This window comes from Dipodomys merriami, unplaced genomic scaffold (assembly GCF_024711535.1).
Source record: "Dipodomys merriami isolate MVZ:Mamm:240054 unplaced genomic scaffold, mDipMer1.0.p SCAF_1, whole genome shotgun sequence".
Classification (NCBI taxonomy): domain Eukaryota; kingdom Metazoa; phylum Chordata; class Mammalia; order Rodentia; family Heteromyidae; genus Dipodomys; species Dipodomys merriami.
This window is the reverse complement of record NW_027202270.1, coordinates 2,787,465-2,931,175: the sequence shown is the minus strand read 5'-3', so window position 1 is coordinate 2,931,175 and position 143,711 is coordinate 2,787,465. Positions and strand designations below refer to the sequence as shown.

At 50.0% G+C, this 143,711-nt stretch overlaps 2 protein-coding genes across 2 annotated transcripts in view; one reads left to right on the top strand and one right to left on the bottom strand.

Annotated features, from left to right (window-relative positions):
- Window positions 1–53,436: 53,436 nt before the first annotated feature.
- Window positions 53,437–133,941, bottom strand: Col6a3 (collagen type VI alpha 3 chain). The gene is made up of 43 exons (XM_070010921.1): window positions 133,760–133,941; window positions 117,677–117,797; window positions 115,647–116,264; window positions 109,253–109,855; window positions 102,739–103,323; window positions 100,535–101,134; window positions 98,652–99,224; window positions 95,953–96,561; window positions 93,827–94,432; window positions 91,147–91,761; window positions 89,106–89,705; window positions 88,057–88,394; window positions 86,174–86,252; window positions 85,002–85,147; window positions 83,536–83,628; window positions 82,976–83,029; window positions 82,052–82,123; window positions 80,506–80,532; window positions 80,355–80,399; window positions 80,192–80,245; window positions 79,519–79,581; window positions 78,856–78,921; window positions 78,344–78,397; window positions 75,946–75,981; window positions 75,376–75,438; window positions 74,776–74,838; window positions 73,749–73,811; window positions 72,752–72,814; window positions 71,605–71,655; window positions 71,342–71,377; window positions 70,818–70,880; window positions 69,748–69,810; window positions 68,185–68,217; window positions 68,065–68,101; window positions 67,374–67,867; window positions 65,838–65,934; window positions 64,438–65,136; window positions 63,078–63,180; window positions 61,047–61,516; window positions 59,610–59,873; window positions 58,368–58,466; window positions 54,976–55,140; window positions 53,437–54,187 (listed from the first exon to the last, which is right to left on the bottom strand). The coding sequence occupies exons 2-43, from the start codon at window positions 117,765–117,767 to the stop codon at window positions 54,150–54,152; spliced, it is 9,591 nt and encodes a 3,196-aa protein (XP_069867022.1). The 5' UTR covers window positions 117,768–117,797; window positions 133,760–133,941; the 3' UTR covers window positions 53,437–54,149.
- Window positions 133,942–142,884: 8,943 nt separating this feature from the next.
- Window positions 142,885–143,711, top strand: part of LOC138810890 (uncharacterized) — a 969-nt gene continuing 142 nt past the window's right edge. The window contains exon 1 of the mRNA XM_069998323.1: window positions 142,885–143,711. This exon is cut by the window's right edge and continues 142 nt beyond it. Within this exon, the coding sequence (XP_069854424.1) occupies window positions 142,885–143,711 (827 nt within the window).

Below are 143,711 nucleotides of genomic sequence, written 5' to 3'. Positions count from 1 at the left end.
ATAATTGTATAAAGAATATGTGTACAAAAAGAATGTGTGTAAAAGAGATAAAGGAGGAGCAGTTCAAACAGATGGAGAGCCCATGAGTTCCTAGCTTCTACAGAAAAGCCCAGCAATGCCTAGCACTATTGTCCTGGAGTCCATGCCGGTCTCCCCCAAAGCCAGGAGGTGTGGTGGGGGACAGGACACACAGGCCGCTCAGCCTCCTTGGACCTCTGTCTGGAGGAGCATTCTCAGACGCAGAGCTTTCCTTCTAGCAGCCCCCCACACTCAAGGCAGCTGGGGCCTGACACCCCAGGGGTCAGACGGAGAAAGAGTCTACTCGTTTTAGATTCGTCAACTATGAGCAACAGAAATCGACTCTGACTACTTCCAGCAGTCTTCTAAAGCATTGATTAGGCTGAGTGGCTCCAGCCAGTAATCCTAGCTACTTGGTAAGTATAGACTGGGGAGTGGGGTTTGAAGTCAATCAGGGCAAAAGTGTTTGTGAGCTTCCTCCTCAGCTTGCAGCTGGACACGGTGTCACACGCCTGTTTACCCACGCTGCAGGGGAAATATAATGCTGAGTGGCGTGGTGCTTGTATGTCATCTCAGTGACGCCAGGAGGTATAAATAGGGGCTCACCGTTCAGGTTAGCTTGGGCATAAAGCAAGAACTGAGCTCAGAAATAACCAACACACAAAACTAGTGGGGTGGTAGCAAGCGTGAGGTCCTGAGTTCAAAACCCACCACCACCACCGAAAGGGAAAGGAATGTATCGGGCAAATAGAGTGTGGCCTTCACACTGGGCAGGAAAGCGGAAAACCAGAATTAGTTTGGGGATCAAGGATTTTCCAAAGATCTTAGCAGTAGGACATAATCAATAACCCCATCTAAACATCCTCTGGGGTAAACTGAGTCCCCCATGGGAGAGGTGATGTCCCCAAAGGAAACACCGAAGCTTCTGAGATGGCAAATGAATGGATCGGTACCGGACTGTCCAGTATTGGGGGGGGGCACTGGACTTATGACTAACAGAATCACAATCTGATACACACCCACATCTGTGGCTGTCTGTTCCCATAATGCCACAGCCCCCTGGTTAACATCTACGTCATTAAAGAGTTAGATATCACAAACTCGCCCGTCCAGGACTTAGGTAGCTCAGCTACACCATCACATGGCTCTAGCCATGTGCTCTGCTCTTGAGTATGCTGCAGCCCTGACCCTTCTCTACCCTCCATGCAGGTTTATGCATCTGGCTCCTCCCGGCTGCCATTTTCCCCCACGCTTCTATTCCCGAGCACGCCCCTCCCCCCCTTCCTCTGCACACACTGACCCAGAAGGAAACATCCCAGCCCTCTCCCTGCTGTCACCTCCACTCTATAGTTCACTTCAACCCTTCATCCCAGCTCCATTACAAGGTAAGCGCCACTGGGCCGTCAACACCTAAGCTGAGAGACTGAAGGCAGGAACGGTGAGTGGGTGGAGGGCCAGACATTGAACCAGACACAAAAGCCTCAACCCAGTGAAGAGTGCAGCTGGAACTTGAGGCCAGAGCCAGACTCTAGGAGAACAAATGCAATACTGAAAGAAAGTATGATAAAACGATGGGATGCTCCGGGTTCAGATCCCAAAGGAGGGAACAGACACAGGGAGGTGCAGGGGTGATCTCTCAGCCCCTCCCTTCCCTGAGGGCTGAAAGCTTGGCTCCACACAGCTCCTGCCCTCCTGCCTGCCACACGCCGCCATGAACAGGGACCTCAGAGACCCAGAGCCAGGTGCCCTCCAGAAAACTCAGTCATCACTCTCCATCCTGGTCAGTTTCTTTCTCCTAATGTGTCCATCAAGTTTCCACTGGATCAGAAAATATCTTCCTTCCCTCTCATTAGGGATTGACAGCGTGAATTATAGAATAGCACCTCAAGCCAAGGAATTTAGATGGTGTCATTTGATAGAATAGATGGAAATCAATAAATATTGGTGAAATGAATGTGACGTTTTAGAGCAAGAATATTAGTAATAATAATAGTGTAACAAGAAAGAGAGAGAAGGATGTACACTGGTTCTAAAATAATTGTTAAATATCCTAAAAGATGAGCATGGGCCCTGCAGAGAGAAGCACAGGTAGCAATAACATGAGGAGATGCCTTGGAGAGACTTTTAAGAACTGATCCCTGCTTGTGGGAAGGGAAGGGGAGCCTCAAGGAGCTCTTTGCCACTGCCACAAGGCTGGTGTGGCAACATCAATGGGAAAGGAGACCAGAGGGGAGAGGGGGATGGGTGTGAAAACCGTGCACAGGGCTCAGGCCCGCTGATGTCTCCGTGGTCAGCCTACGTGATGGGCTTTCAGGGTTATGCTAGTTCAGCTGGAGGTGCCCGTCTGGAACACAGAACCGAGACCAGGCGCTACTCTGATCGCTTTCTGATGGTAACTGCAGGCTTAAGGTCACATGAGATCAGAACAAGCCAGGAACTCCAAGAGAGAGTCTCAGCTGCCGCCTGGCTGCCCTGCCGCGAGTGCCCCTCTGGCTCTGCACAGAAAGGGCTCAGCTGTGCTTCTCTGAGAAAGGCACAGGCGAGCGCCGCGAGCCCCTCCTCACGTCCCATCGCAGCAGAGCTAAGCTAGGCAAGGCCACAGCGTGGAGTGGAGCCCTGGGCTGATGCTCAGACTCTAAACACGCCTCAGACCTAGCCTCACCCCTCCTCCCATCCATTCCAACCAAGGTTCTTCCTAGGTGGAGATGGAGCCAGACTCACCCAGAGACCCTACACAGGTGTTAGCCCAAGAGAGCACCATCCCCCTCATCACAGCGGACCCAGAGGGCTTCATCCCTGCCGCCTCCTTCCTCCTTCCCCGCTCCAGATCCTCTCCCCACTCCTCTCAGCTAACACGTTGATTGGTCCTGGTTGATTTCCCTGGTCAGATGATCTTGCCAGGCCATAATGGCCGCAGGTGCCTGCTGCTGTCATCACTAGCTTAGAGCCACGGAGAGATGTTCACGCCAGCACTGCAAGCTCCAGGGACTGCTCCCCCGCAGGAGCAAGCTGACATCCTGATGACAAGACTTAATCGTCCCTCCCAACTTCCCTGCTGATTCACCAGCATGACAGGTCCAAATGCATGACCAGTGCTCGCAGCCACACCATCGGTGCAGCTGGGCCCCCGCAGGATCTGGCAGTCAGGACCTGGGCTCTGGTGGTCAGGACCTGGGAGGTCAGGACCTAGGCTCCAGCAGGGCCTGCTGCTGCATGGATGAGCATCTTGAGTTCGGCCATGGGTTGCGGGATATGGCAGTGTGCGAGGGCCCTCTGTTCACCCCATGTCACTTGAATCCAAATGTTTTTGCCAAGCGGAGGACTTGTGTCCCAGATGTGCCCTTGCTTCATGTCACATCCTGAGTAGAGCATCTCCAGCTAAGCAGGACATTCAAGCTCTTAGCAACCGTACCACCACGTTAAGCCGCCTGCTCCCTGCACAGGGACCTAGGATAAGGCCAAGAAGATCCATAAAATGAGTCTGAAGCAAGAGTCTGTCGAGTTGCCTGTCCGTGGCACCATCATTCCGTAAAGTCTCAATGGCAGACTTGTCAGAGGAATTGCATGCAGGGGAAAAAACCGTGTGTCCAGAGCGGGTGTTCATTCCAGTGATGGTTCATGGCCGCCTACGGGACCGATGGTGATCGGCTTCTTCCCTCTGGGGAGAGCGCGTGCCAAGGACTCCGCATGCAGTCCTGCTGCTCCCAGACTCCACCCTGGCTTCGTGGACCAGCCTGGGGGACCCCTCCTGGGGAGGTTCTGATGGGATGAAGACGGAGGCAGTGATCGAAATTGCCAAAGTGAATTTTTGGTGGTCTGAAAGAGAGCAGTTTTGGAGGTGCGAATCTAGTTTTCCGTGTTTGGGAAGTCACCATCCGGTATGGAAACTGGAAAGCAAGTATGGAAGACACCTTGTAGAGAACTCTGTGGGAAGGGATGACACCCAGCCAACAGCAAGTCCCGACTTCCTCCTCCTTCCCCAGCCTCCGGTGATGCCCCCTGCTGGCTTCCTTCCTTCCTCTCTTCCCACCACAGCCTCAGAGCTCTGTGGTACAGCAGGGTTCCAGGTGTGATTAAAATCCAGTACCTGATCCCGAACACTGGCTTGTCATGGGGACTCTCAATGTCCTCTCCCCGCAATGGCAGGTCCTGTGGGCACTCCGAAGCATTCTCCTTCCTATTGTCCTGTCCCCTCCATCCTCCTCTCCACTGAGCTTCTCCTGTCTTCTTCATTCACTCCAGCTGGAATCTGCTTGGAGCCGAAAGGCCCAGTGTACCTATAGTCTGTCTTGCTTTTTAACGTTGGGGAAAACTTTGACACTGCCTTTTCGTCCCTGGTTTGGTTTATCTAAAATAAGCTCATTGTCCCAGAGGGTGGCTTTCAAATAGCTGAAAGTAAAACTGGTGATAAAAGGGTCTTTTCCTTAGCCCCCCACGTCAGGAGCCGGGCCGATCCCTGCTGGCTCTGCACCAGCTCAGCATCGCTCCAGTGAGGGCTCATGGGAATGAAAGTTCCCATCAGGAGCAGCATTTCTGCTCCATCCACTACCCACTTCCCTCCATTTCCCCATCCATCTACTTCCTGTGTTTTCCTCCCGTGCCTGGAACAAAGCCATCGCCAGCAGGAATGATGGCCCAAGGAGTTGAGACTGTTGGATTTGATTCACTGAGGGAAGAAAAGTCCCCAAAAATGTTTGGTAAAGGTGGAATATTGGAACCCAAAGGAAATGCGTAGGCATCAGAATTGCATACCAGAGTCCAAGTGTAGAGCCAAGAGCCCAGCACGTCAAGGTGATGGCTGCCAATAACATTCACATACACAGCTTATTTACATAAGCTGTATGAGGATGCACTATGGTTGGTTGTTGGCATGGGTAATTTATACACATTAGTACCACTCTCCCCGCCACTGCCGTGCTCACTAACTTCTGCAAGGATGAATGAGCCATGTGCAAACCAGAACACAGTTCAACCAAAAGTTCTGCTGAGATAGTTCCTCTACCAAGCCAGTGGCCAAAGATGCGCAAGAGAGTTGAAGGAAGATTCTACAAGCTTAGCAATGGCATTCGTTCATAATAGGCAAGCTTCGCTCTAAAAATAGCTACCTATAAAACTAATTCTGAGTTTCTCTAATAGAAGAATAAGAGTGAAAAGATGTCAGCATTTCATGAAGCAAGAGGAGCCTGGGGAATTTTCCACTATGTAGTTGGGTTTACAGGTTTTTATTGCTTAGGATGGACATGGATTCATCGGTATGGAACAGGAGGCTGGGCTGGAAGGCAGGGGATTATAGAAATACCTCAATGGAGCTATTTGCAATCATTCCATTTCTAGTGGGAAAGGGCTGGAGCAAGTATGTGTAGAGCAATGGCTCCAGCCTGGTGTCCGCTGGCCTTGCGTGTGTGCACTTGGGCCGTGGTAGGCGAGGCTTACTCATAACTGCTGGTGTGCACTTGGGCCGTGGTCGGCAAGGCTTACTCATAACTGCTGGGAGCCTTGGCAGGACACACTGTGATCCGACCAGAACCACGCGTGGGAGCTGGTGAGAAGCCGCTAATCGGCCATTCTGCACTCCGGGGGCAGATTCTCGTTACCTCCCAGGTTCTGGTGAAGCGAGAGGTTTTGCTCCCTCCCCTGTCCTACCCCGTTCCTAGCCCCCGCCACATGGAGAGAGAACTGTAGCCTGTCAAGCTGCTTAGCCAAGGCACGGAATAAGCCGCTCTGGGGCTCCAGGGGTGACTTCTGCTGCATCGTCCCTGGTCTCTGCTGCGTTGACACCTTCCTGCGGGACAAGAGCATGCAGCCGTGGCACCTTTGCTGTTCTTGCTCCTGCTTTCTGTGTAGGGAATGAGCCCTCTGCTCCTCGTGGTGTTTCACGGTTTATTTGTCAGCATCACCTGGGCGCTATGTGGAGATGGTTCTGAGACTCCTCACTTGAGGGGCCACTCTGATCCTACTGTAACAGGGAACCAGCCGCGGAGGGTGGACTCTGTGAGGTGTCAGCATGTGTGGTCCTCACTGGGCTCCCCAGGAGCTTGCAGTCTTCAGGATGCTAGCCCCGGCAGCTCAATCTGCAGGTCTTTAAACTCCTAGTCAATCACAGAGCCAGAAGTATTCTCTGGAAGACATGAGAGGATAATTTTTTAGTATGTGCCTATGTGACTGAACTAAAGTTCTGTGGCAAAATTTTACGCTGTCAGCTAAAAGATTTCCACCACGTTGGGAAGTCACCTTGAGAATCTACCACGTGAAGGAAAGACACTTCTTCTTAACCTCCCTAAATAATGGGGAAGTTGGAAACTGAGACTTTGGATGGAGATCTGATATCGGCCTAGATTCATTTGGGGACTTTGAACCCTCAAATGCCCCAATGTTTCCCTTCTTGGAAGATGGAAAGCTCCACCCAGGTCCGAGTGAACCCCCCTTCCCCTTCTCTAAAGGACCTGGGATGGCGTACTTGCTAGGACCAGTTGTGCAATGGATGATTCTGCTCTTAGGACCAACCACTGCTGCTTCTCAATGCTCAATCTCCATTCCAATCCAGCCCAGCCCAGGGGACAACTGGGAGATCTCCAGTAGGAGAAAATGGCATCACTACCAAATAGACGCCCAGATCACTGCAAGCTCTTTTGTTGGCAGGACGCAGGACCACGTGGAATTTTAAGAGTATCGGACTAACGAGCCTGAACCATGGCTGCATCAGGCCGAACTTGCCAGTAGGAACAATTTTTTTTACAAGATTTAGAATTTAATGTTCTAGCTTTCACAGCTGGGGTAGCTTTACTAGTTGGCTTTGTTCTCTGACTAAAATCTGGATTTAGTGGTGACCTACATTCAATGAGGTCTGAATGTACAAGCTTCTTCAGAAGAGTGTAGGGGACAGAATCCTTAGGAGGATTTCATTGAAAGTATTTTCTCAAGGCAGCCTCCAAAGTGCTCAGTGAGTCTCAGCCCCTGCTGTAAATAGGAATGGAGGAAAGTTCTGCCACAGACACAGCCTCCGTGACTCTATTGCAATGGGAATGAGTTAATCTGATCGTGACTGAGGCCAGGTGTCTGCCTGGACCATCAGGGCCAAGGGCAGCACAGTGGCTGTAACAGGGCTGTGATCAGTGTGCAGTAGAGAATTGTAGAAATGTCTGATTTATTGCTGTTCCCCTTATGCGCATGTATATATAACAACACAATGCAATGTAACAAAATGTATCTACTTCCCAAGATGTAAGTCTATTCCACTTGCTTTCAAATGCATATATAAAGAAAAGAAGCCAGATTGAAAAGTCTATGCAATGTATGATCCCATATATATGACTATATTTTTCAGTGTTCCCTAGAGAAGTAAAACAAACAGGAGGGATGGGGCTGGATAGACAGCCAACTAGATGACTGACATGTAGAGAGATAGGTGGTATAGATGACTGATAGAAGGTAGAGAGATGGTTGATAGACAGATGATAGATAGATGATGTATCTGATCCAAATCCCAGATCAAGATGTCATGCAGAAAGAATCATGCCTTATTCTACCTGTTTTTGTTCTATTTGGGTCTTCCATTGATCTGATGAGGCTCACACACACACGAGGAAGGAACCAGATACTACTCTAACTACTCCAAGTAAAGGTGCACGTCTCCTATATGAATGCCTCATGAACATGCCATAATAATGATTGGCCAGTTCCTATAGGAACAGAGCCCTGTCTGGATTGGTTGGTTAGTTTTCCACTGGCCCCATGCGTGGAGCATGGTGACACTAACTGCTACTGTACAGGTTTCTTGTGGTCCCCAGGCCCCCATCTTCCCTTGGAGCAGTTGGCCAACTTCCCTTTGGCAGTCAGGATCAATCACTCCGCTAGCACCACAGCTCTCCTTTCGCCTAATGATTCAGAAGCTTAAGGAGCCTGAAGTGGCTGGGCATCCCAGAGCTCTTACCCTGTCTCTCCTGGCGGGAGGATCTCCCCACTTAGAGATAAAGACCGAGTTCATGGAAGAAGGGAGCGGTGGGGGGGGGAGTGAATGGCGTCTCTCCCATTTCCTCCCCTTGATTCTTGGATCCATGAATTCCAAGTATGGCAGAAGCAAAGAAGCATTGTTACGTATTGGACGCTGGTTTAGATGAGAAGGGAGAGCCTTTCCACAGCCCTGCAGGACACTGGTGCCTAGCTGTCTCTAAACGCCGTTTCACCTGCTACCAAGCCAGGCTCTCTGAGGGAAAGGAGGTGGGATAAACCAGAGACCTCCATGTCTGGGCACCTTGCTGCACTTCACTCGCTGTGACGTGAGCTCCCTGAAGCAATGCGTGTGGTCGTGTGTCCCCTTCCGTGGCATGACCGCAGCTCCGCCCGCTCCACTTTACAGCTCAGGACCACAAGCTCAGGTCTCATTTACAGAACCTTCTGGAGAAGGAAAAAGTTGACGGGATCAGGCAAAAGGTCACAGCATCTGACCTTGAGTAGAGGAGTGACTTAAAATGTGTGGCAAACTTGGGGGCGCTCATGGGGGTTGCTCCACATCTTCATTGCGGTGACAACTGACTATGTGTCTCAAAGTTCTCAGAACTGCACATTGAAATGGGCATGTCAAGGAGTGAAAAAGGTGTGTGCTGCAATTCCTAGCGTGAACCCCTGTGCGGCTGACTCCCCGGCTTCCTCCCTTTTAGGACACAAACCTCAGTTGTTCTGCTACAACTCGGGAAAGATCACCAGTGAGCAATGGGGCTGTGCCGTGATTTCTCTTTTTCTCTTTTATTGTCAATGCAGTTCAGTCCTTCTTGCATCAGAGAAAGCGTGGAACAATGCTACTTCCAACAAAATGACCTGAGAGACTTTGGACCAAGTAGTCTCTGATGGGAACTCTATCACCTGTGTAGCACCAGATGAACAAGAGGTTTCAGCAACTGTAGCCTGTCAGGAGCTGAGCTCTTTGGTCAAGGAATGAACCAAACCAAAGAGACTTCGGCCTCACCATGCTCTCATCTTTCAGGACCACGTTGGTGCAGTTTTACAAGGAGGCAGAGGCTCTGCTGGTGTAGGTGAGAAAGTCACCTCAGCACTCAACAAACAAGGGGTTCTTGAACTTCTAGAACCTTCTAGAACGTTGACACACACATACACACACACAGCTTTCTGTTTCAACTAGACATCAGTATATAATAAGGGCAAAGAGAGAGCAAAGAGAAGCATCATGGCAGGCAACTGGGGCAGATAGTTGCTGAGTCTGCGTGTTGGTCCCTTATAAGGAAAAAGATAATTCTTCATACACTATTAAATATGTTAGGAGACCTGGAAGAGACGGTCGCTTTCCTTTCTTCTTATAAGCTGAAGGACAGGGACACATAGCCTGTGTGTGCTGGTGACTCAGGATCATTCCTGTCCACTGCAGCAGCACACAGGGCCCCTGCATTTGTGTAAAAAACACTAAAGGCCACCAGCATCTGAAGCCCGACTGATGCTTCCCTGTCCGACAGGCAATGCCAGGAATGCCAGGGAGAATGGGTACCAGTGGGGCTCGCAGGCTCTGCTGAGGGATGCCACCGTCAGCGAGGCTTCCTCTCTGCAGGGAAGGTCACCCTGGCAGAACTGAAGCATCATCAGTATTTGTGGACGGAACATGAGAAAGCGTAAGGGCCATAGCAATGCACTTGACATGGCACAGTCTACACCAGGGTCTGACTTTGTGCTTCAGGGCCGGTATTATGGTCACCAAGATCATCATCCCTCATCTGCCAAAATTCCTTTATAGCATCAAGAAAGCAACATCTTCCCAGCAACGCGGTGTGGCTCCCAATTCCCCAGCCCTGCTACCTCTGCCTCATTCATCTCCAGCAGCCTCCCAGGCAGCCCCTGTCCAGCCAGTTCCAACCACTTGCCTTTGTGCAACCAGACAGCTCTTTTCCGTGACCGCGCTAGCTGAGCCCTGGCTGCTATGCCCCCTCTCTAATCCCTGCTTTTTCTTAATCTGAAAGACCTTGCTCCTTCCCACACACTTGAGTATGTGCCCCAGTACCTATGGGCCCTTGTGGCTGTCCCCTGTCCTGTCTGACTGAGCCCCGGGTGGAAACATGGCTCTCCAACTAGGTGCTCAATAAATGGGAGTTGATTGCCGCACTGGCAAATGATGGCTTCATCCGAGGAAAAAGTGATGGGGGCCGGGAGGGAAAGTCACGCGTTATTCCCTGGAAGTGGCGAGCTGTGTGTGACCGGCTGGTTTTAAAAAGGAAAATGCATACACACACTGACACGAGCGTTGCTAAGGCGCTGCGTTTCTATTTTCCAGTGTCCTACGGAGCCAAGTGTAAATCTCAGCACCATGAACAAAAGGAAACATCCATCCCAGAGCTGGGCTGTGCCAGCCTGATGGCTGTGGGAAGGTGCCAGCCGGGTGGGGCGGGCTGGCAGCGTAGTGCACGTACCCTTGGCAGAGCTGAGTCTGCTTCCAGACAGCCGGTCTGCGTCATCTGGCTGTGCTCCGACCAACGGTACCCCGTCTTCCTGCCCCAGCACATCGCCTGTGTCTCCTTCGCTGTGCCCCAAGAAAGCCCACCCCCAGCTCTCTTCACCACCCTGTCCCACGGGACTCTGAGTTGTGGGGGCAAAGCCTGGCAACGTGTGAGTTTTGAATAAGCGAAGTGAACAAATGAAAGGTGGAAAAGGTGAAAGAAAAGTAAACGAATTCATTGCAGATCACTGTTTGCTTTGAGCACTTGACACGCACCCCAAATTCGTCTCTGTGTTTAATGTCTCTCAGTTTTGAAGCCTGGAACCCCAATGTCCAGGAAGATGCCCCAGAGTGCGGGGTATAGAAGCTTGTTCTGAAATCGCCCATCAGAGGTTAGACTCCCAGCTCCAACGCAACTCAGCAGTGTGTCACCTTGGCTGAGTTCAACTCCCCTGCACGAGGCCATGGTCCCCAAACTGTGTGCCAAGGCCCCTCAGAACTCACAGGGCACCAAGAATACATTTCATGCCTGGTAGGAGCCATGGGTAAAACTACCAGGGCCTTGTAATTGGCACCCAAAATTGGAGCTGAGGGGGGCAGGAGGAGGTCACTTGGGGATACAATCCTTCCCCTGTGAGGCAGGAAGTCATCGCCGGGTTGACAGAAGTTTAGTGGAATTAGAGGACACAGCCCACAATTCAAGAAAGGGAAAAACCCCACATAGGAATAGAAAGTTGACAACTTCTCTGGGCCATTCCTTCTAGAAATGCAACCCATAGACATTTCCAATGTCCTCTTTGGGCACTAAAAGACCCTGGAGCCACAACAGAAATGCACACTCAATAAAGAAGCCATGGGTGAAGGGTGATCTCTGAGTAACAATGCCCTAGGCAGTCAATTAATTAATCATTGACTGTTACCAATCAAAGGCCAAGTACTCTACTTCTCAGTTACCAAGTGTGCTAGAATTCTTTGATATAGCTAGTCTATTTTTAAAGGAATGCCTTGTTTGTTTGTTTCCAAGGTTTCCACCATTACATTCATTGTTGTTTTTTTTAAACTAACCAAGCCATGACTTGGCCAGTGAATAGTAATATATAAATATTATGTGTTTGGGCAAGAGTTGCTATGTCATTTTCACGAAAAGATGCTCAAGAACCACTAAGGCAGAAAATAGCTGTCACTTCAAAGGCCCCAAATGGGGCATGTCAACACTCTTCTTCCAAAGAAATTTCAGACTGGCCACTTGCATGCTTGGGTAACTCACACATTAAATAAGTCCAAAGTCCTGGGCATTGTCAGGGCCCCGACAGGCTCATATGGGAGTGGGCGTGCCTGCCACGAGTATTTACGCGGGGTGATGAGTCTCGCTGGCAGTTACCTGCGCCGCCCCTTTTACCATCTGTGCAGGACTGTCTTCTCCGTTCACATCTAAGCCTATTTATTGTACCAGGAGTGCAAAGATGAAAATATAACAACCTTAGATCTGGTCTCCAGGTCCTTACATAGTTGATTTGTTCTAAAGGCCCAAATGTACAGCAGGTCCCTTCACGCTAACATAGTGAATGGAGTATATCCCAAACGTCTGGAAAACCTGCCACCTCCCACAAAACTCCTCAGCCCCCCTCATGAAGGGCACGAGTCAGCACGGAGACTTTCAAGAAGGAAGTACACAGTCCAAACTTCTGGTCATCCTGAGCTTGAGTTCCAGAGCCCATTGTACATACACAGCGTCTGACAAAAACCTTTCTGGATCTCCACACTCCTTGTCACGGTGGGTACGTCCGCTTTGTGCCTGTGTCACTGATGGGGCAGAACGCTATGGTTCTCCTTCACAGCACTGTCCCCTGAGTCTGGGCATCGTGGGTTTACAGTGAACACTCAGTGGGTAACAAATAAATAGAATAATAATAAGGACCTTTTATGTATGTGCAGCAAAAAAAATCCATACAGTTCAAGAATCACCATTTTTATATAGTAAGGGTTTGGAGTCACCTGCATTTTTCTTTCTCCTTTAATCTTTAAGATGCTATAAGAATGTGATATAATGTTCACTCTACAAGTGACAAAGATAAGATTCAAGGAGGTAAATAATTGCCCTGGACTACACAGTTAACAGGCCCAAGTCAGGCCTAGAACCCGTGCCCACATGAAAATACTTGGAGAAAATAAATCAGACTGTCCTCACAAGCCCATACCTCTTCTTTACTTTTTGTCAGTCACTGGGCTTGAACTCAGGGCCTTGGCAAGGTCCCTGATCTCTTGAGCTCAAAGCTAGGGCTCTACCACTTTCAGCCACAGCACTACTTCTGGTTTTCTGTTGCTTTTTTGGAGATAAGAGTCTCACAGACCTTCCTGCCGGGGCTGGCTTCAAACCACGATCCTCAGATCTCAGCCTCCTGAGTAGCTAGGATGACAGGTGTGAGCCACCAGCACCCGGCTGTCTGGTTCCTTTGGATCTGAAGTCTGCCCACTGATATAACCAGAGGCAGAGCAAGAAGACCAGGAATGAGGGGTTCTGACCGGGAAGTGGGAGGTAACGAACTTCTCTTTCAGAACATGGCAGGATTCAGTCAAATTGCAAAGGATGCGCAGAGGCTGAGGTGTTGCCATCTTCTGACAAGACTGCCCCCTTTCTGAGATTCCGTTCAGGTTCTGTGGAGCAAGGCAGAGGAAGGGTCTCTCGCCAAAGGCTTCGCGTGTCAGATGGGAATCACCTTGCTTCTCCCTCACAACCCAATCAGGACTGGTATCTGAGTGGCCAGTTTTCTTCTTTCCCTGCTGACCTGCTGGGCGCCTTTGTCCAATTTAGTCTGTTCTCGGGTTTGAGTGTGTTCCTAAATTCAGTGTGTTTAGAATTCAGTCCCGAAATTCATGCCTTAGTAGCACCGGACAATGAGGCCTTTGGGGTGTCATTCGAGTTAGATGAGATCAGGAGTAGGGTACCCGCCAGACAGGACTAATAGCGCTGGAACAAGAGGAAGAGAAAGAAGCTATCACCCAAAGTCACCAGAAGATCCTCACCAGATGCTGGCGCCTGGGCCTTGGACTTGGCAGCCCTCAGAACTTAAAAATCAGTCTCTTTCCCTTCTAAATTACCCAAGCTGAAGCACTCTGTCGTAGCAGCGTAAACCAAAGTACAGCACCCTCCCAAACCTCTGTCTTTGTCCAGCCCACCTTGCTGGACTGGCTCTGTAACTCATCTCTGGGAAATTCTAGTTATCCTTTCAGATGGTCAATTAAGAGCGCACCAGGTTTACATCCCCACAGCCTGGGGAATCCATGGCCCATCGCTTCCTCTGCCTCTCCAGGGTAGGTCCTTTGGAGAAATTTAGGGGCAAACTTCAGGCAGTAACTATCCTAGCTCGAAGGAATCCAGACCTAGTGTGGAAGAGAGGAGTGCCGAGCGGAAGAGCTGTTTGCCTGGACCGCATGTCCTGAGTTTCTTACCCTCGCACTCCACTCCTCTGCTGGAAAATTCCAGAAGTCAAGAAGAATGCCAGGGGTACAGGAGAGCACACAGGTCTGCAGCTCTGAAAGCCTCGCCTGTGGAGCTAAGAGTGTCTTCATTTCATGAGTTGTCCCGTCACGGGCTCTGCTCAGGGATCTGCGCATTCACAGGACACACAGCTGATGTGCCCCAGTCCCACGTGCAGACCGCAGCATCTCAAAAAATAAAAATCGGAAGAATAGCAATCTGGGGGAACATTCACTTAACAGACAGAAAGCAAAGCCGTCATTACTGAGAAACAACTCCTAGAAATCAAAGGGAGAGGGCTGTGGCCCTCCTGTCCCCCTCCCCCCTCCCCCCACCTCCGCCCCCTACCCCACCCCAGGTGGGAAAACTCCACCATGGCCTGCCTGACTCACATGCAGGCCTGTTATCAGAAAATGGTTTCCAAGTGCTGTTCTGGGACAGCTGCAGGGACTTCTCTCTTACTGTCATTCCATTAAGAAATTCAAAGCAATTTTCCTTTGAAGTTATGGGTGTTATTTTTTTTTCCTTTTCAGATTAGTTTGAGGTCAGAAAATAAATCTCAAGGAATCCACAGGCATGCATGCTTTTGATTTGGAGAACGTCCACCCTCTCCACCCCTATCTTAGACTGTCCTATGCCCAGAAGGTTTGCAGCTTGATCGAGCCCAGGCTGGTAAACTAGGAATTCGGCTTTCAGCATCTTCCTGATCAAGCGCTATTTCACCAACATGGAAGAGAAGGAAGCGCACCAACTGCCTTTGAACAATAGTCTATGCAGCTGTTCTAGAAAGGGGAGCAGAGCCAAACATACAAAGGCACCACTAAACAAGGAAGAGTAGGTTCCAAACTGTGATCATATAAGCTTTGTGCTTACTCAAAACAGTGCTGTCTTGTTTTGTTTTTCATTTCCACATTTGTATTTTGGAAGATATGGCCCTGCATCAGCTGTAGGTCTTGAACTAGGAGGCAAAAATAACATACAATAATTTAAACAGGGTAAATTGGGTCTGAGTATTTATTCAGTAATATTAGAGGAAGGGTTAAAGTCACAGGAACTGCATCGCCAGAAGTGTGCACTAGTGAAAATGGGAACCGCCGATGTGAAGAGCAGCCACACTCTCTGGAGCTGAGCAAGCACCCAGGGTGAGCCTTGGCGGCCCCAGCCCAGCTGAAAAGACTCAGACCTGCTGGAGAAGACTCAGCATATCTCATCTGACAGCAGAGAATTGCTGTGGTGTTGCATCAGACCACTTGCTGGAAACCATCCTTCTAACACTGGCTGAAATATGTTCTCTGGGTTTCCAGAGAAACTGCTCAGAAGGAGGTAGCTTGTGGAGGTGCTGCTACTCACAGGGTGGTGTTGGGGGACACGTATGGCTGTGTGCATTGCAGATGCTGGGGACCAGAGCAGCTGGCCATGCTACAGGAGGTTCGATAGGGGAACCCCCATGCTACAGTGTCTGTCTTTGTTTTGCGGATCAGGAGAAAAAAGATGAATTTGTAGCCAAGAGCAGTAAGTTGATAGCCAGTGCAGGCCATCCCTTAGCATATGCACGCTTACACCCACCTGAACATCTGTGCAATAACAGGAATATAAATCAATTAAGTATAAATCAAGAATCTTCCAAATTATAATAATGTCAGCAGAATGTTATTTATTCGATGTTTTCACAAATTTTCTAACTCATATTTTGTCCCTTGAAATGCTATTTTCTATAAAAGTTGCAGGCCCATCTATGACAGGTGGGCTGATACCTGGTTTATTCTAATTTCTTCATTATCATCTCAGATGAGAAGACCCAGGGTTTCCAAAACCCATTTATTGTTCCTGTAAGTTCATTTATGTCACAACTTGGAAAAACTTTAAATAAAAAGGGAAATGAGGGTGAGTTTTAACATATGGTTTAACAACTCGAGACTTCTGGAAATTATTTTATGATTCAGCTGAGTGTTTTCTGACAACCTTGCCTTGGAGTAGACAGTGTAGGAGCAATTCTATTGGCAGGATGTTGGTGAAAAGAGACTTGAGCCAAGCATCTTCAGCCATTATGGGCTTTGGAGGTGCCTGATGGTCAAAGCCTGAGGATTCCCTGGAGAAACTTCTCCCTCATTCTATTTTCTCTGACAGGGAGAAGATTTTTTTAAAAAGCATGAAAATGGAGAAAAATAAGGAGAAAAATTATAAAAACACAGCATGTTAAACAAGTAAATAGTTTGATATAGATTGCTAACTATTCCTATGTAAGAGTAGATTATTTTCTAGGTAATTTTAGAACTTGCAATTCCACTGCAAGTCTGCCAGAGAACAAAACTTAATTTAATCTAATGATTTGTTGATTAGTTGGTTAGCTAGCTGTTTGATCTTCACACATGGTGATCCTGCCATCAATATGACCATTTATAGGGGTTCCAATGAAGTGAGATCTACATAGTTGGCTCCAACAGCTTTAAGTAAAGATAGCTTTAAGTAAAAAACATCAGATGCATCTGAGGGAAAGGATGCCGATGGCTTATAAGCCAAAATACTGTGGAATTTATGGTTTTGTGCTGTTTAGTTGGGAGCAAAAAGAGAGAGAAAAAGAAAGAAGCAGTTGGTTCCAAAGCCATGGTTGGAGATATTTCACAGCAGAAGAACCCCAGGATAGAAATTGTGGGGAGAGATGGAAGCCCAAAGCCAAATCACTGACAAGGACTTCATTTCTATTTTCACCTCAATTCTTCCTACAGTAGCAAACTGTGCCCTTCACACTTTACAAAACAACTGAACAGAGTACCTAGTCTGCTCTGCAGAAGGATTTGAAGCCATGACCACTTAGAGACCCCAGGGACAACTACTGATCTCCCCGAACTCCCAGGATCCACAGATAAACAGGCCTGTGCAATATGGGTGGCAGGGACAGGAAACGGAGGGTTGCTCTTCATGGGCATTGTAATGAAGCTGAGTCACCAGCCATTCCACTACGCCAGCCCCTCAGGGACGGGCAGTTTGGGCGTGACAGAGACAGAAGAGTAGAGGACTCTGACCTATTTGCTCATACAATTATTGCTACTGAAAGTGACTGACCAACTTTCTGTAGAAGAAACTGTGAAATAAAGCAGTGGAGAAGATTCATTTAAAATCTCCCCATTACGTCCGCTGGTGTGAATCACTGACCGAACCACTGAGAAATGGTAAAGATTCAACATGCATGGATGAGTTGTGACAGCCGGCAAGAACTTTACTATTTAGAAGTGTAGCTTATATGTACACTAATGCCCAGATCTCGGTTTCTATCTCCAGTAACAGGCACCTGGGTTCCTTAGGGAGATGGCTGAATCTAGGACTAAAGCACAAATTATACAAAATGACCCCGGAGTATCTTGCTCTGCCAAAATGTAAGAAAATATCCTCCAAATAAGTTACTTCCCAAGCTCATGAGTTTCCTTACAAAACAAGTAAGAATGTTTTGTACTCATAAATTATCAATAACACTTAACAATATGATTCATTGGGGAGCATTATTGATATGTGGACTCTTGGCAGTTATAAGAAAGCAAAACAACAGATGATCATTATTTCCCCATAATATGTCATGTAAGATCTTTACCATGCTCATAGTAGACAGAGCAGCAGAATTTGCAGCTGGACTTAAACTTCCAAATGTTTTTCTCTGTACAGAGCATACATGTTCTAGTGCATTCAGGAGATGGTCTTACAAACTCACCCTCATGTCTCAGCACTTGTATTTCTCTTAAAGCAAGGACAATTTCTTAGCCACATTGGTTTTGGAACTCTTATATTTTTAAAAAAATTGTGTAGGTGAAGATGAGAGATGAAAAATAAAGTGGACAGCTTCTCCAGTATAGTAGATAATATGGAAGACAGAATATCAAAGCTTGAAAAAATAATTGATTTAGTAGAAAAGGAGGGGAAATACAGAAGAAAAGGTGAAAGAAATATGAAAGTATTTCAGGTATTTCTGGACTCAATTTAAAAAACCAAACCTATTACATGGGCATTGATGAAGAAGAGATAATAGCTAAAGGCACAGAAATATACTCAACAGAGGAATAACAGGAAAATTTCCCAAACCTTGAAAAAGAGAAGCCAATCCAATACCCTAAAAAAACAGACCAGGAAACAACTTCTTTACAATATAGTTAAAACAATGGGCACAAAGAACATGGGACCAATACTGATGGCTGTAAGAGGGCAAAAAGCGCTCACTTGCATGGAGACGCCTATCAGAAGAACAGATTTCCCAACAGAACCCTTAATGGAAAGCAGTGATTCTAATGGTCCGCTTCAAGTACTAAAAACTTAAATCTACCAGTACAGAATTCTCTACTAGTAATGTTTTCATTAATAAGAGAAAGGCAAATAAAAACATTCTATGATAAACTAAAACTAAAACAATTTATCCTCATGAAACTGATACTCAGAGACATCTTGCACACTGAACAAGTAACTGTAAACATAAAAATACATGAAGAAAGCATATCCTGCCAGTTGTATATATAAACATGAGCAATATGAAAGAATGCACAATTAACATTGGGGGTGTGGCCAGGATTATTACATACTTTTGTGTTTGAACACTCAAAATCACTTGACCCACTTCTCCAATCAAAAGACACAGAATGGAGAATTGGATTAAAAACATAAGACTCAACCATCTGTTGTCTATAAGAAACACACCTATTGGACCAAACCCCTAGCTTAGAGTGAAAGGTTGGAGAAAGATCTTTTCTATTAAGAAAAGTAGATTTCAAATCAAAATTAGTCAAACAAGCTAAAGACAGTTACTTCATGAATCAAGGGAACTCACCAACAGAAGAAATAAATGATTCTTAACACCTGTGCACCCAATATTGGCACACAAAACTTTGTTAAACTATTGGACTTAAAAACACACATAGACCTGAATGCAATGATAGCTGGAGACTTAATATACCACTAATCATTAGACAGGTCATCCAGACAAGATCAGATGAATGCACCACTGAAGAGTCATGGACTGGCCTTCTGTGCAACCGCAGTGGATCTGTGGTCCTGAGGATTATTCCCCTCTAGCTTTACACTTCTATATATGCCCATGTATTGTAGACCCTTGCAGATTTTTCACCAGGTACTAATAATGATAGCTACAATTAGGTGATAGACATGTGGATCTATGTTCATGTTATATGAGCATAAAATTTTATAACATTTTGCAATGCATTGGACCACTTTTCGTTACTATGACGAAATGTTCGAGGCTGGGAGTTTTGCATACAAAAGAGGCTCATTAGCTCATAGACCTAAAGGCTGAAGACACAGCCCTGCATTATGTTGGCACTGTTGAAGTCCTGGTGACAGACGGTATCTCAACAGCGAGAATGTGTGGAAAAGCAGCAATCATACACTGAGACAGGAAGCCGGGGGGGCGGGGATATTGGTAAAGGCAGTTTTTGTCTGATTCTTTATTAAAAAGAAAAGAAACAGTGAAAGCAAACCAAGAGATGACATTGTCAAAAAATGTGCTTATTACCTGACTTACAAAATGCTAAATCTCTCTTTATAACACCTTAATGATAACAACAATAAAATTATATTTTAAAAATGGAAGGGCTCTGAGAAACAAGATCAAACCATTGCCACCATTACAGGAAACCCATTCTACTACTCCTGTGTATGTCGATTTTCTTTTCACCAGATATGTGCACATTGTCTTTCTGCCTGTAAGTGAATAATCATTCTCTTTGCTATTCACTTGTCATGATGCATCTGCAAGGAAATGATTATCAACTGACTTGGGAAGACTATTAAGATACAGAAGTGCACTATGGGTGTATATCATTAATCCTTGCACAGAAAGACGCTGAAAGTATTTTATTCTCTCCACAACTATTAGAGATGCATAAAAGTCACTGTGTTGTGCAACAACTAATGTGAAACAGCTCTGTTTCTGTCCCAAGTGACTTCATGTGGTTTCCATGGTGAATTCTATTTCTGTGGAAATTGCTCTTTCATAGAGTGCTGTAGCAGCCCAAGGCCAACGCCACTTCTATACTTGGTGCCCTGTTTCAAATTGTTCGAGATGAGTGATGGCGAGTTTGGATCAACCACACAGCGCTGTCTGCCAAAGAAAATAACTCAGAAGCTTTTACATTGGGTATGGCATTTGGCTTTTCTGGAAGTTTCCAGACCTCATCTCTAATAGCTCAAGAACAACTCCTGACATCGCTGCAACTCTGACTCACTGGGTTCTGCTTCAGCCTAGCCATCCATTCTATGGAAGCCAGGCATCTTCAGGAGCTTGCACACCCCCTGCAAAGAGCTCGGTGGAATCCCTGGAGGCTCCTTCATTTGGGTCTGCAGGGACCCAGGGATGGCTTGCCCCACCCATCTGCTCATCGTTCCCACCTCTCTGGGGACAGGCCTCCCCCGCTGCCCAGGGGCTTCCTTCAGCCTTCGGCAGACTTACTTGCCTATTGTCCTGGACAGTCCATGTTTTCCACCACATGCCCTCCTGCAGGATGTCGGGGACAGCCTCCTCAATCACCAGCACCCCCTGTTGCCTTGGCTCCTGAGCACATCAAGAGCTTGATTCTGAGTCCTCACTGTCTGGGTTTGGATCCCAACAGAGTGTCCACTGGCACGAGGGATTGTCTGGGGAAGTCACTTGTCCCCCCGTGGAGGGGACAGAGCTGGGACCCAGTTGTACAGAGCTGCTGTGGGTCCCAGAGGAGCTACAGCTCGACACTAGCAACCCCACGGGCTGCACACACTGCACCCTGCAGTGCGTGGAAGAAAACTGGGCTTGATGGGCACCTGCTCATCCATGTCTTGGCACTCTTGACTAGATTGCACAAGGCCCTGATGCTGAGCTCTACAACCATCCTCCAAGCCCACTCTCTCCTCTGTGTGCTTCTGTCATCAATTCAAACAATCAAGACAGCTTCCTAAGCAATATGCCCACCCCAGACTCCATTTGGCATGTGTAAATAAAATAACCAGCCACCAGGGAGATGCAATCACTATGATTAGAAATCTGCATCTGTGATATTAATTCACTTGGCAAATAATCAGAGCTAAGGTTGTGGGGTATTGTTTTTAGATCCAATTAGTGCATATGTTAATGAAGCCACCGCCAAGAGAAATCCAGCTTGGTCCTGGGTTTGAGAAGATTGGGTAAATGTTAATAGTTCTTTCTCCAAACAGAGGCAGAGAGACTCCTTGGTTTCTTATGAGTTTTCCATTGCTATTTTCATCAGCAAAAGGTTGGTTGAAAAACTCAAGTTGAAGCTTGAATTCCTTTTCCATTCTGGGCAGCTCACTGCCAAGTGAGGAAAGGAATGAGCCTCTATCCTCTGTTCCTCTGCCCGCTGGCAGAGTCCCTGGAGGCAACAGCGCCCAGCCTGGGGAAAGATGGGCCCCTGGGCCTCCATCCTGAGAAGAGGTACTGCTCTGTCTCTCCTTGGCTGCTCTGGAGAGAGGCCCTGAGCATGGGGCCCGGGATCTCACCCCTCCCTTACAGTCCCAGGCACCAGTGAGCGTCTTCAACTTTCCTCAGACCAACACCCATTCCCTGCAAAGTGGCTGCCGCTGGATCTCCATTGGCCCTGTATTTACATAGCTCTGTTCGACGGGGATTTCTTTTTCATCAATGTGTTTTTCAGAGACACAATGGCTCTCCAACTTCAGGTCTTAAATTTCCCTACCAGCCCACCACAGGCAGCGTGTTTTCACCCAGTACTGAGATGCCAGATCTTTCTGCCCACTCCAGCCATTGGCGGTGGCTGTGCTGGGAGATCTGGGTGTCACAGTCCAGGAGAGGGAGGTGTCCACTTGTCTCTCCGCGCGTGTCTAGAAGCCTGGAGCGCATCTTCAGCAGACGCCGGATTGTGAAGTAACAGAGGCCACTGCCGTCCACTCAGCCCTGTGGGGTGCAGAGCTGTCACTGGCAGACGCCCCCCAGGCCCTGCAGCCGGGATATGGTTCCTTGCAATATGGTTGAGGTGAGTCCCATGCACCTCCAGCTGTCTTCGGCTGTGAGGGCTGGTCTGGCCTCCACTGTCTTCCTCTCCTCACAGAAATGCAGGCGTGCTCCTCCTGAGTAGGGGACAGGAGAGGTGGCGGGGGTGGGGGGGGGTGGGGATCAGAGCAGACAGAGAGGCACAGATGCAGCAGGCCTGTCCAGGAATGGGGCAGAAGGTTCAAGTCCAATGAAACAGAGAACAGCAGAGTCTTGGAAGCTGAGTGGAAAGGTTTCCAAGAAGGTCAAGGACACAGAATGCAATAGCAGTGTAGGTTAGCCGGTGGATGGCAGCACAGCAGCCACGGAATTGGGTGACATGCAGAGGGCGCTGGTGATCTGGCTGGAAACCTCACCACCTCACGGTAGCAGTTCAGGGAGGGGACCAGAGAGGCTAGCCATGACACCCAGCTGGAGAGCTGATGGGAATTCTGCAGAGGAAGGGAGGTGGGGGTGCTGAGATGCTTGGGAGGTCAAGTCCTAGTAAAGAAGAAAGGCAGGGGCTCCAGGTACAGCAGTCTCAGCGTTGGCTTGCAGAGGGATCCCAGCGGGGAGGGGCAGGCGAAGAGGCCAGGAGGTCTGTGGGCGGTGGGCGGTGGGCGGTGGGCGGTGGACACAGTGAGGATCACGCTTCACAAGGCCCCCTGTCCGGGATGACCTCTCATCTCAAGCGCCAGTGTCAGGGTTCACTGGAGGCCAGCAGCCCACACACACATTTGTTCAGAGACAGAAATTCTATAACACTGTGGAGAACATAAAAGACATGTTTCTTGTTACTGCCATCTCTATTGTCCCCACTTAGTGCTGGTTCCCAAAGAAGCTTTCCAACGCTTCCTTTGCTCTTCCCAGAGCCTTCACACAGCAGCTCGGGCCACGGCAGGATCCGGGCAACACAATGCCCACAAGGTAGATCTGGAAAAGCTCTTAGACCACACAAAGACCCGCTCCCTTTGTGGAGTAGAAAGCTAGAGAAGTGAGCCAAATCCAACTGATGGATCTCAAAAGAGACGCATCTGTAAGTTTCTGCAGTGGCGTTCATTGTCAGCAATCTTGTCCCTGTGTGGAGTGAGGGAGCCGTGACACCAGCACTGTTCCTGTAGCTGTCACTGGTCAGTGAGAGATGACAGCAGAGACGCCACGTCTCCAGGTTTCATCCGCCCCAGTGAATCATCCAGAAGGCTCTCAGGGCACCACGTGGCCTAGCATGTGTAACTCAGGAGCTCGGCCGTCTGTCTGTCTGTCTGTCTGTCTGTCTGTCTGTCTGTCTTTGTCTCTCTCTCTCTCTCTCTCTCTCTCTCTCTCTCTCTCTCTCTCTCTCTCTCTCTCTCTCTCTCTCTCTCTCTCTCTCTCTCTCTCTCACACACACACACACACACACACACCAATGACTTGGGGTGGGAAACCAGCCCCCATAGGTCATCTGACCTGCCATGTCTGGAAGAGGTCTTCCCTGACGTTTAGGTGGGAAATGGCTTTGGCGTGTTTCCTGGGTGGAATCCTATTCTATCTCCTGTGAGGGTCTACAGAGAGCATTGCAATGAAAATCATGGAAAGCGTGAGTGGGGTCTTGTTCCCAAGCTGAAGAAATCCCCGTGCATGCAAGGGCCCAGGAGGTAGAGGGTCCAGAGGTGTCCCTCCCATCGGCAGCATGTTGGAGTGACCTCTCCAATGTCCACGAAATTGGAAGCCACACCACCAGGCTGTCAGCCCCATCCTTAATGCCCACACAGCGCCTTACATCCTGTAAGTGCATAGTAAAGATTTGTTACACAGGAATAGCCAGTATTTGTCTTGATTTCATTTACTTTCCTACCAAAATAGAGGGCAGTTAATAGAATTGATATGCCACTTTGTTAAAATAGTTTAGAGTTTTACCATCTCCACACAAAAATAATTATTTTCAAATAGAAAAATCAGAACATTCAGAGAATGACTATGGCTCCATCTACGTGAAATCAGCAGGAAGTGAGCTGGCGAGTCTTGAAGCCATCAACTCAACTGTTCTGGCCACAGGGTGGCAAATCCAGGGGCTCACGGGGCAGCACTGGCCTTGGATGCTGCTGGAGAGATTTGCAGAAGCGTGGACATCACACCTGGCCAGACAAAGCTGGGCATGTTTGTGGTGAAGTCCCAGAGACTCCAGGAAGGATGAGTTTCTCTGCAAGCAATTGTAGAGAAAATGATCTACATCTGCTAATATCACCATCAAATTCATGAAGACCAGATGGCCGCATTGAGTCAAATGGGCACAAACAGCAGGAGACTCGCCCTGGGCGACCAGCACTCACACAGGCCGCCTGGCCTTCTTAGCTTATCACGTTTCTTTTCGCTAATGAAAGTTCCATGTAAAATTGCATGTCATTTTGCTTCCCAGAGGATCTGACTCACTGGGAACTTGAGCAATGATGGAAATGATAAGGGTTTGGAAGAGTTTTTGGCACCACTCCCCAAGAGAGCAAATGGAAGCCATGACCACAGCCTGGAGGAAACCAGCTACTCTGGACCCTAGGGCTTTCTCAGAGTGAGCCTGGCTTGGGGGTGATCCCAAGAAACATATTTCAAAGTTCTTTGACCTCAATTTGGAAATCACTCATGTCGAGACAAAGGAGCCCACACATGGTACAGCATTAAAGGATTTAGAAATCCAACCACCATTTTAATGTCACAGAGCTTGCTAGGTCTGCAGTTTTCATTAACTCTACATGGATAATACTGTGCTGGCTTGTCCACACCTTGGGGAAAACACTCTATCCTAGGCACTTTGTAAACTAAGGTTCAGAGACATGAAATGATTTCAATCTTGTAGGAGGCAAGGACAGACAAGACTCAAACACAGGTCTTCAGGCTTCACTACAAGGCCACGATACTTAAATTTAATTCACCTGATTGTCACATTGACTTCCTTCCCAGACTAGATTCTAAGTTCCATTGAGAACAGAGATTTCTATTGGCCTACTTACTGATACGTCCTAAGTACTTGGGATATAATAAGATGCTCCAATACTTGAAGGAAGAGAGAATGAAGACGGAGAGGAGGGAAAGAGCAAGGCAAGAGGGAGAAATGGAAGGAGGAAAAGAAGAAAGAAAAGCAGGGAGGAAGGGCTTAGTTTGTGTAGGGGGAAGATGCTCTGCTTCAGAGCGTCCTCTGATGATGTCTGCATCTACTTAAGACGGGTAAGGCAGCTCTCACTAGGAACGATTCTGGGGCCAGCCCGCCATAACCACGCCAGCTAGAGTGGACTGCCATTCCACATTTCTCACCATTTTCCTATCACCTGTGTTTTATTTAACCTAGAATGTGATGACATCGTTGAAGTAAACTGAGCAGTATTTATTGCTTTGCTAGGAAGTTTTACACAACTCTGCAGCCAAGGCTGGTTGGTAGCTGAGGCTGGTTGGTAACCCATAATCTTCCTGCCTAAGTGAATTCTACCATGTGGTGTTGCTAACTTCATTAGGACCAAGTTATGTGCTTTTGGTGGAATCACATTTTGATCTTGGCTTGAATTTTTTGGATTGTTCATTTATGGTTTGTTTGTTGTTGTTGTTTTCGATTCTGGTGTTTTTAACTGAGGGAGACGGGATTTTTAGAGAATTTGCAGTCACTGAAGTCCAAGCAGTCAATGGTGCCCCACTTATCCTAGTAGATATGGTTGTGCAGGCCCAGTAGTTTGAAAAGCATTTAATAATCAGGACATCCCTTATGTATGACGTGTGTGAAATGGTAATCACGTGGTGTCTAGACAGTTTAGTAATGCCCCATCTGCACAGGGACTGCAATGTGCACATGTCTGCAACATACAACATCAACTCCATACTTCCAAAGCCATGGCATTTCCACTCGGAGGAGCTATCAATGAGTTTTAATCCACCTCTTTCTCTAGGAAGGATATTTTCACGAGAGAAACGTAACATCTGGAGCCTCGTGAGGTCCCAGCTATCTTGCTGCAATCCCTGGCCATGCTGCTTATTGAACTCCAGTGGAATCCGGAATTCTCTGACTCTGCACTGGAGCCCTCTCACAGCCTTCTGGGTTCCAGCAGAGCCCTCCCTCCGTTTACCTCCTCGGATTAATTTCTCACAACCAGCATCCACGCGGCCACTCCGGTAAGCTTCCTAACTACAAATGGGGTCTTGCTGGTCTCCAGTTAAACTACTCAGTGAAGGGCAGTGGATTTCAGAAGTGTTGGCACTTTCCTGAAACAGAACATAGAGCCCTTTAAGACCTGCCCTATACTATTTGTTTTTGCTTCAATTTGTGTCTTCCTCCTTCAGCTTTTGAGAAACTGGAATCTTTTTTTTTATTAGTAAAAGTATTTTATTCTCCTCTTGTATTTGCTCTATACAGAAAGTGGAATCTTATAGAGATTGGGTTAAAAGGGAAGAGGCATCTCATGGAAACACACATCTACACAAACACCAACACATTGTCTCTCTAAGCCAAGTAGTCAACGTCAATAAAAACACACAAACATTTTCAGCCAGTTGCCACAGAAACACGTGTGGAAAAACCTATGTCCCAACCAAGCAGCAGGTTTCCTTGCGGGTGAACTCTGTGCTGATGTGGCCGTTGGAGGCTGCTCTGGCTGTCTGGGGTCTCGCTGCTCTTGGTGGTCCTCCTCCTCCCTCTGTGAGTGCTCCCTGCGCCTCATGGACCCCTCTCTCATCTCTGGCTGGGTGTCTTTCCCCCATTTGCCTCTTCATTCATGGGCCCCTGGAATGAAGGTCAGACATCTGCTTTCCATCTTCCCACACTGTTTAGCTGAGGCTGGCGGCCGGACTTCCCGCTCATAAGTCATGACTCATCTGGAACATACTCATGGTGGACACTTTCTGACCATATCTCCTTTTTCAGAAGAACGGCTTCCCTTCTTCCCATGGCATTTCACAGAGGCTGCCACCTCCTAAGCCGGTAATTTCCTCAGCTGTTGTTTTCAAGAAGTGGGCAAGAGGGGAAGCATCGAAATGTAATTCTGACCAGGGATTCAAAGGAACTACCAGACTGGCCGAGGGGCTCAAGTCGTGAGGCATCTGCTCAGCAAGCAGAAAGCTCTGAGTTCAAACTCCAGTACCATGATAGAAAAGAACTGCATTAAATGTACACCCGGGTAATACATAAGCGTCTATTACAACACAAGCACAGCATCCTAACAGAATACTACAACACGAGAATGCTAGGTGTATGCTGTAACAAGAAGACAGGATACCTGATATTCCAAATAAGCTTTTCTAAAGCAAGAGCCGTGAATACATAACTGCAACTATGTACCAGCTAGCAGTGGAGATATTAATTCACTTAACTCTTGCAGCAACTTCACAACATGGGCATTATTAACTTTGTTGTACAGATTAGGAAACTGAGCCATGGGAAGAACCGACAAGTGTGTAATAGTCCTCTGACAAGAACCTTGCCTGGCACCCGATTCGCCAATATTTCTTCACTGTCAATCTGTCCCACTTCACAGACTGGGGAAACTGAGACCTAAAGCCATTAAGTAAATGAAGAAGTGATGGTTATTTTTAAAATTCTTCTGAACGTGACCTGTTCTTTGGGCTTCTATGCAGCCCTTCCGAAAGCTGCCCTGTGCACATGAGCTCCCAGGAAACACTCAACACACGTTGCTACTTCCTTTCTGTGGGATTAAAGTTAAAAGGCTCCCAAGGAGACCGTGGGAAAACCACCTCAAACACAAGCTTGGCTTCTCTGCTGACCTCACAGCCCACCTCAAATGTGTGGGGTGGGGTCGCCCTCCCACAGCAGGCGGGCAAGCGGTGGGTTCCTCGGCAGACACCAGCTGGGTGTCTCTAATCCAACCCAGTTTTGACGCTGTCCACATGGAGATGGCTTCAGGCCCCACATGCGGAGGATCTGGGTCCCAGGGTTGCCTCACCTTCAGATGCCAGTCGCATGCAGATAGACCAGCTACAAATCAGGTTCAACAAACTCCTTGGAGCAGCCTGGGGAACATATGACCCATTTATCATGGAAGGTATCACAAAACACGCAACAGAAGAGATACATGGTGGGCAGGAGAGAAGAGAGCTGTCCTTCCCTTACCACACACGATCTGAAAGTCTTCAAACCCTCTTTCTACAGAGAATGTAAGGCTTGGACGTGACAAATGGTGTGGTCTAATCCTAATAAAACCATTAGCTCTAATCCTGTTCTGTCCTCCAACTCCTCTTCCTCATGAAGGTGAGACAGGACCCCTTCTGAAATGTCAGTCTCCCAATCTACTCTGTGTCCGTGAAAGTAGGTCAGAGAATTTCTTTATGAGCAGTTCCAAGACAGAAGAGAAATGACCTGCTTTGTAAAGAGAGTTATAAGCCAGGACATGTGGACACACACACATGTGTATGTATCAATACTTATATAGATATCCATAGAAGAATGTAATATTTATAGATATCTCTTACTGACTTTTCTTATGGAAGAAATAAAACGAAGGTCATTTTTTTAACCTAAGAACTGATATAGTCAATTAGGTATTTTTTTTCTCTGTGGTCATCATGCTTGTAGCTTCAGAGAAATTCAAATTAAAAATGAAAAGGCAGCTGAGGGTCAGTGGCTCATGCCTGTCATCATAGCTGCTCAAGAGACTAATACCTGAAGATCATGGTTCAAAGCCAGCCTGCACATGTTAGTCCATGAGACTTTTATCTCCGATTAACCAGCAAAAAGCTAGAAATAGGGGTGTGGCTCAATACCAGTCATGAGCAAAAAAAAGTTCAGGGATAGCACGAAGGCCCTAAGTTCAAACCCCAGTTCTGGTACACAAAAAAGAGAGAATCAATGAAAGAAAAAGGCACTGAGCCTCGTCTAGTTCTCCGACACGTTATGTGGAGATGATTGATAGGGAAATGCACAATCACTTTTATATGTGTGTTTTGAGTTATCAGACCTGTGCCAAGTTCTCAGACAAGAGAAGCTTCAGATAACTTCTCTCCAGCAAAGAGTGCAACGGTAGACAGGAACGGCAATCTAATCAATTTTGCATAGTGTAGACATGGGGGTTCTCGATGTGTGGAACCACTGGTCTCGCTCCACCGCTTTCCACACAGCTGGTTGTGAAGCGGATGGGGCTTGAGACCGCAGTAGCCAATAGCTCCAGCAGTCCAAGGACTGAACACAACAACAACAGAAAGTATGCTACTCACATGAGTCCTCTACGTGGGCCGTGGCTCCATGCAGTCGCTCTGTAGCAACACTATGACAACCACGAGTCCTTGTGGCATTCTCCCTATCTCCACAAAAGATAGTCTCTCTCCTTCGTGGCCACAGTTCACTGTCTAGGTCCCCGACCTGCAAGAGGGCTGGGATGCTTGAAGGACCTGGTAAGTCATGCTGTGTGTACACAAAAAGCAACCCAAAACTTGGAGAAAGGAAAACCCACTTCCAGCCTACCTCTGCATGGCATCATTGCCCCAACGCTAGACGTGATATAAGAGGAAACAGCGCCATGAGGAGCAGAGGCAGTTAAGAGGCAGCTACCCAGTGACGGAGGACGGGATACAGACACTGATGCTCAAATATGCGCCAACGGAAGCATCGCTAATGAGGAGCTTACCAAATTCCAACACTTGAGGGTGTATTTTATAAGCCTTGCGTTTCTGGATCCTTACGACAACCCTGTGGAGTTACGTGATTTGTCCAGAGACACGCAGACAGCAAGTGGTAAACAAGATGTGAGAGCCTGAGTTAGTCACTCCACACCCGTGCTGTGAACCCTCGCGCAAGCTGCTGACAATTAAGCTGCTGGGCAAAGAACTGGGCATTGAAGGTTGAGCACATTTTTCATGTTATGCCATTGAGATTTCCCTGTCCTCTATCTGATCTGCAACCAGCACTTGGTCATTACCTCCACCTTGTCTTCTCTTCAAACTATCTTATTTCAAAAATGTCCTTGTCTTTGATTTGGTTTCTTTCACACAAGTGGTGTCCCACTGTGTCCCTGGTGAATGTATAAATTGTCCAGAATAAAGCCAGTCTTACATATGTTAATATAAATATATCTATCAGTGAATACTTGATATTATATATCTGTTTACTTATTCTTGCGTTAATTTATATGGGAAGACCGGGGTGGTGTTCAATCTACAAGTCCAGTCCTTGCATTCCAGAAACTAACTCCATAATTACCCACAAAAATTATGCTACTGCTTAGTAGATTCTACTTTTCCATAAGCAAACTATTGGCAATGAAATAGAATCAGAAATTAATTGCAAGTCACTAAGCCTGAGACTAGGAGTTGGCACAAAGGAATGGAAGTGGTGTTTACCGAGATCTGCTCCGGTCTAGGAAGAGAGACTGTGAGCAGACCAGGTGCCCCCTGAGGCTGTTGTGGCAGAATATTGGATTGCAGGTATCCGAGTATCAGGCGTTTTGGTGCCTTCTTGCTGCCTTTGGTAAGGAACTGAAGGCAAACTAGCTATACTCTAACATTGTTGCCTGGAGGCAGAAAGGGAGCAGTAAGGTATGGTTCTGAACAAAAGCAGAGTAATAACTGCAAGCTCCTTATAGAGCAGTAACAACCAGCTCCTTACAGATTTGTAACAGTCAGCTCCTTATAGAGTAATAACAACCAGCTCCTTACAGAGTAGTAACAGCCACTCCTTACAGATTGGTAACAACCAGCTCCTTACAGATTTGTAACAGCAAGCTCCTTACAGATTTGTAACACCCACTCCTTACAGATTTGTAACAGCAAGCTCCTTACAGATTGGTAACAACCAGCTCCTTACAGATTTGTAACAGCAAGCTCCTTACAGATTGGTAACAACCAGCTCCTTACAGAGTAGTAACAGCCACTCCTTACAGATTGGTAACAACCAGCTCCTTACAGATTGGTAACAGCAAGCTCCTTACAGATTGGTAACAACCAGCTCCTTACAGATTTGTAACAGCAAGCTCCTTACAGATTGGTAACAACCAGCTCCTTACAGATTTGTAACAGCAAGCTCCTTACAGATTGGTAACAACCAGCTCCTTACAGATTTGTAACAGCAAGCTCCTTACAGAGTAGTAACAGCCCGCCCCTTAAGTGCTAAAGGCAGTTCTTCCTTCCTGTTTCCAGCAATAGAATACTGCTAAGTTTCAGATGAAGCGTAGAGCTGAAGTTGAAATACCAACAAGGAAAACAAGGCCTTCAGGTTGGAGAAGGCCTCTGGGGAGATCACAGCGTTTGTGCTGGCTGCTTCACACCTCAGCCAAACCTGAACCCGCCTCACACTTGCTATGGGTGGTTGCACACTTCCACAATGCCACACTTCCATTATTTGCCACTAATAATGAATCACATCCACTTCCTTTGCCATCTGTTCAGGCGATTTTTCTTTAGAAAGCTCCACCTCGGTACTATTTTTCATTTTTTTTTATTATCTTTAAGTAGTTATACAAAGGAGTTGCCATTGAACAAGAGAGTTTCTGAATATAATCTACCTTGATCCATGTCACCTCCTGCAACATTCTCACCCGTCTCTACCTGCCTACCCCTTGCCCCCTTCTTCTTCATTTTGCAGGACACACTTTGGATTCTTGACTGCATTCTCCCCCTCTTCTCCTCTTCATTTGTCCACCCCTTTCCTCTTGACCCCACCCCTTCCAAGTTCCCGCTTCCTGGCGCTTTATTTTGTTGAGTTTTGATTTTGTCTTTCTAATGAATGATACTATTTGAATTCTCCCTTGAATTTACAGTATTTGAGAATACATTTGGACACCATCCCACCCAACATATATGTAATGCATGCACACACAGACACACATGAGCATGCATGCGCATGATCCCATTTTCCTACTCAGCTCTTTTGTTGCTTAGCACTAGCACCATTTATGCATTGATTTGCTGATATCTGTATAGGAATCGGGGTAGGTTAAGCTGATGTGATAACAGAAGCAAATGGCTACTGTGGTAGCACATGCCGGGTTCTTTCTTGCTGCAGAACAACCTGGCGGGCAGTCAAGCTGGCCGCTGGGCTCTCTTCCACAAGGCCACTCAGGGAGCTGGCCTTCTCCTTCTGTTCCAGGGCCCAGTTATCCCTGAATCTCATGCAAGGAAGATCACCCAACATGGAGAAGTGAGATGGAAGTTTGCACCATCCGGCTCCAAGCCTGGAACTGGGGTGTCTGATTTTGCTCACTCGATTAGAAAGACTTAGAACATATATTCAGATATAGCTCCAACGGCCCTTTGGAAAGAACATTCGTGTGGGTGTCCAAAGCAGAAAAGACTGAAATTTCCCCAATCTCTGCCCAGTGACTTTCCACTAAAATGTAGGCAGCACCTGTGTCTATGTGGGTCTCAATTACATTCACTACCCTATCTAGAACAATGAGTGCCACACGGCATGCATCCAATATATTCATGGTAAACAGAGAAAAGTGTGATTTGAGTGTGGACTGAGAAGGCTGTGGTACCTGTCCAAGGCACACTAGCGAACACATGCACCAAGGCTCACACATGCATACCTCCAGGGACCATCACACTAAGGATTATAAGATTAAAATTCCCCAAAGCTACCTGAGCAGGGACAATTTCCTTCACTAAGTCTGATAAACACAAAGCACTATTCTCCAACACTTCTGGCACTCACAATTCACAAACCTACTCCTCATAAATAAGAGAGAAAGAAATGTTCTCAATATTTTAGGAAATTAGGTCAGCAGAAAACTCTCAGCTTAGCAAAGAGAGCCTTGGGATTTTTTTTCCATCCATTTTCAGAATGCCCGCCCATCTCTTTAGTCTTCCATGCATGTTTGGAATGAATCAGACTGTTGAGTAAGCCACATACGCACCCACATCACAGAGAACTCAGTCCCTCTCCTCCCTTGAGCCTGCTCCAGACACTACAAGCAAGTGGTTCAGGCAGATAGAAACCATGGGCACCAGACAGACTTACCAAGGAGTTCGGCTCACTAGTTGGGGCAAAGAAGCTTGCATTACTCTTCCTGACCAGAGGAACACTGTGTGCTCTGGGCCTTTGATTGAGGCCTGGTGGTTCCCAGTGTCCGTCCTGTTTTCCTCCACTCCTTAGACATTGCGATGAACACTTCATATATGCCACATCTGGACTGTAACAAGACTGCTTGGTGGGACAAGACTTGGACCAGAGAATCTGTGATGCGGTAGCTGGGTGACAGCGGCAGGATCTCTGTGATGTTACCTCTGGGAGCAACAACGTGTGTACGTGCGTGTGCATGTATACCGAGCAGCCGGACAGTAGCCTCGAAGCCTCATTCCATTCATCTATCAGCTGCCCTTCCTTCTCTGGTAGCCAGGATGGTTAAGAAGGCACTGACCCCAAACAAGCAGTTCAGTTCATCTTTCCCTGGAAATTGAATACTGGGAAAAGGCAGCTGTGGTCTCATCCCCTAATGATGTTCATGGTTTTGGTTTTTTAGCCAGGAAAGCAAGGGATGAAAGAAGATACCGATTCCCGTGACAGGTGAATGATACTGGGAGGAGTTCACACATAAAACTCTTTGATAATCATCGTGGTGACTACTTTTTATTGAGCATATATAATATGTCCCTAGGGCAGTGGACACTTAATTTGCCAGAATTCTAGGAAATAGACATTGATATGTCTATTCCATAGATGAAAAAAACTGAGAGAGCAGTCGTACTAACCCAAATATATTTGCTTTTACTGTTGTTTCACAAACACAATGAACTGAGTGACTTAAAACGTCTTGAAATTGATCATTTCACACATCTGTGAGCTGCAAGTCTGAAATGGGTCCCAGTGGATGAAAACCAAAGATGCTGGCTGGGGACTGTGTTCCTTCCTGAAAATGGAAGACAGTGCTTTCCTTCCTGAGGGGCGGCCACGCACCCCAGTCCACAGCCCTCCGTGCCCCTCAGAGCCGGGGGTACAGCAACTAGCACTCTGCCTCTGGCCTGCCCTCCTCTGCCTCTGTTAACCCTTGCGGTTACTCTGGGGCCAGCAGAGGACCCGTATGAGCTGTGGATGTGCTGGTTAGCATATCTGGTCTCCTGGGTGACCTTCGGTCCCTTCTGCCGTGTGATGACCGTCTTTGCGGCTTCAGGGTTAGGAGAGGTACCTGCTGCAGGTGGACGCTAGGCCATGTGACACTCGAGAGTGGCAAAGCTAGCAAGCAGAAGTTGGTGTCTCCACACAGGTCTGACTGCTCAGGTCTGGCCCTCACATTCTCCCTCTCTGTCTGATTGTCACACGTCCCTTTTGCTGTGAACAACTCAGGGAGGCATTTCTAGCATCCCTGCCTCCCTGCCTCCCTGCTCTTCAGAGCTCAGCCAGGCTTTCAGCTCTGCCGTGGAGCATTTCCCGAGTGAACTCTCCCGTGGACATCAGAGTCGCACTGCCTCCCTGCCTGGACGAGAACCGGGGATGGAGCTCCAAGCCCGGCGCTGCCTGGCCCTCCTCCTTTCTACATTTGGTTTTCAACCTCAGCGGTAAAGAGAACAAGAGAACCTCCGTTCTGTCAGAAAGCCTCCTGTGTGTTGTTGGGTCCAGAGGGCAAAGTGTCTTTATCATGGGACCGCCGAGCGGTGTGACGGCTCCCGGCTTACCCTCTCTCCTTGACCAGTGCACTGCAGAGCAAAAACTTATGGGAGACCAGTGGGGCCTGGAGCAGGTGCCCAGCCTGCTTCCTCCCTGCACTGGCTACGACCCTGTGTGCATGGTATCTCAGTGACTCACTCTTGTGCCAACCCCCTGCAGATAACTCCAGGCTTATTTTTCACCCACTAGGAACACCTCGAGCGAGGCCTGAGCTGCAGCTGGGGCTCCCTCCTCAGATTTTCTCCCTCTAATACCCTGTGTGGATGCTAAGCCAGCCCTTTGTCTTGTCTCTGTGCCTTTAAGGACCTAACCCGTATGCCAAGGGAATGACCCCTGACCTCTTTCTCTCTCCTCTCCTCTTTCCCATGTGGAGGTGCTGGCTCCTTCAATGCCCCTCACAGGCCAGGGCAGACAGCACCCACACACACCATGAGCCACACAAGGTTCATCGTGCCCAGGGCCTCTTACAGGGTAGCAATTCCCCAAATGGAGTCTGCACAGTTCCCCTGTCTACGCCTCACTTGAAGCCCCTGGAAAGCCATACCAGTTTATGGTCGGTGCAACGTAGCCCAAGTGAAATCTGCATTTGTTCACAGCTGACTGAAATCACTTTGCTAAACACGGTGAAGACTGCTGGAGCAAAATACCACCACGTCATCCTGTGCTAGAAACGAGTTCATTTGCAGAATTTGCATTCCAATCAGTGGCTTACACTTCTACCCATTAAGTTGTGCTTTATAGATTCAGCCCCCTTCACGCCTCTTTACTCCCCCGCCACACACAGGTTTTGTGAACACACTGCCTCCCATGTCTACCCATGGCACCCATGCTGAACGGTCCAGAGTCAGGGACAGAGTTCTGCAATCCGACACCAAAATCTGTGGGATACTGAGTCACTGGTTCCTCCAAACACCATTAGCTGGTTAGTAATACACCTAATTGTGCCACCTCCACCCACGTTTCTCCATGCAGCCACAGAAGACCACAGAGCTTTCCAAATGGAGAGAAGATGGTGAGCCATGCAACCACACTCCCACGGCTGCTCCTGCCAAGGAGGGAAACCAGCTCTGTGGGCAGAGGTGGCAGCCCAAGCGGTTATCTTCTCCACATCTGCAGAGTGTAACACAGCAACAGGAAGGGTTTGCAGCAGTCTCCTTACACCAAAACACATTTCCCTCCTCAGCTCTGCTCTCGCTGGCCCTGGGTCTACTCCTGAAATTGCTCTGTGTCCCCTCAATGTAATAAGCACATGATCTACTCTTACTTGTCTCTGACTAACCGTGACTAATAACATAGCTGCATTAGAGTCTGTCTTGTAGCCAAGCACTGGTGGCTCACGTCTGTAATTCTAGCTCCTTGGGAAGCTGAGAACTGTGGTCCCAGGCCAGGCTGGGCAGAAGAATCTGTGAGACTACCATTTCAACAGAGTAAGAAGGGCATGGGGCCATAAACCTGTTATCTCAGTTATGACAGGAAGCCCAAAGCAGCAGATTATGGTCCAGGCCCATACCTCTGCAGGATGAGACCATATCTCAAAAATGCTGCACACACACACACACAAAAAGGGCTAAAATCAGCCCGGTGCCAGTGGCTCACACCTGTAAGCCTAGCTACTCAGGAGGCTGAGATCTGAGAATCACAGTTCAAAGCCATCCCAGGCAGAAAAGTCTGTGAGACCCTTATCTCCAATGAACCACCAGAAAACTGGAAGTGGCACTGTGGCTCAAATGGTAGAGTGCTAGCCTTGAGCTGAAGAGCTGAGGGACAGCGCCCAGGCCCAGAGTTCAAGCCAACAACAACAACAAAAAGTAGTTAGAATCCCCAGCACACTGTCCAATGCTGTGTGCACTGAAAACCTTAGGGAACACATGTGTGTTCAAACACTAGTGAAGTTCTACTTGCAACAAATTCCTTTAAAATGCTCTTGCTATAGACCGACCCTTTCAAGGCCAATGATTGAAAAATGCAAAGAATTGAAAACAATAGTGGTACTTCTCCCAGGAGAACATCAGCCCCGCTGCGTTTTAAGCTTCATCTCTCATAACTTAATTTGTTTTTGTGAGCATGTTTAAGCTGTGGTTCTAGCATCTTTGGGATGGTTCTTCCAACTAACCATTGACACAGGAAGGAGGCCTTGGCCACTTGTGCCAGGCAGGGGCCAGCACTTGGGGCTGCAGGATTGGCTAACGCATCACTCCTGGTCTCAGGAAGATCTGTCGGGAGAGCTCATGGAGGGACAGTCACATCTGCGTGTCGGTGCCCCCCAGTGACAACGCGATGGCTGGCAGGTGGGAGGCCCTGCCCCTTCAGCCTCCCTTTGGACAGGCACTTTGTTTGCTGGAGATGTGTGAAATGAGAAGGCATAAAAGGATCACACTCTCCTGTCCCACCAGCATGCAACCTTGACCTAGCCAGCCCAAATCTCCACTTCATTCCTTCATCACCAAAGGTTCCCTCTCCATCTTTGTACTCTCTCAGACACCGTAGCTTCTTTACCCTGCTCCTTTTCCCGTTGTTTCCCTCCTGGAGACTCTGGTGGTGGACGAGCGAAATCCTGTGTATGATGTTGTCAGTCCAGGGCAAGGCCACACTATGGATTTCCCATAATTGCAACTCATCAGTAAGTACTTTTCTTGAAATGCATCATGCTAACTCATACAAAAGCAGCTTCTACGATGGTTGGCTGAGCAGAACCTTTGACCTCCAGCTTAACACTAGTCATGGTGTCAGAGCTCCCCGGTGTTATAGCCCAGCACACCTACTCACAGTTCAAATAAAACCTTATACAATGTATACCATCGGGATGATGAACCAAACTTGTCTGGATTTGCAGGAACAAATTCTGCAAATGTAAAATAACAAGCTATTTAAAATTAGAATTCAGTTAAGAGCATTCCTCCACTGAAATCTTATGTAACAGAAAGATATAGTACTTTTAGTTTTACTGTCAAATGTTTATCTACCTTTTGTAATGAGGACACATAGTGTTCTCTGGTAGCAAGAGCACATACTTGTTGAAGATTTAAAATAAACACCATAGTGAACTATGAGATGGCCAAGAGAGTTTTGCACCACTAGCTCCTGGGCTGCTAGGCCAAGCCTCCAAGCAGCTAGATGACAAGCGTGTTCCGGAGGGTCGCCAGGTGCAGGGAGCTGAGGCTTCGGAGGACGGAGGCTACCACGAGCTGAGGCCGTGGACAGCAGCACACCCCACCCTCTAGGAGCGTTCCAGAAAGCTATCAAATAAGATACAGAGCTTAACGCATGAAGCCCTGACACCTGCATTGTCACCCTCGCTGCTAGAAGTCCAGGGCTCAGGACAATACACCTCTGGACTTGAGAACCTAGGCCACCAATCTCTGTGACCTTGGAAACCTAAAGCATAAGTTTCTGGTTCTCCGAGGTTAAAACTGGAACTCTGTCTTTGAAAGCCTAGCTCAATAAGCCGCTGACACTCAAAGGCTCGGGGTTGCCAACATTGAGATCTTCTCTTTGCTGAATTGAGATTTCCATCTGAACAGGGAGGGCGGAATGTCTTCATCACGGCTGGTCTCCATGAGGTGGGTACACAGGAGTGGTCTCCACTGCCTGTTCCAACTGCCTCTGGAAGAATCTCTCACACGCATACCGAGGGGTGTGCTTGGCTAATCTCCTAGGCATTTCTCAGTCCAGTCAATGTGCCTCCCCTGGCTTCCTAGCAGGACCTCTGGCTCGCAATTCAGACCCATCCCGACCCTCCAGAGGGGTCCAAGTCCCATCCCCGGACACCACATCTGGAGGCCGAAGGCATTCGCGTGTTCGGGCGCTCACTGAGCCCAGATGGTTTCTCTCTCCACGCTCCCTGGAGTTCCGGGCTGCTGTTAAACTCCCAGGGTGCTGTGCAGCCTCACCTGTGCCTCTCCTCAGCCTCACGCTGGCCTCACCTCCACTGGGACAACTCCTGCCACATGCAGGAGTCGTGGCCAAGAATGTTTACATTCTTATCCCTCCTGCCCTCACTGGGTGTGACCCACCAGAGGGCCATTCCGTCAGGGCGCACTGTCACCAAACATTATGTCACACTTTCGTCATGAAGTCATTGTTTATTCGTGCTTCCCCAGGTAGGCCAGACAGATAAGAGAGACGCGCAGAATTGCTCTAGTCCATGCATCAGCACAGAAGCATGACCTGGAACAAGGCACAGATCCCAAACTCCCCTCAAAGACTTAGTACGTACTCACGCTCGCTGTCTGTCTGTCTTTATTTCTCTCTGTCCATATCTGTCTGTTTCTCTGTCTCTCTCTCTCACACACACACAGACAAACAAAATTACGGGCTTCTTAGATCTGCTCCAGCTTTGCGATTGTTAGACATCATGAGGTCCAGAAGAGGCCAAACCCTGCGGCCTGCAGTTTTACTCTAGAAGCTTCTTCTGACTCTGTTTATGAAAAGCGCTTTGGTATCTAGCTCATGTCCAATTGTGGTTTTCTCTTCCCTCTGGCCCCAGTTCCAGTGGTATACCAGGACACGCATGTACAAGGTCCAGCTTTGCTTACTCCAGCTGGGCCTTCACCTACTTTCATACTCAGGCACGAACTTACAGTTAAACCCAGACTCTGTCATCTGTACAGTCTTTCTGTTCTGGTCACACAGTTCTTAAGTCCATTCCCAGAACAAAGATGCAAAGATCTGCACACTTATATAACACACACAAGACAGAAACGTGTTCTTATCACACAGAGAGCAGCCTGACTCTTCTCAAGAAGATCTGGATGGAAAGCTAAGTACTACTAGACACTGCTGACAAGCCTTGTTTTATGTTAAAATCTTACCATTGTGAACAATTCTGTGACGTTGGGGTTTGAACTCAGGACTTGGCAATTGCTTAGGCAGGTGCTCTTCCATTTGAGCCTCATGCCCATCCTTGTTTGCTTTTATGATTTTTCAAATAGGGTCTTGCTTTTTGCCTCATCTTGCCTGGCCAACGATCCTCCTGTTTATGTTTTCCTTTGATCTAGGATAGCAGGTTGGCACTTAGCTTTTTTCTGAGTTGAGCTGAGATCTCATGAACTTTTTGCATAGGCTGACCCCAAACCACAACCCCACCTCCTCAATCTCAGTCTCCCACATAGCTTGGCGTACAGGTTTGAGCCACCACACCCAACTCTGTGATTTTTTTTTAATATTTCAAATGAACAAATCTAGCTGGGACAGTTTAACTGCTTGATAGACAGTCAATAGACCCTTCCCTTTGAATGCCAGAGGCTTATTGAGCTGGGCTTTCAAAAACAAGAGTTTCAGCTTTAATCTCTGAGAGCCAGAAACTTATGCTTTAGGTTTCCAAGGCCAGAGGTTTATAGCCTAGGTTCTCAAGTCCAGAGGTGTATTGTCCTGAGCCCTGGACTTCTAGCAGCTAGGCTGACAGCACAGGTGTCAGGGCTCCGTGTTTTAAGCTCTGTATCTTGTTTGATAGCTTTCTGGAACGCTCCTAGAGGGTGGGTGTGCTGCTGCTCCACGTGTAGCCTTGTCTTTTGTAGCCTCAGCTCTCCGCAGAGCCCGCTCCTGCCCACTCTCTGGAAGCCTTGAATGATGAGCTGACGGCCAAGGCCACGTTGGCACTCCATGGTCTCTCTGAGGACCCTCCACTCCAGCCGTGAGGACTACTGCTGTCACCCCTGCTAGTGACCAACCCAGGGACCCAGCTCCAGTCACACCCCCCACCCTGCACCAGCCCTGCAAAGTTTCACTTCAACCCCAACCAGTCTTGGTGACCTCCGATGACCTTACCCACATCTGCTCTTGACCTGATAAGTGTGCAGCAAGGAGGAAGAAGGGCAGGAGGAAAAGGAGCAGCAGGGGGGGAGTGTCTACCCCGTGGCTCAGCAAAACTTGCGGATGACAGAAAAGATACTGTGCTTATGTGATTGGTCTTCATGCAAGATGCATGATGGGAGGGGCTAGAAGCCATTCTGTGATTGGTGCACTCGTGATCAGAGCACACACATGCCACACTCTTTCCCGAGCTAGCTATCTAAGCAGGCTTTGCTCAGTCTTGTTGGGTTAATCTGAGATGCTTCTCTCCGGCATACCAAGTCCCTGATTTGCAACATTAGGCCCAATAAAGGCTTCTCCAGAATAACTTTTGCTTACAGGAAGCCTGCCTTATTCACAGGTTTGTTACATATGGGTCTGCTGCATGCTTCCCCATCCTTAATTTTGCGGAAATCTGCTTCCCATAAGTCAGATTGTGTTCCAAAGATAAGGAAAAGTTAATGGGTCCGATTTAAGGGGTAAAGTAAACGTTTGAGATCTGTTGAAAACACCGTCTTTACAGAAAGTTAGCTGGTGTTATGGGACAGAGGATGTAGCACCAGTAGCATGCAACTGAACTCAACGCATCCTGAGCATGCAACTTTTCCTGCACTGCAGGCTCCTTGGACCCAGAAACCTACAGATGCCAGGTGTCTACTGTACTCATGGTCCCAATCACAGGGAAAGCAGTGGAGCCGGCTGCAGGAGGAAGGGGCAGGGAAAGCGGCTAAGCATTCCAGAGATCCATCAGGAGCCAAGATCTGAGACACCTCAACCTCTGAACAGCAGCCCTGGGAGGCCATGGAAGAATTTCAGGGAGTGACCTGAGCAGAGTCCACAAGAAGCTAAACTGACACAGAGGGTGCTGGATGTGTTGAGATGGTAAGAACGGTGCCTGAGCAGAGACGTCTGAACACAGGAGGCTGTGAATAGCCAAAAGTAGGAGCTGAGACCAGGGACTGCGGGCTCTGGCCAAGAGTTCTGGAGAGCAGCTGAGGCTGAAAGATCTGCTCGTTGGCACCTTAAGCCCAGAACAATACCTTCTGCTTTCAGTGCCTAGAGCCGCAAGACTCTGGCGCTCAAGACTGAGAGACATGAGCCCCTTGGGCTTGAAAGCCGAGCTTTGAGACTCTGTAAGCCATTCGCCATCGGTGCTGAGGGAGCCTCCTCTTGCCTAGCATGACTCCTATCCAGACAGAGCAAAAGAATCCGCCACCCATCACTTCTGACACTTGGAGATGAGTGTCAACGTTTCTAAAGCAGAGATTAAATAAGCACTGGGCCTTCGAGCCACATTTATCTACAAGATATTTGTTTGTATTAAAATCTCCAAGTAGGAGTGCCTTTACGATCGGTACCGCATCCTTCCTTCAAGCCCCAGCAATCCTTAATGCTCCACCCTTCTCGCTTTCCTCTTCTATGAGCCCTGCATGGCCCTGAAGACACTAGAGTCTGCAGCCCCACCCAACCCACTCCCCACGAGGACCTCAGAGGATGGAGACAGGGTGGTCCTGGAGCCCAGTCAAAGGGCCGTCCTGGCTGCTCAGACTTCCCTCAGCTAGGACATCTCCATTTCACTCTCCCCACTTAGACATTCTCTGATGACAAAGCCTAAATGTCCCTGGATCCCAAGGAAGCAAAGCTTGTGGCGGGGAGCATTCCACAGGGGAGGACTCCAGAAGTGCCCCCGAGGGTGCCATTTCTCTGAAAACTAATCATCGGTTTGGGGTGGGGTGTGAGAAACAACTTCTACCAAACAAAGGGCCCAAAAGGGTCCCAGCGAGAGCCGGCAGACACATCCTATATTTCTGCAGTCAATGAAAACCGGCTGCGGCCGCCAAGCCTGCCGAATTCCACCCGGCTATTTTTAGGCCTCTTCGCTGCCACGCTGGCAGACGCTCCCTGCTAAGTGGCAGGCACTGGGCTCGGTGTGCAGGCGGGAATGCAGCCACCGAAGCGCGTCCAGAGGCAGCACGAGTTTCCTTAAAAGGCAGGAGAAAGACAGAGGGAAAACCAGGGCGGGGACCCCGGCAGGGATGTGGTTCCATCCTCCACAGCTCTGGGACAAGCGAGGTCTCCAGCTCCACTTATGAATATGCTTATAGGGAAATAGGTCTCTGGTTTGAAACTACTGACTTGAGCCAATGGTTATGATGTCTCCTCACTGTCTGAGGAAAGACCATCTTGATGTGACCTTAGAGCCACGCATACAAACCTCCCTCCACCTGCCAGGCACTGACTTTAAACACCAAGGCTTTTCTGTCTATTGGTGATGCTAACCAGACCTGGTCCTCTGGACAGGCTTTTCCCAGGGCAATTTCATAGAAAGAAAATGTCCTCTGAATATATTCTGAATCAGGAGAATAGACTGGAATCCAGGTATTGCTACCTCACGCTTGTAATCCTACCTATTTGGAAGCCTAAGAAGGAGATGGTTTGAGGCCGGGTAGAAAAGTTTGTAAGACCCCTTCTCATAGCTGGGTGCAGTGGTTTATGCCTGTTATTCTAAGCTACGGGGTGGGGGTGGGGAGGGAGGGCGCGTGGATTTGAGAATGGAAATATTTCAATTCCACACCAGCCTGAGCAGAAAAGTCAGTTAGACTGCATCTCAATCAGGGAAGCTGGATGTGTTGGTGGGTCTGTCATCTGATCAATGAAGGGCAGCCTAGAATAGGAGGATCATGGTCTGAGTGCATGTCTAGGCAAGAAGTGAGCGCCTATCACAAAAACATTCGGCACAAAACAAGGCTGAAGGCATGGCTCAGAGGTAAAATACCTGCCTAATAAGCATGAAGCCCTCTGCTCAAAACCCTGTACTACCAAAAAATAATTAAGATTAGTTGATTTAGAATATATTTTAATTTGAGGCCTTTCTTCTGAATAGTATAAAACATGTGTAAGTTGTTTCTGCAGCTGGTTAATACTTATTTCTGCTTTCTTGAGATTGTGTCTTGAGTAGCCTTGATCACTTGATGAAGTGAGAGAGTCAACAAACTATTGTTTATAGATAAGGGCCAACATCCTGTTGCCAGTGTCTTGGGTTTTTTCACTTAGAAAAGAGAGAGAGAGAGAAAGAGAGGGGGGAGCAGTCACCAGATCTAGCACGGCACACCTGTAATCCCAGCAACTTGCAAGGTGTAAGTAGAAGGATCATGGTTAGAGGCCAGCATGGGCAAAATTAGCTGGAGACCCTATCTGAGGAACAAACTAAAAGTATAAGGACGTAAGATGAGGCTCAAGTGGGAGAGCACTTACCTAGAAAACTCAAGGCCCTGAATTCAAACTCCAGTGACACACACACACACACACACACACACACACACACACACACACACACACACACACACACACAAACACACACACACACACACACACACACACACACACTTCTAAAGTTTTAAGGAATGGCCTTAAGCTCACGCTCACCCATTCCACTGCCTTCCACGCCCAGTCCCAGCCCACAAGCACTGGTGAACTCTCCAGGAAGTGGACAGGGGCCAGGGGTCGCTGCAGGCCCAGGCTCAGGGCACCCACATCCAACTCTAAGGGTTAGCAAAGGCAGTGTTTTTCTGAGTTGGTCAATTTGACAGTTACCATTAGCCCCCGGTTTCATTGACCTACAGGGGTGAAACAATGGACACTAAATGTCTGTAAATCACATTAGTTCAAGTGCTTTCCTTTAATGAAAACTACAGAGGTTTGTGTCTGTTTTTTCACTTTTTAGTTGGGAAAATACCAAAGGAGTCAATTAGGAAAAGCAAAGTGTAGACCATTGGATGAAACACGCACAATTTGTGGGTGACAGCCATTGTGTGTCACAGGTGAAGACACAAACACCGTGGTGGGCACGTCAGCCCAATCCTGCCTCCCAGAGCCACCTGAGCACAAGGTTCCTGGGCCTGTTTCCCAGAGGCCTACCTGCTTTGGTCTAAGAGAGATCCCATTCATCATGCTGATGCCTGCTTTGATGCAACGCTAATCCTCCTTGCTTCCACAGTCTGGTACCCTTCCATCATGCTGTAGGTTCCACCAGGGCCTTGTGTGGTTGAAAGATTCACAGAACCCACAGGGACCATTCTCCCCTTCGACTCCTCCAGCCCCACCTCTGCTGGCCTTGCTGTAGCCACACCCACTGGCTGGCTATTTCTAACTCTTCTCTTGATGAGGAATCATCTTTTGATTCTCCAGGGCTGGCTTTCTCTTGCTGCAGCTCACCTCCTCTGAGAACCTTCCCTGTAGCACTACTTTAGGTGTTGTGCCCCAATTATGGAGGGCTTTGCAGCTCGCTGTCCACCCGGTCGCTGTGACAGCTCAGAGTACCTGCGCCCACCCCCACCCCCGCCCCGTGTCCCCAGTACCTGGCTAAGACCTGGTCCATATGTTAGACGCTCATAAAGCATTGCATAAATTAGTGAAAGGATGTGTGCCAATCTGAGTTCTAGGTTGCAAGCTGCTCAGTCTTACTGTGGTTAGCACAAGGGAAAATTGTCCCATCAGAAGGATCTTAAGAAACTTCCAGCACAATGGGAGGGTTGGAAAACCTAGTTCAGTCCCACATGTGGATGAGAACTGTGGAGCTGGACAGCCAGAGCCACAGCCAGACCTGAATGGGATGTTTGCTGACCCCCACCCAGGACAGCCCCCACAGCACGCTCATGTAAGGACTCAGAATGGCTTCTCAGCCAGGGCTCCCTCCTTTCCACCCACTGGAGTTACTGGTAGTGGAACCCAGCTCATCAAGAAGGGCCTCCCTCGTGGCCTTGGTTTTGTCTCCAACTTCGGCAGGTTTGTGTCAAAGCCAGCTGGTTTTCTGCGTTTGTGCTTTGCTCCTCCACCCTTCCTGATGGAGCTGTCCCAGAATCCACCTGCTGTGCCAGGTCCACAGCAGCAAGTGGCCCACAGGTCCGGCTTCCTTGTCTGAAGACTTTGTCCAGCAGCGGTGTGTATAGAGTCCTCTGAAATGCAAGGATTCAACCCTTCATGACTGGTTTACCCTCAACCAAAGATAGATAAGTGTTAATAAACAGGCACCTGCTTCCCATTCCTCATTTCCTCTTTGTACTCCCCCCTCCCACCCCAGCAGCTCCCTCGGGGACTGAGCCTCAGCTCACATGGTAATGTGTCTAAATTAACACAGCTTCCTTGACTTTCTAACAGCTCTGTGTTGCTTCTCAGTGGTGTCATTCCTATGTTTCTCATACCTTCTCAACTAGAGCTTCTACCACCAGACCTTGATCAAAGCATGCTTTTGGAGAAACAAACTAAGACTGCTTTCTACTTGGCCCATCAGTTCTTTCAACTGGAATGTGTGCCAAGCTCAGCAGCTTTCAGCAGATCTTCAGAAACAGAAATATTCTTTCTAAGGTCTAGAGGTTCCACCAGTTTCTGTTTGGTATGCCCTTTCTGCTTGCAGCATCTCGGGGAAAGTCGTGCAGCGTAGGAAATCCATCATTCTCTTGACACCAAGCATGCCTGGCTTCCCTCTGCACACGCCCAAATACCTTCCACCCGATGACGCTGTGCGGGAGCGGCCTGAAGGGTTTTGCAGACACCTCGACTCAAGACAGGAAACCGGAATCTAGTTTCCAGGCTGAGACTTACTTGAAATCTGTCCTCTTTATTCAGAGGCCTATCTTCCTTGCTTGCTTTCCATCAGCCACTACAGAAATTCGCAGGTTTCAGAAGACTTACTTGGTATTCTGTGCTCAGCAATTCTGTACTGACCACGTGGGTCACGGAATCAGGACTAACAGGAGAAGGGCTCCCAGAACGGGCTCCCGTTGGGCCTCAAACCCCTGAAAGAATGCCCAGCTCTTACCCATGATTCCAAGCACCCAGCCACATCTCCAGGGACGACAATGGTCTGTAGAGCAGCTCCCACCCGGACTCCGGCTCAGGGGAGGGCCGGCGATGGGCGGCACGGAGGCTCAGACCAGCAAGGAAATGGCACGGGAGCAGGCGAGACGGCCGTGCCTGGGCCGTGGCTGGTGTCTGGGCACTGCCAGCAGCTCCCTATTTCTCCAGAAGCCACACCCAGCCAGGTGGACCTCAGAGAGTCTGGCTCCTGAGGAGCAGCTGGGCCCAGCTGGAGACCGAAGCAGGGGAATTTGGCAGAAAAAGTAGGAACGGTCCTCTAAAAATGAATCACAGTGGAGCAGAAACTTAAAACGCATCTCCAGGATTCATGATATTAGCTTCCTATGAAAAGGTTGGCACCGTCTGACATGGGTGAGATTCCTTTGGTATTATGTAGGGGATCGTAAAAAGAATTCAAGTGGAAAACACTTGTATTCAAAGCTCTACAAAGCCACCAGGGAAAGGACGGGGGCACCCTCGTGCTCGGGCCCAGGCAGAGGACCCCAAAGTTGGGCCTTGGAACCACAGAGGGCGGACGGCCCGCGGGCCTGGCTGCTTCTGCGCAAGCCTGAGCCACAAGCCAAGGACACCTGGCTTTGCCAAGCTTTCCAGAGCCAAAGCAGCTCAGCGAAGATAGCCATGAAGGGACAGGAGAGCACAGACACTCTGTCCCTGAGAGCAGACGGGGTTCCCGGGGAGAGGAATGGGGCGGGGCAGGGGGAAAGGCTTTGCCCTGAGAGAAGACACATGGTGCAGATCCAACCTCTGGAGAAACAGCTGGAGCTTCCAGAGAGCCACGGATCCCTCGGACCAGTGTGTCCTGGAGCTCTGACACAGCTGCCGGTCACAATGACTTGTCCACTAGGTCACAGCTGGGCAAGCTGGACCAGGCTGCCCTTGTGATTAATGACTGCCTCTGAGCAGCACCACCTGGGACTGTGGGTGAAGCACCCTGGGCAGGGCTAGAATCGCAGAGCTACTGGCTGGAGGGGGCAGGCACACACTCTGGTCCCAGTAGCTGCCTCAGCCCAGTAGACATTCATTTCTAGCAGAAAATCCAAAATAAGTGTTCATTCTTGGCAAGGCAGGCTCCACGTGGCCAAGACAGAGGCTGCTCAAAGACAGCTGTCTGGATCTCAGGCCCAGGCCCACGGCAGGGGTCAAGAAAGGACACAGGCTCCTCCATGAGGTCTGGCAGAGGGTGGGTCTTGGAGAGGAAGAGCAGCAAGCGACCAGAGGTCAGGAGTCCCACCACTCAGCTCCGGCTCCCTGAGCCCCAGGAGGGCCAAAAGGAGCTAACAGAAACTTTGGCCCCAAAAGGTTTGCTCTGTGGGAACAAATGGGAAAAACAGAAGACAAAAATCCTATCAACTGTTAGAGCAAAATGTACCCAGAGCCACCATTAGGCAACACGTCCTCTGCTGTCACTCTGGTCTCTCCTGAATTCCAGCAGCTGCCCTGCGGTGGCCGGCCCCTGGCTGGCCATTCTGCTGCCTCATCTGCTAACAACCACGGGGACCCTTGAAACCGATGGGTGGGTCAGGCTCACCCGCTTAGCTTACACCACCCCTGGCCCACCCTGGGGCCGCCAGGCATGCCTTCTGCTTTCCTCCTTCATTGCGACAACCCCGTCCCTCGGTGCCAAGCCCGGTGTCTGTCTCCCCAACCTCCTTAGTCATCATCTCATGAGATCTACTGTGATCGGTTGGCACATGTGACTTTCCCAGCCCACTTCTGCCCCCGCAGCCGTCCTCCTCCCCCACAGCAGCCTGCTCCTGTCATGGCCCTGCTTGCTGTGCTGTCAGTCTTCTCGGCAGGTCAAGGAGCCAGGACTGGTGTGTCCTCCGATTTATACCTCTTGAGCTGCTCTCGAAACACTGCCAGGTGGAATGGCAGGATGCTGTTTGTCTAGCGTTGAGGGCATGGTCACATGAGAGATTGCTTTGTTAAAACTCAGTCAGTACACATACACGAAAGCCCCTGTTATGTATCAAGAGTTTCCAGCGTATATTGGTTGGAAGAGACGTCTCTTTTTAAAAGTATGATGGCATAAATGAATCCCATGTGAACAGGCCAGGAAGCAAGAGAAACCCAGGAAGCAAAAGGGCCACCAAATGCCATCTCTCAAGTGATATGATCTCAAGCAAAGCGTCCAAGCCCCGGTCAGTCCTGACCTGCTCCTGAGGACAAGGGACACTGGCAGCTGCTGGGTGACACACACGGAGGTGGCCATCTGGGGCAGCCATCCAGTCGGAGGAACCTGGGAATAATAAAATCGGTTAAAGGCATCCATATGACTTTAAATCATGGCGTGGTGATGGCTTTTCTCCCTTTCCCACACAAAGCCTTCCGCAAGCTCTCCACTGCCTCCCAGATGTGTGGCAGAGGTGACCACAATGCTAGTCTTCCTTCAAGGAGGGTGAGGAGCAGGGAGGCTGTGAACTGGTAAACACTCTCGTCTTAGTGAAGGAGAGGTGGGCGTAGCCCCCGTCCCTTCCTTGGGGGTCATTAGTCTAGTTGAGGGGATAGACGTAGTTGATGATCTATGCCAGGAAAGGTCCCTTTAGCGGAGGGGAGACCACTGCACTTGGTGTTGCCTTGGCAGGAGTTCCCTCGGTGGCAGTCCCAGACGCTCATGCACGCTGGGAAGTGTCTGCTGTATACTCACAGAGGCAGAGACCGTCCAAGGGGTGGTCGGTGGTCCCCACGGGCCAGGAGGGGAGACTGGCAGAAGGTAAGTGGGGACAGGCTTTTGTGTGGCAGAGAGTGCTGGACGGTGACCAGGGTCACACAGAAGGGGGTCGCTGGGCAGACAAGGAGGAGCATGGCAGACCACGCCCTGGGGCTGCTTCCAGGGAGAGCTTCCTGTGCCCACTGAGTCCTCCGGCTTTCCCATCCTCTCCCCCACGCAGCCCCCCCATCCCCACCCCCCAGCCACCAGCAGCCCTCTGTGGCCCTCTGCAGAGAAGGTGCCTGTGCTAGGCCATCCCATGACCTGGGGCCAGGGGCAGGCCCGGGCTACCCAGGCCACAAGTCCAGGAAGGTGGTGGGAGTTCTTTTCCATTCCATTCCAAGCCATCGCTCTCCCTCTCCCGGCACTCACTCCTAGGTCTTTGGAACTCATGACATCCCGCGGGAACTCCAGCCTCCGCGGCTCCCCGTGCTTTCCGTACCACTCCTCTCTCAGTGCCATCTCCACTGGTGTCGCAGTCACAGAGGCGGTCTGCTCAGCCAGTTCCCTCCTGTCCTAGGACCACACACCTGTAACCTCGGCACCATCACCAATGCCGTCACTCCTGCCAACAGTCCCACCCAGATCACATCAGTTGCAGCAACTGAACCCTCCCACCCCTCCTCCACCCAAGATCCCCTCCCACCCCTCCTCCACCCAAGATCCCCTCAGGACATTCCAAGAGACACCATCTCCATGACTTCTTTGAAGACCCCTTTCTTTCCTTTGTTGACCCTCTCTTCATCCAGGCCACCTGAGAAAATGTCAACTCTAGAAATTTCCTTGTGCCCCAGTCACTGGACAACCATGCCAAAGCAGCCAGCATCACGTGAACCCCACAGACGCCCCCCCCCCCCCGCTCGAGGGTGATGCAATCTCACCTTCCCTCCCGAGAGCTCACCAGCCCCTTCCCTCCCGCAGGGCAGCCAGTCCTCTTTCACCTGAGGAATCGGAACCATAGTCATATTCTGACTTCTGATTCCACACACCCGCTTACACCTGTGCCCACGCATTTGGTTCCTCTTTTTGTTGCAAAGACTAAACCTCGAGGTGCTTGTGGCTCTCTGCCTCAGCCCTCCCCTGCTTTCCGGGTGTGGTTCATGAAAGAGCCGCTCTCTCTCGGCTTCGTACATCATACACTGTACATCATACATCGTATATCGTCCCTCATTCTTGGCAACAGGCCTGCTCTGTGTGTCTGGCACTGACTCATGCATCAACTCAGGACCCCTTCCTGTCCCAGCTCCCAGCAGATCCTTGCAGGTCCACAGAGCGCAGGCCGAGCAGGGCCTTGCCGGCTTGCCGCTGACCCTGCCATGTGGTCATCTCCTGCTCTGACACAGGTGAGGCTTAGGTGTGCTGTTCCGAGCATGCAGCCCAGGGCCAGCTGCAGGGAGCCGTGCATAAGGGTTAGGGTGGTGGGATGGGCACGCAGGAAGGAGCAGAGCACAGGACCTTTCTCCGCCATTCGTGGAGCCCTCTGGGATGGGGCCAGCCCAGTTCATTTGCAGATGCCTGGAACAGACCCATGGGACAGCCACGGACACCAACCACATCAGGGTTCTACTCATTTCCCTGTGGCCTGGAGACTGCAAATCTCTGCAAAGGGCATTCTTTACTCAAGGCCCCCTGGGCTGTGTGTGTGCAAGGGGCCTTGTGCATGCAAGGAAAGCCAGCCCAGCAGAGGGAGCCTTCACACCAGCCTGGACTCCCTCACACCTGAGCTGGGCTGTGAGGAACGTGGGCCACGGTGGTCCCGGGCTCCCCTGTGCGGCCATTCTCTAGCCCTTGCAGTGGGAGCTGGCGTCCCAGGTTCTAACAGTGGCCTCCCCTTCCCCGCCTGCTTCCCTAGCTGCTTCACGTCCTAACAGCTGCCTCTGAGGGAACTCAGGAAATAGCATCGGGTCGTGACAACACCCAGCCCATTTTATGGGCGTATCAGAATCCACTAAGGAAAATGCAGCTTCCCAACTCTGTTTCTTACATCCTGTGGAGGTTTTGTGTTGGGCTCCGGATGGACTCCGTTTTCCCAGAGGCCAACCATCACTAAGGCACAGCTCGGAGCACTGAGCTGAACACACCACGGTCACTGCAAGACAGAAAGGGACTGAAGGAGAAAGACCTGGTGGCCTGTAGGGACAAAGCAGCGCTAAGAGGCTGCACACTTCCCTCTCCGCACATAGAGGAAGGAGAGGTGTCCAACCCATCCTTCCCTGCAGCCAGAGTCCTACAAATCCTTACAGCCATACTCAAGTTGTACAAAACGGTGCACGGGTATGTCTGAATCACTCCTTTCCACTACCACTGCGGCCAGGGCTGGAACTCAGCTCTCCACTGACCTCATGCCCAAACACTGGACCATCGAAGGGATGCATGGTTGACCAGAAAGAAAGGGGGAAGGTCATGTGAGTTTCCTGTGGGTTAAGTGACCCCATCAAGGAGGGAGGTTAGAGCTAACTTCCTTGTATCCTGCAAAGAGGATTTCACTGGATAAAGAAAGCTAGCACCAAGAGCCTGGGAGGAAGAGTTCGTCAAAGCTAGCCCCCACATTCCTCCAGAGAGCCTGTATGTTCCTCCTGCAGAGGGGAGCAGGGGCGGGGCAGGGCGGGAGAGGCAGCAATGGGCAGACGTCAGCTCAGATCTCCTCCTGGAGTCCAGTAGACTTCCAACGTGGTCCTCTGTAGACCAGATGACCAAGGAGGAGGTCAGGCCATGGACTTCCCACTCAAATGCCATCCAGAGCCAAGAGTCAAGCATGCCCAGAACCCAAGGCTTACATTATAGATGGGCAAGATTCCGCCTTAAGGTTCAGTAGCGGCGGTCTCTGTAACTAAGAATGATGAGGAAACGTGGGGGCGTTGGCTGAGTTCTCCTCACCCGAGCTACAGCACCAGCAAGGGAGTTGAAGCAGGTGGTGGCAATACTAAGACAGTGCTGTGGGTTGAATAGCATCACCTACCAAGAAAAGACAGAGTCCTAACTCCATCCCAACATGTCAGGATGTTCTTTGGAAACAGAGTAATGGCAGATTTAATTAGTGAAGATGATGTCACTCTGGAGTAGGGCAGAAACCCAGGGTCCCTATAGGAAGACACCCACGTGAAGACAACAGCACACAGAGAGAAGCGATGTAAATGTCAATACTGAGACTGGTGGGGAGCAACTGCAGGAAGAGAAGCCCCGGGGCCGCGGCCACCCCAGAGGGTGAGAGGAAGAGAGGAGGGGAGCATCTCCCCCGTGTGCTTCAGTGGGAGCACGGTTCTGCAGTACTTCTTGGTTTTGGCCTTTCAGCCATGACGACCTGAGAGGAAGCATCCCTCATTTGCATTATGTTACAGCAGCTCTAGGGACTAGTGGTAGAGACCGCTTCCCACACCGCACCACTGAGCCGCCTCTTCTCCGCCCCGTCACACCCTTTGGTCCAAGGAGACCGCTTAGATTGACAATCTCAACCTGATGGCTGTATGGGCAGACGCAGGTGGAAAGGGCTGCTTCTGGAAAGCCCCAGATCGCTCAGACCATGCCAGAGAGACACATTGCAGGGGCCTTCTGAAGACCAGGGGAGGATGAGGAGATGAGGGATGAGGAGAAGACCCCAAAGCCTACAGTTCCCCCAAAGCTAACAGTTCCTCCAAGCCCCTTAGATGTTCCCCTGCACCCCACAGTCCCAACAAGCGACGTGTAAACTCAGCATCATGGGCTAGGCATCCCTAGGGCCCTCCCAAGACCCCGCAAATAACCAAGAGCCATCCTCAGCCCCCACTTACTGCCCCACCCTTGGCCTGCTCACGTGATCACACAGTGACCTGACCTCAAAGCCCAGCTCCTTCCCCGGCTTCTACAAAGAGGCACCCACTCTGAGGACTTAGACGTGTCCCGCAAAACGCTTGGAACCATGGTGTTTATGACACAAGGTCAGCATCCTGGACCAAGCCCGCCACCACTGCTGCCCTCCACTCCCTGGCTCCTCTTCCTGCCCTCCTTGCAGACCAGCCCCAACTGTGCGCAAGACATCCTTGGTGACACACGAGCCCTGGGCTCTGCCTCCAGCACCTGTCAGGTTCTATCGATGTATTTGCCCAAATAATTCCACTTCCTCCCTAAGAGGGATTCAGGCACACCTGTTGATGTGTGTGTGTGTGTGTGTGTGTGTGTGTGTGTGTGATTTCTGAAGACAGTAGGGAAATATCTTTAAGGAGAAAAATACATCCTCTTAAAAAGCCCAAATCTTACACAGAGACTCCTAAATAGTACTGGAGTCCACGAGAAACATTGTGTTTCCGTCACTGTCAAATGAAGAATCAATACAGAGAGGGCCAGGAAAGGGGGGGGGGGGGTTCTGAGGCTTTGGTGTCACCCAAAAGTAGTGAGCAGAATGAAAGCCAGGCTGAAAGAGCCCCAGCAAGGAGGAGGTGGGCTGGCCCCAGAGCACACAAGAACTGCCACCATAGCTGACCCGAGACATGCTGCCCACAGGGCTCTGTCTTGGACCAGACCTGGGGCCGGGCCAAACTCCCCCAGCCTCGGGTGGTTCTGACAATATAAAGGCTACGGAAGTAGAACAGCCAAGAACACCAAGCCATGACACTTTCAATATACTTTATTAAAAAGTTTCTTTGTATAAATTTCCTAAAGATTTTAAAATTAAACCCTACCCCTCCCCGGACTCCCCCCCAAAAATAACACACTAAAGGAATTCCAAAAATATTCTCTATGATGACTTTCTTTCAATCCTTAATTAAGGCTTTGGTCCCAAACAGTGCACATAGATCAATGGGGTTTGCCTCATTCTAACTAGACCATTTGTTGGAGGATTTAGAATAAGAAAATGAGCTAATCCAGCAGTCTAGAGGGTGGGGAAGGAAAAAAGTTGGATTTTTGTTTTTCCATCTACAGCTGTGCTTAACTAAGAAAAAAAATGAATCAAGCGGAAGTATATAAAAAGGAGCTGTGACATTGGAATTATTTTCTAGAACTTAAATTTGCCAGAACAAGTGTAACAGGAAACTCCAGAGGGGATTTGAATGCATAGGAATGTTCACATAAACACCAGCATTGGCTAACTATTACACAATAGTTCAAAGTATACGATGGAACTGTCTGGAGACAGCAAGGGCTCCACAGACACAGTTAGCACCATAGGGACAGGTGGAGCGGCAGAGCAGAAGGCTTCCTCCCAAGGTCGAGTGTCCATCAAAGCCGGAAAATGCCTGGCACCGGGGAGTCTGCCCCGGCTTCTACAGCGACCGTTGGAAATGGCTGCTTCCTTCTTCTCAAGAGGTATGTGTTGCTGGCCAGCCATGCCTAGGTGCCGATCACATTGATGACTGATTTGGTGAGCCCTGAAAGTGGATGGAGGGAGAGTTGGGGCGGGGAAGAGGGGAGGGAGAGTGTGGAGAGATGAGACAGAAATAAAAGCCGTGTTACTGACAAAAAGGCAGCCTCGGTCTTCTTCTCTGTCTCCCTTCCTGTTTAGTACTGTCGCTGGCTCCCCAGGGCTTTCTTAGCTTTGGGTTGGGGCCTCTGTTTAATCTGACTGCATTCACATGGCTGATTCATCCCTTGGCCTTTATGCCAGCTGACCCTTCCCCCTTCCCTGCTCTGGCCTGACCCTGGTCCTACTTTCTTCTATTTTCCTGCCAATTGGGGGAGTGTTCAAGATGATAGAAATATTGAATAGCCTTGGTGCTAACATTTTTATTCACAAGAAGCAAAATTACTTAAAGATGAACATATGGGAGTATTTATCTTTAGCGTTTTCTGTAATTGATCACTGTATTACTTCCCCAATAATCATGCTTGCTACAACATTCTATGAGTAATAAAGACTTGATAACATTTCTGAAGAGTGACCAAGAGTCGACCGGGTGTTTCTTCACTGGCAATAATACAAGTATGTGTTTTAGGAAACAAAATAACAATTCAAAAAATGAATTTCATGTGTGCTTTTTGGGTGGAACTTATATTTTTGTGTATTTTTAATATGCCTTCTTTGAAAAAAATATATAATTTGTCTTCTTTTTTTCAGATCTCATAGACACTGTAGATTTGCATATTTTCCAAGGGTAGTTATTGACCTCGATCTCTCTCTTATTTATCACAGCTACTACCGCAAAGTACAGGGACTTACCAGGAGCACAAACGGCTTCACATGCTTCCTGTGAGTCAAATCTGTTCTCGTTGCCCCCACAGCCTCCAAACCAAAACCTCCCGCAGCTTTTGTTGTGATAGTCGTAGTACCAAGCCACCACGAATCTTCTGCATGTTCCCGTGTCCTTGGGCAACATACATATATCTAAAACATCAAGAGGAGAAAGGCGTCAGAGCTGGGCAGGCAGACTCATCACCACCCTGAAGGGCTTCTGGCTGGAAAAGTCTCTTCACTTGCTAATCCCCGGGTCCTTCGAGGAATAAGACAGACTTCTGAAAGGACTTTATATGGTACACTCCGAATCCTAGACATTCTGTGTTGTTGGATAATTTGACTGGAGAGGATGAGTGAGGGTTGGAGAAGTGGAGGAGGAGGATGGGACGGCGGACATTGATCAGCGCATTGTTCTCATAGATCGGCATGTTAAATAGAAACCTCTGTTCAACTACTTAAATACATAGACACACATACATATATGTAATTTTTAAAGAAAATGTGTCTCCCTCTTTCCAGTCTGTAGGTCATTCTGCTCTCTAATTCCTTCTCTATATAAACTACAATTCAGAGACCACAGGCCTTTCTACTCATTAGCAAAGTGGCATCTAAAGTATGCCAGAATAGCCTTCCAAAAGAGTCTCCACATTTCACAACACACCAAGCAGATGCCAGTTGCAAACAAAGCTCCACGTGATGCGTAGGTACAGGTGTGTGACAGGATGAGCACCTTCCTGACCAGCCACAGGACAGGAGCACTGAGAACTAGCACTGAGCATGAACTCGTGTCAGCAGGAATGCCCCCAGAGCACAGCAGTTTGGAAGTCCTAGAAGCATTGGCCCCAATAAGTAAGTTTATGTTTGCAATACACACGGAGCCCAGCCACACAGGAGCACTGAGGTCTCTTCAAAATCTGCAGAGGGAAGTTTACATGCACAGTGAAGCTTCTGTTTACAGAACTTTCTGGAAAACTCCGACATGTTCTGGGAAAGAGGTACATGGATGCCAACTGTTATCTGAAGCTAAAAAAATATAAATAAATAAACACCCTTGGAGCAGATAATGCATGCATGTGTGAAGAATCTTCCAGCTTTCCCCTCAAAACGCCACCTCCACCATCTGTGTCTCCATATCCCACACACAAGCATAGCCACGCTCACACACAGGAAATGATAAGTGAACACATGCAACACCAGTCTGAGACCCGGAGACTCACCAATGCTGCAGGTGCCAGATTTTAGATTCACCTGTATCAAACTGCCTGCAGGAAACTCAAGCCCCAATCTGCGAAATAATCCCTATCATATGGAAGGGGAGACCCATGTATTAAATCAAGCTAGGTGTGGTGGCACACTTCTGTAATCCCAGTTACTTGGAGAAATGGAGGTAACAGGAAGTACTCAATGCCAGTCCATACGAAGTTAGAATATTCTATCTCAAAAACAAAATACAAACAAAAGAACTGGGGTTGAGCTCAAGGGTACAATGATTCCCTATCATAAGTGAGGCCCTGGGTTTAATTCCCAGAACACACACACACACACACACACACACACACACACACACACACACACACACCGCATTCAGATCAGAATGACTGTAATTCTGAAACTTGGAACTCTATATTTAAAAACAGAACAGCTTTGCCAGATTTGTATTCAAGATTGTGATGTTTATGTTGAGTAGACACTGTTTATATAGCTTCTCTTCTGGACCACACATAAAGGAGCCCACAACATCCCTGAATCTTGCTGTCTAGGAGTTACTCCAAGCCATCTTCTCTCAATGAAGCAAGAATTTGCTAGAAAACAGTCCATTTCCCACAGGGTGGGGGGTAAAACCAGCTAGAGAAGGGAATAGGGCTGTGAAGTGAGCGCTGGGCCTTCACTGACCTGCATCTTGGAGGAAAATCCAGTGAGTTCCCTGTGGCTTGGCTCTGAGGTCAGATCTCTTGGGATATATGTGGGGCTGGGGGAATCCTTGTCAGGATAGCTCAGACTGCACTGGAGGGCAGAGGGTAGAGGGTGGAGGGCGGAGGGTGGAGGGCAGGGCTCCCACCAGGCAGGACAGTGAGACTGGGAAGAATGCTTGTGGGCAGAAATCAAAAGTTTTCTTCCTCACCTCCAACCCTCAGTACACATGCCTACTTCCATTTTGAAGTTTAAGTTGAACTGTCATAAATTCAAATTCTGTCAAGTCTTTTGTGATACAACCCCCATGCAGTTAAAATTTAAGTTGGTCCAATCAACCATGAATTCTTGGCTAGTTTCTATACAAGTCTATTCAAAGAACGCTTCCTAGGGCTGGGAAGGTGGCTCAGTGGTAGAGTGCTCGCCTAACATGCATGAAGGCCTGGGTTCGATTCCTCAGTATCACATACACAGAAAAGGCCAGAAGTGGAGCCATGGCTCAAATGGTAGAGCACTAGCCTTGAGCAAAAGAAGCTCAGGGACAGTGCCCAGGCCCTGAGTTCAAACCCCAGGACTGGAATAGCAAAAGAAGGACAGAAAGAATGAGAGAAAGAATGAGGACGGAAGGAAGGAAGGAAGGAAGGAAGGAAGGAAGGAAGGAAGGAAGGAAGGAAGGAAGGAAGGAAGGAAGGAAAAAAGTGAGCAAGCTTCCTAGTTTTCTATCCGTCTTTCCATTAGAAGGCCTAGAGAAGTTTGAAAAACACATGGCTATTTCTAACATAGCCCAGTTCTTAAACTTGTCTCCAAAAGCAAGCTATAATTCATCTTTGGTTCGGTGGGAGGTTGTTTATTTACCTGTACTAAACATCAATGTGTATAATACTTCCCACATCCCGCCCTGCATGGTCACCTGCGTGTTTGTGATGCTACATGCCTACACAGATCTGACCCGTGGAGGGGTATGCTGGATTAACTCCTTAATTACACGGGCATGGGGAAGCCCCTCCCTGGATGACAGCATCCCGGCAACTTAAGGGCCAAGTGACTTCTCCCTTCTTGTCCCAAAAAGACCAGTGGGGTGGAGGTGTAGGGTGAGGGGCACTCGGAGACATCGAGTTCCATTTCAGGAGCTTCCCCAGTAACCTGGAGCCCTTGTCCTGTGGCACCACAGACCCTGGCGGTCTCGCTCGCACAGGGGAAGGGACCAGTGGCCACCGGGTCCTTTCACCTGGGAAGCGGCTGCCATCCACCTTCCGGAGTCTAGTAACAGGAAGATGCATTTTCATTTGGAATAGCAAGTTTGTGAGTGAATCCCAGGAGGGCTCCTCAGAGCTGATTTGGAACTTCCCCCCTAGAACTCACAGATCTAGCCCCAAGGGGATCCTAGAGTCGGGACTTCAGAAGCCCTCCTGTTCTCGGAGCGCCTTCCCCGTACCTCGAGTGGACCTGATCTCTTTACAGCTCACCTGTTTGAGTGAAATCCAATGGTTTCGTGTTCACGATGAGGTTGGTGGCAGAATTAGATGCTGTCTGCACTGACTGTACAGGTGGAGGCTGGGTTTTCTCTACAAAAGAAAAATACATGTGAATAGTAGAAACCAGTGGACCAGGGACTCCTCAGAGACCAATTAGGGCTTGCTTTTCTTGATAAATGCTTTATCTAATGATTGTAAGGGTCCATTGTAAGGGTCGTGTGCACACTGCCGACGCTGTGGTATACAGGTTACATCATCCATTAACAAGCAAATGGAGGAGACCCCAAAGCCTGGGACAGATCATCTCATGCCCCACATCATCTCCTCTGCCACCATCCAAGAGCATGGAATGCTCAGGTTGAGATGGTCATTGTCCCACCAGGGCCATGGGTCTGACTCCTGGTGGCTGTAGGCATTCCTGGCCTCAGGATCTTTCCCCTGTGTGATTCACACCCACACAGAGAGAAGAGAGGCTTCTCCCCACAGAGAGGGGCCAAGAAGAACAGCATGGGAAGCCAGAAGAATTCAGAAAGAAGAGAAAGCAAGGCCTGTGAGTGACCAAGAAAGGCTGGAAAAGCCTAGCATGGGGGTCCACGTCTGTAGTCCCAGCTCCTCAGGAGGCTGAGACAGGTGACCACTTGAGCACAGGTTTTCAAGAACAGCATGGGTGACACAGTGAGTCCTCAGGTCTAAAGCAAGGAGGAAAAGGAAAACCAGGAAGGCTGGAAAGGTGTGTGCGGGTGGTGGACAGATGGAGTCCGAAGAACACAGGACTGCTGGGCTTGGAGGAGCCTCTGCTCGGGCTGCGGACTCCCACAGACCAGGGGTCACAAGACGTCACGGACTCCTCCATTACGCTCTAAGGAATCAGTGTCACCGCACAGGGAAACCGTCAGTGTGGCAGCGGCAGAGCCCTGGCCTGAAAGGAAGCCCTACTTCCCTGCTTCTACCCCGGACACCTCACGCTCAGGCCCAGCCCTGCCTGGCCCCTGCTCAGGCCCAGCACATCTGGTTTCCTCCACCCAGCAGCCCAGGTGTAATGACGGGCGCACGTTGCGGGTGGGGGAGCCGATCTTCCTCCGTGTTGTTATACAAAACCAGGGTCCAAGTGAAGCACCCAGGATTTTGTGTTTTTATTTCTTAGTCAATAAATCACTGCTACTTTTCTGCCCCACTTGATGTCTCCCGTTGGAGCTGATGTCCTTGCGTGGAGCAGGCCCTCCCCGTACTCACGTGTGCTGAAGCTGCCCTGGTAGAAGGCCCGGACCTGAGAGCGCAGGGAGCACACCACCGCCACGTGGTACGTCTGCCCCGCCCGCAGGCCCCCGACGACGCGGCTGGTGACTGTGAGGTTCTGCCGCAGAACCAGGGACTGGTCGTGGGCCGAGGTGACGGTGAGGTCGTAAAAATAAGAACTGGGCGGCTCGGGCCTCTCCCAGGAGAGTTTGGCACTGTTCTCCGTGACCTCTGACACCTGGACTTCGCGAGACGCTTGAACTGAAAGACCAAAGCAGAGGGCCACATGAAAATCAATCCTCCCAGCGCCTATCACAGGGGGCAGAGCAGAGAAAGAGACGTGTGCAGGAGATGACACAAAATTATTTTAAAGGGATTTCCATCTTCTTGCTGCTCACAAAATAAGATGGCTCCCATGTTTTCATAAGCACACACAGTCTGCTCTCATCTGGCTCTGCAACTTGAGTAGTCTTCTGTAGTATCTTCTAGCATCTTCTCTGACAAAATCAATACCCTAACACACTCTGGGTCTCATGAGCCCCCCGGCTCTGAAGAGCAAGCTTGGGAACGGTCCGTGTTTGTGGAAAGCTTCATCATTCAAGGTCTCGTTCTGAACTAAACACAGTGCACAAATTGGGATTTGTTTCTGTGACCATGGCCCAAGGGCAAGGAGAAAGTTTATGACCACCAAGGGCTCCATCAGAGTTTCCTACATCATATTTTAAGGAAGCAAGGAGGCTGAGGTCTGAGGATCGTGGTTCAAAGCCAGCCTGGGCAGAAATGTCTGTGAGACTCTTATCTCCAATTAACCGCCAGAAAACTGGAAGTGGTGCTGTGGCTCAAATGGTAAAGCACTCACCTTGAGCTCAGGGACAGCAACCAGGCCCAGAGTTCAAGACCCAAGACCAACCAAAAGAGGCGGGGGGAGCTGGCTCCAAAAATGCATAGAATCATCTGCCTCCACAGCCGAAGAACCAAGGATTGATTCTTCTTTCCTTCTCACTCTACACAGAACACAATCCCCCTTAGAACCTCAGTCCATTGGCTTAGACAACTGGACTGCCAGAAAGTTGGCAGCTTGGACTGGCATCCCATGGAGGATGGGAGCATCCAGCCCATGCCCAGGCAGGGCAGGGTGAGGGGAGGGGAGGTGAAGCTAGGGAGGGGGCAGGTGAAGAAGGTGTCAGAACTGGAGCCTACTTCTCAGGGACCTCACAAGCCTCAAAGGGTGTTAGATGAGACTTCCTTCAAATACAGAAGAAGACAGAAGTGATGCTGTGGCAGCCCCGCACTGGGGCTGATCCCTTTAACAACATATCATCCCACTGTGCATACCCCAGACTGGGGACCACAAATGAGCAGGACGCAGGGGCCAGGCCCAGGGCAGCAGATGAGGGTGTAACAACTCGGCAGCTCCAACCAGGGCTTCCTTACCTACAGGTTTAGCCGTGGCCGGCTTGGTGACGGCTGGTTTGGCCTGTGGCCTGGGGGCCTCTGGCTTAGTGGCAGCTGGTTTGGCTTCTGGTTTGGTAGAGGCTGGCTTGGCTTCTGGTTTGGTAGAGGCTGGCTTGGCTTCTGGTTTGGTAGAGGCTGGCTTGGCTTCTGGTTTGGTAGCAACGGGCTTGGGCTGCGGTGGCCTGGGGGCCTCTGGCTTGGGAGGGGCTGGCCTTGCGGCAGCCGCAGCTGGCGGTCTCACCGCGGATGGCTTTGCCACTGCAGGCTTCGAGGCCGCTGGCTTCGCAGCCACTGCAGGCCTGACCGTGGCTGTGGTGGGGGCTGCTGGCTTCGCGGGAGCTGGCTTCGCGGGAGCTGGCTTCGCGGGAGGCAGGCTGACAATAGTGGTGGGTGTTGTGGTGGTCACAGGCTTCATGGTAGGACTTGAGGTAACATTGTTTGGAATGTTTCTGTTCAAACAAATTAGATATTACCTCTTCCTGTACATTCGCCTACTATCTAAAACACACAGACAAAGCCCCCTGAACTACGTGGATGCTCTATGCTAGCAGCGTGAGTGTGTAGTTTTTATAGATTATGAATCAATAGTATGCCCTCTATTAAACTTCTTGGAATCTGAGTCATTAAGAGAAGATACAAACAGCCTGTAGAAACAGAACCATTCAAAATAAAGTTTGCATTATACTAATATGTATCAGATCTCTTATTACCAATGTATAAAAAAACATGAAGGGAGTTAAAGGGAATAATAAATTGTATCCAACAATGATCTAATTATAACCACTTATGAAATGAACCCTGTAGCCTGAAACTTACATAAAAATGAAATCAGCAATAGCTATTTTCGCTGTAAGAAAGTATCCATGCAACCAAGCAACTCGCACTGGAAGGTTATATAGTCAGCTTCATATGAAGTCTGCTTGTTCCTTCAAGTGCACATATGTTTACATTAATTTCTGTGCATGTTAGTTTCTTCAATATAATTTCTTGGTCTACTATGTAGAATGTGTCACTGTAGAATAGCAACAACACACAACAACACAATAGCACAGACCCACACTTGGTTCTTGCTTTTAGATGAAAATCCAATTATTTGATGGGTGTGCATCATGCTAGATGCCACATGCAGTAAAATTTCAAGCTGATTAGTTACAAAACTTCAAATTCTAGGTTATTTTGTCCAGTCTGTTCTTCTATAGATAAGAAGTGTGAGCCAACTATAGGGACTATCCCAGAGAAACGATGAATTCATTTCAAGGATAGAAAAGCAGAACTAATGAATATACTCAAGCAGTACCAGCACCACCGTGCCTGAGAAAGAGGCCTAGAAGAATATGCACAGGGCTCCAAATTGCTGCCACCAGCACTTTATCACAAGAGTAACCACTTTGAGACCTCAGCTGTGGCAGATGGCTTGTACATGTGGCCTTCCCATGTCTACGCAGTACATAATGTGGTGTTTGGGGTCCTCCCCTCAGAGCTAGGTTGGCCATTAGACATGCTTTGGCCAGGAGAATGTTGTGAAAAGCAACAATACATCATGTCTGGCTTATGTGTCAAGAGACATTGTACTCTTCAGCCTTTTGTAATGGAAGCCTGCCTGCTCACCCTGCGGACAGGCCCAGGCTAGTAGCGTCCTGGTGAGGGAGAGACCACGTGGAGTGGCATAAACCATACCAGCTGGCATCCTCCAAGACCAGATAGGCAGTGCAAGGATGACCACAAGTATCTATGGAAATCCAGTAAAGACCAGAACCATCCAGCCGAGCCCAGCCAGAACTTTCTAACCCAAGAATTGCAAGTAAGTTATTCTTGCTTCTATGTTCCCACTAGTTTGTTAGGAAGCTAAAACGTGTGATATAACAGATTCTTCTAGAACGCCCCACATTACCTTAGGGAAGTGCTTTCTCTGTATTTCGTTATCCTCACCCATAAAGTTACGGCTGGATGGAGGACCAGTGCTTCCCATCTAGCACTATAATTTTTGGAGCAATGATTATAATCACTTACACTTGTTTGTAACCAAACTTCACACCATTGTTTACTGGTTGGTCCCCTTGGAACCAATCACATTGTTTCTTGATATCTGGAGACAAGTAAAAAGCATGTTTACCTGGGGAAAAGAGAGAAAAGAAGAAAAAAACCATTTATGAACCACAGGGTAGTTAAAATTAGTCCACTAATGAGTTAAAAACAGATTGCATAATGTTTACTTAGCCCATCAATAAATGTTGATTCTATTACTTCTTCCAGACATGCTCAATCCAGTCATCTTAAACATTAAGTATGATGGTACTTGGTCCACAAAATGTCTTGAGACAATATGTTCTATTTGGCAGTATTTGGGTGATTAAAGATAATACATATTCAATTCAAGGCAAGAATAGAAGAAAATCAAGTGGAGTGTTTAACAAGCTACCAACTCTGAGCATCAAATAATAATCTAGAGACATTTGCTGTTTTCTTGGTGCTTTCTTTTAATCCTCTGAAGGCAGGAGCTTTGGTCGCTGGGTGTTTCATACCTCCCCTCCCCCTAAATCTTCTGGGAGACAGGCCTTCCCCCAGGGAGTCCTGCTCCTATGGACGCTACGTCCCCTGAGTGGTAATATGCAACATGGGTGTGTTGGCCTGCACATTCGTGCAGTGCACAGCCAGCTGACTCCCCCTGCCCTGTGTCTGCCCCAGGGGAATTTAACTGCCTGCATCTCCCAAGGGGCGTGAAGGCTCCTGGGATCAGAGCCACAAACAAATGACAAGCAGGCTAGGCAATGCACAACCTAGCGACAGGTTCCAAGCGTGCCATGAGAGGGACACAGAGTGAGTGGCAACATAAAGACGAGCTTTGAAGATGGACATGAACTTCCTGTGAAGGTGGAGACCAGAGCCTTCTGGGAAAGACAAGCCCCATAGGCCAAGAGCCAGAGGAACTAAGCATGAGGTTGCTGGCTAAGCCAGATCAGCGAGATCCTTCTGGAAGGTTTCCCCAAAGCTCCTAACAGGATACCCTTCTTGACGACACACCCAGAAAATGTGTGCTTGAACCATTCACATGCCTAAACTCTGGAACACCAACAGTGCCCTAGGACTTCATTGGTGGGGGGGCATTGGTGGGGGGGCATTGGTGGGGGGGCATTCGTGGGGGGGGGGTTGGTAAATGTGTGCACAGGGACAAAGATCATTCTCTCTGTGTTCCTGGCTCTGACGCCTAAAAGCAAGCATCTGCACCTCATGACAGGTGTCAATATCTATCTACTGTATGAACAAACATGTTTATATCAGCACACCGATATATTCTCTGTGCTTGCTCCTCCTCCTTCTATGGGCCAGTGTGAAGCCACGATGGGCGGGTGACTCGGGGTACAGAACTTACTGCCGACAAAGGAGGGTAGCAGCCTCCCAAATCGCATCAAAGGCTCTTCGTTGAGCTCGGTGGACTTATCCACTAGTTTGAAGAAGACGTCGTTGGGCTCACTGGCGAAGCTATACACCTCCTTGACGTTCACTTTCCTGCCGATGCCCAGAACCACGAAGAAGTAGCCCTTGCACTTGGCCCTCAAGATGGCTTTCTGGGCCTCCTCCACCTGCTGCTTCTGCAGCTGGCCAGTCAGCATCAGCACCACAATTTTCAGGTCCCGAGGGTTGGGTGCACTTTCAAAGACGTTCTCTATAGTGTATTCGACGGCGCTGCCCAGGTCACTCCTGCCCTGTAGCTGCCTCATTCCCCTACTGAGGAAATCCAGAAGATTCTTCTTAGAGCTATAGTCCGTCAGGGAGAATTCCACCTTCACCGGCGGCAGGCTGGCATTGCCCACAGATTCGTAGGGGGCGTGTTGCACAACAGCCACCCTGGCAAAGTGCTGGGACCCCTTGGGGTCTGGGCTCAGCTCCAGCTGCCGGACCAGGTAACCGATGTACTTCTTCATCTCGTTGAACTGAAACAGGGTGGTGGACTCCGAGCCGTCCAAGATGAAAGCCAAGTCGACGTCCACATTGCTGCCGGCTGCTCTCCTATCCCTGAAGACCGGCCGCCAGCTGCCAAATCCGCAGGAGGGGTCGATGTTGCAGATATCTAGAAAGCAGCACCGCAGCCTGTTTATTCTGTGGCCCTGCTGCTACCTGTCCCCTTGAGAGGCCGGGTCTGGGCCACTCCTGCTATCACGTAAAGCAGAAGACTCACAGGGCATGGTGGCACACACCTGTAACTCCACCGGGGAGGTGGCGGCAACCTGAGCTCCTTACTAAGACCCTGTCTCAGAAGAGTAAAAATAGATGGAAACCCATTTATGTCCTGCTTTCTGAATTGTAGCCAGATTTCAGTTTTTGTCATCTAATTCTCCCCAGATTAAACACATCATTAAACGAAAATATGTGTGCTATACCATAGCACCCACATAGATTTTAACAGGGTCTGGGAACAAAGCAACCCCTGAACTCTTCGCCATTCTTTTCCTCAAAGAAATATGTTCCAAAATGTCACTGACACCAAACATCTCAGTTCTACAACCTAAGGTCAGAACTTGGACAGAGACCACCTTCTCCTTTGTTATCTATAATATTAATTGTTCCTCCCCACAGAAGAAAGCTTTGTTTTGGAAGGCCCCTTTGAAATAGAAAACTAGTTATACTGGTAAATATGAGCCTTTCAGTGAGCCTCCACATAGCTCAAGTTCTTTACACGGATTGTAATTCCTCACTTAAATGTCCTCCCGCCCCCCACCTCCTGCCCCCCCTTCAGCTGGGCAGGCGTCCCCCGTTGGGGAGGAACCTTACCCAGGCAAACGTGGCAAGTGAGGATGTTCTTCAGGAAGTCCGTGAGGTCCCTCCTCGCCGGCAGGACAAGCGCGTGCCCCACGGCGGTGTTATTGATCTGGTTGAAACAAAAGGAGGTGATGATAGCTAGAGCGGTGTGTATGAGAAGATGCTGTGGAATGAGTCAACTTCACATCAAGGAGTTGAACTCCCCTGTTGGCCAGTGCCTCCTGTCTGAGGTTCAGGCAGAAGGAAAAGCCAAGAGCAAGAGGGCAGTTTTATCCTATTGCAACAGGCAAGAATCTAAATCCCTCTCGCGCTCTTTCTGCTAGAATGAAAGCAATCTTTTTTAACCTTCCTGGGGGTTCCATTTCCAGTTCCTCAACTGTGAAATGAAGTTAATGGTGCCTTCCTCCTGGAGTTGTATGGAGGACTAACTTAGATACTGTAAGTAAAGTGCTGTCATATCTGCAGCAAATACTGGGGATGAAAGTTCCTCTTTCTCCTGGTGCTGAGGATCAAAACCCCAGGCATGGGAACACCAGGCCAGGGAGCACCATGGCTATTTGCAGCAACAACAGCAGCTAGAAAAATATGAGCTCCACCCCTTCCCCCCCCTTAGCTTAGACAATAGCAAGCCAAGTGAGGAGATGTCTTGTAGAAGCTGTAATGATGGCTGTAATCATTGCTGCCCTCTGTATGGCTGGAGACAATCATACATTTCATGAAAAGCTACTTTGAATGAAGGAATGAACGATGAGTGAATGGATACACTGCTGATCATGTAGAAGTCATGAATGAAGACTTACAATTCACCCTGCCTTGCTGTGCCCACCCTAAGCAAGATCTTCACAAAGGGCCCATTGTAAAAAACATCGAATGCTGGTCTCTTGAGCCCAGGGTTCTATGCGCCAACTGGTCTGCAGTGTTGGGCAGGAATAGCCCAGCTCCCTCACTGACATCAGCAGTAGAGAAACTACAGAAGACCCACACGGGAAGGAAAGACATGAGAGGCTGTCACCCTGCCTTGCTTTACAGGAGAGAAAGACAGAGCTCTGACTTACAGAGTGCACGGGGGATGAGAACAAGGATAAAAGACTCCTTTCTGCCTTGCTTATCTATTGTCCAGGTGTGCCGGTCTTGAATTCTAACATACAACAAGATACAGGAACGGCTCAAGGGGAGCCTGGGCCTCTCTGCAGGCTGGCTGGGACATCTGCACAGTGTGTGCATTAGGGAATGCCAGAATCACTGACGCTTTGGGATACCTCTTTGAGAGATGTAGTCTGTGTGGCCAGCCCTGGGGGAGAGGGATCATTGTGTGCTGAGCTTTGTGGAGTCAGGTAGGAGGACAGTGGCTCACTGCCTAGCCAGAGCCGTCAGTGAGGGGGAGGGGCCCGGAGGAAGCAGTAACAAGCATAAGCTACCCTGCAAATCGCATGAGGGGTCCAGCTCGGCCCCTGTGATCTTTTAGAGCCACTACAAAACCTCCAAGTATCTGTCAATTTGCTCCAAGACAAGAAGGGGGAGAGACCACCAGAGCCCCAGAGGCCAGACCTGCAAGGCATTGACCAGCTGCCGGTCTTCCTGGCTCGTGAGGAACAAGGGTGTGATCCCCGCGTCGGAGAGCTTCAGCACAGCCTCTTGGAGCTGCGGAGTGTCTCTGGTGGCCTTGTTGCTGAAGAAAATGGCCACTTTCCTCATCAAGAATCCGCTCCTCACGCGCTTGTATGTGTTTCTGGCCACAAATGACATGGCGGTCTCCAGACTCTGCTGCTTGGATGTCAGGGCCACCTGCAGGTTCTTGATGCTATCCAGGAGGGCGGACTTCTTCGTGGAGTCAGCAAAGCGGATCTCAGTGGTCACCTCGTTGTTGTAGGTGACCACGGCCACCCGGGCGCCCCGCGGGCAGTTGCTCTCAGCAATGGTCAGATCGCCCACGATCTTCAACACTACATCGCGCATGCGGCTAAAGGTGTCTTGAGTGACCCCTTCCGAGGTGTCCAAGGCAAACGCAAGCTCTGTCGGGAAGACCGGGCACTCCAGGGGTCCTGAAAAGAGTGGGGGTTTCGCAGAAACAAGCTTACTCACTAAGAAGGGTCTTTCTTCGCCCAGAAGGAAGTCAAGCCACCAAAATCCACTCACCATAGCAGCAAGCTGTAAGGAAACAAGAAGAAAAGGTGAGGGACGGGTTTACCACTACGTGAGAACTGCAGACGTAAACCCATGTAGAAAATGATGTACTCACGGCATTTATCCTTGATGTTTTGGATGAGGGCACATTGCTTTAAAAGGAAACAGAGAACGGGTGAGAAAAGCAGGTAGAAGGCTACAAGGCCATGGTTTGCCCCGGACACATGCTACTTACATCCACGGAGTCACCACGGTTGCCTTTGTGACCCTGCGAAAACAAGCAAGGGAAAATTGAGAGTGCAGCCGACATGCGTGATGTGACGGGGGGGGGGGGCAGCGGGGAGGGGGAGGGGGACAGAGAAGGGAGGGGGAGACCAGCTCTGCGTGATTTACACTGCGTGATTTACACATGTGTGTGTGGAAATACCACAGTGAAACCCACTGATGTGTACAAAAACACACAATAAAAAGAAACAGTGGTGGAATCTTTGGCCACAGGAACATGACAGGAAGTCACGGTGGCTTTTGAATAACCTTGACCATGTATAGTCTCTCCCTCTAAATTAAATTTGACTCAAACACTTCAAGATTGAGAGAGAGAGATATTGTATGAAAGACACACAGAGAGACAGAGAAAAACAGAGAGACAGAGAGACAACTTTGCAAACACAGAGCCTCCCCTGGGAGGCAGCCTAGTGGTGAAGTAGCTCCACACCCCACAGCCCAGAGGCTCATCACCCAATGGAGTCATGTAGCTGAGCTTGAGTCAGGACATCACTTCTCTGGAGAGAAGCACTTCCTCTCATGTGTGTGCTTCATATATCTTGTCCCCACAGAAACCAAGGTAAGGAATGGCCAGGCCATCCTAGCTCGGTGAAGATGAATGTATTTCATCTCCCTGGAGGCCTGCTTCTCCCGCTCTGCGGATGGCTGCCCTCAGAGCCCCATCTAGGTCCCCTGTCTGACAGTCGAGTGATCATCCGTTTGGCCATCTTTCCCTCCAGCTATTTCTCCTGCCCTGCCGTCTGCCGTAAGTGGCTTAGTGTACCCCATTAAGTGTGTCACATCCAGAGAGCAGAAATCAGAACCTCCAGGCTCAGCCTTCTTCCTAGTTCAACCAAACCAGCCCCTCAGCCTTTCCCTCTGAGGGATTGTCTGGCTCCTGAGTTATGATGCCCATTTTTTTTAATCCATCACTGTGATCATGAGGATGAAGTCATATAAGAAACAAAAAATATTAGTGATTAGGGTTCCTCTCAGATTTGGGGGGACAGGTGAGGGGTGACCCTGACTCAATAGTTCTCAAAGCGTTCACAGGCCCAAGAAAGCATTCCCCAAACACAAGCCTGGCATAGCTACATACCTTCCACAGGATGCAAGCAAGAGGTTTTGATATTTACCTCCGTGGTTTCTCTACACAAACCCATAGGTAGGAAATTACAATATTCTCTAGGCTACTGAGTACCACATGAAGCACAGTGTTGTTTTTTGTTTGTTTAAGATGCTAAGGATCAAACCCAAGGCCTCGCGTGTGTCCTGCGCATGCTGCACCACTGAGCTACACCCTTCTATCCCTAGAAGACTTTTTAAAAATGTCCTATTACTCTAAACCTCAGAGAAATAACTCTTCTAGAAGGGCATCAGAAGGGAAAGGGTTTACAAACAAATAATAAGACAACACAAAAGCAGGAAAAGACTTCTCTGTGAGGAACAATGATCAGAAGTTTTCAGGATCAAGTGGGAAACAGCCCCACGCCCCTCTCCCCTGGTGGGTTGAATAGAGCTGGTCGGTACTTACAGATGGTCCTGGGAAACCAGGGTCTCCCTTCTGTCCCACGGCCCCCGGAGGTCCTGAGTTTCCCTAGAGGATCAGAGGGAACATCACTCAGCTGTGCAGAAGATGCAGCGGGAAGGATGATAGAGGCGGCGACCCACGTTCCCCCTCATCAGGAGAAACCCCATACATGGAGCATGCTTGGCTATCACCAGAATTCAAGCGTAGGGACAAATGACCTTAGCAAAGCTGCCATGAGCCCCCTGGACTATGGAATCGGGCAGGGTAAGGTCTGACACACGCTTGCCCCTGAACCAAGATGAGATTATCTCCCAGCATCCAATTGATCAGTACAAGAGTTAGATCTTGGGTCTGTGTAAAGGGTCAGTCCAGTGTTTCAGAACTCTCCCTTGAGTAATAAATGACCTGATTGGACCGTCTTCACTGATCAAGTCAACAGCACAAGCAGTTACCATGATCAACTGTGTTTCAGGCTAAAACAATGATTAGCAACCTATACCTGAGCCACCATTTCCCAATTCATTCAAGTTTCAGTATATTCTCAGGAGAGAGGACCATCCACTGAAGAGAGAAATCCAGAACCAACACAGCTAAAAAGAAGTGATTTCCCCGACCAGGGGTTGTGGAGACCATGGTCCTGGCCGGGTCAGTGTGAGCCTAGGACCATGCCGTCCACCCTCCCAGCCTGGCTTTCCTGTGAACCCGGTGTGGGAGCTGACGTTGCCAACCAGGCCGCCTGTGAACCCGGTGCACTCAGAAGCGGTCTGTGTACCTCACCAAATGCTGCTGCCTTGCAGCATGGGTCCCCGTGGCCAAATGGGACCGTGCGGCCTGCCAGTGCCCCAGCCTGAGATTTGAGGCTTTCTTACACCATGCTGGAGGTGAACTCAGGGCCAGGAAAGCTTGCAGCGTGTGGAGGAAGGGGCTCCCAGGGACCACAGCCACATCGATTGTGAGTATGTCAACCCGGGGTTCTCCAACCCCACGCTGTGCCTGGCCAGCCAAACATAAAGGGAGGGGGTTGAAGGCCTCCACAGTCCACCTGCCACCACTCGCCTTCTCAACCAACTTACCCTCCGGCCTCTGACACCTTTGGGTCCTGGTGCTCCGTCTGTCCCGGGCTCCCCAGGGGTACCCTGGAAAGAGAGCCACAAGGAGCACTTCAAGATCTAGAGAACTTTCAGCTGGGGGCCCCTGGGCCTGGCTGCAGCGGGCACCTGCCTCATATTTTCTAGAGCGGCTGAATGGCTCGCTGAGTTGCTTCTCCAGAAGTTTCTAATGTGGTCCTGGCCCTTGCAGACAGCCCGATTTATTTCAACACTAATGACCATGCCACATGAGCTAAAGCAGTGCATAGATCCCAGGGTTCTTTAAACACAGCCCAACTCCGCTTACACCTGCCCCACACATTGTCATACATATTGTCACCGCCATCTGCCAGAAGAGCAAGCATATTGGAGGGGACTAGCCTGGTGCAGGATGGCCCGGTCAGCGGGGGCTGACCCAAGACTAAAGCCAAGATTTCAACTCCTGGACACAGCAGATGCCCCCGCCCCCCACAAACAGCAGGGAAGCTCCAGCCCCTGGAGATACTTACCTTTGGTCCTGGGTACCCGGGGAAACCTCGTTCTCCCTGAGAAGACAAACAAATGACTCAAGATCTTGTCCCCACTTAAAATCATCTCAAATAAACTTTATCTCAAAAGGAAAACTAAGTCTGTAGACTACTTAAAGCATAAGCTACCACTGAAGTACAACAAAGGGTAACAAACTATTCTTCTAAAACTTGGACTGAATATGAATCTGTCCTTGACACTTTCCAGCAAGAAAGGCTCTTCAGGAGCTCCAGCAGGTACATACTTTTTTGCCTCTGCGTCCTTCACCACCAACTCCATCTCGCCCATCATCTCCCTAAGAGAAGGAAAGAAACTTGCTGTAGGTGGCTGCCAGGTGACCCTCCACCCGCCAGGTCACGCCGCTGCCCTGCGCATAGGGCTGCTGAGTCTCTGGAATGTTTCCAGATGAAGGTGCAAGGGAGGAGGGCAGGCATCTTCCCACTGTAGTCCATCCTCCAGATGACTAAGCAAGGCCAGGTCTGCCAGTGCAAAGGGCACGTTAGCAGCTCCCTGGTGCAGGCCCACAAAGAACTGTGAATTGCCCTGCATGAACTACAGTATTCTAAAGAGCTGAAAGGTGCAAACGAAGAGGTTCTGATGGGTGGAGAATCAGAAGCTCATCAAGATGGGGATCTCAGAGCTGAAAGGAAACTTGGGGGTCACCTCAACTCTGTGCTCACAAGCCCTCATATCTGTTTCAAAAGAGAACCCAAGGCTCCTTCTCCCCCAAGTCCCCTGCCATCCCCGATTGGACATTCTGTCCAGACAGGGGTCCTCTCGATGGCCTGCTTCGCATGCTCAGATGCCTGGGCCCACTCTAATGAACTTATCCATTGGATATTACTATCACCATTGACTATCCCAAAAGAATCAGATGAAGATTTCAGATAAAGTGACTTCTTTTAGAACACTTCTATATGGAGTATGGATTGCTTTTCCTATGTGAAAATGCAGGTGACGCATATTATCAGTGAGTTGTTGGGGTATGTTCAATAACAATTTCCAAAAATAAATTATTGAGGTAATGAATTCTGCTCCTAGATGTCTCATTCAAGAGACTTCATTTCCATTTTGATTGAGGCTTTATTAAACCCAGTTCCACTGCAGCCCAGAGACATTTGCTTCTCCTGGAGTCACATGCACAGGGCTGAAAATGGAGGTGCTTTGTGGCTCAGCAAATCACCACATTCACTTGCCAAGAGAACGTGTCCTTACCACTCTCCCACCAGTGAGCTAAAGCTCACTTTAAAGACAACTGGCTATGTATAAGCAGCAGTGCTTGCTCAAGTCTTCAGAGGAAACCCAGCAATGAAAGGAGCAACACCCAAACATCTCTCTCTTGGACCGTATCTGGCTTCACCAGATACGGTGAAGGGCCACCGTGGCCTTACCGTCTCCCCCCGAGGGCCGCGGCTCCCGATGCCTCCCTTCGGTCCTGGCTCTCCAGGCTCACCCTGGACAGAGGAAAGAAGCAAGGGGAAGGCACTGTGAGCAGAGGGTGGACACAGTGAGCCCAGACTCCACTGCCATTCTGGGGTGGATTCATCTACACAGTAACAGTCCCTGGCAGGGGTGGGGGTGGCTGCAAAGCACACACTTCACCTTCCGGGTCTGGATGATGGGGTTTTGTAAATCACAAAAGACCGTGTACAGAGAGACAAATAGCTTGTGTTCTCACTCATATGTGGAAGCTAAGAAACATGGATCTCACAGAGAGCAGAAGGGAGGTTGGTAAGCAGAGAGTGGGAAGGCGGGGAATAGAGATTTCTGAACAACAGAGGTAACCACACAATGGCTGACAACACGTGGTTAGGAAGAGAAACAAGTGCATGTTCTACAGCACCATGAGCCGGGAGGGAGGGGTTGTAGTTTACAGCGATCCACCATATATCTAAAAATAACTAGATGAAGGGTTCCCCAAACACAATTAACACTGATTGCCCTGATTTTATCATGTTACATTATATACATGCATCCCGTTGTCCCACTCTACTCCATAAATATATACAGTTATCCTGTGTTGATTTAAAAATAACACATGCATGTGTTTGTTCAGTCGTAACATTCCCATGGTGACTCCTGGAAAGAGCCCAGGATGCCTCACACTCATCCCTTCTGTGACTCCGAGGCCACAGAAGCTACCACTGGGTAGATTTACCCTGTGGGGCGGAGGGGGTTGAGCAGGAGGAAGCCAGTCTCACACGCAGGGACAGGAGGGGGGACGGTGACACTGCTGGTGGAATGGATCCATGGGGAGAGTGGAGTGGCACCAGCGAGGGGGTGGGGAAGGAGATGTGCAAATCAAGCCAGTTTGACAAGATGAGGTGTTCGGGATGCACGTGAACAGGCCTCGGCGCTCAGCAAAGCTTTTTCTTCCTGCAGACAAACCTTTCTTCCCAGAGGACCGGCTCTGCCACGTTCTCCGGGAGCCCCAGCGGTGCCTCCACCTCCCTGCAGCACAAGAGAGGGTGGCATGAAGTGCCCAGCTGTCCCTGCTGAAGGACCCTGGGTGACACCTCGGCCCTCAGGGCTGGCAGCCTGTGCTTCCACAGCCCCAGGATGTGAGATCACGCTCAGTGCTACCACAAATACAAAGAACTCCTGAAGGGACTTGTGCAGATGTGCAATACTGGTGTGACGTCTCAGGGCTAAGTTGTACACAGGAATGCATGCTGCCGTTGTCTGCGTGTGCCTGTCAGGACCCCAGCCAGACTTCCAGCCCCTGGACTCATGACTTGGTTTCCTCTACTCTTCTACTCCCTACACAGAGCCGCTGAGGTAGGCAGATAGCTGAAAACTTGCTGAGTCGATGAATAAATCGATAAATGAGAGTAACTCATAAGATGGGGTACAGCCTATACACCCCAGGATAGACAGAGCCTGGCCCCCTCCATCCCAGGCCATCAGTAGAAGGGTATTTCTGTCCCTCACAGCCAATAGCTGACACATCAGCATGCTGAAGTCTGAGGTAGATCCTAGCACTCTTAAGGTCCACCCTCTGTGTTGAATTTGAGGATGAGGGACTTCTTAAGAAAAGTAATGGCAATCTCTAGCAGAAGGGACCATCTCTAGGGGCCAACACAAAATACTTCACACAGCCTACATATTTCGGCAGCCTGGGTTTGATACAGTCCCATCCTAGGGCTTCTCACATGGTCCCCTTGTTTTAGCACCCTGGGTGGGTTTGGGAAGGCTCCATCTGGAAGGAGTGGCATCGGGACTCCAGGGCACCAAGAAGTGGGGTCTCTCCTTTCCTTGGGGTTTTGTAGCCAATCACTGTGAGGACCCAGTTTGACTCCAGCCAGGGTCGGGCTGAGGGGCAGGCCTGTCTATAACACACCAACCCTGGAGTCTCAGCCTCTTTGGCTCTGCTGCACTGTTTAGCTCACACTGGGTTGGAGAGAGACAGACTTACCCGAGATCCAGGTATGCCTTGCTCCCCCATCAGGCCTGGAGGACCAATGGGACCAGGCGGGCCCTGCAGGGTAAAAGGTCATCATTAGGCAAGAGCTGTGGAGTTTGCTCTCCATGAGGATTCCACAAATGAAACCCATTCTTGGTAGCCAAAGCGGGGAAACCCAAAGGCCCAGCAATCGATCATCTGCACTATATCCTCACAATGGAATCTTGCCCAGCCATTGAAAGCAATGGAATTCTAATAAATACCACAGCGTGGCTGAAGCACAAGATAATTCAACAAGAAAAGCCAAACACAAAACAAGCCACCTGTGAAATGATTCCATGGCTATGAAGTGTGCGCAACAAAGGAAGATCTAATAGTGGTGCCCAGCGTCCAGGGTGGAGGGCTGAGGAGAGGCTCTGGACACAGCCTCCTTGGAGGTTAATAAAAGTATTTCACAATATTGCACAACATGATGATGTATTCCCAGGACTCCCGGTCATTCGCTTTGAAAGAGCTAATTTTGCGTTGTGTGAGCAGCATCTCAATTTAAATGACGACAATACTGTGGCACGTGGGGAAATATCACAAGGCACGCAGTCACTACGGACTGACCTGGGCTCCTCTGGTCCCCTGCTCTCCTTCGAATCCTGGCTGGCCCGGACCTCCTCGGTTTCCCTATGAGACAAGAGAAGATGGAACATCAGCCCTCAGATCTACAGTCAGTTCTGGACTAGGGACACATCCGGGGGAAACACAGCTCCCCTGGGGTCACAGGTGACAAACACTGCAACCCCAGAGTGAGACCCCGAGTAGAGCAGCGAGCGCTGTGCTGGCAATTAGTCCTTTCCCTCTCCTCCCATGATCCTCAAAATGGCTTTGTGGAGGGAAGATACTTTAGACCGAAGCCTGCCTGGGCACACCATACGAGAAAGCCTGGGATTCACCTGCTCGGCCATCTTCCCTGCCGGTCACCAACCCCTTAGCCCTGGTCATTTCAAAGACCTTATAGAAGGGGCTGAGGTAGAGGCAATGGTGAGCTAGAAGGCACAGGCCCTTTCATCCGAGGCCACCGCAGCCTGTGGAAGGTCTCAATCCTGGGCTAGCTGTGTTCCTTCAGTCTCCTTAGAGTCTGGGTGAGTGACAGTAGGGCTGAAGAACAGGGACACCAATCCTGAGACTCACCTTAGCTCCCACGGGTCCCCTTCGGCCAAAGCCTCCCTGTGGGAGAAGTCACACAAGCTGTCAGGAGCAGGCAGGGGTGCTGGCATGGGGTCTCTACGCCTTAACATCCATCCGTTGCTGGTCTCCACCTTTGTGTCTAAGGCCAGAACCCAGGCCCTGGTAGCTCTAGGGAAACTCCCATCAGAATTCCCTCCCATGTGGCTCCTGCTAAGTCTCCAGTGAATGTTGTGAGAATTACTTCAGACAGGCCAAGCAAAACAATGCCTCCTTCTGGCTACACGGGCCCAGCCAATTTCAAACGAGGACTGTGAAATGAGCCTGGCGGCCATCTTCCCAACTGCACTGAGCCACCATGGAACACGTTCATTATGGTGGAGCCGAGTCCCAAGTTCACCAGATGGCCCTGTCCAAGTACAACTCCCGCTCAGTCAAGCAAAGCATCCCAAATGCACACACATGAGCCTAAAACCTGGGCTGTGCCTTCCCAGAGCTCTGCAGGTGGCCCTTCCTGCAAACAGGAGGGCTAGCTTTGTAAGCAGCCCCTTGGTTCCTCGGAGGTAAAGGGTGGCGTGGGAACCTGGGATGTCCTGGGTGGTTTTTACACCATCAGAGGCTGGCACTCCAGAGCCTGACCTGTGCCAACTACGTTTTAGGCTTGTTCTTCCACTGATCAACCCAGGAACCACATTTTCCACTCCCAGTGGACCAGCCCCGGCGTTTGCCGCAGTGACCTCTGCCATCATTTGCTGGAGTGCCAGCCACACTAATAAAAGAACTCAGACTCCTTCCATGGGTAAGCCTAGGGGTTGGTTACTCTCCACCTGTACAGAGTACTGGTTCCACCTGGTCCCTCCCAGAGAAGCCAGTCTCTAATTCAATCAGAGTCCACTGCTACCCAAGGGCTCATTGACTAGGGTACTGAGGAGGCCCCAGCATGGTGGCTTGAAGACTGATCTAACCCATTGGTTGCGGGGAAGGGGGTGCATCTGCATCCCAGGGAAGGGACAAAAGACCTCTCAGCCAGCCCTCACCCTGATAACAAATGTACTGCTTCAATGAGCCCCCTAGCCAGACCCCCAGAGCCCTTGTCTATAACAGAACTCAAACCCAAGGCCCTACCTGGCCTGCGGTTTTAAAGCCAATTCTATACACTGCAATGCTTTCAATCATTCCTTGAAACCAACTTGTGAGTTGTAATCACCCACTGCAACCATTGATGAGGGTGTCCTCACGCTCTCCCTTTGTACATCTTAGCAGGATTCATCCAAAGTCCTCAACTTTTTAAGATAGGGTTTCTGACTTTTGCTGGTTAATGGGTTTAGAAGTATAATGAACCCTGTGGTAAGTGATTACAGGGGAGGTACTAGTCCCTCTCGGGAGCCCCGCACCTTGGCCACTCAGCTGCTGGGGCCCAAACATGCCACAGAGGATCAGAGAGATAGAGGGAATCTTCTCAGCTGCCCAGCTCTGTGCTGTTTCTTTCTGAACAGAGACCTGTCCCAGGCCCCTATCAGCGTGCTCAACTTCCCCTGAGGGTCACAACCTTCCTGGATCTCCCCGTAAAGGGACCCTCTCCCCCCAGCCACAGGGACCTTGCTCTCTGCACATCTGGGTCCTGGAAGCTTTCAAACGTTTTCATGGGGATGATTTATGTCACCTGGACTTCTGCATTTCTTCACCACAAGTGCGAGACAAGGTATGAAATAAGCCTGCAAAGACATCCCCAACCTCCCAGACGCAGCTGCAGAAAGCAATGCTCTCAAACAGCCGCAGCCACCTCCGTGTGAATGACGGTGGCCCACAAAACACTACCACCAGGCTTTCCACCTGGATTCTTAAACTACTTAATGAGATAAGAACCGGCCAGATAACTGAAAGGCCTCAAAGACCTGTGTCTGGGTGTATGGTTTGTGACGGGGAGGGAAAAGACATGAGCTTGAGGGGGAAGGGAAGAAAAACTAGGAGTAAATCCTAAGAATTAACGTTTTCTGTAAACAGCACTATTGGGGTAGCAATCCAAGCTTGCCCTTTTCCCTTCCACCATAGGATAATGCAGCACGAAGACCCTTGCTGGAGACTGGAACTGGGGCCTCAGCCCTCACAGCCTCCAGGGCCGTGGCCCAACTAGATAGGCTGGAATATGGACAGGCTGGGTGTGGCTCAGCGTGCACAAGGCCCACTGGTCCAGACCCCCATCACCCGCAGGGGTGCCGAAGACCTCTGCTCCTTTCTAATTACCAAGCCTCTCATGTTCTGTTAGCACAGTGCAGGACCTGGTTCATAAATCCCTTTGGGTTCCCCTTTAGAGCTGGTGAGACTGCACCAGGCAAGACCTGGCAGGGAGGCTGGCTCTTGTTAAGCACCCCCATACTGCCTTCCAGAGCCCTCAGGTACTCACATTCTTGCCAGGTTCTCCCGGGCTTCCAGCTACACCGTCCCTTCCTGGAAGACCCTGGTGTGAGGAAAAATGGCATGAGAGAGAAAATGTGTGTCTGTGGAGTGTTGCCCAAAACACTGCAGGTAAAGGGTCCGTCAGTTCCCAAGGGAGGGGTCATCTGAAAAGGACAGGGAGTCACAGGGCGCACTGTGAGCGGAGCAGACTTAGTGCTCCCTGCACATCAGGTGGCTTAGCCAGCACTTGCCTGGGTATCTGAGCAGCAGGTGGCTTAGACAGCACTTGCCCTGGGTATCTGAGTGGCACGTCTGCCCAGCCGCAGCCTCCCTTGGTTAGGGAAGCCCTCCAGGCTTCCTTTCCCAGCACACATGCAACAGCCTCATGGGGACACTGCTCCACTCAGCGACTCCGTGGCACTCAAAGGCCGTGCCCACAGCCTGGACTGGGGAGTCAATGTGCCCGCTATGTCTTTGTCCCTGAGCACAAGGAGAACGTCTGAATGGGGTGCACTGTACCATGGGGCCGATGTCACCCGTCTCTCCTTTGGGTCCTTTCTGCTGGCTGTCGCGTCCAGAATCACCCTGAGAGGAACAAGGGATGCGAACTGAGCCGCCCAGGCAAAGATAGTCACCATTGCTGGGTTGGCTTCTCCAAAATGTATCAGTGACATTATGAATGCGAGGTCTGACAGGTGCTCCCTTAAGCCAGCCCCCCCCCACACACCCCGCCAGATAACATCCAGCCGATGTTGACAAAGCCTGAACTCGGGCTCTGCAAACCTCTCTGGCCCCAACAAGGTAGCCAGGGGCAGACACCCAGGCTCGCTGGTGCCATCCTCAGCCCTAGAGGGAGAAGGCCTGGGGGAGAGGCCAAAGCAGCCATGGTCATTTTCTTTCAATGGTTTACAGAGCTACAAAATGAAGAGTGCTGCAAATGGTTTTCTTCTCTAACAGCAAATTTACAGAGTGCCAAGAGGGCCTTTGAGGAACCAAAGAGGTTCTTAGGCACAGCTTGCCAAGAGTTAGCTTTGTAGCCCAAGGGTATAGGAAAAGGGAAAGCACACAGCTTATCAATACATCCCAAAGCTATGCCAAAAGAAAGATTCTTCTTTGCATCTTCTCCCACAGTTCTATTCCCCAGGCACGTGTTGAAGAAACCCATAAGCAAACTGTCCTTACCGGATCACCCCGAATTCCAACATCTCCTCTCTCTCCCTTGTCTCCCTTTGGTCCTTTATCACCCTACACAAGATACACAACCAGAAAATTGAAAAAATTAGGTGTTTCCAGGTTTGTTGACCAGTGTTATTGTGGCTAGTTCAGGTTCACATCCTGTCACTAGGAAATACAGACATTTAATGAAATGGTTGCTCTGCTCCTTTGGCCGAGCAGCTCCTGAAATGCACCCACTTATTGAAAGCTGCATCACAACACCATTTTATTATGTAGTCCTGCTCATGTGACACAAAAGCACTCTGGACTTGGTCATCAACTTGGTTATCTTGCCCTGAAAAATCACCTTCTTCACTTTGTAAACTCTGGACATAAGAGTGTGGGGCATTTATTTGTTTTGCATAAAGGTAAAAATCACTTCCAAATAGATGGTATTTCTTCAGTTAATCCACAAGTATGAATTGGGGACACATTGTATGGAGATGTGTTTATAACAAAACCAACCTAGTCCCTGCCCTCGGGAGCAGGCTGCCCAATCAGAAAACACCGCAGGGTGTGCAAGAGCAGATAGGAGATGCGGGGGACCCCCGGCACACCTGCAGGGGTCGGAGAAGGCTGCTGCCACACAGAGAACAGACGATACCTGTCCAGGGAGGGACAGCACCATGGAAGCACTTACCCTCCTTCCCAGGCTCCCTTTCTCTCCAGAAGAACCCGGCAAGCCTTTGTCTCCCTGCAAAAACAGCGAGAAACACTCATGCCTGGCACAGCGGCACCCATAGACCATTTGTTCACTGCCACAGCTGTGGGGATCTCTGGACCTAGAAGGTAATATCACCCACCTCCTCACCGTCGAGACCATCCAGCCCGATCTCTCCCAATTCACCCTGAAGAACAAGGCAGACATGTAAGTGCCAGAAACTACACTGGCAAAGGGGGACATAAGAAATAGTGGGAACATTTTCAATGCCAAAAGCAAATAAACACGGGTACCTTTTCTCCTGGGAATCCTCGAGAGCCCTGGAAGGTAAAGGGACAGGGTGACACCAGTTATTCCTACATGGCTGGTTCCTTGGGGAAGAAGAGCCCAAGGGATGCCCCTCACCCACACATGAATACACCCAGAGCCCGGAAACTTCACTATTAATACACCGCAGCGCCCAGAAACCTCACTGTTAATACACCCCAGAGCCTGGAAACTTCACTATTAATATACCACAGAGCCTGGAAACTTCACTATTAATGCACCCCAGAGCCTGAAAAACTCACTATTAATACACCCAGAGCCCGGAAACCTCACTATTAATACACTGAGAGCCCAGAAACCTCACTGTTAATACACCCCAGAGCCTGGAAACTTCACTATTAATACACCACAGAGCCCGGAAACCTCACTATTAATACACTGCAGAGCCCAGAAACCTCACTGTTAATACACCCCAGAGCCTGGAAACTTCACTATTAATACACCACAGAGCCCGGAAACCTCACTATTAATACACTGCAGAGCCCAGAAACCTCACGGTTAATACACCCCAGAGCCTGGAAACTTCACTAATAATGTACCCCAGAGCCTGGAAAACTCACTATTAATACACTGCAGAGCCCAGAAACCTCACGGTTAATACACCCCAGAGCCTGGAAACTTCACTAATAATGTACCCCAGAGCCTGGAAAACTCACTATTAATACATCCCAGAGCCCGGAAACCTCACTATTAGAGATCCCCTCTGCACAGGGAGTCCATCTGTGCTGCCATCCCATGGGGTGTTACAAAGTTAGTCTGCCTGGATCTCAACGATCAATTGATTCCTGGCTCCCTGGGCAGGAGGGGTAACTCCAAAAGCCAGGAAAGAAGCTCGAAGGCAAAGGCCAGCTTTGTTAACTTTGTGTCTTTTTTTTGGAGGCGGGGGGCGGTCGTGGGGCCTGAACTCTGGGCCTGGGCACTGTCCCTCAGCACTTCAGCTCAAGGCTAGCGCTCTACCACTTGAGCCACAGCGCCACTTCCGGCTTTTTTCTTTTTGCTTATGTGGTGCTGAGGAATCGAACCCAGGGCCTCATGCATGCAAGGCAAGCACTCTACGACACTGAGCCACCTTCCCAGCCCCAGCTTTGTGTCTTGATACTTCATCCCTCAGCACCCGCTCCAAAACATCAGTGAGAAGAGTGCAGTTTGGCAGTTTGGCAGCCTGGAAGCCTTGTGCTGCCCATTCTGGCTCCCCCACCCCCATCCCCGGGGCACAGGCCCCAGACCACTTGGCCCAGGCTCCATGCAGCACCCTCCTGACTGTCTCCTGGCTGCTCTGCCTTTCCATAGGAAACTATGTCTCCACTCCCAGGCTGCCTTCCAGCTGTGCTGGGCCCTGTCATATGACTTGGAGTGGAGCCCCCACCTGATAAGAGGCTCTGGCTGCTGGACAGAGAAGCTGGGCTGGTGGCCCTGCTCCTGGGCCCTTGGAGAAGCTGTGTGAGTGTCTCACACACACACACACACACACACACACACACACACGTCAGACCTCCCAGTCCCACACAGTACCTTGACTCCTCTCTGGCCCGGGCAGCCCTGGAAACCTTGAGTGCCGTTCACACCAGGCGGACCTCGCTCACCCTGTTGGGGAAACAAAGGCGTTTGACAAACCCGGCTCCTCATCCTGTGTCTCTGCGGGGTCTGCCTGCTGGAGAATGACGTTGAAGGAGGACTGGAGTTCAATGTGACCGTACTGAGCACCCAGGAGCCTCAACACCCCGTGCCAGGCCTGAGGAGAGCTGAAGCTGCCCAGCAGGACAAGCACGGGGGGCACTGGGCCCCCACTGCAAGAAGGCTCCCTCGGCCTGACCCCTCCTCGTGTGCATGGTTCCCAGCTGTTCTGCAGGGCCAAGGCTCAGCCCTGATGCCCAGAACCTAGCCTGGGGCCTGAAGACATCTCCACCTGCCCCCAGGACTACTGGTATCATGTGTTCAGGCCTAGAACTTGTTCAAAGCTCTCAAAACCTCTCAAACCCGCATCTTTCTCTCTCTCCCTCTCAGACCTCGGCCCTATCACCCCAGGCCCTGCTCTTCCCCTCCCCTGCTGGGCCCTGGACATGGGTGGCTGGGAAAGCCCTGCAGGGTGACCCACAGCCCTGCTCTGTCCCTGCTCCCCACCCTCCTGATGCCCACCTCTGCCTGCACATCTTTCACTAGTAGACACCGCAGATGCCATGTTCCGTGTTCTCTGACTTAGTCCCTCCCTCTGAACTGGACCGTACACAACCCCTCTACCTAATAGGTGCAGAGCACGCTGCTGTTTTCTCTAGTGGAGAAATCCAAGCATAGTTGTTAGGGAAGCTGGAAAATAAATGTTCTCCTAATGAGAAAGCCATCACCAGCAACTGCCTAGGGAATGAGCCCCATAACAGAATCCCAAATGTGGGGGACAGTAGGAGGTGAGAACAAAGGAACAAAGCAACGTCCACTCACAGGGCCGCCCTCGTCTCCAGGATAGCCTCGGTAGCCATCTTCTCCCGCAATGCCCTGAAACAAAGGACACGGGTTTCTGGTTAGACCCCGGGCCAGCATGGCTCCATGCAGTGTCATCGGCCATACCTGCACGTGACTTTGGTGAGCAGCACTACGTTTTAGTGTGGCTCTGAGCATGCTTGGAGCTGAACGTCGCTTCTTCCTCTTACTATTTCAATGGTATTACTTTTGTTCTTTGAGGTTCTTACTTTACCAAGAAAGCCAGTTGGTTTCCCACTGACGGAGGGTCACTTGGTAAGGCTGACTAGCCCACTGGTGCTACTGTGCACCTGCTGGTTTTAACACTGCCTTTGGACATGCAGAACCTGTGAGTTAGAGAACAAATTCCCTCCTCCCACAGGAGAGGAGAAGCTGGCTGTCACTGCACCTTGGACCCGTTGTCCTCAGCGGGGGACAGGCCTCCTTCCTCTCCTCCAAGCTGGCCATTTGAAAAGTCATCAGCCAGTGAAACATTGAAGTCCAGCCACAGGTGCTAAGAAGCGGGGTTGAAGCCACCCTACCTTCGGCCCGATGCTGCCAATGGGTCCGCGGTCTCCCCTCTCTCCAGAGCATTTGCAGGGAACCCCACAGCACGCCTTCTCAGCGATGTTGTCCTACCAAACGGAAAATCAAATTTAGATCTCAAGAAAGACTTGGCCAAAACATAGCAACGTGGTACCAATGGTCACAGCTTATTGCGCAAATGTCACAGTGGAAGATGGAACCGCGCGGATCGCTGGCTCTGCAGAGCTGGGCAGGCAGGAGTCATCACTGATAGAAGAGCAACCGAGCATGGTAAATGTCCTCTTAGACCCGGCTTTGTTTCTAGAACTTTCTAACCCTGGCATTGAAGTTGGAAATGTTAAGGCTGTTCTATTCGTTTCAACTATAAATACAATGCCTACAAATACAAGGTTAGGGCTTCAGATAGGAGCGCTGTGGCACTCCGTCCCCAGAGCTGTATCAGAGTCCCAAAAAAGACATCAGCCCCCAGCCTGGAGGGAGTCCTGAGCTTCCAGAGGCAGAGTGAGGCCTCCAGCCCCCAGACAAGTGACACAGTCACTCCAGGCTTGACCTCTAACACCACACCAGACACCCCCAACCCTCCTTCCCTACTCCAGCCCCTGACCTCATAGGGCAAAGGGCACACCCCAAGCACCTCTCCATCTAATCAGTAACAGTGGTCACAGGTGTGTCTGTGCAATGAGCTTCTTAGTGCTCTGAAACTGCCCCCCTGAAACTGACCCCACTGCTCCCACCTTTGAATGCCAGCCATGGAAGAAGGCGGGGGGCGGGGGAAGGGCAGAGGAAGGCCGTCCCATTCACCTCACTATCACCCACGGATGCCGATACCCAAGAACAGCTGAGGTCCCCCAGCCCCGCTCCACCACCCTGCTCTGTGTAAACTCCTCCCGCTGAGAGGGGCTGAGCGGGTGAGGCACAGAGCGCCTCCTCCCAGGACTCCTCTCACCAGGAAGGAACCCACAGGAAAAGGCCATAAAGGCAGAGCTCCGCCTGCAGCGGCCTTGGGCCCGTGTGTCACTTCATCTGTAGACCCTCCTGTGGACACGCTTTCCTGTCTCCTTCCTGACAGCAGGTGGTCAGTCTTGATGTTCTGTACTCTCAGAAATCCCAGGAGTTAAATGACACCAAAGGAATTTAGCTGTGCCTCGTGGGAGCAGAGGAAGTTCTAGCATGCCAGCAAACCTGCACACCCATGTGCCAGCCCACCACGATTCCAGCTGCATGACAGCACCATTCCCTCAGGGCAGTAGGAAGTGAATTATCCACCACCCACCCTCCCCCACTCACCCCAACCTCTCCCCCACTCATTTCCAGCCCCTCCCCGGTTCACCATCACACACTTTCATTGACTGTGCCCCTCCCCCATTCACCAGGCCATAACTGGCTTCATAGTCCTGATGCCAAAAATTATAGTATCTAGACTAGATCGTGTAGAAAAAGCCTATTAAAAACAAAAGCTCACCAGCTGTTCCGCGAGTTCGTAGTCCAAGTCAAGCAAGTTGAGGCTCAGGGGCCGGTTGTACATGAAGCCCCGTCCAAACTCCAGCTGGGACAGCTGGTCCATGTGGGCGACCCGTTCCAGGCCCACCAGGATCAGGGTCCGGACGCCTACAAGGAAAGACCCATTCCAGAGCGTCGCCCAGGGCCAGACGCCAGTTTTCTCCTGACTTTGGTTTGGTTTGGTTTCATTGCGTGTTGGTGCTGGGGGTCAAACCCAGAACTCTGTGTGCTCACCATGGTGCTACATCCCTGGATTTCTTTTTTACTTTAAAGAACCACGTCAGTATAAATGTAGCTTTACGCCAAACACATCTGGTGCTCTGAGCAGGTGAGACCAAAGGCCTCCTCAGGGTGTGTAATGGCCTTACTACCAGCATGGGAAGTAACAGTCAGACAGCATGTCACATACGTGTGTAAACCCTGGCCCCACACAACAGAGTGCTACAGAAGAACCGGAACACTCTCCCATCTCACACCAGAGAACAGCAGTTTCCTGCCATTGCTGGAAAAAAAATAAGCTATGGGTAGAACATTCTTAACATAGTTTGCTTCCATAGATTCCCTCTTAAATGTTTGCTCTTTGGCAGCCATGTTTTCAAAAAGGATTAAAAACTCCCAAAGCACAGATGCATAGCTGTATGCTGCTTACCCAACCGTGGGGCATTTGGCAAGTGTGCTCACATTATGCATCTATTTTAGATTATGTATAGATTTTTAGATTATTTATATTGTTTTAGATTATTATTGTTTGATATGTGATAAAGGCCACTGACCATGCAGCAATCTCTTTTGTTTGTACATTAATTCCTGGTGTGTGTGATGGACTTAAATGAACCGATACATCCATTCTTTTGCAAAGAGAACCATACGTGTGAGATGGTCTGCCATCTGCATAGGTGTTCACACCTGCACTCCTGTGCGAGGACTTGGAATTAAAGCTGCCCATGGTCAGAAGGAGGAAGTGTCGTTAGCCTCATCCTCCAGTCCTCAGTAGACAATGAAGGAAGAACCCTCCAGCAGGACCCCCTCCCCGGCTTCCGAGGACTCTGCTACCACAGAGCTTCTTCTCGGCAGAATGGTAGGCCCTATGTGGCCTGACCTTGCTCCTCGTATTTAGGAAGCCCCAGAATCTACCTTCTTGTCGGAGCTCCTCGGAAGCTCTGTGTAAGTCAGCCAGGTCTCCGTCCACTCCATCAGAAAAATGAATCACCACCTGCAAGCCAAAGATGAGTCAAGGCCCTGGCTAGACTGAAAAGAAACGCCACAGAGCATCAAGAGCAGCTGAGAGGCTATGGTTGGGTCCAGTCCTTCATGTTGCTGCTGCAGAAATAAAGGCCAAGATGAAGAATATTGTGTAACAAAGTGTAAAATAAAGGGGTGCGCTTGACCATTGGATTTGTTTTCAAAAAGTGCAAACAACACTGAGAATAAGAAACAGAGGCATTCTTTTTGCAGGTTGTGTGCATGAAATGTGCATCTGTCCTGAGCTGAACTGGATCCTGCAAAATCTAGACAGTGAAGGCATGACCCCAGTACGTTAGAGATGGAACATGGAGTGGCCCTCAACCCAGAGCTTCTGGTGTCCTTGTGACAAAAGCACATTAGGCCACTGAGAGGACCCTGTGAGGCCTCTAAAGACACAGGCTTCCAAGGAAACCAGTTCTGACAGCATCTTAGTGTCAAACTTGCAACCCAAGTTTATTGTGGTTTAAGCCACAATAGCTGTGGTATAATATAAGAGCAACCTTAGCAACCTAGTTCACTGTGTGAATGGGAACCTTGTGTGTGTGTGTGTGTGTGTGTGTGTGTGTGTGTGTGTGTGTGTGTGTGTGTGTGTGTGTGTGTGTGTGTGTGTGTGTGTTGTATAAATGGAGAAACAAAGAGGAAATAGAAATAGAGGCAGACAACAGACCATATTGAATGGGTAGAAACAAAACTAAACTAGAGATTATCATAAACTCAGCTCAAGCTTAGTTACTGGCTCCCTAGGTTTCTTACACAAGACTGGCAAGATGAGGAAGACAGAACATGAAGTTACCATGGGTTCATAAATGAGGAACTGCTCAGCATGGACAGTAACAGCCCAATCTTATGTGTGCTTATGACTCAGGGCTCCCTGGCAGACACCATGCACACAGTGTGTAAGAATGACTCAGGGCTTCCCTGGACAGACCCCTTGTACACAGTATATACAGGAATGACTCGGGGCTCCCTGGACAGACACCACATACACAGTGTATATAGGAATGACTCAGGGCTCCCTAGGCAGATACCACGTGCATAGTGTGAATGACTCGGGGCTCCCTGGACAGACCCCATATACACAGTGTGTATAGGAATGACTCAGGGCTCTCTGGACAGACCCATGTACACAGTGTATATAGGAATGACTTGGGACTGGGTTCCCTGGACAGACCCATGCACACAGTGTGTATAGGAATGACTCGGGGCTCCCTGGACAGACCCCACGTACACAGTGTGTATAGGAATGACTCGGGGCTTCCTGGACAGACCCCACGTACACAGTGTGTATAGGAATGACTCGGGGCTCCCTGGACAGACCCCACGTACACAGTGTGTATAGGAATGACTCGGGGCTCCCTGGACAGACCCCATGTACACAGTGTGTATAGGAATGACTCGGGGCTCCCTGGACAGACCCCATGTACACAGTGTGTATAGGAATGACTCGGGGCTCCCTGGACAGACCCCACGTACACAGTGTGTATAGGAATGACTCGGGGCTCCCTGGACAGACCCCACGTACACAGTGTGTATAGGAATGACTCAGGACTCCCTAGGCAGACCCCACGTACACAGTGTGTATAGGAATGACTCAGGACTCCCTAGGCAGACCCCACGTACACAGTGTATATAGGAATGACTCAGGGCTCCCTGGACAGATCCCACATACACAGTGTGTATAGGAATGACTTGGGGCTCCCTGGACAGACCCCACTTACACAGTGTGTATAGGAATGACTCGGGGCTCCCTGGACAGACCCCGGGCTGCTTACCTTCACGCTGTCGGGCGAGGACTGTCGGAACTTGTTCTGATAGAGCTTCAGCGTGTCGGCCGTGAGGACGTATGTCTGCTGGTTGCGCATGCCGCGGACCTTCTCAAACAGCTCTGGCTGGTACTCGGCAAAGTCAAAGGCCTCCACGGGCCCCGTTGGCGTGTTGGCCACCACCGACACCCGCACGACGGGCAGCTGGCTGCCACTGCAGCTGATTCTTTGCATCTGACTGATTCTATTCAAGATGTCATCCACCTTGGACTCAAGGCCCCTCTGGGCCATAAACACATTCTGACCTCTGGATCCATCGAACCCTAGAATCACTTCCACATTACAAGCTGGAGAGGAGAAATGTAGACCATGAGCACAAAGATGAAGCTGACGGGAAGAATTCTATTTTAAGAGTGACAGGCACTGCCCTGGATATGAGTTATCACACTGCGTGAGAGCAAGAAGAGCTTAGGGCTGGAGGCCCGGCCCAGGTGCTAGAGCACCAGCCAATGAGTGAAAGTGCCAGACACTGAGTTCAAGTCCCCACTCTTGGACAAAAAAAAAGAAACAGAAAAAGAAGAGCTCTTTCATGTATGAGCTCTGAGAAGCAATTAGATTGCCTTCTCTCACAGGGAGGGACAGATGAAGGATGTGAGGATCCACAGTGGCGAACCACTTTAATGTATGATTTCTCTTTTTGGAAGTGTTCATCGATTTTGATGTAATAACATACAACAGGTGTTTGAAAGCTCTGACCTCAAAGTTTTGATCCAACAGGAGAATGAATGAATTTGAATTATTTAAGGAACCACCTAATAAGAGAAAATATCTTGAGCTTATAAGGGCAAAAAGGTGGTCAACTATTCTTATCTTGGAAGAACATTCTCCAACAGTGGTCATCTGACCCAACCCGTGTGTGTGTGTGTGTGTGTGTAAGTTGGTATCTGAAGTAGCCAAATGCTCGAAGAATCCCTAGGCCAGCACTAAAATCCATCTACTCTCCACAGGAAAAGTCTGAAAACATACACCCAGGGGTCTATAACCCCAGAGGGGATTACCTTTGGAAACATCGGTCACACCGGGACATAAGGTTTCGTGCATGGCGTCGTGCAGAGTTTCCAAGACCTGCTCACTCAGCTCCGACAGCTCCTGGACGTTGCCCACTCGGAAGGCCGTGGCACTGTTGGAAGCTATCTTTCCCACCTCCTCCGAGTCGATGTTCCTCACACCCACTGCAAACACCTTGACCCCTTTCTGGGTGAGCGCCAGGCTCACGTCCTGAGCATCCTCCACCGACTTCCCTCCGGTGATCACGAAGGCGATCTGAGGGACTCTCTGGTCCAGGCGGCTGCCGGCATCCGGCACAAAGTGATTGAGCCTCAGGTGTTCGATGCCCACCCTGGTGTTGGCGTGTCTCCCCCCTTTGTAGACCACTTTGTTGATGGCGTCGATAATCTGCCTCTTGGTGGAAAAATCTTTCAAGAAGAATTCATCCGTGGGGTCAGAATTGTACTGGACCAATCCTACTTGGATGGAATCACCCTCTTCATAAACCGTGTCCACAATTTCAGCTACAAAGCGGAGCACTTCCTGGAAGCTGTCCCTTCTGAAATTGATGGATCCATCCAGCAAGAACACAATGTCTGCTTGCTTCTTCTCTACAAGAGATCAAACACAAAATACAAATCAAAACAACGGATACGAGACCTTGCTAATAATTGACTGATAGTTGAAACCCTTGTTCTAGTCAATCACCCAGCCCCAAAAGATTATGTCAAGAACATGAAGGTGAAAGGAAAGGAGACAAGAGCACTCAGTGATGCCAAATCTCAGTTGTCCCACACAACCTTGGATTATGCCAGGAATTCAGTGGATACCTGGGTTTGATGGTCTGCAAGCTAAAAAAAAAAAAAAAAATCAATATAACCAAGCACCATTGGCTCATTCCTGTAATCCTAGCTACTCAGGAGGCTGAGATCTGAGGATCACAGTTCCAAGTCAGCCCAGGCAGGAAAATCCATGAAACTCTTATCTCCAAGGAACCACCAGAAAACTGGAAGTGGCTCTGTGGCTCAGCATAGTAAAGTGCTCGTCTTGAGCTGAATTGCTCTGGGACAGCGCCCAGGACCAGAGTTCAAGCCCCACAACAGACAGAAAAAAAATTAAACTATTTCTTCCTGATCAATAGCAAAATGTAGTATCTATAGGAGTGGGGGAGGGAATGTCTGAGGGACAGAGCAAGGAAGTGCTAAGAGAGGCAGACTGGAGAATGAGAGCTAAACCCTCTAAACATACAGAGGGCTGCGTCAGTGCTTCTTAAAAGCAGAAAATCCGCAGCATGTGAGGGCCAATTCTGGGTTTTGAAAACTAGAGGAAACTGAACAGAAAGGGGAAATTGGAGACAGTGTGAGAGATACGGCGTGTGCTAGAGGCAACCCAGGCAAAGCAGCCAATGATGGAGCAAAACAGGAATGCAGAACCTCTAAGAAAGCCAAGAGGCCCACATGCTTCTCTGTACCCAGAAGAAAGGCAAGGAAACGCGTGTGGCAGAGGGGTCCAGCCCATGCGTGGCCGCTCACAGGGGAGGGGAGCGTGGGCAAGAAGCTTGTAGGTGCGTGGCCCTGATGGTCAGATTAACTCAGGAAGGAGGTCAGCCTGGACTGGGCCTGGGGTCAGGGTGAATCCTGCCACTGGTAATGGACTGACATCAGAGCCGTACTCAGTAGGCGACCAACTGGCTGACTCTACAGACGCCATCTTATCCTGAGAGTCAAGGAACACAGTACCCTCGATCGCCGTATAGAGCCTTCCAGCTACAGGTGACCTCAGAAGGGATGGAGACAAAGGGCCATGGTCCTTTGGGGGATATACTTCCCTCTTCTGTTTCAACTGAACTAATCTTCCAGTATTTCACTTCAAATATCAGCTGTAGAAACAACCCTGAGAATAGTAAGAGTGTTTCTGAAAAGTTGTTGCTTTTTTTTTCATTCTAATAATTGTGATCTTCCACTGTGTAGTTCTGGGTCACAGAGCTCATACTTGGTCTTTTATTATTACTGTTATTATTATTATTATTACTATTATTTTAAAGATGTTTACCTGGTCTTGAAGGAGAGGGCGGGCCTACTCCTGGAGGCGCAGGCGTGGCTCCAGAGGGTCCGAACGAGCTCACCACCCTCTCTTCTATGTTGGGGAGCTCTCGGAACTCCCGCACCGTGAAGACCAGCCGGGGGTCGTTGGTGATGGTCTGCAGTTCTGTTCTGTCAGTGTTCCGGTCTCCGATTCCTAAACTCGCAATCCCTGAGGAGCTGATGATCTGGGAGAACCTGGAAACGTCATCCTGGGATTTCCCACCCAGAAACAGGACCAGGTGTTGGGGGACCCCGTCTTCTATCCGGCTCCCGGCCGACTTCACAAACAGGTTCCTTGCTACAAACTCCAGGGCTTTCCCGGTGTTCAGTGGAGAGCCCCCTTTGAACCGCAGGCGCCGTATGGCGTCGAGCACGGTGGCCTGGGATTTGTAGGTCTTCAGGTAAAATTCTGGGAAGACGTCGTTGCTGAACTGCACGACCCCGATCCTCACTTTATTGGGGCCAATGTTCAGTCTTCGGACAATCCTGCTAACGAAGTCTCGAATGTGAGCGATGCCGTCGGGTCTCACGCTGTCAGAGCTGTCGATGAGGAACACGATGTCAGCCGCGTCACTCTCCACTGCTGCAGATACACAAAGGAGGAAGGCTCAGCAAGCTCTCTACTTCCCACTGTACTTTCTCAAGTTTGCCTTATGTTGTGCCATGGTTAGGATGATGTCCCCATGTGCCTGCGATTCTCATTCAGGCTTTTGGAAATTAGTCATTAAATACCAGATGCTGAGCTGGGCATGGGGACCCACGTCCGTCATCCTAACTACTCAGGAGGCTGAGATCTGAGGATCATCATTCAAAGCCAGCCTGGAAAGAGAAGTCTATGAGACTCTTGTCTCCAATTAACCAGCAAGAAGCTGGAAGTGGAGGCACGATGCATGTGGTGGCCCTCCAGCCTTGAACAAAAGAGCCAAGCAAGAGTAGGAGACCCAGAGGTCAAGCCCCGAAACTGGCACCAAAACAAAAGAAACAAAACCAAAACCAAGAGGACTGTTTATCACCAAAAAGAATTTCTACTTCATGGGCTACTTTAAATTCTCTAAACCATTTTCTTTCTCAGCTAGCTTTAAGTTGAGCTTCATAGTCTGGGTTACTATTGCTACTTAAAAGGTCTGTAGCATTTAGACACGAATCCTGCTCTGCGAGCTGCAGTCATACACTGTAGCCACTGAAGGGCTCGTGATCGGTGAGGCCAGTGACTTTGCTGTGAAGGGAGAGACAGAGACCGCTGTGGCGTATCCCCACCCTCCCGCAGGAGTCTCACGGTCAGCCCTGAGGGTCCTGTGGGTCTCCCTGCCTCTCCACGCCCCATCTCCACTTGGCAATGCTATATGCCGTGTATAACCCTGGCACGCCCCAACTACTGGCTGCCTCGGGTTTCTCCTCAACCAAAAATCTTGGGCACTTAGTCCCAGATTTGGCTTTAAAACTATTATCTCCCCTATTTCTACTCACGAGTTCCTCTTTTTTTTTTTTTTAAACCACAGGTCAGGCATCTCTGATTCAAAATCCCAGAATCCAAAATCTTCCATAGTCCCAAAGCACAGAGGGCTCCCACAAGTGAAAATTCCATGTTTTTACTTCAATCACATGACATCACCTTCAGGCTGTGCACATGAAGTGTATGAGAAACACAACGGAATTCGTGTCCAGACTTGGGTTACAGCCTCGAGGTATCTCATCATGCACACATTAATATTCCAAAATCTCAGTAAATCCCAATCCAAACCACTTCTGAACCAAACGTCTTGCATGAGGGATACTCAAGGTGTGTAAGTTCATCAAAATGACACATTAAATGGCAACCCCCTTTGTACGACCAACCTTTTGAAGTTCTGAAAAAATGAAATCAAATTATCCAACAACGTTTATCAAAGTGTCTTGGGGAAGATGATCCACATTTTCCTATTACTTAGAATTCTAGATGTTTCTCAAATACCACTGAATAGCGTTGCCGCTCAATACCATTCACCCATATGCAATGGAAAACAGCACAGTGGCCGTCAGGCTGGTCATCCAGCGGGCCATTCACCGATGAAAGGGAAAGCACCCTCTCACTGGGAGCAGGCCCAGAACACACAGCCTTGGGGTGCTCTGCTGAGCTCAAGCCATCCACAGACCATCAGCACTCCCCAACCACTGTGTGTGAAAGCAACCTGGCAGCAAGAGCTGGGACCAGAGCTGGGACCGGAGCTCAGCCACCCAGAGGAGGGCACTGGCCAAACCATCATGTCCCAAACCCCAAATAGGAGCCGAGGCTGCTCCACCGAGGCCTCCCTGCTTGGTGACGGCTGAGTGTGGCAGACTGCAGAATTAGCTCCACTTCCCACCCCCAGTCCAGGCCAGAGCCCCGCCTCCACCAGCCTTCCACAGGACAGCCAGACGCACACTCACGCCCTGTCACTGAGAGCCTCCTTTTTCCTGTGCCACAGTGACAGTGTCACTCTGCTCAGCCACAGGTGTGTCCTGGTGGTCTCTGGCTGGTGGCCACGGACTGGGTAAAAAGGAAGGGGCACTGCCTTCCTTGTGAATTCACTTACCGTGAGTGGTGTGACCCCTGAGCCTATTATTTTTATACCAAGTTAGGGAGCAGAGCCACCTCCCCCCCTCCTCCCACCCCTGCCCATGGGCCTCACCTGGGGGAGGGAAGCGAGTTCTGGACAGGATCTGCTGGATCTGCTCGGCCGTCAGGGTGGTGATGGGCGTCAGCAGTTTCTGCTCCAGGGTGGGCAGCTCCCGGAAGGTGCTGACCGAGAACACGTACTCGGGGCTCAGGGAGATCTTCACCAGCTCCTCCTGGTCGGAGTGCCTGGCTATGGTGAAAGGGGCCACCCCGAACTGCTTGAGCTCCACAGCCGCGTCGTCCACTTCATCGTCAGACTTCCTGGAGGAGATGAGCACCAGGAACTGCGGGACGCCCTCCTCGATCCGGCTGCCCAGGGGCCTCTTGAAGATGTTCTTCAGCACGTACTCCAGGGCACCGCCGATGTTCGCCTGCTGCCCGCCCTTGGGCCTCAGCCTGCGCACGGCGCTCTGCACTTCGTCCTTGCTGGAGTGCGCGTTCAGTGGAAACTCCACCTTGGGATCCTCGCTGAACTGGATCACTGCCACGCGGGTGGTGTCAAAGCCCACGTCCAGGTAGTTGACCATCCTCTCAATCAGCGTGCGGATGTACTGGAACTCGGGGCTGGCGTTTTGAGACCCATCAATGAGGAAGACCACGTCTTTCTTGCTACCAACATCTGTGAAGCAAACAGGATCGTGACCTTCAACTTCATTGGCACAAAACTGCACGTGCTATTGACTACCTTCTAACTGGTCCTGGAAACACCACTGGACAGATCACAGGACCTCCAGCAACTGCCGGAGTGAAGGTATCAGCGGAAGGAGTGAGTCCTGCACACCTCAACGTCTACAGGTGGGAGGAAGAGGAGGGCTCAGCAAAGGATTGAGGAAGAGTGGCTGGAAGGGAGGCAGAAACTAGAGCTGCATCCCTAACATCTGAGGGGGACACAAGGAAGAAGAGACAACCACCGATGCAGATGCTGCCCATTGATCAAGGTAGATGCTGCTTGAAGACCCAGGAAGATGGCACCTAAGCGTCAGCCCCTGGGCAGGAGCACATTCTGAGCAAGGACAAGGATGGAGACAGATTAGGCTGGGTTCAGAGAAGACGTGAAGTAGACAAAGTTACCCCTCCCCGTGAAGGGACTTCACAGCATCCAGCTTCCAGAATGGGGCCTCCATGCAGCCGACAGAAAGTGGCCCAGTGGGGCTGTTGCTGGAACATGGGTTGGGGGACAGACAAGGCAAGGCTGTCAGAATCCATAGCAGGAAGCCCACAGGCATTTTCTTTAGTAACAGCAGAAGGGGTAGCAAGAGGATGTCATGATTTCTGCCCAACTAGAAAGGAATTGCCCACCTGGTCAGACGTGGATGCCAGCCTGCCTGACTTTTTGTATGCCTGATTAATGCCTGTTTTGTGTGTAACCAGTTTATATAAAACTCAGGATTTCCCTTCCCTTGGGATTGGAATTTCTTTCTGGCACTATCCTGGTTTGGGTTGCCAGTAATAAACTCCTTTATCCTCTCTGAAATGTGGTCTTGACCTTCGCTGGTCTGCATTGTAGCAGACAAGATGGAAGGCGTGGTGCAGCACAGCTGTATCCTTAGACCGACACACAGTGCCCAGGTCCTGTGGTCAAGCCCCAGGACCTGCACAAAAGATCAGAACCCAGGCCCTGGGCTGGCCTCTACTGAGTGTGGATATATCTTCATCTCTCTTCCTTCAGGTCACTGGGACCCTCCGTGGGTCCCAGGCCTGGGAAGGGGAATCGAATCAACTTTGCTCATGAAAGCCAGTTGCTCTTCCTGCCAGCGGAGACACTTCTCAGCCTCAAGCAAACTCAAAAGTGATCTTCCCACTTTCCAGAGCCTCTTCCCTAGCCGAGCTCTCCGCGAGGCTTCCAGCGGACCAGCACAGATGCAGCCAGGCCCGCCCTCCTCTCCGCGTCCTACCCCGAGGCTTTGAGGAATTTGAGTCTAGGACAAGTCTATGCCCTCCCAGAGGCTTTAATTTGGCCAAAACGATGAATCCTAGCAACCTCTAAAAAAGGACGTGTGCTTCCTCATTTTTCCTGTAACCCTAGCTCTGGTGCTAGATGGCAGAGGAGGCAAGGCTGAACACACTTTGAAAGCCATGGTACAAAGTGAGTAGCCCATTATAAGGAAGAAGGACCCCATGAGTCCCACACCCTCTCACCTGGGCCGGACGGGGGCAGGAAAACGGGCTGCAACAGCTTCAACTCCTCACGGCTGAGCTGGGTCACCCGCTCGGAGATGACCTGCTGGACCGTGCCCAGCTCCCGGAAGGTAGGGATGGCCACTGCGAAGTCCGGGATGTAGGAGATCATCTGCATCTCGGCGATGTCGGCATTCCCGATGCCGATGCCGATGGGCACCGCGCCGCCCTTCTTCAGGACCACCGAGGGGCCCCTCACGTCGTCCCCAGACCGCTCGGCCGTGAGCACGATCAGGAGCTGGGGGATGCCCTCTGCCATCCTGCTTCCAGTTGAGCTGGTCAGGATGTGCCTCAGGACGAAGTCCAGGGCAGCTCCTGTGTTGGGGGTCGGCCCACCCAGCAGGGTCAGCCTGCGAATGGCGTTGATGACGCCCTGTTGGTCCATGTGGGAATTGAAGTAGAACTCGGGCCTCGTCCGGTCGCTGTACTGCACCACGGCCACGCGCACACGGTCAGGACCCACGTCCAGGCTCTCTACCACCCTCTGCATGAAGTCCTTCAGCAGGGAAAACCCGCTCCTGACGCCCTCAGAGCCGTCGATCAGAAACACCACATCCTTCTCGCCTGAAACTGGAGGAGGACACGTCATGAGTCTCTGAGAGGGGCATTTTCACGCTGCTGCGGCCCCTGCACAAGCCCACCTCCCAGTCTTTGTGAACCGGACTTTGCCAGTGAATTCACAAAAGGATTTGGGGGATAGTCCTCCAATATCCAGGCACATCCAACATCGCTACATTAATTTCAGATGCCTTGACAAGAAAGAGTCAAGAGGGTCAGAGCCAGAGAGAGACGTGGGAGTAGAGGTCAGAGAGACAGGAAGGCACCGCGCCACCCGCTTCAAGGATGGAGGATGCAGCCAGGAGGCAGGAGGGGCAGGCAGCCTCTGGACACTGGGGAAGCTGAAGTCTCCTAGGGCTTCCATCCAGAAAGCATGCGGACCTGATGGCAGCTTCACTTGAAGCCGGCAAGACTTGTTCCACCTCCTAAACTCCCAGACTGTGAAGAGCAAATTCATTCTGTGCCTGGCAATGTGCTACGGCAGAAATGGGAACCAGATGCTCCCATCCACAAGGCCTAGTCACTTCAGAACCTCGCCACACAAGCTCAAGGTGAGCTCAGGGAACCGTGCAGGACCGGGAGGAACTTGGGATGGCTGGGCCAGAGGGTTCAGAGGTCAGAGTGCCAACCTGCAACCAGCTGCAAGCAGGATGCAGCAATCAGTGGAGAAGCTCTAGAATCTCAGCTCTTCACCAAAAGTAGATGTGAAATTAACCATTCTTTTTGCTGAACCTTTATCACCAAATAAAAAGCGCTGTAACACACAGTGTTACATGGTCTAAATGAGCATCTAGAAGTTTTAGTGCAGCCTTTATAGTGGGGATTATTTTTTACCTCCTCCTGTGCCTTTAGCTTTCCGTGAGTGTGGTAAAGGAATCGCAGCACTGATTTCCCTTAAAACAAAGCTATGGAGAACTGGAGGATGAAACCAACTTTAGCTATCAATATAGCCATGCTATGTGGCCTTTCATGCACATAGTAAAACACATTCTTGGTCTTTATTTTATTAAAAAAAAAAAAAGCAAACAGAAGAAGCGAGATAAATGAGATAAAGTGATTTGCCCAACCTGAGCACAACCAAGGGGCAGTGGCGGCCTGGAATCGGGGTCCTTAGCAGCCATCCTTCCAACAATCTCTACTTTTGTTAGAAACGGGAAGCTGGCGTGTCACTCGCTAAGGGGTCAGGACCATGGCAGAGGCTGCCTTCTAGTTGCCCTTGTTCAAGCAGGATCTGTGGGTCCTGCTGCTGGCCTGACTCTACCTCCTATTCCCTCTTCTAGGCCCATCCCTGCCCTGTACCTAATCACACATGCCTCGGTCCAACGCCGGGGCTTTGTTACAAAGGGACTCAGTTACTAGCAAGGATGCTCTCCACTCTCTCTGCCCTCTTCCTTCCTAATGGCCCTCTAGGGGACGTCAGTAGGTCATTATGCTAGGAATCTGAGGAAAGAAAGGGGATCGTGTTTTCTCCAAAGCCTTTTGAAATAACTACCAAATCCTTCTGGCTGCAGCTGAGAATCTTCTGGGCAAAGAGGTGAGAACATTAGCTCCCCTCTTTAAGATCCTCCAAATAAAATACTTTTTTGGTGCAGGTCCTGGGGCTTGAACTCAGGGCCTGGGCACTATCCTTGTATTTTCTTTGCTCCAGGCTAGCTCACAGCCACAGTTCTACTGGCTTTTTCAGTGCATAATCTGAGATAAGAGTCTCATGGACTTTCCTGCCCGGGCTGGCTTTGAACTGTAATCCTCACATCTCAGCCTCCCGAGTCCAGGATTACAGGCATGAGACACCAGTACCTGGCTAACATATGTTTAAAGAGGGGATTTGCTAGCTAGTGTTGTTTTCATAATCTATCTTATTATGAAACCTTCCAACACCCTTGAAAATAATCACCAAGATTCTTGCGTTTTACCTAAGAGACTAGCTAGAAAGTCAAATTGAGGAGGGAAAACTCATTCTCTTGTTCCCATAGAAACCACCTGTCACCTTTCCCTCTCCCCTCACCCTGGGGTAGCCCCAGGCGTCCTCTCTCTGAGGGGCCAGGGCCTGCAGCCTGCACCAAGCAGGTAGAGAGAATGTGGCTGCACCGCAGTCCCCATACCTGGAGCTGGGGCTCCATTGTTCACTGACTTCAAGAGGCTGACGATCTGCGACTGGAGGTCACCGATCTTGGGGAGCGACTCCGCTGTGAGGATGAAGGCGGGAGACGGCACGATCTGCTCCAGCTCCCCAGGGTCCGCGTTCTTGGCTTGGAAAATGAAGGGCACCACCCCGCTCTGCCGCAGGCTGCTGGCCGGCCCGTCCACGGCATCGGCCGACCTCCCGGCCACCAGGAGCACCAGGAACTGAAGCACGCCGTCCTCCACGCGGCTGCCCGCGGACTTCACGAAGATGTGCCTCTGCGCGTAGTCCAGGGCGTAGCCCAGGTTGAGGGTCCTGCCCGTCTTCACCTTCATCTTCTTCACGAGATTCAGGATCTCTGCCTTGTTCAGGTGCTGGTTGAAGCGAGATTCCACCCGGACGTCGTCGCTGAACTGCGCCACGGCCACCCGCGTCCCATCCGGCTTCACGTCCAGCTCGTCGATGACCTTGTAGAGAAAGTCCCGGAGGGCGGGGAACTGGCCCATGACGTTGGCTGAGCCGTCAAAGAGGAACAGGATGTCTCGCTTGCTCTCTACGAGGAAAGTGGATGGGACACAGTAAGGGAGGGGATCCTGGCCGACCGGCCACATAGACGCAGCCCAGCACCACCAGCATCTGACCGAGTTCATCCGAGGATCACTGTACCAGCAGGAGAAGAGACGGTCCAGCCCTCCTGCCTAACGTGTCCTCGTCAAAGCAAAACCTAGGCTGTGGGAGCTGCTCTAAATCGGCAAAGCCAGCCACGCCCCATTTCTCACCAGGCAGAGTCTCCCTGGGAGATCAGACAACACGGTCACGTGGCCGTAAGAACGCTATCGAAAATATATCGGTCCTATTGGACCCTGGCTAACAAATTTGTCTGGATCTGTCGTGACAGAGGCTGACACAGAGGAACCACCCAGGCAGCGCTGGCTCGTCACCCGGTCAGCTCTGCGTCCCGTGGAGGTCATGGGTGTCGACCCACGGCCATCCCCGTCACTGCTGGGAGGCCGGGGCACTGCGAGCGCTTGGGGATCTGCTGTCACTGCGCCACTGAGAACAGAGTGACAGCCCGAGGGGAACGCATCGTGCCATGCAAATGCCACGTCATGGGGCAAATGGCAACTGTCACATCAATGGCATTTCCAGCTGTCCGTGCTCCCATCAGGCTTCCCGTGGGCTCAGCCGTGGGTGAAGCAGCCCGCTGAAGGGCCAGACCCCGGTCCCAGGCCTCCACAAGGTGCCACAGTAAAGGACAGGATGACCCTCTTCCTTTGGAACCCACCGTTACTATTCTGAAGAGGGACAGGCGGCTTTTACGTACAGCAGAGTCTAGATGCAAAAGCTGCCTCGTGAAGAAAAAAAATGCCAATTGTTCATGATCCCCGGGCATGCCTGTGTATGGGGGAAAAAAGGTCTCTCCTTTTGCTCCCTGCTCCCCTCCCCCAGGTCTCCTGACCCTCCCTTCTTTTCTCCCTCCTCCATCTCTCCCCCCATTTCCTTCTCCCTCCATCCCTGCTTTCCTCCTTCCCCCACCCCCGTTTCTCTTTCTTCCCACCCCACTCTCACCCCCCCACCCCTTCTTTTCTCCCCTGGATTTTCACTCCATACAATGTTGATGGGCGTGGAGGAGGGGCTGTGAATTCAGGGCAGCGCTGACCCTGCCTCCTCCGCTATGGCTCCGCACTGCCACTCACAAATGCCCTTTGGAGTCTAAGCTTGCCAAGGACGGCATCTTGAGCCCCTGTGGGGAACATTTTGATCAGAGGGATCGGCTGTCTCTCCACGGCTCGCAGGCTCTGGGTTTTTCCTTGTGGCCGTAGCACCGGGGAGGCAGGCCCCGAGCTGGTGGGGTAGGTTTACCTGGCTGGGTGAGTGGAACTTCCTCCACCCCTCCACTAACATACGTGGTTAGGGGCTGAATCAGCTGCTGAGGCAGAGCCGGCAGGGAGCTGAAATCGTCCATGAGGTACACCAGGCTTGGGTTAAAAGCCATCTGCTCAAGCTCTGCCCTGTCGGCCCGGCTGGCCCCCACACAGAAGGTCAGCACGCCCGCACGGGCCAGGGCATTGGCAGCTTGCAAATAGGAGTCCTCAGACCGCCCGGCCGTGAGCAGGAGCAGCAGCTGCGGCACGTGTTCCCGAATCCTGCTGCCGCCGGCCTCGGTGAAGTGGTTGGCCTGGACGTAGCTCAGGGCCGCCCCCGTGTTCAGGCCCGAGCCCCCCCTGAGCTGAAAGCGTCTCAAGTGAGCCAGCAGCTCTGACTTGCTCTGGTACGTGTCCAGAGAGAACTCCGTGACCGGAGTGTCACTAAATTGCACTAGACCCACACGGATATTGTCACTTCCAACATCAAGGCTGTTAACTAGGTTCATTACAAAGTCGCGCACGTAGGGGAAATTGGTCTTGCCAACGTGGACCGATCCATCCAAAAGGAAGATGATATCCCTTTTGTTTACGTGAACTGCGGTGAAGCACAGAAAACACGGTGAGACATACACAGCGAAAGGGGCCCATGTGTGCCCGCCCCGCGGACACGCATGCCGACACTCAGATCACAGGCAGCCAGCGTGGCAGAGCACGCCGCCTGGTAAAATATGGCAGCGGCTGCATATTTTCCTCTTGTGGTGGCTGGTGTTGGTGAGGCATATAGAATTAATATCCACATGTGCACAACCGAGGTGGCTCACAGACAGATGGAGCAGAGTGAGGATGTGTGCGACACGCAGAGGTCAGCATCCCAGGAAGAGGACATCCCGCCCTGAAAATGCCTTCTACCAGGGTGCCAGGCCCCCGTTCCTCTCTGACACTTCCCACCACAGACCTCCTGGGTGGCGCTAGCCCTCTGGAACTCCCAGGCCTGTGCAGCTAGGGAGAACTTTCCATCCCAGCCAGGGAGCATTCTGCCCTCCTGACCTGGAAACCTGTGATCCTTAAGACTAAAAGCCAATCAGCAGAGTCCCTTCTTGGGCCTGAGACCCTTCAGCCTCCCGCCTGTCCCTCCTGCACCCATCTCATCCCCGACTCCTCGGGGTCGTAGCACTGGTTGATTAGCCAGGGACCCAGGGCAGTTCCTCCAAGGGGAAGTGTCGGGCTGGTGGGTAAGAAACTATGCCCTGCACCTGCCGAGGATAAACACCTAGATACTACAAAGTGTAACTCTCAAAGGCCGACAGACCCACCTATCTGAGGGTTCACATCTATGGCATCCACATGGCTTCCAACATGATGAGTGATGCACACCAGAGAGTGGGCACAGGTTGTATGCGAACCCCACATCACTATACATGAAGGACTAGAACACCCTTGGATTGGGATAACCACAGGGAGAGGTCCTCCCAGTGGGCTGACCGTTAATCACCTGTTTAACTTATGTCTTTAAAAAAATTCCCATTGCTTTATTTTTCCCCTGGGGCCTTACTCTAAGGCAAATTAATTGTTCTCTATGTTTATCAAGCTGAACTTCGGTTATAAAAAGGGTGGGTTAGGGGTGTGGTAGAGAGAGAGGGAGGGAGGGAGTGCACATGCTTTTTGGATTTCAAAGGCCACAGCGTCTGGGCAGAGCAGGTGTCCGGGCAGCGGGGGTCATGCACTAAAAGGTCTGCAGAGGAAGGGTTGTAAGGTGAGAAGCCCGTGATATTCATCTTCTCTTCACTGGGGACAGAACTGCATTCATCTGAGAGGCTGAAATCTGAGGCCACTGCATCCCAGGGGGAGGGGTGGTCAGGCTCGGCTTCTTTGGAAGCCCTGTCTCCTCTGGCAGGGAGGAGGAAAAGGCAGTGGCCAGGGGTTGCTAGAAGACAGAATTCTGGGCCTCAACCAGGAATAAGAACAGAGACAGGACTCCAGCCAGAGGGGCACAGGCATGGGCCTCGGGGCCCCAGAGCTTACATCATATGAGTTTACTGCATGATGTTTGAGCTGTACGTTCTCAACCCAGGGGAAAGGAAACATGAAATAAATTCTGTGTGTTGCTGTGGCTTTCGTCATCAGCAGCTCCACACTGTTTCTTCTCAAAGGTTTTACCTGCCAGCCACCCTCCTACAGCCCGAGCTACAGCCACCATACCTTCAGAGGTTCCAGAAAGGGTCCTGAGAGGCGCCAGCAGGCTGGGCAGCATGCTTTGCAAAGGGGCAGCGCGGAACTCAGCGGGGACGAACACCAGGGAGGAGTCGAAAGCAATCTCTTCCAGCTCGGCCTGATCGGCCGCCTTGCTCCCAATGGCAAAGGCCATGATGCTGTTCCTCTTCAGCTCCTGGGCAGGCTGGCTGATCTCATCTAGGGACTTGCCACCTGTGATGAGCACCAGGAGCTTGGGGACCGCTTCCGCAGCCCGGTAGCCAGCCGAGCTAGTGAATAGCTTGTCACGAACGAAGTCCAGAGCGGAGCCCGTGTACAGGGCTGAGCCTTCCAGAGGCTTCATCCGCCGCACAGCTGATATCATCTCTCTTTTGCCAGGATAGCTATTGAAATAAAACTCGGGCTTGACAGTGTCTGCGTACTGCGCCACTGCCACTTGGATAAGGTCCTGTCCGATCTCCAGCCTCTGGATGACTCTGGCAATGAAGTCTCGGATGGCATTGAAGTTGGCCAGCCCCAAGTTGGATGAGCCATCCATCAGGAAGACTATGTCCCTCTTGTTGACTTCAATGACTGTAGGTAGCAATATTAACAGGTGAGTAGAAAGGCCTTAACAACCACTTTCAGTGGGGACGCTACAAAGCCACCGTCTCGGGCAAGGATGCTGTCATTCACGCTAGTGAGTGGGAAGCATGGATTGCCCAGGGGGAATGTGTCATGACACACCAAGTGACATTTGCGTCCTTCCCTACATGGTGCCAGGCTGGCCCCCATCCCGCCCCGCCTGCTGTCCATACATTTAGCCAAATCGTGGTGCAGAAACAATGTCGTCACCTGTTTACCTGCTGTCACTAAAAAGGTAGTCACTTCATTTCTACCATCGACATGTAACTTGGCCAGAAAGGACCCATCGCTGGAGAAATAAAACAAGCCGCCATGTTTGATCAGCTCAGAGGCAGGCAGCCTTGAGTCGGAGACCCAATTCCAATATCACACATGGCCAAGTACAAACGTCAAAAGAGAATAAACACCTCCTGTATCTCTTCAGCTTGATACTCCGTGGCTCCCTTCTCCAGATTAAAAAATAAAAGTAACATTATAAAACGTAGGAGAGCAACATCAAACACAGCAAGCGCCACCAAAGCTTTTCACTTAAGAGATCTGGCGGGGAGGGTGGCCAGTGACACCTTAATACTGTCACGACTTCAAGACAACCGCAAAGCAAGATGCCTCCGGCGGCCCCTGCTTCCGATGCCTGTGACCTCCGTCCAGCCAGCCCTGACATGGGTACAACTTGCCCGAGGTGTGGACAAGTCTCTTAGACACCTGCACCCATCCAGAACTGGACCAGACTCTGAGATCTAAAGAATGTAGCAGGCAGGACCTGAGAGGGGGTGTTCGCCCAACAGCCCCTGTCAGACCCCTCCTCCCGGCACCAGGCAGCTGGCTGGCAGGCCGATTTAGTAATGCCTGGCAGAGGAAGGAAGGCTGGTGCTAAAGGCAAAAAAATACCTTCCTAAGAATCAGTGCTGCCTTTTGTGCTGTTTGGTTTTTGGGCTCTGGTATTTGGGGTTTTATTTGTCGCTGATGGGGCTTGAACTCTAGGCCTGAGTGCTATCGCTCAGCTCTTCAGCGAGTGCTCTACCACATGAGCCACAGTACCACTTTCAGATTTCTCGTGGTTAACTGGACTTTCCTACCAGGGCTGGCTTTGAACTGCAATCCTCAGATCTGAGCCTCCTGAGGAGCTAGGATTACAGGCGTGAGCCACCAGCGCCTGGCTGCAATATGTTTTTTTAAGGGAGTTCATTCCTGATTGTGAGGAGCTGGGAACATGTGTCAGTGCAGAGACAAGAGCCCCAGGAGTGGTTCTGATGACTCCTGCACCCTCTCCCTACACTCTCAGCACGAGAGGAGGTCTGCATTCTAACAGGAGGATGACATTTGTGCACTAGTTACCTATGGCTGCAGCAGCAAACACAGGACATCCCTCTACCAGTTCCTGGTTATAAACATCTCTTCAGGACTTTTTCCTTCCTTAAGGTTAGATCTTGCTGTCTCCCTGGGCTGGGTTTAGCATATCCTTGCAAATAATAATTGAATGTGTACAAGTCTAGTAGACTTTTTTATTCCTCTATACCATTAGGGATAATGAATGTGCACATGTATGGATGTATGGAATATATATATACATACATGTATTCCACATATAATGCACCATGGCTCCATCACATTTGCATTCTTCATACCTATCACATGCAATAGTCAAGTAGGCCCATATTCCTAAGTGTCACACATACCCTCTCCCAAATATTAACACCCTTTATAGCTGAGCCCCTGTACACGCTCCTCATGCCCATGTCCACATCTGGGGCGTTGGCCCTGGATTCTGGGTCCATAGCTAGAAGGAGAAGGCTTGTGTCTAACTCCCTGGGAACTCATCACACACTGGATGCCTGGCATTGTGCTGGGCCAAGCCAAAGAAGCACTGGGAACTCCTGAATGGCTCTAGAAGGACTGGGTTCCGGTGTCTGCTCCTGACTCCAACACCTGACTGACTCCCAGCTTCACCTCCACAGAAGCCACGTCTGCGGGGCATCCGACCTTCCTTTGGCCTGATCGGGACCGTGTCTGGGGTGCGTTCAGACTTGCTCTCACTGCTCTGAAACGCCAGTCCACACGGGGCAGGACCTGCCCTCCCCACCACGCGGTCCTGCTGGGTCTGGGTCTGCTACCTGGTTGGAGGCAGGCTGGGAGGTGCTGGTGGTCACCCGGAAACGCAGCAGGAGCTCCTCAGCCTTCAGCAAAGCCCCAGAATGCTCCTCCCGGGAGCTCTCAGAAGCCCGAGAGTCGGGTGAGGGTTCTCAGAGCAAGCCCTCCAAAGCCTCCCGACTGCTGCCCTGCCTGGGAGCTGTCTTTGTGTCCATTTGAGTCCACCAACCGCAGCACATTTGGGACACAGTGGCTTGAACAGCCAGCACTTCCAATAAAGTATCGCTTGCCGTCTACTCTGCGCCTGCTTCCAGAGCCACAGCTGGCCCGAGCGCCGCCGCAGCGCCTGCCCTCTCTGGAGCCTTGCCCACTCCACCCGGCCACTTCCCTGCTGTCCTCCGCGGTGGCACGTTCTGTGCCCATTCCTCCCCCAGCCTCACCCCCTCCCCGGGGCCTGTCCTCATGCCGCCTGACTTCCCTCGTCTCTAGACCCCCATCCAAGCTCCATGCTGATCCTCTCTCCTCTCCACTGTGTCTCCCTGCGGCAGCTGGGGGGGAGGGGGAGGGGGAGGAAGGCCCCACCCCCACCAGGACCCGGGGCCTCACACTGGGAGCCAGGAGCGCACACAGTGGACAGCACCAGTCTGGACACTCCCAGGAAGGTCACCCCAGGATGAGTGACACCTCATGGCCCCGCGCCCTTCCTCTCCTCCTCCACCACCGCTGCCCTGCGAGGCCTCTCCACAGATGACTGAGAAGGAAGCCATTGGGGGACAGCACCTCGCTCCCACCACCCAACCTCCACACCCCGCCTCAGCCCTCCTTCCCCTCCCCGTGTCTGCTCCAGCCCCGCGGCCCTCCTCCCCTGCACCACCGTTACTCCACGTGCCCCAATCTGCCCGGCAGCTCCCTGCGACCCTGGCTGGACGCTCCTGGTCTTTGCATCCTCCACCGCTTCCCTCCCGGCCCCTCTGCCCACCCTGCACCTCCCCAGGCCTGCCCCCCTCGCCCAGAAGCACAGAGACGTTCCCTGGGCATCCATCCCCAGGACCTTCTCCCTTTTCTAGCCTCTTGAGACCTTCTCTCCAAACCCAGCTGGACACAGTCCCTGAGCTCCTCGTGCTCGCCTCGGGCGTAGCACACCCACGCGAGCTGCCTCTCGGCTTCCGTCTATCAGTGAAGCTGGGCCCGGGCACCTCCGCTCCCCGCACTCCAGCTGAGCTATCCTAGGCCGCACAGCCACGGGGCTGCCCCGTTCTTCCCCCTGCTTCCCTGCTCCTCTCCCAGGACTTCTAGCTCCCCTTCCCACAGTCTTTCTACCCCAGGCTTGCGTAACGCCCTCATGTAACCTGTCACACCCAGGGACTGTTTCCTTTGTTCGGTCGTGGGGCTTGAACTCTGGGCCTAGGCGCTGTCCCTGAGCTCTTCAGTTCAAAGCTAGCGCTCTACCACTTAAACCACAGCGCCATTTCTGGTTTTCTGGTGGTTCATTGGAGGTAAGAGTCTCACAGATTTTCTGCCCGGGCTGCCTTTGAACCGTGATCGCAGATCTCAGCCTCCTGAGTAGCTGGGATGACAGGCGTGAGCCACCCAGAGCTCATTTACGTGTTTATCATTTCCTCCTCCTTCTAATGTAACAGGCCAGCCATCTCCCTGTCTCCATAAACAGCTGTGTCCTCGGTACTTGTTATAGCATCTGGCATGAGCCAGACAGACAGGAACAGTTGTTGAATGCTTACAAGTTAATTGCTAGGATTAAGCATGATTTTTAAAGAGAGAGTTAAAACTCTGGTTATCTAGGGGAATCTGAAAGTAGGTCAGAGAAATCACTTGTTTTAATCAAGAAGCTGAATCTTCTCCTGAAACAAAAATACTTTCATCAAGTGCAAATTCTTTGCCATAAGCTCAAGAAATCAGAGCCCAGAGAATTTGTGTGACCTGCCCAGGATTACACAGCTGCTCAACAGAAGACGGTAAAAGAAGCCGTCTCCCCATGACGGTGATGTTGTATCATCTGTGCTTACCAAGCCTAGAGAGATCACTGACTTCTGATAATATGTGACCCCAGAGGACCTTGGGAAACTATTTCCATCTAATTGTTTCCTTAATTTCCTGGTCCCAGCAAGGCAAGCAGCTGGCCTCTGTATACGATTTCCTCTGCCCTTCACTGCCGTGCCGACGCAATACACCCAACTTTGACTTTTCTCCCAGCTTCCCTGTGGGACTTTAGTGGGTCAGGTGTGTGGCCCCATCAAGTGAAGAAAGGCTAAAAGCCCAGGGGAGTTAAACTCAACCTCAGTAGACTGACCTTTCTGAACTCAACGTGACCAAGAGACTTCTCCAGAAAGCTATTCTCACATATACGGTCCTAATTCTCACATCCATGGTTCTGGTGTCCAATATGAGCAGAGATGATGTGGTCCTTCGCTAGCTACCTGCTGCAACTTGACTGTCCTCACAACAAAAAGCCCTCTTTGGAAATCATTTAGAGGAAGTTTGTGCTAATTCTGCTTCAATTCTCCACAACACTTAGTAAGGCAATGAGTCCCTTTACATGCATGCAGTAACTATACCGACAATTAAAAAAGGACTATTTGGTAGAGGCCAGTTCCATTTGTGATCCAATAAGGTTTTTAATGAACGCTTTAAAATCTTCCGTTCTCAGTTTTATGTAATGGCTTGTCCACTGCAAAATGCTTCTTTTTAAATTACTACCAATCCTTTTTCAAGGGGGGCCAGCCTGGAATCCCTGGGATAGGATGAGCCATGAATACTATCTTGGAATAGTACCACAGCCATTGTATAGACACAGGCCCTTTACTTGCAAAGGTAGAAAATGAGTGTTACTCCACACCAGAAAATTCAAACCACTGGTTGCACCAACTACCAGTCTTCTATAAATCTCATTCATTTGCCAGTTTTCACTGGGCACAAACTCTGCTGGGACACTGGAAAGATAATGAGGATCGAGGTCTTCGAGGACTGAGGGGGCCCCGGATGGTGCCCACCATGGTGGCCCTCATGGACTGACTGGCATGCAGTTGGTCTAACCAAGGTCAGAACACTGATACATTCTGAAGAGGACCCAACATCTCAGCTCATCAGATGAGCTGTGAACTATGATGTCCACACATCTCCCATGTGTGTCAAATGGCCATTATCACTATGACTTGATTGGCTGTATGTTTCTTAATGACTCTAGTTGACTGCACGGTGAACGCACTTCCATTGGGATGTATACTGCCATCAGAAAAATTACTTCTGAACATGATAAGCAGAGGAATGGAATATTTTGTAAACATGTAACCCAATGAGTGCGCCGCTGTCCCTTGCCTTCAGAAGAGTCTCTCTCCCATTGTCACAGCTACAGAGGACACATTGTAATCTTCTTCCGTCTTGGGGGAGACGCTCTCTATGAACACACCAGCAGTACCGTCATCCTGGCCTAGCTTATTTGGAATGGCAATGAGCCCCTGAAGACCATTTTTTGAAGGGCTGGATTACAACTACATAGCACAATCACTCCAAACAAGACATCTGTTGTGTTACCCTGGAAGGCACACTTTCCCTGTGCCTCATGACCTAGCAGAGCTCTCCACTCACTCATTGATCTTTAGCTCTTCCAAGCATCTTGTCGATCACATCCATCCCGTCCAGAAGCCAGCTCGTCCCGCAAGGACTGGACTGTGGGTACTTACAGTTTCTCTCCGGTGCCCCCCTCACTTCTATGAAAAACACCATGCATGGCAACACCCCCCACCCACAGGGGTGGCGAGAAGGACATACGTACCTTGAGTGACAATCGTTGGCGGTTGCAAGACAATGTGCCTTTGGGCCACGCCAACAATGTAGGGCAGTAATTGCTCCTGGAGGTCCCCAAAGCTACGGAATTCCGGGACAGTAAACACCAGGTTGTCATCGGTAGCTATGTGTTGAAGCTCTGCCCTGGAGGCGGCCTGGGCTCCGAGGCAGAATGAGAACACGCTAGCCTGCTTCAGAGCTATCACGGCATCCCGAATCTCATCGCTAGACGGCCCGGCACTGATGAGCACCAGCACCTGCGGCACCCCTTCCTCCACGCGGCTGCCCCCTGCCGGCGTGAAGTGGTTCTCCACCACAAAGTCAAGGGCCAGGCCAATATTGGCCAGCTCCCCCCCAGCAAACTCCAAGGCCTTCACTGCTTCCAGAGCCTGAGCCTTGGAAGAGAAGCTGCCCAAGGAGAACATGGTCCTGGGCTCGTCACTATACTGCACCACCCCCACTCGCATCTGCTGGGTTCCAAGGGGGAGCCTCTCAAGGAGATTTACAAGGAAGTTGCGAATGACAGCGAAATGGACACCTCCGGTGTTGTTTGATCCGTCAATAAGGAAAATAATGTCAGCAGAGTCTTGTGCTTTAAAAGAAAGAAACGCAAAACATGTGAAAGCGTTAGAACAAGTGACCACATGCATCGTTCGGTGTTCTGACATGTTTCTTTGGAAACCAACAAGAAACACGGAGTAGGGACAAATGAAACACATGGTGATTAAGGAACGTGAAACTCTTGTTGAGTTCTGCATTCTGAATGGATAAGAGGCAACTTCTTACATCGCAGTGTGGACACGGACGTTTTACATCCAGATCTCATTGGCACCATCTTTATAGTTGAATTTCAAAACACATTCCCTTTTCCAAGGGAGAAATCTTGGGTACATAGTCTAAAAGGTTCTACTCAGTTTGGAGAGAAGTGTAGCTGCATGGGTTTATATATTAACAGCCACACTGCCAGAGAAAACAAACGAATAGATAAACAAAAATCTAATTTGGGGGTCATTTCTGCTGCCTCCTTGAGCAACAATGAGGATTCTGTATACAAATCACAGCTTGGAGAACAGGGTGCCAGGTTCGGAACTCAGCAACCCATATTCCCAGGCAAGGACTTCATTCCTCCTACAACCACTGTTTCATCAAATTGAAAAAAGGACTTGAGCACATGCAACTTTGCGGACTCAACCTACATGTCACATTTTTATTTTTACAAAAATACTGCGATGGATTCTGTGTTTGGTATTCTCTTCCTCACATGCCATTGGGCTCTGTGAAACTCGAATGCAAGCCTGGAACCAGAAAAGATGTTTCATCCATTTCTTTTTGCCATTGCCTCTGTATCTAATCACGTAATGCAGAACGATGTTAAACAGAGTGATGTGAAACCAGCCATGACATAATTATCCAACCTTATTTTTATGACATTCTAAGTGGGTCATCTGGTAAACCTGAGAGAAGGTGATCATCCCTTAGTCAGAATGAGCTCCGGAGTCAGGCAAAGGATGTAAAACTGTCTGAGAGAGACCTCCTTCACATGCCTGACGCATTCTGTTGCTGAGAATGGGGTTACGCAGGTGCATTGGGAGAAAAAATTAGTCATTAGTAAGTCTACTGATCATTTCAAAGGCACAATTAGAATTGTTTAAATCCAGACTGATTTAAACTGGGAGAATTATGCTTTATGAATTTTTATGTAAGCATATATATTCATATTCTTAGGTTTAGAAAAATTATATTTGGGGCATAATGGTAATATTGTGAGACCATTCATTCTGTTCTTTTAAATGATGGTAAATGTTTTATATTTAAAATTAAATTTTGAGAACGATGAAACTGATCAATATTCATTGCAATCTTAATCTGCTTTGTTAAATGGCAACTCCTCTGTACAACTACTTAAAGATAATATAAAAGGGGAAAATTAGACAAATTAAATTTGACTTGTGCCAGAAAATCGTGTTTACTCTCACTGTGAAAAAGCATACAAATCCTGCCTCATAAAATTGGCAGTTTTTCTCTAAAGCAATGCAAATTTGCCTGTACGCAAGCTCAGGCAGGAAGTACCAGCCTTTGGAAGATTCTTTTTCCCCTAAACACAGGGGAAATCCCTGATGACATCTCTGCAGATTAATTCTAAGCACAGGGTAAGAAAGTTGCTTAGGAAAATTTCTATCACAGTCCTTCTTGTTAGATGTAACAAGAGGATAATCATTTTGCTACAGGAATTACAATCTTGTTTTACTGATTTGGGGTTGGGTTTGGTTTGTTTTTTGTTTGTTTTTTCATTTTCACACAGAGTACCCAATAAGCCTGTGCTCTTGCTTTGAACTCCAAAATATATGTCACTCTTCAGCCAAAATGTAAGATTCCGGAAGGTTCTAGGAAGCTGAAGAGCCATGGAGTTTGAGATACAACAGCAGGTACTTCACCTCATATCATGAGACAGAGTATGGGTAAATCATACCACAAAAAGCTCCTCAGCATTTCCAGCTCTGAGCCACTGACCCCCAAGGGACAAGAGTGACCCCCCAAGGACAGAAAAGGGTCCCCCTCCTGCTTAGCACACGGAGACATTAAAAACAAGAGCTGACTTGATCCATAGCATCGATAAGAATGACGTGTGCATCGTTATGAGACACGATCATTCTGTTTATTACTCCCTTACTTGTTAGTTGCGATCTATCGTATGCAAATAAGACAAGCCAACCCCGAGGGAAATCTGTGAGCACTTCCCCAAGAAGCTGAACATCTTTTGCAACTGTAGGTCATAAAAATGTTGGATAATTTGTCATCACTGCATTAAACAACAACAACAGCATGGTCTTCGTACACACACAATAATGGCACACATAGAGCATGCTTTGCTATCCAGGAGAGCCGAAGCCTGGCGTAGGCCCGGGGGCCCCGAGTTCTTATCTGCAGCAAGATATGCCAACGCCCAACACTAACTCCAAGATAAACTGTGTCTCTCTCCAACTGTCACACTTTGAAGATGCCTGGTTAACTGCTTCTGTAGCTCACTCAGCAAATCCTCTGCAGCATCTACTATGGCAATGCTTCCAAGGGGAAAAAAAATCATGTCTACTTAGGCTGTACCAGAAGCCCTGCTTCCCTGAGCATCTGGTGTGAGCACAAGACCTTCCTCACTCATTGGATGTTCCCCTTTGTTACAAAAGAAGAAAAAGAAAAATCACATCCTCATCTCCTATGCAAAGTACAGCACTGGGTATTTCCTTTTTTTTCTCAAATCTTTACTTTGTTTTAAAAAACAACATTTATACTGAAATCCTTTCATAGAGGTCTTGTGTCTCCTAATGTCCTCTTAGAAAGGGCAGCAAGGGAGTGTGTAAAACACAACAGTCAAAGGCTAATTGCCTGAACAGGGTTCATTTAGAACAGTGGCAGTCATTCACAGCGTATGCGTGAAATGTTCTCATCTGATGGTTGAGAACACTCGCTGGGGAAATGTCCCCTGGTAGAAATGAGGAGGTAGAGAAGAAAGGGTTCTGACAGCCAGGTCTGCCTAGGCCTCCTGAGAGCTTTCTGCCAAAGCTCTGGACAGCCATGAGCTGTTTTGCTGTTGTCCGTTCCGTTTTGCCTTATGTTATTTTTTCTGTGAGACATGCAGTAGGATCTGATACCAGAAGAATTGGAGAGTGCAGTTAATGAGGAAAGATAACACAGAAGATGAATATTCCACCTGGTGCTGTGAGCAGCTTGAACATTAGAAGACAGAGATGCGTTCTTGGCATAAAAACAAAGGTTTTTATCATCTGTGTGGAAATATGATGTGTGGAAGACTCGCTTAGCATTCCCTGGGTTCACTTACAAAGCAGCTCCAGAGGAAAAACTCCTCTAGTCCTGTTTATGAGTTCCCCAATGCACCCATTTGTTGAATGCTCCTTTCGCTACTGATTCCTTCGCTTGTTATTTTTTACCCTCTTTCTTTGCTGTTAGCCTTAGTCTGAAAAAATGATGGTCCTGGGAGGTATTGAGACTGAGACTACCATGGCCCATAACGAAGACCATTCTAGATGTCCTCCTGTGGTTCCACGCCTTGTGGGGGTGACCCTGGGATCCCTGTGCTGTTTTCTGGCAGGACAGCGCAATGCCAGAGGAGGGGCTGTCACGTGGAAGAGGCCCCTCCATCACGCTGGCCCTTCCCGGTGTTCAGGCTGTCCCTCCTCTTACCACGGAGCGGCTGTCTGCTGAGGAGGGCGGTGGCTCCCCCACTCCACCAAAGCTCAGATCCCGGGGGTCCCTCAGGGAAGCCTTGGCTGGGCCCCAACCCCAGCTAAGCTTTGCCTGACTGTAACAGCTGGTTCCCTTCTGCCTGAGCATGGGATCCGTCACCCCTCTCCCCCACCCCTGCTTGCTGAACGTCTGCTATAAACAACTGTCTAGTGCTGTGTGCAGTACAGCAGCCCGTTGTGATCACAGTCCAGAAAGCTCTGCCTTTCCTTGGGTCACCCCGCGCGACCCTTTCAGAGTTCAAGATTCATGCACCAGAGCCTCAGCGCACTCTTCTTCCCACTCGGCCCACCAGCCGGAGTCACAAGAGGCTGGCTTTCTGTCCAGCACCATGCCTGAGGCCCGGTGTCCCCCCCCCCATCCCTGAGTCCCTCTCAGTGGTCTCCACCTCCTAAGCCTGGCTCAGAATCTTCCTCCTTCTTATCGCTTCCTCTGTGCCACCCAGGCCCATCCACTCACGCTTCCCTCACTGAAGAGCTGGGCGCCAATTCATGGTGCCTCTCACACTAAAGTGTTCCCCAGCCTCCCACGTGACTTCTGTGACTCCAAGCCCCATCTACACCCACACTGAATGTGCTGTGGTCATCCTGAGGGGATTGTTGTCCATGGGCCCCAGCCTCTCGGCCGTTAAGCCCCGTCAGCCCCAGCAGCAATCAGACCATTGTGTGCACATGCAGACACGTGGGAACCCCTCCAGTCCCCATGGGACCTGGCAGTCACCGCTCCACACAGATGGTGTGCTGCCTGGTGGCCCCCCTCCTCGCGGCCTCTTGTCTCGGGCTCTTGGAGCTCTGAGCCCCACCCACCCCAGTCCCTGCTGGCTGCCCCGCCCAGTGAGGACTCTATACCTGGGTCCCCAGCTTCCACTCTGCACTTTCTTCTCCAGAAGGAATTCTTTCCTCTCTGTCATTCTGTGTGAGCTCCAAAACAGGAGTCCCTTGAGTCCGAGAGTACCGGAGATGCCTGAGGAGGGGTCCATGCCAAGGGAGAGAACCGCCAGCAGTCTCTGAAGACAACCGGCCGTCAAGGCCAGTCAGCTGTCCTTCCTGAGCCTTGAGCGGCCCTGTCACATCCCAGGCGCCAAGCCAAACGCCAAACGGCTCCAACCTCTCCGGCCTCACGTGCCATCTGCTTTCCTGAGATGACCTACCTCCACTTAGTCACTCTCAACTTTCCTCCCACCCTACAGAGTCTTAGGGACACGGTCCCCTTTCTCTCCCTTCCCTCATCTTGGAACACAGGTCTGTTTCCCCTTCTTCTTCCTTAGCTCTCTCCCATTCAACCTGGAACCCCCACCTCTCCACTGTCAAATGAATGCCCAGCCTCGAGCTCTAACGCAGAGGTGAGCCTCCGCCTCCCTGGCTGATGAGGGCATGGCCCTGGGCACTCAGCAACACTGCTTTGGTCCAGCACAGTTCTGCCTTGTTTATTAAGTCCCTTCCTGTTAGGCCCTGGGCACTGGAGGGAGCTTGGCTGGTTAAATACGTTGCCTGCCTACATTAATGTAGGGTCCGTGCTCCCGATAATTCTAGGGCAGCCCTGATAAGGGCTGGTGGGATTCAAAGAGTCTCTGGGGACGAACCCCAGACCAGAGCTGAAGCCCCAGGCATCCGGCTCATTCCTCCCCGGCCTGCGTCTCACCCTCTAGCCATCTGGGCTCAGTTTCTTCAAACAGACGTGGAGCTAGGGCTCCAGCCACTCTTGATTTTCTCAGTTCTCTGAAACAGGTTCCATGGAGCAGAAGGGGAAGCACTCTGCTTTTCACGAGACACACACGTGGCCGTGGCTTTCCCCTGGGCTCTCACACTCCCTGTCCTAGACTGTTCTGGAAGGGCGCAGGCCCTCTGCAGCAAGGGCAGGTGAGAGAGCTCCTCTTGCAAGTGAGGTGTGCATGCTAGTGCTTCTCTCATGATACTGTGAAAATGGTGCTCACTGAATTCAAAAATGCTCACTGGGCCCAGGTGAGGCCGGTATCTGAGGAGGAGAGTGACCGTCAAACCTTTGTTTTTAATTCTGAGAACGTTCATCTCCTGCCTGAGCGCCCGCTGCCAGCTCTGAGGCCAGCCTTGGCCAAGCTCCTCTGGACAGCACAGCCGCAGGAGGCAGCCTGGCGAAGCAGCTGTTACCTGTGATGTCCTTAAGGGTTTCCGTGTCCCCAGCCCTTCCCGGCCTCACGGAAGAGCGCACACAGGACACTAAGCTTCTTACTATGTCCTGAAGTGAGGTCAGGTTCTCTAGGTTGAACACATGCATATTGACCGGCTCGCTCGCTATTTCTTTTAACGTTCCTTCATCTGCGTCCTCAACTCCAATTGCAAAGACGTTAACGTCAGCAGACTGAAGCTGTGCTGAGGACAGAGCCAGGCCGTCCTCCGAGCGTCCGTCAGTTAACACAACGAGAACCTGAGGGATTCCGTCCCCAGCCCGGCTTCCAGCAGCCTCAGTGAGGTGGGTTTGAATTACGTATTCTACTCCTTTTCCAGTCTGATTGCTTCCCCCAGTGTAAGACAGGTTGGAAATATGGGACAGGACTTCTTGTGTGGAATCATACGTATTTAACAGGAACTCAGTGTGCGGGTTTCCGTTGAACTGGACCAGGGCAAAATGGAAATCAGTTTCTCCCACAGCTAAAGATTCTATAACATCATAGAGAAACTCTCGAACAAGTTGGAAACGTTCCTTTCCAATGCTCCCAGAGGAATCCACTAGAAATATTATATCAGCAGCAGCACCATTTTTGACATCTTTAAAAGAAGACATTGGTTTAGATTTTTCTACTGTGCAAATAGAATGACTTCCTATCAGTGCAAAAGCTTCCTAGGCAAGTTCCTTTGCCACTACTGTAACTACATCATTCACACCTCACTTGCAGTCTAGCGAGGAGGCAGACTTACCTGAAGAGCAGGCTCGGCACGTGGACTCAACAGCTCTGGTACCCAGACCTAGCCCGTGTTCCATGCTGAGTGACCACTCTCAGGGGCCAGCAGCATGCTCCAGAGCGGGAGAGCATCACCTGGGTGCCTCAGAACTCAAGCGCATTCTCTAGGGCCTCTGGTCCCCTACACCTACCTGAGCAGACCATAGGAATCTTATCACAAGAAAACAGATATTGTCTTATAGACTCATTCTCCACTTTGGGGGGTGGAAACTACTAGTGTTTTATGTGACTGGGCACCCAATGTTTTAGGTCATTTGTAAGAACATAAACGGGATGAATGGAGCTCCTTTAAGTGAGGAAGGCCCACGTCAATGTATAGAAAACTCTCCGTGGTCTCGGATTTCTGAGCATGAACAATGGATCTGGAGCTAGTTGGTGCATATTGATCATGGCTAGCCAATAGATGTGATAGCTACTGAACCATATGGGACTCATCCGTGAACGAGCCCGGGCCTCTCTCCCCATGTTTCAGGCTTCGGTGCTACAGAAAGAGCCGCTCGGCGGCCGTGACAGGCTGGCGTCTGGACTCGACTTACCTCAGACTGACAGGGACCCACCCAATGTTCCTCTTCCACTGGGGGCTGCTAATGTCCCCTCTAGAGGAACCTGGCTTGGGGCAGAGGTAGGAGCTGCACAGACCCAGCCGTCCAGGGAGGATCGGTGGACACCCAAGTCAGGGGTGGGGGCTGCAGAGACCCAGCTATCCGGGAAAGGCAGGGTGGGGGACCCAGCATCGCCCCCCCCCAACCTGAAGTGCATGAAACTGTCCTGAAACTCTGAAAGCCAATTTTTAAGAGGCATAATAGAATCTATTTTTGAAATTAGATTAAGGAACCAGATTTTTTTTCAAACATTCAATGATTCTGGATGAAACATGTCTTTCTGTGTCCAGAAAAGGTGATTTTTTTCCAGAGAAAAACATTTCTATTCCTAGGCATTGACGCCTGTCTGTTTTATGTGTTCAGAGAGTAAAGGAGAGGTTCTTCAGATGGGGAACCTGCTCATACGGAAACTTTCAGCTCACACCTATTGTAAAAACAAGTCCCTTTCAGCTGGAAAAGGAGCACATGGAAAAACCTGTGGGGTTAGTGATTCACCTATACTAGGCAGCTGAGCTGTCCCTCAACATATCTGGGCTCTCTATAAGCTCATCATGTCTGAGATGTAGAAACCAACACTATTTGTCTATACAAAATTCAGGACACTTCCGGACCTTACCTGCATGCTGCTGTTGGGCATAAGTCATGGAAAAGCCTGAGAAAAGGAGGCAAAAGATGGCCACTACGGGCAAATGTCGATGTTTCCTCATTTTGAAATTGTCTGAGCACCAAGTATGAACCTAAAAAAGAAAACAGAGTGGGAGGAAATAATCAGGCTTTCTTTTTGCTTTATGTACTCTTTCCCCCCCCCCTTTTTGTCAGTCATGGGGCCTGAACTGTGGGCCTGGGCACTGTCCCTCAGCTCTTCAGCTCAAGGCTAGTGCTCTACCACTTGAGGTATAGTGCCACTTCCAGCTTTTTCTGGTTATGTGGTACTAAGGAATCAAACCCAGGGCCTCATGCATGCGAGGCAAGCACTCTACCACTCAGCCACCTTCCCAGCCTTCTTTTTGTACCCTTATGCTGAAAAATTCCCCCAAATCCAATGGCTTCCATGCCTCTTTTAGACCTCCAAGGTATCCGTGTCTCTGATCATTTATTCTAAACCAGCTGCACACAGGCTGATGAAGTAAGTAGGGCAGTTGGCAGATGAATATGCAGAGAAAAATAGATGTACAGTGTGTGCTGTGTGAGGATGCTCCTACAACACAAGTCTCACTTAAGCAATGCCACCCTCTTAGTCTGTAGGTATCATGCCTAATGATGCACTGCTCAGCACATAGCTCCACCAGTGACACATGACTAGAAACGAGTGCATAGCCAAACACACACACAGAGTGAGAGAGATAATAGAAGGAAAGAAGGAAGAAAGGAAGGTAAAGAGGAAAAGAGGAAGAATGAGGAGAGAAGTGAGGGAGAGAGATCAAAGTAAATGAGGAGAATGCATCTCTATCTGAGGGGACCACAGACTCCTGAAGATCACAGAAGACAGGTAGCCTTGTGATGGAGCTGCTCACTTCCTGTCAACAGTACAGGGTTTTGACCTTGCTAGATTGACGATCTGCCACTTGGGTGATGCTCCCAGTCCTTTTGGCTTTCATGCCCAGGTTGCCCTAGATAACAGTCCTCCTACATCCTTGGATACAAGCTCATACCACCAGGCCCAGCTTTCATTGGTTGAGATGAGGTCTTGCAAACCTTTAGCCTGGACTTCCCTTGATGTCCTCATCTTCCTGATCCCAACCTAGGTAGCTGAGATTGCAGGTATGAACCACCACACCAGACACAGTTATATTTTCCTATGGAAAATGTAGTCGTTTCACCATAGTTTGAAAACATTTCTTTCTTTAACTCAAATAGCAATGAACCAAGACTATTTCTCTCATAAGAACTAGTTAGAATTAAACATATAAGTGCAAAAAACCAATCTAATGACTGTGTTTCTTTGCCCACAGCAATCAAATCTTATTTTCCTCCCACACTGAAAGCAGCAGCAATTGGGAAATAGTATATTCTCATGCAAATGGCAGAATGAAAGGCCTCAGATTAAAGATGTGTGTGTGACAGCCAATTGCCTTGTAAGAATACTGTTTACATGAATTTAAGGAAAACTTGGGCTTAACGACAAAACAGATTTTGCCCAGGTTGCAGCATATGCAAAGCCAAACACAGCAGGGGGATTCTATTTCAGTTCTAGACTTTTTTCCCTCTATTGCTAGTCAGCTCTCTCCATGATATGTGCCAACCTCCAATCTCACAGTGAACAGCCCAGGGAGGTGCAATTAGCATAGTCACAAAGCCAGACCTATGGGATAACCACTTCCTGCACACCTCCCACACCATGCACCAGCTGAGGACCACAAGCTTGACTTGGGGGTAGCTAAGTTCAAGTTCACATAGGCTCAGTAGTCCATGTCATCAGACCCTTCCCAGCCCACAACACCTTCTTGTCCTATCTCAGGGCTCAGTTTCTTTATATTTCTCTCTCCAATCCAATGGGCTCATCTCAGAGGTAGGGTCTTCCTTAGGATCTCTCCAAAGAACTATGTAGGTCTTTCTGTCTAGGTTGAAGACTCCTGGCCAGGGGTCTTCCCCTCTTCTTCCTCCCCTTGGCTCTAGTTTCCCCAAACTTTGTCATTAGCTGGAGCCAGGTCTGCAGTAGGATCTGATGCTCAGACTTGCCCTATCATTGGTTTGGTGCTTTGCTATGCTATGGTAGAATTTTTAATAACTTTTGGATGAAGGCCCCCTGGTTTCCATTTTGCTCTTGATACCTTAATTATGTATCTAATCCCACCTGCAGCTAGATGCAACAGTGCCCTTTCCTGCTGGAGTGGTCAGAGGTGCTCTGGCCAGGGGTTCTCTGGTTAGGAGTTTTGGTAACAGGACCGTGAAAGAAAATAACTGGAAATACCAATGGACCAGAATGGTAAAAAGTACTTTCTTGGTGTTGTGTTATCAAAGTCATTAGCATCAACTATATGCCAATTTTTCATAATTTCTCTCCTTATATTTATGGGATCTCCTTAAACAGATGTTGATCCTTGTGCTCATGGTACAGAAATTGGGGTTCGTAATGTAAATGACCCAAGTCACACAAAACAAAAGGCACCTTAACATTCAAATGGAAAACCTGTCTTCCTCCATTTATGGAATTTGATCTTGTTGATCCACTTCAACAATCTCAATATGGGCTTTTTAAGGATTCAGACAAGGATTCACAATGTTGGGAAAGACAAGGTGCTTGGAGCTGGATACACCTGGGTCCTGGGCCCACCTCACTCTCCTTTGAGAAGGTCATTAAAACACTCCTTCTTGCACAATGAGAAAGATAAGAAGAGCTCTCCTGCCAGTCTCCTGTGAGGGGTGCACAGCAAGTCAAATGCCAGTGGCAGCACAGATGGGACAGACATCTCACCACCATTGTCTTTCAAGGAAAGTTTTATCAGCATTTCCCAAAGCATATTCCATGGAATGAGCATTCCATGGAGTGTTCTAGGAGAGACAGGAGGGGGTCTCTATAAGCAATAGAGTTTGGGGACACTGAACATCAAGCCTATATGTAGAATAATTGCAATATACATTAACATATAGCAGCTCTGGACAATGTTACACTTTAGTTAAGCCAGAATTTACCAAACATAAATACTGTAACATCTTTTCTCCATAGAAGCTATTTGTATTCTCAGAGACAAGCCATACACATTGTAAAGTCCATGGTCTGTTTTACTTAGGTCTTGCCTTTCTGAAGCACCAGCTAAAAACTCTGGGCTCAACTAGCCCCAAATGCTTCTAAATTAGTTTTACATCCTTTGTTTCAAAACGGGGGTGACTGTCCCTGAGGGAGATGAGGAGAAATAAGGACATTGGGCATAGGAAGTAATTTGCACAACAACCTACTTCTGTGACATTGGAAAGAGTGGCAAAACTCCATAGGACCTGGAAGATGTATGGACAAATACATCCCAACTAGCTGGTCAACTCAGAAAAAGTATACAGCATATAGCTTATCAAGACTGAACTAAGAAAAGTAAAAGTCTGGACCAATTATAACTGTGGAGTTTAACAAATAAATCCCATGAACAGATGGCTTTACTAGAGGATTCTACCAAAGAATTTATATCATCATTCCTAAACTCCTCCCATAAAAACAATGAAGATGAGGGAACACTTCTAAGTGCCTTCTATGAGGCCCAAATTATCCAAAAACCAAAATGGGAAAAAAAGACATTGTAAGAAAAGAAAATCATAGCCCAATATCTCTGATAAATATTGATGAAAAATCTCAACCAAATTCTAGCAAGACAAATTTTAAAATATCAAAAGGATTTTATACCACTACCAAGTAGGATTACTCCTGGAATTCAGGGATGGTTCAACACATAAAAATCAATCAAGGTGAGATACTGCATTAACAAAATAAAAGGGGGATTAAATTATATTGTGAAAACCAGACATGTACATGAAAGAATGAAGTTGGACCCTTACCTCACACCAAACAAACTAAATGGATTAAAGGCACAGCTGTAAGACCTGAGACTATGAAACTGGTAAAGGGATACATAGGAAAACTTTCACAGAATTGGATTTGACAATGATTTCTTGGTTACAACACCAAGGGCAAAGTAGAGAAAAGAATATACAAATGGGACTACCACAGACTTACAGACTTCTGTCTAATGAAAGAGAATCAACAGACCAGTCAACAGACTTGCAGAATGGCAGACAATATTTGTAGACCATATCTAAGGAGTTAATATCCAGAATATATGAAGAATCCAACTCATAACAACCACCACCAAAATAATAGTCTCTATGTAAATAGAAAGTGAAGGCTGTTGAAGTCTGTTGAAAAGTCTGGGGTTGAAAAGGAGGATAAGGAAAAATGACAAAGAAGGATGCATTTGATTGGGAAATTTTTCATTGTGGTACTAGAAGTTTAAACTCTGGGCTACATGTTTGCTAGGAGGCTAATACTCTACCACTTTATCCATGCTTCTAAGCTCAGGGGCTGTGTGTGTGTGTGTGTGTGTGTGTGTGTGTGTGTGTGTGTGTGTGTGTGTGTGTGTGTGTGTGTGTGTGTGTTGTCAGTCATGGGGCTTGAACTTGGGGCCTGGGAACTGCCTCTCAGCTCTTCAACTCAAAGCAAGCACTCTACCACTTGAGCCACAGTGCCACTTCTGGTTTTCTGGTGGTTAATTGGAGATAAGAGTCTCACAGATGTTCCTTCCCGGGCTGGCTTTGAACTGTGATACTCAGATCTCAGCCTCTTGAGTAAGTAGGATTACAGGCATGAGCCACCAACGCCTGGCTTCTAAGCTCAGTTTTATTGGTAGTTATTTTGAAGATGGAGTCTAGTAAACTTTTTCACCTATATGTACATTATATATCAATCCTCCAGATCTCAGCCTCCTAACTAGCTAAGATTATAGGTATGAGCCACTGGCAACCAGCATATACACACATACATACATACATATATGCACATTGTATATGCATATGCATGTGTGTATTTGTATGTATATATGTATTTGCATATATATGTATATATATGAATTTTATTCAGCCATCAAGAAGAATGAAATTATCTCATTTGCAGAGAAATGACAGGGTCTAGAAAACATCCTCTTGAGTGAAGTAAGACATGTCAGAAGGACAGAGAGTTGGCATTTTTCTCATAGTGGATGTTAGAACTAAAATATAAACATGTATATAAACACAATGAGTCATGTGCAAATATATGCACATATATTTTATCATGTATAAAACCAAATATCAAAATATGGTATATGCAAGAATAAGGTTGATGGTGTAATCTCTGAACAATTAAAAGGCAGTTTATCAAAAGGCCTATTTGGAAACTGAAGCATGTCTTAACTGGAGGATGGAGATTAGTGGGAAGGGGTAGATAAAGAAAGAGAGGGAAAGTGGATGAGGGGTTCATAATATTCAGGGTGTATATGTGAAGATAGACTAAGAAATCTTGATGCGAGTGCTGGGAAAGGGAGGTGGACCCGGGAAGGCTGGAGGGTGGCTCTTCTCTAGAAGCATACATGCATAGATAAACATGTTAACTGAAACCCCTGGTATAGCAGGCTGAAGATGATTTAAAAATAAACCCTTCTAAACAAGAATGGAGGCTGGCAGAGCTGAGGAGGGAGGAGTTGTGGTTGCTCATTAACTGTTTTGCAAGATCGAAAAGTTCCCAAGTTCTTGTGCCTGTGGCACAAGTTACATATAGACCTGTGCACACAGGAATGGGCAGCATGCTAAGTTTTATGTTATGTGTCCCAACGAGTACATAAATAAATAAAGAGAAGCGGGGACAGGACAGACTGCCTGCCAGAGCTGAAGAGCATAGGTGTGCTTCACTTAAAATACAGCCAAATGACTTCACAGGACTGCCACAGCTGTGGGTCTTTTTTCAGAGGTGTGATAAAGTTTAAGAGCTAACAGAGGAAAGAAATGTATGCATTTATACCCTATTATATAAATAACTCTATGTCTATCCTTGCTTCTAAACAATATTTAGGCATATATTGCAGAAAAGAAAAGATAGTATTTAAGTGAAAAGACAAGACACGAAAAAGAAAACAAATTTGATGTTAAGGCCAAGTTCAAGTATCACTCTTTCCCTAACCAGTGTCCATTAGACCTGCTAACTAGCCCTGAAATGGACTCTCCCTCAGGCCCAACTTTCTGAATGTTTACCTTGACCTTCCTCCTGTGGTAGGCACTCCCCAGGCTGATTCCAATTCCCTGAACAGCTAATGAAGTTCAAGGAAAGGAATGATCTTGTGTACCCCGGATGGTAGAGGGAAGTCTGGCAGTCTGGTTGGTGACAAAACTTCGCCATGAATGAAACAGAGGGCCGATGTCCATAGGGACCTCTTAGCAAGATGGCAGGAAGTTTGGAAGGGAAAAGCTACTTCTTGATTCTATCACAGAAGCATACAGCCAAGTGGACGCAAACCTAAAGTCCTGCCCATGGGTTTGACTGAATCCTCCTACCTGAGTTCAGGTCCAGCCAGGATGAAGATACGGTGTTGCTGCCCTTTCCTCACTCCTTCTCTTTCTTCCTGAACCCCAGGAAGGTGGCTAGACTACTGGTTGTAGGTGCAGGCCTACACCCAGTCTGCCAGACAATCAGCAGGCAGGAGAAACGTAAGATCATAAACCAAAAGATGAGTTCCCAGACTCACTGTGGCTTGGGATTTCCAGAGAGAGGCACCTGTGCCGAACCAAAACCTGCCCGGGGATCTGGCCCTCGAGACAGCCAGAGCTGAGCTGAGCAGCTGACACAGGGCAGTCTCCGCGCCCGCTTCACCTCAGAAATATACCCTCGGTGGAAAGGGAAGTTTGTGGTACAATCCAGCCCAGAAGGCAGTCGGCCACAGAGCACAGCTCATTCTACCACAGAGTGACAGCAGTAAGAGTGTCCCAGAGCCCTCAGGATTTGGGTTTCTTCAGGAAATTCTGCCCGGGGATGAGGATGGACCTTACACCCTGAGCCCATAAGAAAGCCAGCCATCCCTCTGCCTCTGCCCGCCTGCTCGGTTTGCTTCTTTGGATGGCAAGCTACCACTGGACCTATGCCTCCTGCTCTCCCCAGTGTTAGTCAAAGCTATCAATAAATTACGTTGTTTTTCTCTAATGCAGACATGTATTCAGATCAAGAACCAGGCTTGATGAAGGGAAGGGAGACCCCCTGGCAAGGAGCTGATCATGGCAACATGGCCAAAGCATAGTCCGGTCTTCTTGTCTTGCTCTGGCCCAAGCCTGTTGGACAGAGACACATGCAATACAGAAGAGCAGTCTGCAGTGCTCATTGCTGTGGGTTGGCAGTGTGCCCAGGTCCTAGTGTGCCACTCCCGGCCCAGGACAGTACCACAGCCAGTGTAGAAACCATGGCTGGCCTATCTGAGAATGACCCCAGCACACTACAGCCCCAGCTCTACTCCTTCAACCTGTAGATAGCCTTCAATCCCACCCCTACCTGAAAAGCCTTCAACTATTCTGGCAATCATTGCTTCTCTTTCCTGCCCTCCATTAGATCCATTCTGAGGTTTTCTACCAAAGAGAAAAAGCAAGTGCTGTTTAATGTTTTGGGTTAATGACTATGTACACTTTACATGATACAAAAGTGTACTGGACAGGTGCTCTACCTGACTCTGTTTAAGACTGATCACCAGACTGTGGTTTTCAATCATTCCAGGCCAGTATTTTAATCCATTATGTGGAAAACTGTGAGTCCTCTGCCCAGGGCCCTGCCCCTTGTGATTGTAAAGGGCAGCTATGCCTGGCTCTGCCCGAAGTTTAAGTATCAGAACTTCTACCAAAAGTGCTCATGGGAATAGTGTGGGAGAACCAATAGAGTATGTTGGCCATTTAATCCATGCAGGAGAAACATAATGTCAACTAGCCTTTGTGTTGGAGAATTAGAACACAGAATATTGCAGGTGTCACTGCAAAGAACCAGACTAGCTAATGCATGTGGGAGAAAGGAACAGCGTATGAGCTAAGGGCTGTCTGCCCACTGCTGCTTGCAGGTGGAGGAAGGGGCACCGACACCTCCACAGGGGTGTGACCCAGGGTGTGGTGGGCAGGGCCTACGCAGGTCTTTCCCCTGGTCTCTTAACCATCCCTGTACCTCCTGCCGAGAACTCCTTTGAATCCACTAATTCTGTAGTGTGTCAGACCATGAATGGGCTATTGATCATTCTGAATCTTTCCAAGCTTTGGTCATGACACCCATATGATGAATTCTATAATTTGCAGAATGATCTTCAGTCATTCTATGGAAAATGACATTTAAGTTGCTGGAGTGTCATGCGAAAAAATGTTTGCTCCATTCATCTTTCAAAAGCAGCTCCCAGTAAAGAGCCTCCCATTGGGATACAGGACAATGAACCTTATGATCTATGCACAGGAATTATCTGTTCAAGAATCTCTCCAGGAATTGAAGGGAGCAGAAGGAAGGACTGACCCAGGACCGGGGTGTGGCACCTGCAGCCCCGAGCAGCTGCTCAAGATGTCATCACGGCCCCGCCCTCAGGAGCCCGCCATGGCTGGCTCCAGCTACACTCCCGCCCTCAGGAGCCCGCCATGGCTGGCTCCAGCTACACTCCCGCCCTCAGGAGCCCGCCATGGCTGGCTCCAGCTACACTCCCGCCCTCAGGAGCCCGCCATGGCTGGCTCCAGCTACACTCCCGGGAGGAAGAGCAGCCTTCACTCCCCACACTTCTGCCTCCACTCTGCTCAGGGCCCGGTCAGGCGGCCCTCGGGTGCCTGGCCCAGCTGGTGACTATTTATTAACACTTTTCTTTGCAATTAAATCTATTCCATTAGATAGTATATCCTGGCAGCAAATGGTAGGGAATGACTTCCTTTAGATTAACTAGGAAAAGATGTCAGACACTAGGGTGCTATGTGAAGTAGCTAGTGGAAACAGTAGACCACCAACCTAGGCCCTGAGTTCAAAACTCCAGTAACTGCCAAAAACAAAATGTCAAACATCCGTTCCACAAACAATCACCAAGTTTGCCCTCCCCCCTGCTCCCACATCCCCTCCCACCAGCTCACCCCTGCTACCCCCAAGGCAGAGAGACAAGCACACAGAAGATGGGGTTTCATCTTCAAGGTGACCTCTCACACCTTCCTCCCAACAATCCAAAGGCTGCCCCCCCCCCCCGTTACAATGACTAAAGCCAGATGAGCTCAGGTGGCCTGTCAGGGCCACCTAGGTAAAACGACTTACACCCAGAGTCCTAACCAATCCAAGGCTACAAGGCCAAAAGTCACACGTGGACCCCGGGAAGCCATGCAGCTGCAAGTCTGGAGGAACACACACACACACACACACACACACAGACGCCCGCCCCCCCCCCCGCACCCCTCCTCCATCTTTGAAGGAAAAAAATAGATTTCCTTGGTGGTGATGGTGAATGTCTGCCTCTGTTCTTCCAAATGTGAAAAATAAAAGCCAGACTTGGCTGTGTGCGCCCTGTGGGCTGGAGGGGAAAGAGCCATTTGTTGGGAGTTTGTGTCCCTCGGGAGATAAATTCAAAGAGACATGCAGGGGTGTTCTTGTAGCTCTTCTAATGCCTTTGTTCTTACCCCACCTGGTTGAAAAAGGAATTCAAGGTACTTTTTTCCACTGAGTCACTGCCTACTTGAAATTTTAAAAAGCATTTCTTATTACCAAGTTCACTCTACATAGTCTTCAACTCGAAATCACAATCACATCTCAGTGACTTTCCCAAGCTATTGTGCAATTCTGCAAAAATAGTTTTCATGAAGCCTCCTCAAAAGCATTTCCATGTTCCATGTCTGGAAATCTTTTTTTAAGAAAAAAGACACACACATGCACACAAGGAAATAATTTTAAAACAAAGGCTTGAATGCATCCAGAGCTCTCGTTTTGCAGTCTTTTATTTGGTTTTCTCCAACACCGCTTTATAAAACCAAGCCGTCTCCTATCAGATTCTCAGGCCTCTGTTAACCTCTCACCGCCCCTTTGAAACCGGGGCTGCAGAAATGAGAACACAGTAAGCAGACGTGTAGTGTGAAATCCGGGCATGTTTACAGTGCTCACACACACTTGCCTTGTCTAACGTTGCAAGAGCCCTTTCTTGACTTCAAGAACGGAAGCGCCGGGCTCTCACTCCGTCTCTTTCTTGCCCGAGTCCCAGGGATGTCCCTGAGAAGCCTGTGGAACCCCAGAGAAGAAGCAGGGGAACAGAATTGCTCTCGCTCTTGGACAGCTTTCTCAGGGGATCCTCAAAAGCAAACGGCTTAGAATGACTCTAAGGAAACCTCCCAAAGAAATGCCTCAAACACTGCTTCTTTGTCTTTTTTTTTTTCCTTAAAAAAAAATGACCTCCTTGCACTCTGTGCTGTGAAAACATTCTAGGACAGCAAGCTCTTTGGCTGGGTTTCCTGTGATCACACGGTCCGGGGGCCTCCTTCTCACCTCCCAGCATCCTTGCTAGACCTTGGTGAGAAGACCTTGGTGGACACAGGAAGCTGATGAAATTGTCGGTGAGAACTTGTTAGTCTACTCCTGTAGCTGATACAACCTTTAGCTCTACCTGGTCAGACCTAACCAGGCAATGCCACCCTACAGCTTGTGCATTATTACAGGGTGATTCAGAGACACAGGGGTGGGTGGAGAGGGGGATGTGGACACCTGACAAAGCGCTCTGATCACGGAGGAGAGACTCCTCAGAGCTCAGCTCCCTTCCTTCCGTAGAGATAGCTTTAAGAAACAGATTGATTGCCCAGATATTTGGAGATATTTTTTAAATACATTGTCAACACAATGTTATTAAAGCCAATGAACATTCTATAAAAACTGATCTGCATGAAGGAAGAGCGTGAACTAGAGAATGTTTCAGAAGCAATCACACCCAGGCCCTTTCTGCTGGAGCCAGGACACAGGCTACAGTGGACTCGGCTTGGAGCGCACATCTTTATCCGTCTCTGCCTCTCTGAAACCACAGCATTCCCTTGCAGAATAATGGAGGCAAAATGGCTAAAGCATTCTTCACACCATAAGGAAAGGTTACATTGCTGTTGGCTTCCTGACTCACAGTGTAGGCTTTAAAATAGAAAACTTGCAAAATTCTGCTCTCTTACAGTGTCTACCAGTAATGACCGCTTAATGTTTCCCAGGCTCGCTTTTGAATGCACAAAGTAAGGTGGCCTGCGGGGGCAGGGCAGACCTGGCCCAGGTCCCCAGACAAGGCTCCATGCTCTGCTCTGCTTGGCGGGCTCCAAGCCACAGGGGCTAGCTGGCCATCCCAGCAGCGCGTGGGCCCCATCGGGCTCTGTATGGGTCGAGCTGAGCTGGCTGAAGCTCCGTGTGCCAGCACTAGTTGCTGAATCAACTAATGAAGGTTCCAGAAATGAAAAACCAGTTTCCTGGAATGGTTTCCCTTGAGATCTGAGTCATATCCAGCTGCTGCTCAAGTTTTAATTTTGAAACCAAACCGACCCATGATCTCTTCCTTCCCCCTGCGTTGGGTCCGCGACAATCTCGCGTGGAAGACATCAGAAAGTGCACAGACACCGCTGCCACTGACGTCCCCCAGCCAGCCCACCACTCAGACGTTTCTCTGTGTTCTGTGTTTCTGGAGCCTCAGCCTCGGGAGAACAGTGGGAGCGGGTGGTGCTAAACGCAGCCAGGCTCCGTCAGACCAGCACGCGGCCCTAGGGAGGAGGTTGGCAGAACTTTCATATTTGTTTCATTTTTCTTCTCTCCTTTTTCTTTCCAGATTTTTTAAACAACAGTTAATCCTCCTCTGCGAAATCAAATGCAAAGATGCTAACCCAAAATCAAACCGGTAAGTGCAGCGCGAGCTGCCAGCCGCTCACTCACACCTGCAGCTATTCAGGAGGCTGAACTCTGAGGATCAAGGTGCAAAGCCAGTGGGCATAGAAAAGCCGAGACTCCTATTTCCAATTAAGTTGCAACAAAAGACAAGCAAGAGCACAAAGCCATGAGTTCAAGTACCAGTACAAGCACAATATATGTGTGTGTGTCTATATACACACATATATACTTTTATGTGTGTAAATACATATACACATGTATATATGTATACCTATATAAGTATATAGATTGTGTATATTCATATATATATATATATATATATATATATATTAGTGCCTTTCTCCATATGGTATTCTAAAATATACTACTAAATGTTTCTATCCTTTACCATGCTGACCCCAGATACCTGTTTGCTAAGTTACATGAGACACGTGCAGAGCACTCAGGAAACTGATTTTGCCTTAACTGCCAGCACTGGGCACCAGGGCCCTCTCCCAGGCACGCAACTCTCCAAGCTCCTGTCCTCGCCTGGCATGGGAAGGGTACAAAGACAGTATCTGCCAAAACAATACTTTTTCAGGATTTCAACTAACCAAGCAGAAAGGCAAGTTCTACATCTTTGTCATTTTTTGTCCCCTGTCCACGTGTTGGAGCGTATTATCATGTCATGGTAAGCTAAGTGAAAATGAGTGTACACAGGCAAACTACAGACAGGCAGCGCTGGAATTCCCCACCTGGGGGTTCTAGCAATGCTTACCACAGGTTCACAGTCACAAGTCAGAGAGCATCAGTAACACAATTTTAATTAGCAAGCAATTGAAACGGGCCATTCACTCTGTGGGATTTTTTTTTAACATGTTTAAACTGATTTTCCATTTGGGGGAAAACTTAAAATGGCAGACACCAACTACTTTAGGAATTACTGGATCAGCTCATTTTAATTAAAAGATCCTGCTCAGATTCCACACACAAGGATGTAAGTGTGCTTCAGTCCCCAAGCCCACAGCTGCTCATGCAAACTTCTGTAATTGGACACGGAGAACTATCTCCTTTCCAACGGCTCATGTGCCCAGTGCTCTTTCATGGAGCGGGGGCTCAAGCACACAGAAAGCTCCCTTGAAGGCAGGGAATCTTGGCTCAGTGCACTCACACATGAACGTGAGAGAAAAGCAAAACTCAATTGCCATGTGCCTCTCAGAGACTGTGCGTAAATACATATATACATCTATACATGTATATATATGTACATAAGTGTATATATTGTACATGTACATATATAGTGTGGAAACAGACTCTGGGACAACCCTAAGGTTACTCAGAAGCCCTGCTGGGCATCCATCAATGACACCCCAAGAACATTAGAACCCCACCCAGAGAAACTGCAGACTGCGTTGAGAGGACTCCTACGTTCAGAGGGACATACTGCCCTCTAGAGGAATGAAACCAAATCACATCACCAGAACCCACTCTTCCAAGATGGAGGCACCAAGCCACACCATCTTCTTCTTCCCAATAGACCATGTCTGAAAGCCATATCCCGCCTTCCTGAACAGAACCCCTGTTCTTAAAGTCAGGACCTGTGGGTGCCACTGAGACTAAGATTCTCCTTATCATGGTTTGAACAGGATAAAGCAACATCTTATATTTTAAAAGCAGGATTGTCTCTTAGAGCTCTTATAGCGGAAACAGACTTTATCCGGAGGCTTTATCTAGTCTGAAGTAGCAGGAACCTTTAAACGTTGCCAGCTTTAGAACTGGAATCATTTTTGGAGCTCTGCTTTCCTTAGCTAGAGCTACCAGTAGGTTTTTTCCCCCTCAAATCGTCAACTATTTATGCGGTGGTGGTGTGTTTTCATTGTCTGTTTGCCAGGGCCAGAACACCATGTGAAGTTTGCTCCTGCAGCTCTGGTGGAAAAGCCTCCTGGGACACAGGGTCTCATTCAGAGAGCCACCGCCCATCATTCTTCCCCAACAGATACCAAATTCTCAGCTTTCTTCCACAGCCAAGTGACAAAAACACATTTTCAAAGAAAAGAAAATCTGCTAAAGTTGTTCGCATGTTTGCAAGAAAGTCTCATGCCACCGAATCTGGGACTGGCTGGTGAGTTTTCCATCCTAAACGGAATTTCACATAAAAGATGCAGACCGCTGGTAAGCGACCCTTAATCCAGGCCACCTACACTCTGAGAAGCAAGCAGAGCTCCGGCAGACAGTGCCGGCTCCCCGCCCTCAGCAAGGACGCCGGGGGGAGGAGGAATACGCTGGCCTTCAGCACCCCAAACTGAGACCAGGGTGCAAGGCTTCACTGGAAACGTACATCGTTTCCTCCCGATTTACCGTCACTTCCGGTGAGTGACACGTGTGAAAGAAAGGGAAGTATAGTCATGAAGACAGGTTTATTCAGAAAGAGGTCTGTTTCCTCCCAGAAACTTCACGAAGCCCCCGGGCTCGGGCAGTTGGCCTCTAGCCCCTCACCTGATGACCTGGACCACGGTGGGGGCGGGGTGCACACCTCTTGGCCAAGGGTTGTCCCCAGCCACCTCCCAGAAGGTGCTCCAGCCACGCCCTCCGGTTCCCCGACAGGAAAAACCAAGAGAGGCACCAAGTCCCACCCAGGCTGCTCATCGTCCCAAGTCCTCTTTCCCTGCCCCGTCCGAGGTCTGCCCGCTGGTGGCTTCTCCCAGCCGTGAGCAAGGGGAAAAACCCAGTAAACGACTCTGGGCACGAAAGGGCCTTGCCGCAGCACAGGTGTCCAGAGACAGAACTGCGGCTCCGGCACCCCACGCGTCTGCCAGAGCCATGCCTCACCCCAAACCTGCCTCCTCGGCACCCGGTCACACCCCAGGGGAGCAAACCTCAGCGCTCACCCCCGGGTCCCCGAGGGCGCTGGCTGAGGGCGGCTCACCCCGATTCTCAGTGCCAGAGCGATGCCACCCTCCCTGCAGGGGCATCGCCGCTTCCTCCGTTACTTGCTACGGGGCCTCAACCACTTTTCCTAGTGCCTTTCGCAGCGCGGGACAGGGGAAGGCTCTCTAGAGAGTCAGGTCAGGGAGCCCTCTCCAACGCTCGGCGGGGGGTCTCCGTGCGTGGCTCATCGGCCCCCCTTGACCATGGCCCTACCAAGTCATTTGGAGCCTTTGATTTCTCATCTTTAAAGCCAAGGAACAGCTTGTCGGTGGCCGCTGGCCAAGAATCTCTTCCATTATCTTCACCCCGGTGAAGAAGTCGGAAGTCCTGGGAACAGCTCCATAGCCAGCCAGCGGCGCTCCCGCGTCATTTGGGTGAGGAACATCGCGATTTTGATTGTGACACGACTCCTGTTCAACTTTTTGCCATAGTAAGAACGGACCTCAGGGAGATGGGGGGCTATGGCACATGCCAGGGCACACGGGACCCTGGGAGAGCCCGCCGCACGGTCACCATCCCTGTCCTTCCAAAGCAGCCTCGAAGTTTGCCCTGGGCTCTCTGGGTTTGTCTGAACTGCTCCCCCAGCGCCAGGCCCCTCCCATCGTCTTAGTCCTGTCTCCCCCCTGCCCATCTTTCTTAGGTGGCAGGCTTGGAAGAAGTCGCTACACCAGCACACAGCTTCCACCTTTCCCGAGAGAGGACCTGAGCCCCACCCTGGGCCCTCGGGGCCGGGGAATCGCCCTTGGGCCTCCCGGCTTGGCCCGGAGCCCAGCACATCTGGATGGCACACAGCCTGCAGCCCCGGAGCCCTGCCTCGTCCCCTTGGCACGGTGCCCACCCCCCTTCACATTCCTTCCCCCTCTGACCCTGCAGCTCCCCAAGAGCAAAGGCCTGTCCCCAAGGACGGTCTCCGGCGTGGCTTCAGACTCCTGAAGAGATGAAGCCCTTCTGATCAGGGCTGAGCAGATCCACACTGAACCCCAAGCCCAAGCCCCCCAACCTTGTGAAGACAGCAATAATGTACCACCCTCGCTCTGCCTTCCCATGGGTGGCCCAGGGCAGGGACCCCCGGCACACGCTTCAAGCCTGGGGTCGCTGTCAGAAGACCCCGAAACCCCCACCGGTCTGCTCGCCAGTCCCCCGCCAGACGCTTCTGGGAACAAAGCAGATTCCAGCCCCGTTGGGAAGAAGGCGAGAACTCCCCATAAATCACAGGCTGAGAAAACAGTGCTATCACGAGCACGCTGAAAGCCCCTTCTGCTCTTGGGCAACGCCGTGACCTCAACCCCGGGAACGCAACCCAGTTGCTACACAGGGGGTGAGAGAAATCAGTAGACTCCTCCAGGAACCCAAAACAGGCACTGAAAACCGAGACGCACGGAGGTCCTAAAATGTGGTCACCTCCGGTTTCCAGAGCCTTCCCTTCCTAACCACAGTGAGGGGAAGGGAAATCACACTCACCCTGAGCAGCGTGAAGATGCGTGTCCCTGGCTTCTAGAGTCAATTATGTCCACCAGAATGCATATTGCTCCCCCTCACGGTGTCCCTCTGTCTTTCTGCAGCCTTCCTCTACCAAGCACAGGGGAGCCCAGGGAGAGAGGAGGACGCCTCCTCTTGCAATCTTTGCTGAAGGCTCAACAACTGAGCCGTCTTTGGTGGAGAGCTAAGCTCCAAACTGGACAGGGTCCAGGGTACAGTCCAGCTCCTCCTCCTCCTCCTCCTCCTTCTCCTCCTGTCTCTCCTCCTTCTCCTCCTCCTCCTCCTCCCTTCCTCCAGACCCCTCCTCTCTCCTCACTGCAGGACAGACCCAAACTGTAAATGAAAACCAGACCCCGGGCTCTGCTGCCTGGCCCCTGCTATGAGCTGATGTCACTTCTCTGAATCCCATCCTCCTCCTGCAAAGGGCCAGCTCCACTCCTGCTACCCAGACTCCTTCACAAAAGAACACTTGACTACTTCTACCCATCACCTATGGGGCTGGGCTCTTGGTGGCAAGAAGAATGAATTTTGGAATTCATGATAGGTCTCCATGGTTTCCTATCCGTGTTGTCGACACCATTGGAAAGGAAAACAGGAAATGCAGTCCCCCTCCCAAACCCTGGCCACACCCTTCCATTTCTTCTTGAAGTTTCTGAATTGAGACTTCGGCTAATAATCTCCCTTTTCAAATATAAAAACCAGCAATTAACATCCCCTCCTTGGCTTTCCGCTAACCAAGGCGCTGTTTGCCAGTGAAAGGCAAGAAAAGGAAAGTCCACATTTCTTTTTAAGTTCTATATATAAGGAGTCTGATTGTGAGCCTTGGGCTCATTTTGAGGAGCTCAGGGTGGTTTTCAAGCTCTGAGTTCCAAGAAAACTCCTGGGTAGGAACTGGGCCTTCTTCAGAGCCTTGAAGCTTTCAAAGCTGTGCAGTAGACTTAGAGCTTTTATTGTCTCTATAGCTCACAAACACTCCACCCCAAGGCTTTTGTATTTTATTTTTTACTTGTTTATTTATTTGCTAGTACCAAGATTCGAACATAAGGCCTGGAACTCCTTCAGCCTACTTGCTCAGCTGGTGCTTGACTGCCTGAGCCATGCCTCCAAGCCTAGCTCTTTGCTGGTTAATTGAAAATGGAATCTCGCAGAGTTCTTTGCCTGGGCTGGCTTCAAACTGAGATCCTCCAGTTTGAGATCCTCCTGAGAAGCTAGGTTTGAAGATATGAGCTACCAGTGCAGGCCCCAAAGAGAGAGGTGGTTTTGTTCGAGAAAATTATGGTCCTGTTATACCAATTAGAAAAACCATATTCAGAGAGGCTGAGTGACTCCTTACTGTCTGTCTGTCCTGTGTGTGTGTCTCTCTCTATTTCTCTCTCTCTTTCACACAACACACACACACACATATGCCCTGTTCATAGTAGAGCTCAGATGAGAACCCCAGGCCCAACTATCACCACGTTTCTCAACACACCACCACTAAGTGGCTCACAGGAAAAGTCAGGTCATGACAAACAGCAAGAGACCTCAAGGGGACTTTTGGCTCTGAGGCCCTTCCAATGTCCAGGGTGAAGAATAAAGAAATCATGAGCTCCTCCTTCCTCTCTGTGAGGGAAGGTAAGACATGGGCAGCAGCACAGTGAGTCTGTCCTGTCCCGTCCTGTCCGCCGATGCCGGGAATCGCCCCCCACCCTCCCTGCCCCTGAGAGTGGAATGGCCCCCCACTCTGGGACTCTTGGAAGAGGTCAGGGTGGGTCACAGGGATGGAGCTGGACTGAGGGGTTCCCGTCCCATGGCTCCCATCCCATCCTGCCGGGCCTCCGGCTCCTCTCCCCACTACACAGGCACAGAAGCGGCCCCACGGAGACTGGGGGAGACGCTCCGCCCCTCCCTTGGCCAGGAGAGCAGGGTCCGCGCGAGGAAGAAGGTTCTCCGAGGCCCAGACACACAGCTTTAATCACACAGCTCTGTGTTACAGGCGGTTAACGGGCCCAGCACATTGCCTGTGCTTCCCCGGTGGCTCCTTCTCATGGATAAATCCAACTCTGTTTCTTCAAAGTAGCCAATCCCTGCTGTTAGAAATTACTAGGATAGAAATGGCACGAGTGAAAAACCATTCAGAACATGACTTAAATAAGCAGCCCTGCTTCCTAAGAACTCTCAGCCTTCAGGAGTTCACTAAAACCATGACTGAGACCATCTCCATTACCCACCTGTGGCTCCAGAAACTTTTTTTTGGGGGGGGGTCAGTCATGGGGCTTGAACTCTGGGCCTGGGCACTGTCCCTCAGCTCTTCAGCTCAAGGCGAGCCCTCTACCACTTGAGCCACAGCGCCACATCTGGTTTTCTGGTGGTTCGTGGGAGATAAGAGTCTCACGGACTTTCCTTCCTAGCTTTGAACCTGGATCCTCAGATCTCAGCCTCCTGAGTAGCTGGGATGACAGGCGTGAGCCACTGGCGCCCAGCTCCGGAAACTTCTGAAGGACAGAGGCAAATCTTCTTTGTGCTAGCTAGGTTTCTGTGCCTTTCTCACTGAACCACCAGTATTTAAGATCTCCAGTGAAATTTCCAGTCCTCTCTGCCCCTGATCCCAGGAGGAAACAATGACCTGAAAATCCCCAGGGGGTCCAGTACTGGCCGTAGACGGGACCCATAAGAGCCCCTCGGTGCCCTGAAGAGCGCCTTGGTGCCATTTCCCCCTAGCTGCTGAGCTAACTGGTCCCCTCCCGTTGCCTTCCCTGCTGTTCTCTGAGACGTGGTTTGCAGCGCCACTTCCCAGGCTCCTTTGGGGCAGGGACTGAGTGGAGTCAGATCTCCCCTCCCAGATGTGGTGTTTGGAAGGGGGCTGCCCTTTTTGTCACAGGCCAGCACTGTGTAGCAAGCACACCGTGTGCCTTTCCTAGTCCTGATTCCCAGGGGAGTCCGTCACGCCCAGCTCAGCTCTATATTCTTTGTCAGGCACCGTCAGTGGAGGCCGGGAGCCGCTCCTAGAAACCTGAGGGGGGTGGGTAGTCAGGATTCGAACACAGCCCTCGATGAGTAGAGCCCTCCCCAGGCCTCCCCCGAGCGCAGATGGAACCTGAGCCTTCTTGCCGGGGAGCAGCACCGGGCGCGGGCTGGTGCCCCCGGGTCAGGCTCCTGGGTGACAGCGGGCAGGAGAGCCACTTCCACAGTCCCTACATCCCTGGGATGACGGAGCTGTGGCGGGAGAAGCAGTCGGGAGACCCACATCGCAGTCCAGCCAGTTCCCAGGGACTGTCCTGGTGTTCACGCCTTCGTCCCAGGTTGCCGTGCACTGTGGTCCTGAATTCAGTGTCCTGCGTCCCACTGGCAACATGGAGCAGAGGGCTGGGGCTCCTGTCCTCCAAACCATTCCTGGAGGCCAAATCAAGGCCGCGTCTGCCGTCCCTCTGACCGACTCCTGACAACACGGCAGCGCGGCGCTGGTCCTGAAGACCAGCCGCCGCACCGCGCAGACGCATCCCATCTGCACCCAACCTTCTTAGGGCTCCTCTCGCTGGTGCTGGTAAATCTCACCGATTGACACTAAGCCATAGTGACACGTGGCTCTGTAGGTACAACATGGCGCTTAACTCATCCTTAGCTCCAACATGGAAGAGGCCCTCCGTCATTCCCCGAGCTCGCGGCTCTTGAGCCTCTGCTCGTAAAAGAATGGCTTGTGTCCGTGGTCCCTCTCCTGTTGAATGCTTCTCTCATGATTTCTAGTGAAATTCTTCTGCATCCAGCTGGCACATACATGCAGTCAGCCTTGACGGATACAGACTATTAGATGCATTGCCTCCCATTTATACCAGGAAACAGCGTCATTCACTGTAAGGTGAATGCATTCTTAAACAAGATGCACAGTCCTTTCTCTGCAAGCATCACCTGTTCGTTTTAACTCGGCTGAAGAGGGCCACGCCGATGGAGAAAACGGAATTGAGTCCTCCACCTGACCAGGCAACTGCAAGGAGCAGCTAGAGATGACATGATGAGAACGCTAAGAAATGCACTGGCAGACACTGTGGAAACAGGGAATTGCGTGACTCACAGCTGGCTCATGGGAGGAAGCTTCTGGAAGTCCACACGGGATCAGTCCTCGTCCATTTTACTTCTGTCTGATCTTCCTACCTCAAATCAGTCCCCAGATCGACCCACCATGGCCATGGCAACCCAAATCCCATAATAAGCACTGGCAGCAGTACCAGAATTAAAGATAGCCAGAAACCCACCATTGGGAGCGCTGTCCCAGGGGAGAGATACACGGCCTGAGGACCTGGTCCTGGGAGTTCCTCACCCTTGCCTGGGTCTCCCGGGGCCCTGGTCAGACCCGACCTCAGCCCCAGCTGCACGGGGAGATCCAGGGGCACCGGCGGACAGAAAGCAAGCAGACGTGAGCGCTGCCGTGGGGAAGATGAAGACGCGCCAGTGTGGGCCTCGGGCCCAGCAGCACAGCATCGGCCTAGCCCACGCGGAGGCCCCGCTTCCTTCCCCAGCCCACGGTCCACCACACACCGCATGCGGTGACAGTTGCTTGATGAGGAGCGGTTGGAGCTCCATCCTACCCAAGACGTGAAACTCCGGATGAGCTCAGCGTCGAAGGCTCCCCAGGCAGCTCTGCTCTTTCCAGAGAAGAAAAATTGTCATCACGGCCAAGGAGAACTTGAGGCTTCCACCGACCTGGCCGCCAGGGGGCAGCAGTGGGGTCTTTCCACGTCGACACTCCCATGAAGCCCCCCTGAGCAGCAGAGTAGAAGTCCACTGCCTGTCTGGGAACAAGGCCCTGGGCCTCCTTGGCCATGAGCAGACCGCAGAGCTTTGTGTGGCTCAGCCATCCCATCCGTGGGATGAGTGGCAGCTGAGCACCAGCCTCCAGGAGGACCCTGCGCCAACTTCCCAGGCTCTGGGCCCTGCTGGCCACAGTTGCCTCCACCTCGCTCCTCATCTGTCCATCCTCCACTCCGCTGAGCACACTTCTGACACTGCAGCTCTGAACTTGGCCCAGCCCAAGGCTCAGGGATCAAGACGGAGATGCTGGAAGCCAGAGGCCCCTTCCTGCTCCCAAAGCTTCACAATCATTGATTAAGATCTCCCACAAACCCAACTCCTCATAAATAATGCTGCAATCGATCAGCAGTGTCTGAAGGTCCAGCCAACAGACATCTCAATTCTACCTAGAACACTGCAAAGGACACCATGGGACCAGTACTTAGCTGGGATCCCTTGGCTCTGTCTGACCAGCTCTTTCCTTAATTGGGTTAATACCCTTTGCCTACTTCCATCTAGGGTTCAAAAGAACTGCCATCTTCTTGCAGATCTCTACCTCCTACCCCCACCCCTGAGATTCTCCTACACTGGGTATTCTGGGTTAGACACAGCTCATGAACAGTCCAATCAGAGTCTTTCCTTGGGTTCCTTGTACCACCCCAGCCTGGGGTCCTGCCAGTGACACCTGGAGTTGTATTTTCTGCACTTTGGAGGAAGCCAGCCAGCAAGGACAAAGCATAGTAGGTGAGGGAATGTGCTATTTCCTCATTCCAGACATCTTGCCCTAAATTCTGATCCTACCCATCCCAACCCAACTCCACCTTGTTCCATGAGCCAAAATATATTTATCTGCTACAGTCATTTAACTTATATTCCCAGCGCTTGTAGCCAAAGTGGTCCTGCCCAGTGTGCTAATACAAAAAATTACTTAAAGAGCTATGTGTTGTTGGTGGCTCACGCCTGTAATTCTAGCTACTCAGGAAACTGAGATCTGAGGAGAGAGGTTCAAAGCCAGCCTAGGTAGGAAAATCCATGAGACTCTCATCTCCAATTAGCTACCCCCAAAAAAGCCAAAAGTGGTGCTGTGAACCAAGTGGTAGAGTGCTATCCTTTGAGCACAAAAGCTCAGAGACAGCACCCAGTCCCTGAAGCAACATACACACACACACACACACACACACACACACACACACACACACACACACACACACACACACACACTAACTTAAAAAGAATACATTTTGGCATTACTTTCCCTCAAGTCTGTGATTTCTTCTGCTGTTCTAAAATGCCCCGCATTCAATTTTCCTTAAAATCATTTTTCTAACCAAAACAGACAGGAAGGGAAGTCTGTGACACAAAGTGCCACAGATTCTGACCATAAACTAGGTATTGTCAGATAGCCCCCATAGCATCAACCCAGCAAGGTGTGGATCAGGTCTAGGAGTTCCAAAGTGAATCATTAAGTGTGAAGAAGATCCTTATAATGGTTCACACTCTTGTGAAGGAAAGCCTGACAAAGCAATCTGTTTATCTTGAGTTAGTAAGTTGAGAGAGGGGAGACATACTAACCCCTCCATCTGGGGGAATGAAAAGATCATATTAAGTAGAAGTTATATGTCAGCATTGAGCTGGCTCTAGGAAAATCGGTGTAAAATTGCCCAGTTAGAAATATAGCATTCTTCCTAGAATTTTATGAGCTATAAAGCAGACTCAACTGATTAGTTTTAAGGATGTCAAACCCAAGTGTGAAATGAGCCAAGAAACATTTATGTAGCCAACTGACATTCAACAATTTGAGCACAGAGATTTTTGGTTTTATAATTAAAGGACAACACCAAAGTTTCAGTTTGACTTGCTTTCTTTTTTCAGCTTGAAATCTGAATTTCCATGAGCAGAGGGTGGGTGGATCAATCTCTCCACAATAGCCTTAGCCTTGGCATCCGTGTTCCGCAGGCACCAGGTCAGGTAGCAGGTCAGACAGCAGGTCAGACAGGCTCGCGTCAGCTTCGAAGTGATTGCGATTCCTTCCCAGAGTCCTGGGAAGAGCCCTGAAGGGCCATGTGGTAGAGGGCCAAGGGCCGTGTGGTAGAGGGCCACTAGGAAGCCAAGCTGGTACCAAGACCAGATCCTTCCCCTGGGAAGTCCGGAGACCCTCCGGAGGGACCAGGCACCACGTGGGGTGGCCAGGATAGGGCACCCTCACTTCCATCCATACAGTAAAATTAAGCATTTCTCATCTAGCCAATCAAGACTTCTGAGAAAAAAATCACTGAGTGAGTAACAACAATGTACACAGCATCCAGACACAGTGCCGTAGGCGTATGGTCTTAACACTTCAGGGGCTGAATCATGAGTTCAAAGCCAGCCTGGACTAGAAACGGAGGCAGGAGAGGATGGAGAAGGAGGATGAAGAGGAGAGGGGAAGTAAGGAAGGGAAGGAGGAAAGAAAATGAAAAGGAACAAAAGAGGGATGAAAGCGAATAACAAATCTGAAGGAGGATGGGCACAGTAGCTCAAGCCTGTAAGCCTAGCTCCTTGAGAGGTAGAGATTGAGAAGCTCAGGTTGAAGTCAACTAAGACACAAACCAAAGCTGGAGAGATTCCTCTGGACAAGTGGCTTGGTATTGGGGCACCCTGACGTAGGAACCACATAGAGGGGATCCCAGGCCTATCTCAAACAGGACTGGATTTTGCTGAGCGCCAGTGGCTCACGCTTGTAATCCTAACTACTCACGAGGCTGAGATCTGAGGACCACAGTTCAAAGCCGCCACAGCAGGAAAGCTGTGAGACTCTTATCTCCAATAAACCACCAGAAAACCAGAAGTGGTGCTGTGGCTCAAGTGGTCGAGCACTCACCTTGCGCTGAAGAGCCCAGGCCCAGAATTCAAGCCCCATGACCGACAAAAAGGCATGGCTCCAATTAAAATTCCTGTCAAGAAAAACAAAAAAAGGAAAGAAAAAATAAACTGGAAGAAAGCAGACAATGGGAAAAGAAAAACAAAAGAACAGAATAAGAAATACCCTAATAGCAAATTTGAAAACCACGAGAAAGTTCTTGGGAAGTGAACTTGAGAAAAACTCATGAAAGGGTATGGTAAGAAGTGGGGAAAGGGGCAACAGGGGAACCACGGCTGGAGGCCTGGCGGCCGAGAACCAGAAGCGACAGATGAGAGGAAGGAAGCCATAGAGAGAAAAGACTCGAAAATGTTACGGAATCTGGACGTCAGTGGCTCCTGCTACTCAGGAGGCTGAGACATGAGGATCATGATTCAAAGTCAGACATCTGAGAGACTCTTATCTCCAACGAACCAGCAAAAAAGTAGAAGTGGAGGTGTGGCTCAAGTGGTAGAGTGCTGGTCTTGAGCCTAAAAGGACAGCTCTTGCTCAGCTTGAGGCCCTGTGTTCAAGCCCTGGTGCCAGCAAAAATACTAATACTAATAATAAATGTGGAAAATAAAACAATTGGAGGGTATGAGTTTTCAGACTGAACAGTAAAACAATGACTGATGAATTCTCACCAGGACAGAAGACTGCTGTGATAGTTCACAAACAATAGAAGACCCTAAACTCACGGGCGTTGTGGTCTCCATCTGGAACGCTCTGCACAGGTCCAGGTGTTGAAGGCTTGGTCCCCAGTGGTCAGAGGTTGGACCTGGCAAAGCAATTGGGCGCTGACTCACTAATTGATTACCCCATGATCAATGGTGGGCGCTTAGTGATTTGATGAGCTATTGGGATGTGACAGAAACTTAAGAAGTTGGACTAAAGAGAAAGGGGAACTCTGGGAGTTCTTAGCTCAGAAAACACAAGCGAGGACAATTACTATTAACTTGTAATCACAGGCATGAAGAATTATTTCACCAAAATTTGTGACATCTTTATGAGGGACAGAGGCGTGGCTGGCACAGGACAGAGAAGATTTCATGACCATAGAAGGATGTCAGTGCACACTTACTTTGGGAAGGGCTGAGGAACACAGAGAAGCATTTCACTCCGGTAGATAGAGCCAAAGCTGGAAGAGGGGCATGGGGGGGACAGAGGGTGGCTGGATTTTGATTTTGTAAATGCATGCGATCCTCTTCTTAAAAGCAAGAAATGCACACTCAGAATGAAAACCAAGTAATGTAAGTTCCTGCTTTCATTCTTTGAAGTTTCTGAAGAAAATGAAAGGGTAGAAAAGTGGGAGCAGGACCCTAGGAATGGCAGCCCCAGAGTACTACTTGTTAATTTAGAAGTTTTTATTTTTCTGGCCTAAGGTTATATATTTTTTTTCCAGGGCAGAACTTACATCCACACCACTGCATCATCTTAAAGGTGAAAAGGAAAAGAAGAGCCTGTCATGTTCCCAAGCTCCACCCTCCAAGCTACACCCCAAGCTACACCCTCAAAGCTACACCCCAAGCTCCACCCTCCAAGCTACACCCCAAGCTCCACCCTCCAAGCTTCACCCCAAGCTACACCCTTAAAAGCTACACCCCAAGCTACACCCCTCAAAGCTACACCCCAAGCTACAGCCCTCAAAGCTACACCCCAAGCTACACCCTCCAAGCTACACCCCAAGCTACAGACCTCCAAGCTACACCCCAAGCTACACCCTCAAAGCTACACCCCAAGCTCCACCCTCAAAGCTATACCCCAAGCTCCACCCTCAAAGCTACACCCCAAGCTCCACCCTCCAAGCTACACCCTCAAAGCTACACCCCAAGCTACACCCTCCAAGCTATACCCCAAGCTACACCCTCCAAGCTACACCCCAAGCTCCACCCTCCAAGCTACACCCCAAGCTCCACCCCAAGCTCCACCCCTCAAAGCTACACCCCAAGCTCCACCCTCAAAGCTACACCCCAAGCTACACCCCTCAAACCTACACCACAAGCTACACCCTCCAAGCTACACGCCAAGCTCCACCCTCAAAGCTACACCCCAAGCTCCACCCTCCAAGCTACACCCCAAGCTCCACCCTCCAAGCTACACCCCAAGCTCCACCCTCCAAGCTACACCCCAAGCTACACCCTCCAAGCTACACCCCAAGCTACACCCTCCAAGCTACACCCCAAGCTCCACCCTCCAAGCTACACCCCAAGCTCCACCCTCAAAGCTACACCCCAAGCTACACCCTCAAAGCTACACCCTCCAAGCTACACCCCAAGCTCCACCCCTCAAAGC

Bases quoted from the DNA above. Each gene is read 5' to 3' on its own strand.
- Col6a3 (XM_070010921.1), bottom strand. From the start codon at position 117,767: ATGAGGAAACATCGACATTTGCCCGTAGTGGCCATCTTTTGCCTCCTT. The intron at 80,533-82,051 runs GTACTGTGTGGG...TTTACCTTCCAG, and splicing joins CGGGCCAGAGAGGAGTCAAG to GGCTCTCGAGGATTCCCAGG. The intron at 73,812-74,775 runs GTAAGTCTGTCT...CTTGTGCTGCAG, and splicing joins AAGGCATACCTGGATCTCGG to GGAGGTGGAGGCACCGCTGG.